This window comes from Rana temporaria, chromosome 1, assembly GCF_905171775.1.
Source record: "Rana temporaria chromosome 1, aRanTem1.1, whole genome shotgun sequence".
NCBI classification, from domain to species: domain Eukaryota; kingdom Metazoa; phylum Chordata; class Amphibia; order Anura; family Ranidae; genus Rana; species Rana temporaria.
The window spans coordinates 483,381,559-483,521,281 of NC_053489.1; the positions used below are offsets into that span (position 1 = coordinate 483,381,559).

At 42.4% G+C, this 139,723-nt stretch overlaps 1 protein-coding gene across 1 annotated transcript; it reads left to right on the top strand.

Moving 5' to 3' along the window:
- Window positions 1-39,342: 39,342 nt before the first annotated feature.
- SLC39A8 (solute carrier family 39 member 8) lies at window positions 39,343-120,445 on the top strand. The gene is made up of 9 exons (XM_040329928.1): window positions 39,343-39,417; window positions 43,896-44,470; window positions 85,689-85,839; window positions 99,018-99,187; window positions 102,225-102,347; window positions 102,459-102,614; window positions 109,083-109,290; window positions 113,155-113,339; window positions 119,631-120,445. Exons 2-9 carry the CDS (start codon window positions 44,255-44,257, stop codon window positions 119,778-119,780), a joined length of 1,359 nt encoding a protein of 452 aa, XP_040185862.1. The 5' UTR covers window positions 39,343-39,417; window positions 43,896-44,254; the 3' UTR covers window positions 119,781-120,445.
- The last annotated feature ends 19,278 nt before the right edge of the window (window positions 120,446-139,723 follow it).

A 139,723-nucleotide genomic window follows, 5' to 3' on the forward strand; every position in this document is an offset into this window, starting at 1 on the left:
GGGCAGTCAGCCAATAGAGAGCAGTGATACTTTGTCTAAAACTCCTCAGCACCAATCCAGTTTCGTTTTACACACAGCTCCTTGATTAGTGACCACCGTGAGAAATCTCCCAGTACTGTGGTTATCAGGAAACAGGCAACCAGGAAGTGTCCAGAACAGAGAGGATTTACAGCAACATCAAAGCAAAAACGAACCATGAGCACATGAAACCAGGACTGCAGCAAGGTAAAGGAAGCTATTTAGCTAAAAAAAAAAATTCCTTTAGTGACCCTTTAAGAGAAAAACCTTTAGTAAAACTGTGTGTATGGGGCTTGAGAAGAGCTGGCTGCTGCATTGTAAATCCCATTCGATCTCTGCAAAGGAGTTCCTTGTGCTCCATTGACCATTTCTCAGATTTCTAGATTTGCAAAACTTTGCTTCAACTTATGCCGCGTACACACGACCAGTTTTCTCGTTGGCAAAATTGTCATGTTTTCTCTTGGACGGAAAAAAAACGGCCGTGTGTAGGCTCTCCAGCAGTTTTCCCGATGAGAAAACCGCAGAGAATCACAACAGGAAAATTTAGAACATGTTCTAAATTTTCTCGTCGTGAATCGCGGCGGTTTTTTGCTTGGCAGTTTTCCCATAGGGAAACACTGCTAGGGAGCCTACACACGGTCGGTTTTCTCAACCGAGAGAAAACCTTTTGGGAAAACCAGCCGTGTGTACACGGGGAAATGGGACCAAGCCGGTCCTCGGTTTTTCCGTCGGGTTTCTCGGCAGTGTTTTCACTGCCGAGAAACCCAATCGTGTGTACGCGGCATTAGGAGAGCCATATCTCCAGTTATTTGTTCATCTCATCTGGAGGTTGTGTCATAGATTGTATTGCATAGTTAAGGAAAGACGGTTCAGCTACATATACAGACACTGAATACAGACAATTCGTTTACAACAGTCTGCTGAACAAAGTAAACTGTCTAGGAAGAAACTTTCTTCAAGGTAAATTATCTTATACGGATAACACACCTTTTATTTCTCCAGTATCTTAACCACTTGCTTACTGGGCACATATACTGTACCCCCTTCCTGCCCAGGTAAAATTTCAGCTTTGCGTCGCTTTAAATTAAAATTGCGCGGTCGTGCGACGTGCCTTCCAAACAAAATTGACGTATCGTATCTTGGCAAAATTCAGGCGTATCTTGTTCCCTGAATAGGGCGCATAGATACGATGGCGCATCACAGACTTACGCAGCGTATCAATAGATACGTCGGTGTAAGTCGTCTCTGAATCCCGGCCAATATTTTTTACTTTTTGCTATAATAAATATCCAATTTTTAAAAAAAACAATCTATTTTTTTTCTCAGTTTAGGCCGATATGTATTCTACATATTTTTGGTAAAAAAATTGCAATAAGCGTATAGTGATTGGTTTGCGCAAAAGTTATAGCGGCTACAAAATAGGGGATAGAATTCTGACATTTTTTTAATTATAATTTGTTTTACTAGTAATACGGCGATCTGTGATTTTTGTCAGGACTGCGATATTATGGCAGGCACATCGGACACTTTTGACACATTTTTGGGACCATTCACATTTATACAGCGAACAGTGCTATAAATGTGACTGGCAGGGAAGGGGTTAACACTAGGGCGCGAGGAAGGGGTTAAATGTGTACCCTGGGAGCGATCCTTACTGTGGGGGGAGGGGACTGACTGGGGAAGGTGACCGATGCTATGTCCCTATGTACAAGGGACACAGCGTCAGTCTCCTTTCCCTGTTTACACACAGAGATCCACGTCCCTGCTCTGTCACTGCCGATCGCGGGTACCTGTCGGACATCGCGGCTGCCAGGCACGCGCATCGGCATCTCCAGTGGCCGGAGGACCCAAGGCCGTAAAAAGACGGCCTCCCGGATTTATAGAGCCACCTTGAGGCAGTCATTTTACTATGGCCCGGGTCTAAAGTAGTTAAATAAAGAAAACCTCAGTTGCTACACTGTTGCCTTAATGCGGTAGTTAAGCCTGCTTTGTTATTTTTACCTACAGGTAAGCCTATAATAAGGCTTACCTGTAGGTAAAATGAATATCTCCTAAAGGTTCAACATTCAGGAGATAATTACCGGGGCGAATGCGACGTCACTGGCGAATGCGCTCGAAAGGTCAGACATACTGTGCAGGACCTTTAGAGCGATGTCATCAGGGCTCCAACCACTCCTAGCGCTGGAGCCCGCGACCCCAGAAGAAAGGCCTGGATAAGATGTCGGCCCTCTCAGCAGTGACCAGCCGCCGCTGCAAGGGCTTTGTTCTAAGGCAGTGGTTCTCAACCTTTCTAGTGCCGTGACCCCTTGATAAAATTTCCCAAGTTGTGGGGACCCCCAACAATAAAATTATTTTCGTAGCGTGGGTTGTCAGCACCCAAGGTAAGACAAGTAGTTTGCACCCCTAACCCACGGATATTTAGCGCTCCCCGAGTCTCTTCCACCTGTACAGTATTAAAACCCCTTGTGGTACATTTTACCATATACCACTCTCTCTCTCTTTGTTCTCCTTTCTTTCCCTTTTATCTCTCTCTATCCTAATTCTTGTCCCCCCCCCCATCCCTCTCTAGCCGCCTTTCTTGTTCTTTCTCTTATTCCTTCTTTCCTTTTTCTTTGTTCCTCCTCTTCTATTTCTCTCCCTTCCATGCATTCTCTATTTTTATTCCTTCTCTTACTCCCTATTGGGGGGGGGGGGGGAGTGGCAGTACTGGTGGGAAGTTGGGATCAGTGGCAGCACTGGGGGGAGTTCTGATCAGCCAACTTGGGTGCTCTTGATCAAGGTCATCTGCTGATCTGAGTAGTGGGGACCTTTAATGGCAACTATAATCACAGGTAGTGTTATTCACTGTGTCTCTGGCTTCACTTTGTCTCTGACTTTACCGTGTCTCGCAGCAGTGACACCTATGCCGAAATCAGGAGATGGGGTCTCCTCCAGCCCCTCCCTCTTTACATTCCATACCACTCATCTGACCTCTAGTCTCTGGCCCCCAGACATGCCATGAACTTAATGGGCGGCTGCGAAGAGGCTGAGTAGGTGGCCGTGGGCTCCAGGAATAGTCCTGCTGGGCGGCCGCGTGAAGCCTGGGAGAGCGGTGCGAGCTTCAGGAACAGCCAAGGATTTGGGGACCCCTGGCAAATTGTCATTCGACCCCCAGGTTGAGAACCACTGTTCTAAGGTGAGTATTTCATAATGTGCTATTAAGTGATGCATGCTAGCACATTATAGCATTGTCTTACAGATGTTTCTTTTATTTATTTTTCCTGCAGCGGATTACTTTCACTTTAAAAAAGAAAAGAACTGAAAATATTAGCTTAAAGAGGTTGTAACCCTTCTTTTTCTTTTTTTTTTTAAATAACAAACATGTCATACTTACCTCCACTGTGCAGTTCGTTTGCACAGAGTGGCCCCGATCCTTTTCTCCTGGGGTCCCCCGGCGGCGCTGGTGGCTCCCCTCCGCATCGAGTGCCCACTTTGGAGAAGGCTCTCCTAAGGTGGACATCCATGCGGGTGCACTCCTGAGTCCTGCTTCTGTGTCCATTAACACAGAATGCAGGACTCGGCCCCGTCCCCTGGTGCCTGCGTCATTAGATTTGATTGACAGCAACAGGAGCCAATGGCTGTGCTGCTATCAATCTATCCAATCAGGACACAAGACACCAGCTAGAGCTGGTGTGCTCGTTCCCAGCCGGAGAAAGATCGGGGGAAGGTAAGTAAAACGGCGGCTCGGGGGGCCTTGGGGGCTGCAGCACCACAGAAGGTTTTTCACCTTAATGCATAGAATGCATTAAAGCGGGAGTTCACCCATTTGTATTTTTTTTTTCTCTTTTCCCCATAGCTGGATGCTCGTTTTGTCTAGGGGAATCGGCTATTTGTTTTAAAATATGATCCGTACTTACCCGTTTTCGAGATGCATCTTCTCTGTCGCTTCCGGGTATGGGTCTTCGGGAGCGGGCGTTCCTTCTTGATTGACAGTCTTCCGAGAGGCTTCCGACGGTCGCATCCATCACGTCACTCGTAGCCGAAAGAAGCCGAACGTCGGTGCGGCTCTATACTGCGCCTGCGCACCGACGTTCGGCTTCTTTCGGAAAATCGTGACGCGATGGATGCGACCGTCGGAAGCCTCTCGGAAGACTGTCAATCAAGAAGGAACGCCCAGTCCCGCAGCCCATACCCGGAAGCGACGGAGAAGATGCATCTCGTAAACGGGTAAGTACGGATCATATTTTAAAACAAATAGCCGATTCCCCTAGACAAAACGAGCATCCAGCTATGGGGAAAATGTGTTCTCCATGGGTGAACCTCCGCTTTAAGGTAAAAACAATGAGGGTTTACAACCCCTTTAAGGTGACAGCTGTAGTGTTCCAAGTGTAGCTACTCTCAAAAAAACTCATACAAATATAGACAAAAACAAATAGCAGTGACCAAAAATTTTAAGTTAAAGTGTCTACAGAGCTATGTCTGGGTTGAGATGCTAGGTGGACTAATATAGAGAATAATCAGTTGGATGCATATCGAAAAAGAGCTAAAAGGCTATTCAGGTAAAGAATTATTTTAACACGTAATCTGCAAACAGGTACAAATAGTTACACAGGGGTTAATTTACTAAAATGTGAGAGTGAAAAGTCTGTTACAGCTGTGCATAGAAACCAATCAACTTCCAGGTTTTAATGTCAAAGCCTAATTGAACAAACTGATGATAGAAGCTACCATGCAAGCGGCACCCAATTTTGTACTTTTCAGTTTTAGTAAATCAACCCCTCTGTGTTAATGACTCTACGTCATTGTGGCTCGGCTAGTGTTTTTACTGTTCCCCAAATGCAAACAAGCTCTTACTTTATAAATGTTGGAAAGTGCTGTTCTACACTGCTGTCTATTACTATTCATTTGTTTAGGACCCCAACACAGATCTGTGAGCTCACGAACAGACAAGCTTGGGACTAATGCCGCGTACACACAACCGTTTTTCACGATGTGAAAAATGTTTTTTTTTTAATGTCATTAAAAACGATCGTGTGTAGGCTCCAGAGCATTTTTCGCGATGTTAAAAATGGGCATTAAAAATTTAGAACATGCTCTAAATTTTCGCGTAGTTTTTAACGTTGTAAAAAAAGGTTGTGTGTAGGCTTTAACGACGTGAAAATAACATGCTCAGAAGCAAGTTATGAGACGGGAGCATTCGTTCTGGTAAAACTAGCGTTCGTAATGGAGATAGCACATTTGTCACGCTGTAACGGACTGAAAAGCGTGAATCGTCTCTCACCAAACTTTTACTAACACAAAATCAGCAAAAGCAGCCCCAAGGGTGGCACCATCCGAATGGAACTTCCCCTTTATAGTGCCGTCGTATGTGTTGTACGTCACCGCGCTTTGCTAGAGCATTTTTTAATGATCGTGTGTAGGCAAGGCCGGCTTAACAATAATCGGGTTGAAAAAAACGTTGTTTCTTCTAGAACATTAAAAAAAGGTCGTGTGTACGCGGCATTACAGTACATTACAGTTAGATTAACTAGAAAGGGAAAACTGAACTTCTATAATACATTTGTTGATGTTTTAATGCCAATACTGTGATTCCACTTTTGACTAATGAACTTATTGTTCTGTTTGCTTTACCCATTTCTCTTATTTTCGGAGTGCAGTCACCGCTGAATAAAGTTGCCTATTATTAACTTCTGTCTAGATTTAATGTGTCACAGTTTCAGGTAGGAACTGTACTCATAACCCATCACAGCCAATACTTACAGGTGTGCTACAATAAGAAAAGAGCTAAGATTTCTGTGCCTCTGTTGTAAACCTCAAAATTTAATTTTAGCACAATGCCTATAGCTACAGGGGTGAATAAGGGCTTCCAATGCTTGTTCAAAATATGTAAATATTTTAGTGTACATAGCCTGGACACAGGATCACTTTAATGTGTTCAGCTGGTACTGGTACTAGACAAAGAAGCAGACCACCGACCAAAATTTCTTGCTTGGTTATGAGGACCTTTTAATGATGAAAAAGAATTCAGCGGTTGCCATCCTTTCCTCTCTTTAGAACAGGAAATAAGATGACAGACACTGTAATCACTGAAAATACTATGTAGCCAAGGAGCAGATGGTATAATGTTTATGACTATGTATGAGTGCTACTTGAAACAACTATGATCAACACATTATACCTAAAGGTGAGTTAATTGATGTGAAGTGCAGTTATTATACATCACTCATGGAAACAACTGAAAAATAAAATAAAGTAAAGTTTACATCATATTGCCCAGCCACTGGGTGCATGCTTGTGTTGTCTTTTTATACACTGTACAATGCATGTCAAGTTGCTATTTGGACTTTTTTTCCCATTGTCTAAAAAACTCATAATAAAAAAAATTCACCAAATATATGTGAATTTCAGGAAAAGGACAATAAAATAATTGTTTTTAAATTTGTTTTTGTTTTTTTAATTTCCTTTCACCATGTCCTCATTTTAACCTCTCAGATGGCATTCAAATGGCTCTGTGTTCATTACAGGCCACAGATAAAGATGTGCCATTGATAAAAATCCTATTATAATTGGACTTCTTTGTCATTAATCTGTATTGTTAAAAAAAAGTATTGAAGACACTGTGAGGAGGTAAAATGTGGGTATGGTAATTATGTTGTAATTTTAAAATTTGTACAATGAATGGGTTTGTTGATAAAAAGAAAAGCTATTTACTGAAAAAGGCAGGGAGTATGAAGCCTTCGTCAGCTAAGTGAAGGATCTTTGCAGAGTGACTGGACTGATAATGGCGATGCAAACATCTGATTTTATTTAAACATCTGATTGCCATTGTCTTAAAGATAGGAGGAACAGCATGTAGCGTTTATAGATATAATATACTAGAACAAATACACTATTGTGCAAACATTTTAGGTGTGAAAAAAATGTTGTAAATTAAGAATTCTTTTAGAAATAGAAGTGTTAGTAGTTTTTTTTATTATATTTTATTCCGTCAGGAATCCAGATATATTATAAACTGTCAAGTTACTGTAGTTTATTACCCCACCACCGGTCTTATATACTTTCTTACACTTAATTATCTACAGGATCTACTATCTACAGTAGTCCTACGAGCCATATGCAACGTGCAGCAAGACTTTGCCCCACCTACCACTGGGAATCATTGCTCTGTGGGCAGGAGCGGCTGCTGAGACAGTTGCAGTTTGTTTAAAGCAAAAGGTGGTTCAAAAAAATACTGACACAGGGGGCTGATCCTTTTTGCAACTCAGTGATTCTGTTTTTGACATTTTGGTGTTTTATCTTACACTTGGATGTCATAAGTCACACTAGTAAATACAACTGGATAAAAAAAAACTTTGTCTGTCTTTATTTCAGGCTGTAAAGTTGTCAGGGTTGAGTTCACCTGCTAGTGGCACTGGGGTTCACTGGGCTGATAGTTGCAGCCCCCCCCCCCAGTGTCCACCAGCAGGTGTTTCCCAGAAGCCAGCAGGTTCTGATCAGCCATTTAAGCCTGCTCCTCCCTTCCCCCAGGGCATCACTATCCTGTCTGAACGCCTCCTTGCTACCAGATTGTGCCTGATACCTATCCTGAGCCTTCCGGTGTCCTGATCTGTCCTGCACCCCTCTGCCTTGCTCCCTGCTCTTGTACCCAGTTGTGTTTTCCTTCCTTGCATCCCTTTTACCTTTGTCCCTTATGTTGTAGATATTGGCCCGGATTCAGATACCATTTACGGCGGCGTATCTCCAGATACCCCGCCGTAATTTAAAAACTGCGCCGTCGTATCCTTACGCCGATTCTCAAAGGCTGATACGCTTAAAAAATAGACTTCTTTCGCCGACGTAACTTGCATACGCCGGCGTATAATTGTGTGCAATTTTACGCTGGCCGCTAGGGGCGCTTCCGTAGATTTCCGTGTAGAATATGCAGATACGCCGATTCAGAAACGTACGTGCGCCGGCGCATTTTTTTACGTCGTTTACGTAAGCCTTTTTCCGGCGTATAGTTACCCCTGCTATATGAGGCGTACGCAATGTTAAGTATTGACGTCGGGGCAGCGTCAAATTTTCCGTCGATTACGTCGTTTGCGTAAGTCGTTCACGAATAGGGCTGTGCGTAATTTACGTTCACGTCGAAAAGCATTGATTATTGCGGCGTAATTTGGTGCATGCACACTGGGATACGTTCACGGACGGTGCATGCGCCGTTCGTTAGAAACGTCAATTACGTGGGGTCACACATAATTTAAATAAAACACGCCCACATCTTCAACATTTGAATTAGGCGGGCTTACGCCGGCCCTTATACGCTACGCCGCCGTAACTTCGGGCACAGAATCTTTCTGAATACCATACGCGGCTCACAAAGTTACGGAGGCGTAGCGTATAGGAGATACGCTACGCCAGCATAAAGATACACATTTGTATCTGAATCTGGGCCATTGTATTTAGATTAAAGTTAGGTTCATTCGTTTTTTTTTTTCTTGTTTGCTGGAGTGGTTTATGTTTTCACTGGTTGCTGTGTATGTTTATTGGTGTGTGTTCACTGTAATGATAAATACATGATATATCACTTTAATGATAAATACATTGTTTGGTCTCAGTTTCCTCGTGTAGCTACGTGTCTGGTCTCTTTAGCCAATGATTCCCGACAAAAGCAACAAAATGTGAATATTTTTGTAGCAATATGGACTACAACCATAAAGTACAATGATCCTATGGTATTTCCACGCATCGCATGTCCCTTTAGTGCTCAGCGCTATCAAGTAACATCATATTTTTGAGCCAAACAAAAGGGATTGTGGGAGGAGTAGTCCCTCAGACTGATAATGGCTTTGCATGTTTATGCACCTGGACTACATATCTCAGAGATCTTCGCCGCCATGGGAAGGTTACTGGGAGTAGCTATAAAAGAAGCAAAAGAGCACGCGGAGCTCTTTTCCTCCTGGGCTTGACGTGAAACTGACCTATCCGTGCATGGAGAGAGGGGTCGTGGCCTACCACGCGATGTAACACATTCCAACCTGGATGAGAGGGGCCTAGCTCTGCTGTTCATCTGTTATCCATCCATCGCCACTCCGGTCGCCTGCTAACCAGTATACCGAGCTTCACACCAAGAGATTGATATGACGGATCCGCTGCACGAGTGTTGCTACATGAGATACTGTCCAAAAGATACCCAAGGACCCACTCCACCGTCGTCCAATAACAGTTCTAAATGTACTCTCAAAGGTAATGGAAAAAGTAGTGGTACAACAGCTGCAACATCATCTAGACACCCACAACCTACTTGACCCATTTCAATCGGGATTCCGGCCTGGACACGGGACAGAAACCGCATTGCTCAAAATATGGGACGACGCTCTCGAGGCCGCAGATGAAGGAGAATCTTGTCTTCTGGTTCTGTTGGACCTGAGCGCAGCCTTCGACACAGTAGACCACAAGCTTTTATTGACTCGGCTAGCTGAAGTAGCCAGAGTCGCAGAAGGCGATTTATCTTGGTTCTCCTCTTTTTTGGAAAACCGATCGCAAATAGTGAAGTTAGGACCTTTCACTTCTGAGAAACGCACGGTATCGTACGGAGTCCCTCAAGGATCCCCCCTGTCGCCGGTGTTATTCAACATCTATCTTCGCCCTCTTTTTGAGATTATTAGCAGTCAAAAACTGCTCTACCACTCATATGCAGACGACACGCAACTATATTTCCGCATTTGCAATAAAAAGGATCATCACCTCAATCTAGAGACATGCCTCTCTTTGATAGAGGACTGGATGACAAAGAGTTATCTTAAACTCAACAGAGAGAAAACAGAACTTCTCCTGTTTCACGCCAAGCGTATGAATCAACCTACAACAACTTGGACCTCCCCGCCCATTCTGGGCAAAATCATCACCCCTAGCGCCAAAGTCAAAGGTCTCGGGGTCATCTTTGACTCTCACATGACATTGGACGCACAAATGGGGTCAGTAGTCAGCGGATCTCACCATCTGCTGCGCCTACTACGCAGACTTACTCCTTTTATTCCCAAGGAAGACATAGCGGTCGTGGTGGGAGCTATTGTAAACTCAAGATTGGACTATGCAAATGCCCTTTACCTCGGACTCCCCAAGTACCAAATCGCTCGTCTACAAGTCGTTCAAAATACGGCCGCTAGACTTGTGACTGGGAAAAAACCTTGGGAATCAATCTCACCTTCACTGAGAGCCCTTCACTGGTTACCAGTAAAAGACAGAATCACTTTTAAAGCACTCTGTCTAACGCATAGATGTATCTATGGGAATGCTCCCCATTATCTATGCGAAAAAATAAAAGCTCATAATCCCAATCGCGTTCTGCGTTCCACCAATCAAAATTTCCTCCAGATACCCAAAGCCAGATACAAGTCCAAAGGAGAAAGGAGATTCGCAGTCCAAGGGCCTAGACTATGGAACGCTTTACCAACCAGCATTCGGTTGGAGGAGAATCATTTAGCATTCAGGAGAAAGATCAAGACTCATCTCTTTTGATACCAAAGGAGACAGGAACAACAGGCGCCCAGAGGCGATTAAATTCGCATGTGCTGCGCTATATAAGTTTTCATTCATTCATTCATTCATATTGAATCGGCCTGTTCATTGGTGAGAAGGCAATCACCCAACCTTTACAAATCCTTTATCACGGTTCCACTGGGACACTTTGCACTGACACCCTTACCTTCGGAATCCTTTACTGAACTTTCTTTGAACACTGTGCATAGACACCTTTAGTTTTCTTCTTTACAAGAAATCTATCGCTTCTTACCACACCGTACTGGATTACAGTTAATGAGCTCCTACATGCCAGTGAAGACCATCAGATCTGCAATGGAGACATTACTGTCATTACTGCTATAAGGGCCCTTATACCATCACTTTTAAGTCTGACCTCTCCTTAGGTTAACAGTTATAGGCCGGCCAAGGTCTCTTTCATTAGAAATGTGTCAGAGTATTCAGGTAGCTGTGTTTATCCTTACAGGTGCTAGCAGTACTTGATTGATCCATAATATAGTAAAGTTAATAATAAAGTTCTACTTGATAATATCTTACTTTTGTGTTATGCGATATTCCTTTGCTGAGTTGGCGCTGTTTCCTAAAACTCAGCAGATCTATTTACCTCCTATTTGTGACAATATCCTGTTCAGTCTGTTCTAGTAAACATTATCAGAATGTAATGTTCTATCCACCAGACTTATATTCTGATTACCTGTATCTGTGTTGCTAAAATAAGATTTAAGTGTTGTAATTTACATAAGACAATCATTTGCGGAGTGCAGAAGCCATCTAGCATCCTTTTTTGGTATTGCTTCAGTTTTGTTTTTTGATTCACTGTGTGTTTAGTTAAGGAAGTTTTTAGTAAGCAGGGAATTCTGGGTAGAATCTTCACAGGAAGTAAAAACAGCAACCATGCTTTGAGAAGACACTACAGGGAGCAGGACATGTCTTGCTCAATCTATCACCATCGACCCTTAGAGAACTTAAAAAGTATGTTTTTATTATCTCATCCTGTATTGTAGATCGTTGTTTCTGTAATGTATGCTGTATGTATGCAATATTGTACTGATTGAGGTCTATTTCTGTTAATTTTGTAGTTTCACCTGGCTTGTTCTAATAAACTGAGATCAAAGAAATATGGTATCTGAAGTTTGTAGGATAAGAAGGTTTAGCTATCTGTCCTAGAGACAGAACCTGTAAATACTCAGAGCTGTCTGATTTATTACTTTAAGGTGGTGCAAGGATGTCAGAACCCAGAGTGTCAGGTGGGTTGGAATGTTCACTAGGTCATGGCAGTGCATATGAACAGGTAATTCCAAACAGTCCCCTAGGAGGTCGTGCTACATTCTAAAGGGGGTGATTCTTTTCTATACCCACTGTATTCCTAAAATTTTAAGATGAATTTCTACTTTGCTTGATACACCTTGATGAACCTCAATACCTGTAAAGCAATATGTCTTTTAAAAAGTAAATGTAATAAACACGTAGACATGTTTTGCAAGCAAATGCTGGTAAGCAAGGGGATCATAAATGTTAATGTTTGCAAGCTTTCTGAGCTCTTTGTCTGAAATTTAAAACTGTATTTTCTTTTCAATAATTTATAAGTGTTTTATAGAGATATAAAAAACTATAATGCCGCATACACACGATCGGTTCGTCTGATGAAAACGGTCTGATGGACCGTTTTCATCAGACGAACCGATCGTGTGTGGGCCCCATCAGTTTTTTTCCCCATCGGTGAAAAAACGTAGAACCTGTTTCAAAATTATCTGGTGGGGAAATCCATCGGTTAAAAATCAACGCATGCTCAGAATCAAGTCAACGCATGCTCGGAAGCATTGAACTTCATTTTTCTCAGCACGTCGTTGTGTTTTCCGTCACCGCGTTCTGACACGATCTGTTTTTTAACTGATGGTGTGTAGACAAGACTGATGAAAGTCAGCTTCATCGGATATCTAATGAAAAAATCCATCAGACCGTTTTCATCGGATGAACCGATCGTGTGTACAGGGCATAAGTTACAATATAACAGGGGGCACCATACAACTGTCTTTTGTTTGATGATGCTTTTAGGTTTAAGTTATCCTGTAATGCAAAAATGAAGGGGCTTCCATTTCTGCCCTTTTTATGAAAATGCTAGTTTCCAAGCTGTCTGTGGGTTTAAAAGTTTGAGTTACTTACCTGTAACAGGCATGCAGCAGATTAAGCAGGAGGAAAGTTATATTTGTATATTTATTTGTATTTATTTATTTGTATTGTCCTGGCATTTTAAGGGTCTCCAGAAATTAGATGAGCCCCCAGTACATCAGAATTTTTATTTTATTTTCAAAATTATCTGTATTGTTTTGTTTATATCGCAAAAAAAAAAAAATCCTGTGTTGATCAAATACCACAAAAAAAAAGCTCTATTTGAGTGAAAAAAATCATTTGCATACAGTATTGCATGACCACGCAATTGCCAGTTAGAGTAGCACAGTGTTGAATAGCAAAACTTGGCCTGGTCATGAAGGGGTTATTTAAAGAAATATGAAACATCACACTCTGTAGTGAAAAATCCAAAACATTCCAAATTCTGTGACACAAAGGAAATACAGAACATCAAAGTCAGCAATCCAAATATTATAATACAAAGTAATGCGGTCTTGCTGATAAGGAAAACCTCTACCAACTCTCCCAAAAATGTGCTCTCACCTTAAAAATGTGACCCTCACTACAAAGGTCAAATGCACATGTTACTTTAAGCCCACAACTAAACAAGAACTCTTGCAAGGACCCAACAGATGCAATGCAGACATAGGTGTGTACAGCCTATGGCATTAGGGTGTGCACCCCAAAGCTCAAACACAGAGCAACAGAGGCAGTGGCTAGGGGGGTACACATGTCGTAACAACAATAGTATGCTTCACAGCCATGGCAGAAATAACAGAGTGCAAAGCACATGTAAACAAGTCCTTAATTTTGTTAAATGAGTTTAATTTTACATTTGTTTGTTACATTTGTCATTTTTATTTAAAAAAATTTAATTGCCCTTTTGGGGGGCCTTGGTGAAATATCAGGGTTCTACACAGACCCGTGATGCCCTACATTTAAGACTGAGAAAGAAACTGAGGACAGGATGGAGGCGCAGATGCTAGAACTGGCAGTGATGCAGGGGGAGGAACAAGAGGATCGGTATCTGCAATAAAGCAGGTGCCCGGGTCCCCCTTTTGAATTAATAGAACATGGGCCTGGTATAGGAGGGCAGACTGTACTGCCTCATCATCGGCCCTGGTGCACAGGGTGATTAAGGTGTGCCCAGGCACACCTGGCAACCCCCCTGAGCATGCCTATGAATGCAGATCATAGGTATCAACAACAAATTTCCATATAATCCTTGATTTTAATGAACGCAGCTGGCTGGTGAACACAGGCTCTCAGAGGGATAGCATGCAGCCAAACTCGAAGAAAAGGAACAAGCAACATAGTGCTCACTGCTATTCTCTTTATTTAAAAACAAATTAAAAAATGCGCTCACTTGGATGTGACAAAAACAGATGCCACACAAAACATAGGTGGGGCTGTGTACAGAAACTTGGAAGCAGGTGCTCGAAATTCAAACACGTTCAGTTGACAGTGTCTCACTCTCTCCTGGTTCGCTAAGCTTTGTTTCATCATGCCATTTGTTAAATTGATCATGGCTGACTGCAAGCATTTAATTTCAGCTATCTCAGCGTGATTTGTCCCAATAGCTGAACTGGGGACTGGTTGAGTCCAGTTCTCATCAAGATGGAGAATCCACTCTCCTAAATCTTTAACCTTTCATTAACCGCTTGCCGACTGCTGCACGACGATGTACGTCGACAGATTGGCACGGCTGCACAAATGGGCATACCCGTACGTCCCTCCATCATCGCAGGCTAGTGTGCATATGGGTCAGCGGACTTGGTGTCCACCGGTGGCCCACGATCGTGGCACAGAGAGGCAGAAAGGAGAGATGCCTATGTAAACAAGGCATTTCCCTGCTCTGCCTAGTAACATGACAGGGATCTACTGCTCCCAGTGATCGGGAACAGTGATCTCTGTCATGTTCTAGTGAGCCCATCCCCCCTACAGTTATAACACACTGAGGGAACACACTTGACCCCTTGATTGCCCCCTAGTGTTTAACCCCTTCCCTGTCTTTGACATTTATACAGTAATCAGTGGTTATTTTGAGCTCTGATCGCTGTATATAAATGTCAGTGGTCCCAAAATAGTGTCAAAAGTGTCCGATCTGTCTGCTGCAATGTCGCAGTCACAATACAAATCGCAGATCGCCGCCATTACTAATAAAAAAATTATAATAAAAATGCCATAAATCTATCCCCTATTTTGTTGACGCTATAACTTTTGCGCAAACCAATAAATATACGCTTATTACGATTTATTTTACCAAAAATATGTAGAAGAATACATATTTGGCCTAAAAGTTTTTTTTATATATTTTTGGGCTATTTATTATAGCAAAAAGTAAAAAATATGTTTGTTTTTCAAAATCGTCTGCCTTTTTTTGTTTATAGTACAAAAAATGCTTTGGTCATTAATGGGGTAAATTCTTCCGGGCTAAAGTGGTTAAGACAGACAGTGTTCATATCTAGTTCAACTGATGAGATATCTGGCTCCAGATAGGGTTAATTATGGTAAACACAGCTTTCCAGTCCCCTTCATAACAAAGAGAACTAAGTAGAATTTTTCATTGCTGAAAGAAGGAAAAAAAAAGAAAAAAAAGAAAAGGGCATTTACAAATAGTAATATACTACCTGTGGAAGCTGGGTTTTAGAAGGAACCCTTTCAATGAAGAGTGTTGCGGGTGAGTTTGGCAAAAGTTGTTCCTGGAGATTGCGAATAAGACCTTTCGCCTATAGCTTCAGGTGTGGAAGTGTCTAAAGCCTCGTAGACACGATAGGTTAACCAGAGGACAACGGTCTGAAGGACCGTTGTCCTAGGTTAACCTATGAGGCTGACTGATGGTCCGTCGTGCGTACACACCATCAGTTAAAAAAACGATTGTGTCAGAACGTGGTGACGTAAAACACAACGACGTGCTGAAAAAAACGAAGTTCAATGCTTCCAAGCATGCGTCGACTTGATTCTGAGCATGTGTGGATTTTTAACCGATGGTTGTGCGTACTAACGATCGGTTTTGACCTATCGGTTAGCAATCCATCGGTTAAATTTTAAAGCAAGTTGCCATTTTTTTAACCTAAGGTTAAACAACCTATGGGGCCTACACACGATCGGTTTGGACCGATGAAAACGGTCCTTTAGACCGGTGTCCTCTGGTTAACCTATCGTGTGTACGAGGCTTTAAGAGTTAGACGCCAGAGGTTGCTGCAAGGACTGTGGTTGCTCTCATAGGGTCTCTGCTGAAACAAGACTTTGCAAGAAATCTGTCCTTCAAGATCTGCATGTGCTTTTGAGTATCCTGTACCCTCATCTCTAGTTCCTGTCTGTGTTCAAGATCTGCAATAAAACTATAAGACACCCCTAGACTGAGCCTGAATTTTGTTGGTGTACTTTTGGAGCTGGTAGTCCCTGGAGAGGTAAGGAAGCTACAGTTTCTTTCTTACGGCCCCATCAGAGGTTATTGCTACATCTAAATGTCTCATTGCTGTGTAAACTTTATTGGTGAACTTAAGTCTATATCATGTAAGTAAAAAAAAAAGAAGGGAATAGAAATAGAGTTCACGTTTAAGGACTGTACAATGCTCTTGTCTTCCTCCTTCATAAAAGTTTGAGTGTTCTTACTGTAACTTGGGTTTTTCACTTTCACAGAAAAAAAATCTCTGAATCTACTTTAGGGCACCTGTATTTTGCCTTTATGCCATATACTGTGGCTGAGCAATAGACTTATAAACAACTGGGACAGAAAACACAGAGAATTTAGCTGACATATGAAATAGCTGTGCATCATACATCTTCACAGGATTTACAGACATGTTATAAAAATGAATATGAAGTCAGCAGTTTCAATTTACAAGTTAAGGTTCAGAGAACTGTATAAAATTAACAATTCATTTTATACATATTTTTATACTGGTTTTAAAAATATTACCATGGTTTAATTATCCTTCAGCTAAACTCTCACGGATAACACGACTGTGGGGTGGATGTGCAAGTCAGCAGCTTTCTACCTGCTCAGAGAGAATTCTTTATAGCAAAAGGATAAGCTGGTTGTGGTTGGAAGGTGTCCTGTTGTGAAGTGGTCACTGAGATAACTCTAAACACTAGGGATGAGCTTCGAGTTTGAGTCAAACTCATGTTCGATTAGAACATTGCCTGTTCACCGTACAGCGAACAATTTGGGGTGTTCGCGGCAAATCCGAAAAGCCGCGGAACACCCTGTAAAAGTCTATGGGAGAAATCTAAAGTGATAATTTTAAAGGGTAATATGAAAGTTATTGTCCTAAAAAGGGTTTGGGGACCCGGGTCCTGCCCCAGGGGACATGTATCAATGCACAAAACAGTTTTAAAAACTGCAGTTTTTTCGGGAGCAGTAATTTTAATAATGCTTAAAGTGAAACAAAAAAAGTGAAATATTCCTTTAAATTTCGTACCTGGGGGGCGGGGGTGTATAGTATGTCTGTAAAGCAGCGCTTGTTTCCCGTGCTTAGAATTGTCCCTGCACAAAGTGTCATTTCTGAAGGAAAAAAAGTTATTTAAAATCACTCGCGGCTATAATGAATTGTCGGCTCCCGGCAATACAGAGAAAAGTCATTCACAAAAAATAAAAAAAATGCGTGGGGGTCCCCCCAAATTCAATTACACGGCCCTTCAGGTCTGGTATGGAATTTAAGGGGAACTCCACCCCAAATTTAAAAAAAAATGGCATGGAGTTCCCCCAAAAATCCACACCAGACCCTTTATCTGAGCACACAACCTGGCAGGCCGCAGGAAAAGAGAGGGGGACGAGAGAGCGGCCCCCCTCCTGAACTGTACCAGGCCACATGCCCTCAACATTGGGAGGATGCTTTGGGGGTCTGTGACCCCTCAAAACACCATGTCCCCATGTTGATGGGGACAAGGGCCTCATCCCCACAACCCTTGCCCGGTGGTTGTGAGGGTCTGCGGGCGGGGGGCTTATCGAAATCTGGAAGACCCCTTTAACAAAAGGGACTCCCAGATACTGGCCCCCCCATGTGAATTGGTAATGGGGTACATTGTACCTCTACCATATCACAAAGAAAGTGTAACAATTGTTAAAAAAAAAAAAAACACAGACACCGTTGGAAAAGTCCTTTATTAAAAAAATAAATAAAAATTCCAGCGGTGGTAATCCACTCTCGGTCTCCGCTCCAACGCTGATGGTATCCTGCGATGGTTGAATTCCTCTCCGGGGTCCAGCGATGAGAACATCTCCTCTTCATCTAGGTCCAGGATCCAGTGATGAAATGTCCATCCAGCGCATGCTTCACCTGTCTCCACTAGAGACAGCCCGGGAATGACGCGGCTTCAGCAATGGCAGCTCTTATGTAGGTGAGGGCAGGGCCACCCGTCACCAGACCCAGTCCCCCTCTGACGCAAGGGAAAGCCCAGGCTTCCCCAGTGACGTGCCAGTGACCCCGCCCCCCTCTGATGTAACGCAGGTTTGCCCTCAACTACATTAGAGCTGTCACTGCTGAAGCCGCGTCATTCCCGGTGGAGACAGGTGATGCGTGCGTTGGATGGACATCCCATCGCTGGATCCAGGACCTGGATTAGGAGGAGATCTTCTCATCACTGGACCCCGGTGGAGAGGAAACCACCTGTCGCAGGATACCGACAGCGTTGGAGGGGAGACCGAGAGTGGATTACCACCGCTGGAATATTTTTTTTTTTTCAATAAAGGACTTTCCCAACGGTGTCTGTTTTTTTTTTACAACTGTTACACTTTCTTTGTGAAATGGTAGAGGTACAATGTACCCCATTACCAATTCATATGGGGGGGCGGGATCTGGGGGTCCCCTTTGTTTAAGGGGTCTCCCAGATTCCGATAAGCCCCCCGCCTGCAGACCCCCACAACCACCGGGCAAGGGTTGTGGGGATGAGGCCCTTGTCCCCATTAACGGGGACATGGTGCTTTTAGGAGTCACAGACCTGAAGGGCCTGGTAATTGTATTTGGGGGGACCCCCACACATTTTTTTTTATGAATAACTTTTCTCTGTATTGCCGGGAGCCGACAATTTATAGCCGCAAGTGATTTTGATTTGACTTTTTTTCCTTCAGAAATGACATTTTGTGCAGGGACAGTTCTAAGCACGGGAAACAAGCGCTACTTCACAGGCATACTATACACCCCCCCCTAGGTACAAAATTGAAAGGAATATTTCACTTTTATTGTTTCACTTTAAGCATTATTAAAATCACTGCTTCCGAAAAACTGCCATTTTTAAAACTTTTTTTTTTTTTATAATTGACAATTTTTATTGGGTTTAAAACATAAACAAAAGAACAAAACAATACAAAAGTAAAAGGGAATTAGCAGTCGCCATCAGCTCTGGAAAGGACACGGAGGTCTACATAGTATAAAATTAACATACAGACCACAGACAGGAGTCAACAAGGGTTATTAAGGTTTAAAAGTTGCAATACCAAACTACGAAACACAAATTCAAGAGGGGGGGGGGGGTGGAGGGTAGTGGGATAAAACGAACACAGAAGGAGAGAGGGATGGTAAATAATAAAAGCATCAACAGACATCTGTAGGTGGCGTGAGCAGGGCCGGACTGGCCTACCGGGATACCGGGACATTTCCCGGTAGGCTGCCTGCCCTGGGGCCGATTTGAGCTAAGCCATGGCCCGTGGCTGTGGGCGGCTGCACCACTCCTCTCTCTCCTCCTGTCACACACATCACACAGCATGCAGGGAGTTCAGTGTGAAATGTTCAGCTGCACTGCCTGTGACAAAGGTCCCGCCCTCCTCCTAGACCAGCTTGTGTGATAGACACGACCTTGAGGTGATTTAGTTCGCATTTGTAGCGCTATATAAGTTACTCAATCACTCACTGCGTCTATCACACAAGCTGGTCTAGGAGGAGGGTGGGACCTTTGTCACAGGCAGCACGTCTGATCATTTCACACTGAACTTCATGACACAGAGGGAGATGGATTCCTGCTGTGTGTAATACAGCCAGGCACTGACTATAGTGAGGCTGCAATGATGAGCACGGTTAGGCTGCACTGGGTATGGCAAGGCTGCAATGGACATGGTGTGGCTGCAATGGGCATGGTATGGCTGCAATTGGCATGGTAAGGCTGCACATGGTAAGGCTCAGGCTGTAATGGGCAGGTTAAGGCTGTTATGGGCACGGTAAGGCTGTAATGGGCAAGGTAAGGCTGCAATGGGCATGGTAAGGCTGTAATGGGCATGGTAAGGCTACAATGGGCATGGTAAGGTTGCAATGGGCATGGTAAGGCTGTAATTGGCTTGGTAAGGCTGCAATGGGCATGGTAAGGCTGCAATGGGCATGGTAAGGCTGTAATGGGCACGGTAAGGCTGCAATGGGCATGGTAAGGCTGCAATTATGGGCACGGTAAGTCTGCAATTGTGGGCACGGAAAGGCTGCAATGGGCATGGTAAGGCTGCAGTGATGGGCACAGTGAGGCTGCAATAAGGGACACTGTGAGACTGCATTGATAGGTAAAGTGAGGCTGCAATGATGGGCACAGTGAGGCTGCAATGATGGGCACAGTGAGGCTGCATTGATGGGCAGTGAGGCTGCATTGATGGGTACAGTGAGGCTGCATTGATGGACAGTGAGGCCGCATTGATGGGTACAGTTAGCCTGCAATGATGGGTACAATGAGGCTGAAATGATGGGTACAGTGAGGCTACATTGATGGGTACAGTAAGGCTGCAATGATGGGCACAGTGAGGCTGCATTGATGGGTACAGTAATGCTGCATGGACTGGCAGAGAAGCTGCATTGATAGGCACAGTGAGCCTGCATTGATGGGCACAGTGAGGCTGCATTTATGGGCACAGTGAGGCTTTTTTTGGGCACTGGTGAGGCTGCATTGATCTCCTGTACCATGCCTGAAGCCTCAAACATCTCCTGTACCATGCCCGCAGCCTCTGACATCTCCTGTACCCTGCCCGCAGCCTCTGACATCTTGACATCTCTTGTACCACGCCTGCAGCCTCTGACATCTTGCCATCTTCTGTACTATGCCCGCAGCCTCAGACATCTCCTGTACCATGCCCACAGCCTCTGACATCTCCTGTATCATGTTTGCAACCTCTGACCATCTCCTGTACTATACCCGCAGCCTCTAATTATCTCTTGTCTTATATCATGTCTGCAGTCTCTGAGGGAGTCTGGAGAGGAGTCAAGAATGGGAGCACCGCCGGGATGGGGGTCATGGGAGAAGTCAGACTTTTGTGAACTGTGGAAAGGAGACTATAGGAAAACCAGAGCCCCCAACATTCCCAGAGTCCCAGATGTCCCCCTTGATAATTGCTCCACTTTTACCACTTTTAACTGGAATTTGCTGTTTTTATATATATATCTATATCTATATCTATATCTATATATAGATATAGATATATATATATATCTATCCCTATGTGCTTTTATACCTGTCTTCTCTATATATAATATGCTCTTCAAATGTGTTTTAAAATGCATGGTTTTCCCTTTTATGAACAAGGAAATAATAACGTTATGCTATGGGGCTGGTATGACATTTTTTCCAGGGCTGGTTTTTATCCCCAGTCCGGGCCTGGGCGTGAGTGCATCCTGCATATATCAAACATGAGGCTTAGCCGGTTGACCGAACGAGGTTGAGGCACGGCTCTAGAAGAGCGTAAGCCCAACACAATGACAGTAACTATAGGCCTATATGCAGGTCCCGGTCATCAGTTAAACATACCATGAAGAAGAAAAAACTTCTGTAAATGTGCAGTCTGTATGTCTAAAACAAAACGGAGGATAGTAGGAAAGAAAGAAAGAGGAGGAAAAGTGTAAAGGAGAGTAATTCCAACCAACTAGACTCATCACTTGAGGATCCTGCGTTACACCCAAAGCTACCAACCCTCCCATATTGCTGTGTGTCTGGCCCTGCCATTTTGTAGGCGGGCCGACATAGACTCCATGAGCTCTATGTCTTTAATTCTGGCATAGAGATTTGAGAGAGTTGGGGGATGTCGATTCTTCCAGTGTAACGCCACTAAGCACCTTGCTGCTGTGAGTATATGTGTGGTGAATTTTTTTGCTAGTTCGGGGAGACTGGGAGGGAGAAGACCCAGTAGGAACAGCTTAGGGGTGAGGGGGACATCCACCTCTAACAGCTGATGGAGAAGGCCTGCACTGAGCCCCAGTAGGGCTGGAGAACTGGGCAGCTCAAGTAAATATGGAATAGTGCGCCCCGGTCATGGAGACATCTCCAACAGCGGTTTCGAGGCCGATGGGTATATTTGGCGTGTAAGCGAAACGGTGTTAGGTACCAACTGTAAAGCACATTATAAGTGTTTTCTTTGTAAAGAATACATATAGAACTTTTAGCCGCACAGGACCATACAGCTCTCCATTGTGCAGGGGAGAGTGTCTCACCAAGGTTTTCTTCCTTTTTACGCATTTAGCTATGTTTCCCCCAAGGAGAGTCTTTCACCAGTTTAAAAGTAAAAAAATGTGTATATATCCGAGGTCAGTCCTCTCTGTGAGGGGCCTGAAAGGACCACTTTCTCAAATGGGGAAGGCATGGAGAACTGTAGTGTCGGGGCGATAATGCCGTGTCTGAAGGTATCCGAAGAGAGCAGCACTAGGGAGGTGGTGCTTGGCTCTAAGTTGGTCAAAGGGTTGTCAAGGCTGGGCTCAGCCCTTCCTTCTCTGTGCTGGCAGTTCAGCTGTCAGCTAATTGCCAGCTCCCATCTCTCCACAGTGATCCACCTGTGGATGACCCTGTTCTTCAGCTCCGCCTACTTAAAGCCTTCCAGTTAATTTTCTCTTCGCCTGTGTTAACATCACAAGAGACTTTCTCCTGCGTTCCTGTTTAAGACCTGCTTGACTACGTTCCCTCTGTCTACAGATCCTGCTTGCTGTACTACTACCTTTATCGCTGGCTCTTGGACATTGGCTTGGCCGATTACCCGATCCGGTTACTGAACTCTGGCTATGTTTTGACTACGCTTACTCTGTTTACCTTTTTATTTGTATTACTAAACAAGTGTGATTTAACTGTACTTCTGTCTCGGTCTATTCATGGTTCCTGACAAGGGTAGTAATACCCTAGTTACCGGATTTACTAGGTGTCCGAAGTGAAAAATATTTTTCTGTAATCAGGGAGAAATCATTTGGTAGGTTAGACTATTGGGTAATTTAGGGTTATAGAGAAAGGCTGTGACTAAGGAGGCCTCAGATTGAAGGGGGTTAACACAGTTCAGTTGTTTCCAAATGGACCGCAGTAGATTCATAATGTGTAATAGAGAGGTGAAGGGTACATCTGCATTTGTGTTCCACAGTAAGTTGTTTGGGTGGATGGGGGCTATCCATAATTTATCTATTTGGGTCCATCTATTGTAGGCCGGGAGGGTGACCCAGGATGCGATTGCTCTCAGCTGGGTAGCATAGTAATAGCGAAGGAGGTTTGGGAAGGCCAGACCACCCTCGTTCCAGGAGGCATAGAGTATCGAGCGAGCTACGCGGTGCCGTTTGTAGTTCTATGTGAAGTTTAAGAGATCAGTCTGGAGTTTACTAAGTTGTACTAGTGGGATGGGAACTGGGAGACTCATAAAGCAATACAGTATTTTAGGTAATATGGTCATTTTGATCGAGGCTATACGTCTGAACCAAGATATTGGGTAGTGTCTCCATTTAGACAGAAGGCACCTGATTTGCGCAAATAGGGGTCTAAAGTTTGCGTTGCATAGCGATTCGTATCGGGGGGGGGGGGGGGTGAGGTGTACTCCTAGGTACCTAATGGCGTGGGTCTACCAAGCATAGGCAAAATTGTCAGAGAGATGGTGCACCTCCGAAGAGGATATGTTAATTGGCAAGGCTTCTAATTTAGCGGAATTAATTTTTTTAGGATTTTCAAAGGCTTTTTTTTCATTAATTTCAATTTCAACAACAGATTTTGTTACAATGCAGCAAAAATACACTTAGGCTGGGTTCACACTATTGCGAATTGGATGCAGGTTTCCCTGCATCCAATTCGCATTGTCAGGAGATTGTGACCGGCTCTCTATGAAGTCGGTTCACACATCTCCGGAGCGGCTCCAGTGTGAATTGCACAGGGGTCCTGTGCGTCTTCTGGTCCGTTTCAGGTCCGAATTCAGCCAAAAATACGGCCTGAAATCGTACCTAAAAGGGTGAACAGGGACGCACCGGACCCCTGCTGTGGGCCACTCTGTGTTGCAGTGTGAACCCAGCCTAAACGATAATGCGTGGATGGAAACAGACCCATTGACTGTAATAGCATAGATCTCATCATGCATTTTCTGGGTTGTTTCACTTTACCAAAAATGACACTGTTTAAAGAGGGGCCAGATGGTTTATCTTGTATTACACTAAGAAGAAAAATGTTACTGCGCTGATCTAATTATCCAGAGGTATTTAATCTCTGGGAATATGGACATAAGTGAAATATCAGGGCCACAATGTACCCAATCTTAAGTGTGAATAACCTGAATACAAACAATAAAAAATATAAGAAATATATGAGACATACAAATGTGACACAGTGATTTCAAACTTAAATCATATATCTAGATCAGTGTGTCAGCATACAATCCATATGCCACAGTGCTTCTATGAGAAAAATGGCTGTTGCTGCTACTGACCAACCAAATAGTGAAAACAATACGAAAGATATTACAAAAAAATATATTATATATATATATATGTGTGTGTAAAAACCCAATATGCGGTATGCCAACTGCACCGTGAGTTGTCCAATAACCAATATTGGAACAAAATAAAATAAATATCAATAAAAGTGAAATAATTATCAAAAGACCATACAAATGTGCAATGTGCTGGCTGCACTTAAAAATAGTCCAAATGACAGGCAATCTTGCTCTTATACAATAGGTTCCAGCAAACACAAGGTTCAATGTTGGTAATGCTGTATACAGGAAAGTGCCGCTATCTCTTCCACCCGACAAAGATATGCCACCATCACCAATGGTTAAAATCAACACTCACCAGACCCCAGATATTATTAGGCTCCAAAGTGGTGTCTTTTCTTTGTCGGTCAGTGGGTGTTGCCTCCTTTTCCCTTTTACAAGGTGTCATCAATTCCTCAAAAACAAGGGGCTCATCATGGTGTAGTATATTAAAATATGTATTTATTTAAAAAAGGTAAAAAAATATAACACTTACAATATAAAGTGCCTCTGACCGGCACTGAGTGTCTTTGGCAGTGTCAACCGTTAAAAGCCGCTGACCAGCATTTAAGTGGCGTCCTAAGAGGTGTGCTTGCCCCGCTGTGCTCCGCATGTATTGCTACAAGGGGTCCGTGCGCACTACACCATGATGAGCCCCTTGTTTTTGAGGAATTGATGACACCTTGTAAAAGGGAAAAGGAGGCAACACCCACTGACCGACAAAGAAAAGACACCACTTTGGAGCCTAATAATATCTGGGGTCTGGTGAGTGTTGATTTTAACCATTGGTGATGGTGGCATATCTTTGTCGGGTGGAAGAGATAGCGGCACTTTCCTGTATACAGCATTACCAACATTGAACCTTGTGTTTGCTGGAACCTATTGTATAAGAGCAAGATTGCCTGTCATTTGGACTATTTTTAAGTGCAGCCAGCACATTGCACATTTGTATGGTCTTTTGATAATTATTTCACTTTTATTGATATTTATTTTATTTTGTTCCAATATTGGTTATTGGACAACTCACGGTGCAGTTGGCATACCGCATATTGGGTTTTTACACACACATATATATATATATAATATATTTTTTTGTAATATCTTTCGTATTGTTTTCACTATTTGGTTGGTCAGTAGCAGCAACAGCCATTTTTCTCATAGAAGCACTGTGGCATATGGATTGTATGCTGACACACTGATCTAGATATATGATTTAAGTTTGAAATCACTGTGTCACATTTGTATGTCTCATATATTTCTTATATTTTTTATTGTTTGTATTCAGGTTATTCACACTTAAGATTGGGTACATTGTGGCCCTGATATTTCACTTATGTCCATATTCCCAGAGATTAAATACCTCTGGATAATTAGATCAGCGCAGTAACATTTTTCTTCTTAGAGCACTATTGACCCCCACTAAGGGCACACAGTACTGCAGCAGATCACAGTTCACATTTATTTATTTATTTATTTTCTTTTGCGCCGGTGACACTCACAACCAATTATCTTGTATTACAATTCACACAATATGTTTTACTTTGTGCAACAAAAATGGCATTAATGTCATTGAACCCCAAAACTCCAAAACTCGATTGGAATTTATATTTATAATGATATCTATTATCTATGTTGTTTACCTTTTCTTCCCTCATCTTATATATTTACTGTAGATAAATACCCAATTGATCCTGTGGTTTCTAATTTACTCCATCTTATTAGTGGCAACGCAATAGCAGCTTATGCTGGAGCTGCTGTGTTGCCACTCACACTGCACATGCCCATAATGTCTCCCTTTCAATACCTTCACCTTGTTTTCTCTGTTTGAGCCTCCCCACATGATGTTTTACAGGAGCTAGGGAGGCAAGTCCAAAGTTAGGGATGTGGGGCAGCACAAGTTGCAACCATGATTGGTAGGAGATTTCTGTGCCTGGTTACTGGTCCCACATTTCACATAAAGTATCGGCTTTAGGGACAATTCATCCATCCGCCAATCACACATTGTGGTGTGGAGCTTCTGAAACAAAGTCACATGACCCCAGTGTACCAGGCATCAAAATTGTATTTAGATTTTTCATTTTAAACTGTGAGACAGACATCCAGGTATAATGCTTCATAGACATGAAATAAAACAAAAATGGTGGCAATGGGTTTAATATCACTTAAAAACATTTACTTATCGTGTTATTAACAACATATATATAAAAAAACTGCGTAAACCGCAATAATAACACAATAAAATACACAGCTGTACACCAGGGAAATTCTGAAGCCCAAAATACAAATAAAATTCAGTCACTGAGCGAAGCACTATCTGTGTTGGTGGCGGGCTCTTTGTGGAAAAGAAGATCGGTGTGTTGTTGTTTGGTGATTTCCAAGCACCTAGATCATCTTTAGGACTTTCCTTTTGTGATTTTATTATTATGGACTTTTTATTAGGCGCTACACTGTTTTGAATTGTAAGTGTTATTAACAAGTTGCTTTAAAGCATGCCATCCCTGGCTGCCTTTAAAGCAAAACTATACCCACCTCACTGTCAGTGTTGTAAATTTTGAACATTATTTTGCTCCATAGTGTTTATAGATACAGAGATGAATGAGGGCAAATTAAAGAACTTTTACTGCTTGTTTAGAAAATGTCAATACTTTAGTGTGCATGATATGGGCACATGATATTAGTTCACATCTATGCAATGCTATAGGGCCTAATAAATGGCAGTGTGTAAAAATGCATGATTACTGATCATGCATGTAAACTTACATGAAAACATGCAGAAATCGGCGTGAATCCAAACAGACTGGATAAAAGTACATATACTGTTTGTAAACTGTGTAGCTGACTGAAATGGTAGATCCCTTATTGTATGAAGAGAACCCTAAAACCTTCATAGATGGCTCAAATTTTTGCAATTTAAGTTGACACCACTTGTGTTGACAAAAGTTGATTTAAAAATCTACTGAGCAAGGTAGAAAAAATATTGGGCATACAGTGACTGTATACTACCAGATGCAGTCACCGTTTAGTAGTGACATTGTATTCAGACATCCATACTGTTAATATGAATGGGGGCATCAATCAATTTTCTCTTGTCAGTATTCAGCTCACAGAAAATAATATCAAGCCATGTGTTGCGCCCTTTAAGATGAACCTGTGGTTTACTCATGCAATACAAAGCAACAAGCTCACTTTAATGGGACCCTCACCAAAAGCACTCGACCTTCATTCTCCTGCACTTCGTTTGGCCATGGGATGTAAAGAAAATTACCCATTACTTCCAGGCTTAGGATAGCACGTGACTCTACTTCCTCAGCATCGCTATTGACACTGTCACATAGGAGAAGAGAGTCCCAATGTAAGCTCCATATTGCAGGAGGAGAAACCAGTTTTGTATGTACTAAAAACAGTGCATGTATACAGTGGTGTATCTAGGGTATGGCAGCCATGGCAAGTGCCATGGGCGCCATATGAAGGGGGTGCTGTTGAGTGGCTGGGCAGCAAGGTACTTATCAGGGTCTGAGTGTCTCTTCTTCCCTCCTCTCGAGCATAGGCATGATCTCCTTTTCAGCACGTTTGCTAATAGACAATGGCAGCGCTATCCCTGCTGCGTTCAGCCACAGCCTTCCCCTGTTCTCCCAGGCTCTCCCATTCCATCTGGTCGGATTGGCAACACACAAAGGAGGAGGAGGAACATCAGTTTCTCCCTCTCCTCTGTGAAAACTGAGGCCTTAAGTGATGAAGATTTCATCACTTCCAGTATTGGTTCTGCATTTACCTGGCCTTGGAGGACAGGGGATGGATCAGGGGTCTAATAAACCCCAGATTTCTCCATAAAGAGGATATGTCACTACCCAAGGTATCACAAGGGATGATAAATATCACTAGTTTTGTTAGCTGTTTTTTTTGTTAAGGTTATCTGAAAGATGGGTTTCAAATGTTTCGACAGGGGTGCAGTTTCAGTGCTTGCCATAGGCGCTATTTTCACTAGATACGCCTCTGCATGTATAAGACCATATGTACTGTATTTAACCTGAAAATCCTGTTTTGTGTGCCTTGCACTTGACCTCTTAAGACATTTTGGAAATTTTGAGAACTAATTATAGAGCTGCAAGAAAAAAACTGAAAAATGTTAAAGCCCAAGGGTTAAATGCTTGTTACAGTCTAGGAAAAAAAGAATTGGAGAAAAGAACAAGTGCAGCGCTAATGGTAAACCAAAGTGATATAAAACAAGCTGGATGTAATATAAAATATATAGAAAAATAGTGAATGTACATGAAAATATCACCAATACATGTGGGTAAGTGCTGATAGCAAATATGACATAAATGAAAAAAATGTCTTTGCAACAAACAATTCCAAGGCATGGAAACTCTGTCTCAACATAGGTCACACAAACGTTCAGGGATATGAATGATCATGAAATCAGTGTCATATACATAATAATGGACAATCGGTATTATAGTCCACTGGGCCAAAAAGCTGGTATGAATCCTGGCGTTATGCAGATAATATCACCACTTGAATGAGATGAAGAAAACCACCACCAAGGAGAAGAAGATGGGTACCCTTACCATGAGATGTGGACTCCCCCACAACAGTGGTGAGTCAAAACAGCATAGGGGTGGTGTCTGCTTCCGAAGGCAATCCCTCCAACAAACGGCTGGTCAAGGATTTCCAGAAGGCAGTCAAGTCAGTCAGTGGCCCGTGGTGCAGGTAAGTCAGTGATGGAACAGAAAGTTGATGTAGTGGCCCCTCGCATGGATAGCGACCAAAATGTGAACATTAGTGATGTCGCGAACCTAAAATTTTCGGTTCGCGAACAGCAAACGCGAACTTCCGCAAAAGTTTGCGAACGGGCGAACCCGGCGAACCGCCATAGACTTCAATGGGCAGGCGAATTTTAAAACCCACAGGGACTCTTTCTGGCCACAATAGTGATGGAAAAGTTGTTTCAAGGGGACTAACACCTGGACTGTGGCATGCCGGAGGGGAATCCATGGCAAAACTCCCATGGAAAATTACGTAGTTGTCACAGAGTCCGTTTTTAATTCATAAAGGGCATAAATCACCTAAGATTCATAAATTGTTTGGAATAACGTGATTTAAACATCAGGTATGATGTTGTATCGATCAGGTAGTGTAAGGGTTAGGGTTAGGGTTAGGGTAACAGATAGGGTTAGGGTTAGGGTAACAGATAGGGTTAGGGTTACAGATAGGGTTAGGGTTACAGATAGGGTTAGGGTAACAGATAGGGTTAGGGTTACAGATAGGGTTAGGGTTACAGTTAGGGTTAGGGTTACAGGCAGGGTTAGGGTAACAGATAGGGTTAGAGTTAGGGTTACAGATATGGTTAGGGTTACAGTTAGGGTTAGGGTTACAGACAGGGTTAGGGTTAGGGTAACAGATAGGGTTAGAGTTAGGGTTACAGATAGGGTTAGGGTTAGGTTTAGGGTTACAGACAGGGTTAGGGTTACAGTTAGGGTTAGGGTTACAGTCTGTAACCCTAACCCTAACTCTGTCTGTAACCCTAACCCTATCTGTAACCCTAACCCTAACCCTATCTGTAACCCTTTCTGTAACCCTAACCCTATCTGTAACCCTAACCCTAACCCTATCTGTAACCATAACCCTAACCCTGTCTGTAACCCTAACCCTATCTGTAACCCTAACCCTATCTGTAACCCTAACCCTATCTGTAACCCTAACCCTTTCTGTAACCCTAACCCTATCTGTAACCCTAACCCTAACCCTATCTGTAACCCTAACCCTAACCCTATCTGTAACCCTAACCCTTTCTGTAACCCTAACCCTATCTGTAACCCTAACCCTATCTGTAACCATAACCCTAACCCTGTCTGTAACCCTAACCCTATCTGTAACCCTAACCCTATCTGTAACCCTAACCCTGTCTGTAATAGGGTTAGGGTTCACAGTGAAAGACCAAACTCTGACTATGTCCTCAGAACTTTTCAAGTTCAGGGTATGTGGCCTCTGAACACTGGGCATTATTCTAGGGCCAAAGGGAATCACAGCACCATGACCACGACGGCCCCTGCCGGGTGGCCTGCCTCTGCCTGTCATTTTTTTAAGATTAGTTTAGTTGTACTATGCGTGCAAGCTACTGTGCCACCAGATATGAGATGTGGCACTGGACAGTTGGGCACAGTTTACCCTGTGAGGCAAAGACACCCTGGCAGACAAATGACTACTATTATGTATTGCAGTGAATTTTGTTTTTATATCTTATCAACTGTGCCAACACAATATAGATGAGATGTGGCACTGGCAGGTGGGCACAGTTTACCCTGTGAGCCTGGGCCCTTTACATTACACAGCACCCCACAGCTCTGGGCTCCTTTACATAGCACTGCCCCACTGGACCCCTTTATACTACACAGCAGCTTGCACCACTGGGTCCCTTACATTACACAGCACTGCACCTCTGGACCCCTCTACATTACACAGCACTGCACCACTGGACCCCTTTACATTACACAGCACCTCTGGACCCCTTTACATTACACAGCACTGCACCACTGGACCCCTTTACATTACACAGCACTGCGCCACTGGACCCCTTTACATTTCAAAGCACTGCACCACTGGACCTCTTTACATTACACAGCACTGCACCACTGGACCCCTTTACATTACACAGCACCTCTGGACCCCTTTACATTACACAGCACTGCACCACTGGACCCCTTTACATTACACAGCACTGCACCACTGGACCCCTTTACATTACACAGCACTGCACCACTGGACCCCTTTACATTACACAGCACTGCACCACTGGACCCCTTTACATTACACAGCACCGCACCACTGGACCTCTTTACATTACACAGCACTGCACCACTAGACCCCTTAACATTACACAGCACTGCCCCACTGGACCCCTTTACATTACACAGCACTGCCCCACTGGACCCCTTTACATTACACAGCACTGCACCACTGAACCCCTTTACATTACACAGCACTGCACCACTGGACCTCTTTACATTACACAGCACTGCACCACTGGACCCCTTTACATTACACAGCACTGCCCCACTGGACCCCTTTACATTACACAGCACTGCCCCACTGGACCCCTTTACATTACACAGCACTGCACCTCTGGACCCCTTACATTACACAGCACTGCACCACTGGACCCCTTTACATTACACAGCACTGCACCACTGGACCTCTTTACATTACATTACACAGCACTGCACCACTGGACCCCTTTACATTACACAGCACTGCCCCACTGGACCCCTTTACATTACACAGCACTGCCCCACTGGACCCCTTTACATTACACAGCACTGCACCTCTGGACCCCTTACATTACACAGCACTGCACCTCTGGACCCCTTACATTACACAGCACTGCACCACTGGACCCCTTTACATTACACACCACTGAACCACTGCACCCCTTTATATTACACAGCACTGCACCACTGGACCCCTTTATATTACACAGCACCCTGCACCTCTAATCTAACTAAATTATACAGTGTATAAATATATGTACAACTCCTGGTGATGTATATATATCCTCTACACACTGTAACATTAACTGACTAGCCTGCCTGCTCTATCTAACTCCAAAAAATTTCTCTCTCTCTCTCTCTCTCTCTCTCTGTCTCTCCCTGTAAACCATGCAGCACAGATTACAGAGAAGAAAAAAGCAGACTGATTGATTAGCCCTAACAAGGGCTGTTTTGGGTGCTGTTCTAACAGCAGAGATCAGATGAGTCTTTCAGGACTGGAGTACACTGGCCTAAGCTATAGCTTTCCCTATAAAATCAGCAGCAGCAGCTCTGTCCCTCCTCTCTCTAAGAATGCAAGTTCAGAATGAATCTAAAATGGATGCTGCCCTAGAGGTGGGAGGGTAAGGGAGGGAGGGTATGCTGCTGATTGGCTGGAATGTGTCTGCTGACTGTGAGGTAGAGGGTCAAAGTTTGCTCAATGTTAATTAATAGGAGGCGGATCGAACATCACATATGTTCGCCTGCAGCAGTGAACGCTAACAAGCGAAAATCGCTGCGAACTATTCGCCGGCGAACAGTTCTGTACATCTCTAGTGAACATGTAGATCAAAAAGAAAAAAAAAGAAAAGGAAGCCTCCTCATGGCGTAGATCAAAAATGGTTTAATAAAAGGAGATTGTACAACAAAACACCTTCCGGTGTGTACAATAGATAAAATGTGATCACAAAGTTAAAAAATGGTTAAGCGCAATAGGAGGCAGAGAAACCCGACATGTTTCGTTCTATTGAACTTAAAACTGTGCCTACAAACGCTGCGCTTATAAATGTACCAAATAATTGAAAAGGGCTGTGTTTAATCTCAGGAGGTGGCAAGTGGTTTGCACCTCAAGCCTCAGTGTCATCAGCCAATCATAACACCAGAGTGAGAGGGGGAGGCTAATAACGTCAGGTAGACGTAGCCAATAAAAAACAAGAGGGGGAGGGATGTCAAATGAATGCGCCGCTATATGAATTAAATAGGCGACAGAGGTGGAAGACCAAACCTCGCTATGGGGAGCGACATGCGCCCGCAGCATCTGTTTACCTACGTGGCTATAGAAGGAACTGGTCTGTAGGAGGGGGAGTGATCTTACGTCTGCGGTCACATGACCGATGGCGTCATCTAAAGAGAGCCAAGCCTCACTCCGGAGACACACACAGCCGTCTCATAGACAGAACAGGACATCACCATGGTAATGGAATGAAACTACCTGCGAAAAAAACGATCACATGACCTCGCAGTGTAACACAAAGTAGAGACTGCGAGGAACGCATCCCATTGGCCACTGAATACACAAGGAGGAGTGTCATCATTGCAATACAGTCTCGAGTAGGGCGGGGAACTGATCAAAGGGGATGTCAGTGCAACATGAAATAACACGGACCGTCACCTCCTAACCCACCCATACCATATGCTCTGAATACTCCCTCCCAATGGTCAGCAGGCCACAAATGGGGCAATATTGTGAAAACGAATCACCGCAATGGCTGGTAAAATTAATAATATAAAGACAAAAATATAAATGCACATCAGAATATACATATAAAAATGTAAATCGCATTCATATACTAAGACTGAAATGGTCAGACTACTCATCGAATGACTTGAATAATGCTACAAAGTATCACGTGAATGATTAAAAATAAGAGAAATATCCAGAGAACAAAGGAAAAATTTACGTAATAATAAAAGGGAAAAGAAAGAACGGGAGAGGGACATTCATGCTTGATTGATGAAAGCATTAATGTCCCAATCCACGTTCATTCCATGTGGTGTATACATTTTGAGTTGATATATCCAGAAGGTCTCAAGTTTGGAGACTCCTCTGCGCCTAGAATCACCTCTCCAGTGGGGGACAAATTGGTCAATAACCTGAAACCAAGTGGATTCTGATGTTGATAGTGAAGATAATGTCTGGGCACACTATGATTAGTGCGCCCTTTTTTGATAATAGCAATGTGCTCGTTAACTCGTACCGAGAACGTGCGTATAGTGCGCCCTACATATTGCTTATGACAAGGACATGTAATCAGATACACAATGTATCGTGTGGAGCATGTCGTGAAATGTTTCATATGGTATTGTTGACCAGTGCTGGTAGACTCAAATGATTCAGATTTCTTTCGACCACATGTGTTGTGTAGGCATACATTACATTTTCTACAAGGGTAATAGCCTTCCATATGGTCGAAAAAAACTGGCTGAACAAGCATCTATTACATTTGGGGCAATAAAACCACCCAACGATTGTGCACCCCTAAAAATAACTCCTGCAGAGTCTCGGAGGACTGAACCCAAAACTCGATCACTTTTGAGCACTTTCCAGTATCTCCTGAAAATGTCCTTAATTTGTTTATGTTGAGTTGAAAATGATGTGATAAGGGACCACTTGAACTTATTGTCAGATGTTTGCTGAGTACGTTCCAACAGTAGGGAATTCCTATCTATGAGGGACACTTTCTTAATTTCTTCATCAATACTTTGAGAATCGTAAACTTTGTCTATAAAACGATTTTTGAGGGTGTTAGCTTGATCCTGGAAAACCGTAAAATCTGTACAATTACGTCTAATACGCAACAGTTGGCCACGTGGAACTGACTTCAACCAAGTGGAATGGTGGCAACTGTCCACTGGAATATAAACATTACGGTCTGTAGGTTTGAAGAATGTTTTGGTGACCAACTGCTGGTTAATGACAGATATTTCCAAATCTAAGACGTGTATGGAGGTAATACTAGCCTCATAACTGAGTTTGATTCCTCTGTTATTATGATTGAGGGTGGTCATGAAATCATTGAGAGAGGCGAGGTCTCCCTGCCATACGAGGAGGACGTCGTCTATGTAGCGAGCCCATAATACCAACTCTGGTCTGTCCAGAGCATAGACGACATCCTCCTCCCACAGGGCCATGAAGAGATTCGCCAAACTAGGGGCAAATTTGGCCCCCATGGCAACACCCCTTTGTTGTAAGTAGAACTTGCCTCCAAACCAAAAATAATTTTTCTTGGTGGCAAAATCCATGAGATCCATAATGAATTCCCGTTGGTTTGTCGGGAGTCTATTACTCCTTGCGAGATAAAATTCAACCGCAGACAGTCCCAAATCATGAGGTATACATGTGTAGAGAGATGTGACATCTGCTGTGACAAGTAGTAAGTTGTTGTTATAGACTAGGGACGAGCTTCGTGTTCAAGTCGAACGCATGTTCGACTCGAACATCATATGTTCGATCGTTCGTCGAAATACGAACAAAACGGGTCGTTCGCACCAAATTCGAGTGACGCGCCACGGCCCAAAATTCACTGCGGCATTGCGCGCTGATGATTGGCCAAGCATGCTGTATGTCCCGCATGCTTGGCTAATCACAGCGCCGTCAATAAAGAGAGCCGTAATTGACCAAAGCCAGGGTGGCTTTGGCCAATTATGGCTCAGGGCTTTAGCACACGCCCCACACTATAAAAGGCCGCCCTGCAGGGCGGCCTCGTGTAGTGTGTTCCGGGCTTGTTCCAGATCAGACAGAGAGAGAGAGATTGAGAGAGAGAGCAGGCAGGCTAGTCAGTTAAATTTATAGTGTGTAGAGGATATATATACATCCCAGGTGTTGTACATATATTTATACACTGTATAGTTTAGTTAGATTGGTTCTTCCTAATCTGTCAGGCAGTTGATTGTACTAGCTGCAGTGTTCTCACGTGTTGTATTGCCCCTGTGCTCAGTGCACCTAAACCCACTTGCTGTATACTGCAAGTGTGCACTGCTCATTACTTTGCACCTAAACCCACTTGGTTTATAGTGCAAGTGTGCTAATTACTTTTCACCTAAACCCATTTGTTGTATACTGCAAGTGTGCTCATTACTTTGCACCTAAACCCACTTGGTGTATATTGCAAGTGTGCTAATTACTTTGCACCTAAACCCATCTGTTGTATACTGCAAGTGTGCTCATTACTTTGCACCTAAACCCACTTGGTGTATAGTGCAAGTGTGCTAATTACTTTGCACCTAAACCCACTTGGTTTATAGTGCAAGTGTGCTAATTACTTTGCACCTAAACCCACTTGGTTTATAGTGCAAGTGTACTAATTACTTTGCACCTAAACCCACTTGGTGTATAGTGCAAGTGTGCTAATTACTTTGCACCTAAACCCACTTGGTTTATAGTGCAAGTGTGCTAATTACTTTGCACCTAAACCCATTTGTTGTATACTGCAAGTGTGCTCATTACTTTGCACCTAAACCCACTTGGTGTATAGTGCAATTGTGCTAATTACTTTGCACCTAAACCCATTTGTTGTATACTGCAAGTGTGCTCATTACTTTGCACCTAAACCCACTTGGTGTATAGTGCAAGTGTGCTAATTACTTTGCACCTAAACCCACTTGGTGTATAGTGCAAGTGTGCTAATTACTTTGCACCTAAACCCACTTGGTGTATAGTGCAAGTGTGCTAAATACTTTGCACCTAAACCCACTTGGTGTATAGTGCAAGTGTGCTCACTACTTGGCATCTAAACACACTTGTTGTATAGTGCAAGTTTACTCATTACTTTTCACCTAAAGCTACTTGGTGTGTACTGCAAGCTACGAGGTGTGTGTACTGACTTTGTCCTCTGCGGCCATTATAATGTCTGGAAGGACAACAAAGAGAGGCAGAGGGTCACGAGGGCAAGTAGGCTCTGCGCCTAGAGGCAACAGTGCTGGTGGTGGACACGGTGCACCCTCTTCAGCACGTGGCCGTTTGACACGATCATTCCAGTTTTCGGGAGCTGGCCGTGTTGAGCCTCAACATGCAGACAAATTGGTAGAGTGGATGACCAAGCCGTCCTCATCCTCTCTCACCCAGGCTCAGGGTACTTTGTCTGGCAAAGTAGCTGCCAAGGTGTCCTCTTCCCTCTGCTCAATGGCATCACTAACTCCTTCCCTAGTCCCACCATGTCCTCCTGAGGAGTCCCCCAAACTGTTTGAACACAGTGTTGGGTACATGCTGCATGAAGATGCGCAGTGTTTTGAAGGCTCCGATGATGGAACACAGATAGAGGAAGGCAGTAATGTGAGCCCAGAGAGAGGGGGTGTCCAAGAAGGACAGCAATCTGGCAGTCATGTTCCACCAGCTGCAGCATACTGCCAGGTTTTCGACAGTAATGAGGAGGGAGGGGGTGATGAGGTCACTGACTGTACGTGGGTGCCTGATAGGAAAGAGGGGGAGGAGGAGGAGGCACAGGCACATCTCCAAAGAGGCAGGATGCCCTCCAGGGACCAGCTTGAGGGCAGCACACCAACTGCATTACATCGCAGAGCTACGCCTGTGCAGGGCGCTGCTGTGTCTTAGCGTTACTGCAAAAGTTCTTTGGTGTGGGCCTTTTTTGAGACATGTGCATCAGATCGCACCGTTGCTATTTGCAACATATGTCTCAAGCGTATCTCGCGTGGCCAAAACATCACCCGCTTGGGCACCACATGCTTGACCAGACATATGTCGACCTGCCATGCAGTTCGTTGGCAAGCATACCTAAAAGACCCACACCAAAGAACAAAGCGGACCTCCCCTTGCACCTCATGAGCTGGGATCTCCAACCCCACTATACCCTCATTCCTCTCTGAAGCCTGCACTGATAGGACTGAAGGTGTAGAATTAGGTGTGTCACAACCTAGTAGTACATGCGGGCAATCTACTATCGGTACACCGATGGCAGATTGTACCAGACAAATTTCCCAGCCCCAGCTGCTGCAGCGCCGAAAGAAGTACTCTCCCAGCCATCCACATGCCCAGCGGTTGAATGCTAGCTTAGCGAAATTGCTAGCACTTCAACTGCTGCCTTTTCAGTTGGTAGATTTTGCCTCCTTCCGTGAGTTTGTGGAATGTGCGGTACCTCAGTGGCAAGTTCTCAAACGCCACTTTTTCTCACAAGGGGATTCCGGCTCTCTACCGCCATGTGGAAGGCAATGTCCATGCCTCGCTGGACAGGGCGGTCAGTGGCAAGGTGCATATTACCGCTGACTCATGGTCCAGCAGGCATGGACAGGGACGTTACCTCTCTTTCAGGGCGCATTGGGTGACTCTGCTGGCAGCTGGGAAGGACGCAGGGCAAGGTACAGTAGTGTTGGAGGTTGTTCCACCACCACGCCTCCAAAACACTACTACTGGTTGTGACACACCTCTCTCCTCCACCCCCTCCTCTTCTTCTTCCTCTGTGGCCTCTTCCTGTGCTGATGTGTCCTCGGAACCAGCGGTGCTCCGTAGGCGTACGAGGGGCTACGCAGGAATGCAGGCAAAGAGATGCCATGCGGTGCTAGAGCTGGTGTGCTTGGGAGACAGGAGCCACACTGGGGCAGAGGTTCTGTCATCACCATCTACCAAGCACCTGATGCTGATGTAACTGAATATTTTTTTTGAAATGTCAGATCCCTTGGAGACTGCCTATGCTGATGCTGAGTGACTGTCCTGTTATGCTGACTGAATATCCTTTTCCTCCTCAATGATCTTGCTGATAGCTAGTAAGAACATTGTTGGTTCTGGGCACCGCCAGCAGTGCCTAAGGCCCAATTTTTCTGCCCCTGTTTATCAGGGGCGTATAACAATTTTTGATGCAATACTTTGCATGTGGCTCTTTGCTGCGCTCCAATTACAGTATCTGTGAGGGGTTGCAGTGTTGTGGCACCACCAGCAGTGCCTAAGGCCCAATTGTTCTGCCCCTGTTTATCAGGGGCGTATAATAACAATTTTTGATGCAATACTTTGCATGTGTTTTTTTGCTGCGCTCCAATTACAGTATCTGTGAGGGGTTGCAGTGTTGTGGCACCACCAGCAGTGCCTAAGGCCCAATTGTTCTGCCCCTGTTTATCAGGGGCGTATAATAACAATTTTTGATGCAATACTTTGCATGTGTTTTTTTGCTGCGCTCCAATTACAGTATCTGTGAGGGGTTGCAGTGTTGTGGCACCACCAGCAGTGCCTAAGGCCCAATTTTTCTGCCCCTGTTTATCAGGGGCGTATAATAACAATTGTTGATGCAATACTTTGCATGTGGCTCTTTGCTGCGCTCCAATTACAGTATCTGTGAGGGGTTGCAGTGTTGTGGCACTGCCAGCAGTGCCTAAGGCCCAATTTTTTTGCCCCTGTTTAACAGGGGCGTGTAATTAAAATGTTTGATGCAATGCTTTGCAGGGGGCTCATTCCTGCACTCCAACTAGAGTATCTGTGAGGGGTTGCAGTGTTGTGGCAAAATTATGATTTTTATATGCATAACAGAAATGTCAGAATTGGTCTGGAGGTCAAGTAGCTCACCAGAAAAAACTAAAGCTATGACACTTTTTAGCTTAAAAAATGTGCTGAGTCTAGTAAATCCAGGCAGTTAGACTGGCATTCCTCACCTTCTAAAAAAAAAAAAAAAACTGGAGGAGTGGAATACAATGGTGCATGTCCACGCCACAAGCAATTTACATATCTCCACAGTTTACTTTACTAGATACCTCTTGTGTAATTAAAGAAATAATGTGAAAATCACGTGATCAGTCTAGTCTTTTTATACGAGCTCACAAAGACACAGGAAAGCACTGACAAAGGAACAGGTGAGATATCACACACGTTGGTTATCTACATAGCATAGCAGATATATAGGTGCATGCCATTCAGAACATTAGTTAGATCATGTGCTTACATTCAAGGTGTCAACAATATACTGCATTTTAACTTTATTGATTCTAAACATATGTTATTTTTTATCTAGGGAGCTTTGACATCCTTGTGTGTGTAAATGTGATTTTTTTTGTGTGTGTAGATGCACATTGCATTAACATAGCCCATTTGAATGAGCTCTCTGCATTATCTAACTCACTAAAAAGGTACCTGCACTGTTTCTAACAATATAGCACACTGGAAATCAGAGAGTATTCACACCTATGCATTGTGGTGTGCTATAGCATAAATATTTTTAGGTCTACTGTACTGTACATGTGCATTCAAGTGCCATTCAGAATCAATGAAAATTATACTGTGGGGGAGATTTACTAAAACTGGTGCACACAGAATCTAGTGCAGCTGTGCATAGTAACCAATCAGCTTCTAACTTCAGCATTTGCAGCTTGGTGAGCATCTGCCATTAGGCTGCCATGCTCCATATTGGAAATCACATTGACGGGAATTGATCAAAACTGGAGCATATAGACTCTGGAGCAGCTGTGCATAGTAACCAATCATCTTCTGTCTTAAGCTTGTTCAGTTAGACATTAAAAATGACATATAGAAGCGAACTGGTTGCTATGCACAGATGCTCCAGATTCTGGCTGCTCCAGTTTTGATAAATTCCACTCATTATTTGGTGCTTCTTTTGGTGCTACTCAGTGCACTTTTGAACCCATAGACTTACCTGGTAGAGCATGAAAAACATACGTACATGTGTTTTTTTTTTTGGTGAAGGTTTGTGCTTAAAATCCAGTCTTTTCCCCCTACCAACAATGCTTTCACAGCAGATATTGTTATAGTCTTTGGACAAAACAAAAACTCCTGAAGCATGAAAATGCATGAAAAACATGCATTAGCACACTACAAAAGTGCACTGAAATAGGTATGATTATAAAACAGCTCTAGTGTGAACCTAGGCTAAAATAAAGATATTTATACCGTACTTGTGTAAAAGCTTTGTGAATTAGGTCAGTTGTACTTTACTTGTTTTAATGAAGACGATATACTGTACACAATGCAAAATGTAACTAAATACAATTTCACAGAACCTTTTTAAAGTAGTTGCTAATCATAAATTGGCAGTTGTATAAAAAAATACGTATTAGCAACATTAGATAAGTGGAACAAAAACTCTTACCTTGAGACCGAAGTTTTACTATAATTAATTTAATTTAATTAGAAATGTGTCTTATAGAAAAATTGGGGTTGATTTACTAAAGACAAATAGGCTGTTCACTTTGCAAGATCATTTTCCCTTAGCTTTGTGAATGTGGTAAAGCTCTGCTGACTTCCATCATCCGGTCATATGCAAGCAAAATACTCTTATTTTATTTTATATTTTCCACTTGATTGGACATTCTTTGTAAATAGAATATCCACCACATTTGCAAAGCCAAGGAAAAATCCACTTGTAGACATCCCATTTGCCTTTATTAAATCAACCCCACTGCCCTTTATGTCCTTAGCACTGCCCTTTATGTTCTTAGCAGTCAATCAGATGTTCTCTTTTGTTCTTCTGGTCTTGGTTAGAATAAGAAAAGGAAACAGGGTTACTAAGAGCTGTGCATAGATGTTTTATCTATCTATCTATCTATCTATCTATCTATCTATCTATCTATCTATCTATCTATCTAGCTAGCTATACCTGGGTTTTCTACATGGACTGTATTGTCCTTAGAAGACAATGGGAAAATGGCTTACGTTGTCTGAATTGGCTGTCAAACAATTCTTCGTCTTTAGGACCTAAAACTACTTAAGATACAAAGTTGTACCTGATAAGGATGACTGTATGCGTATAGCAAGAATTTTATTTTTCCTTTGCGCCAGTATTTATGAATTGTTCCCTGTGTATACCTTACACACGATCAGAAAATTGTGCGCTAATTTGATCATTAGTACACAGCTTTTGAAAACCGAACGCAAAAATTCATGCAAAATTATCTCATGGGACAAGCACACATTTTTTTCCCGTATTATACCAGATTGTACAATTTTCATCTGCACGGTTAATCTGTACAGTTGTCATCCGAAAATACAACACAAATGCAATACATTACTTCTGATTTTTTTTTCTGTCATACAAGAATTTTCTTAACTTTAGTAACCTCTTTTATTTTCAATATGAGACTAGCATGCAAAAAAAACATAAAATAAACGGATGATCATTTGTCCGATAATTTTGTTCTGTTTAAAAGGCTTTAGGCTTCAAAATTTTTATCCAGTGGACTTTAAAGCGAATGAACAGGGAGAAATAATAAAAATGTTATATGTGAGAAAATGTCATGGTGATATGCAACATGCATAGACACTGTGGAATTCAGAAAATGGAAATAATAAGTTTATAAGGTAAGTTCACCTTTGCAGAAAATCTGTAAGGCTAAATTACACTGGACCCTCTCCACACCCCCCCTGGTCCTGCTGCACCTAAAACCGGGGATCGCCTGCTAGAAGACATCGGGTTGCTGTTTTACCGGTCCAGGGTTTTGAAATACCCTGCGGCTTAATCTCCGAAACATACCTTGTAATGGCCACGTATAAGAGGCATTTTATAGTAATTGGTCGGCGCTGACTAATCAGAACTTGCCTGAAGCCTCGTACACACGACCGAGGAACTCGACAGGCGAAACACATCGTTTTCCTCGTCGAGTTCCTTGTTAGGCTGTCGAGGAACTCGACAAAGCAAGTTTCTCCAATCCCGTCGAGGAAATAGAGAACTTGCTCTCTTTTTGGCTCGTCGAGTTTCTCGACAGTTTCCTCAACGAAAATGTACTCACGACCGGTTTCCTTTGCAAAAAATATCTCCCAGCAAGTTTCTTGCTGGTTTTTGCCGAGAAACTCGGTCGTGTGTACGAGGCTTAACTCGTCCTGTCAACAGGGGAGAAGAAGAGAGAAAGCCACAGGGATTTAAAATCCCTGGATGGGTGAAGCAGCAACTCAATGTCTCCTAGCGGGTTATTGCCTGGCTTCAGGTAGAGTGGGACTGGGGGAGATGGGAAGAGGGTCCAGTGTAAGTTCACCTTACAGATTTTATGTAAAGGTGAAACTACACTTTAAGTGCCTTTTATTTAGGACCCTAATGCTAGCCTTACACTAGTAGAATTTTGTTTAAAATGTTTCGTTTTAAGAACATTTGTTCGCTTTTCTAATGGTTAGTGGGGTCAAGTCGACATCCTTTTTGACCATAGTGGCAAGAACATTAGGAGCAGGATCGAAATTTTCTATTTTCAACAGTGCCTGCAGTTTTTATTTTAGGAAATTTACATTCATTCCAAAATCAAATGTTCAAAGCAAATACAATTTTGAATGTACTGGGAATTTTCATACAAATGTTGGAATTTATATTCGTACAAACGTTTTATTTAAAAAATGGACTAGTGTGTGGGCACTTGGCAGCAGACCTGAAACATACAAAAGTAGTGGCATCCCTACAGTGCTTTGTAGTGAAAAATAGTATTAACATTGCACAAATAGTTATTACCATAAGCCTGTTCAGTATGTTTATCTGCAAACTGTTACTTTATCACTATCGCCTCTCAGATATGCACTTTAACAGTACAATGTACCTTAATCCTGTACGAAGATAACCAACCTAAGTCAGATATTTTCAATACAATATAAACACGACCATTGATAGACTAGAGTGGTTAATTGCTGCATATGCTTTTTTTTTTTGTTATAAGTCTCTTTCATGGCAATACATTTCGGTCATTATTCAGCAAAGCACCACAAAGCAGCTTATTAGATTGTTTTCACAACTATTCAGCTATTGTGTATTGCATAATCACATAATCTTAGTAATATAGTTATTTAAAAAAAAAATCCAACGTTCGTTAATACAACGGTAAAGATTTCTAGTTTGTTTCTAGGATTCAGCCTCTATTTTTAAGACAACAAGCTGCCAGTAGTATTATTTACTTTAGTATTTCTGTGTTAAAAAGGGCAAAAAAAAAAAAAGGAAACACTGTCTTTATGGTGCTGGGTTCTGCTAACAATAACCCATTTGAAGAGACCAGAGCCAGAAGAATTTGGCATGCTTCTATTTACTGGTTACATGATGCCAGGCAATATCTGAAGTAGTCAAAAGAAAGAAAATCCCCATTGGATAAGAAGTGAAATAGAGGAAAAGAACAAACTGTACACACAGGTCTGTGAAAGAAAAGAGAGAGAGAGAAAAAAAAAAAGATTCAATGAATGGGTCTGGAAAAGCTTCTTAAGTTTGCCTTTTTAATAGGTTGTTGCTAAAACATTATTATGTCATTTAATCGTGGAATGTTGCAAAATTTGCCAATTTTTTTTTTTTTTTTAATATGTAGCTTAGCTAAGTGTTAACACGTGAAAAAAGTGTGTGTTTTCTTATCTCTTGCAGGGTCTGAAGGCAAGGACATCTAGTATCTGGAAGGAGCTCCTGTCCAAAAACTAGCTGAGTAGACAGTGGACAGCGGCGAAATAACAGAGAGACCACGTGGAAGGATAGATACTAACAGGCACACTGTGCTGTCAACAGGGAGTCATTGAATTGTGTGTGCAGGCAAGGAGCAGCAAAGAAAAAGCCAGCCAATGCTTGCAGTTAATCCAGCTTTTATCACCTGGCATTATTGTATATATACACTGTTTATATTCAGTAACCAGTCCAGCCAGCTTTGTGCGATTACGTATCAACTTGTCTGCGGGTGCTGATCTACAATCATAGTTTAAATCATTGAGCAGATTTCTCTCTACTGTAATATGAGGCATTCTGGACACTCTTTAGATACCTGGCTTTTCCTAGCTTTGGTTGTGGCTGTATGGCTGGGGATGGCTAATGCTCAGACTATGGAGCAAGAGTTTACTCAAGCCATGCTGGATACATTTGGACTCAATGGCACCCTTACTGCCAACAATGTCAGCAGAATGGTGGACAGCTGCGGGACAATGATGGAGTTCCAAACACAGTTTAATGAGGTAAGACGTTTCTTGCGATCATTTTCATTGGAAAATCAGTAAATGTAAAGCAAAAATGTACTGTATGGTGGGAGTTACGTTCCCTTAGCTGCGCTTTTTTGGATATCCGTTTTGGTAGTCATATATAACCCTTATGGTCTTTAGTAAATCTAAAGTTTTTTCTGATAGACCACATAACGGGGAAACTGAATACTGTACATGTTTTTAAGAATCCACACCCAGACAGAAATGTATCTATTTGAAAATTAGGCATTTTTGTCATGCAACCCATTTTCCTATTTTAATTTTTGCTATTGTTGCTAAAGGAGACTTAAAACTGACAGGTGAGATTATTATTTTATGGGTTTGATGGGTAAGAATTTAGATGTGCAATACATTTGCTTTTAAATTTGAGAGATTAGAGATGTTATGCCCTGTACACGATCAGGCCCCGTACACACGACCGAGTTTCTCGCCAGGATTCAGCCAGAAACTCGGTCGGAGCTGAATTCTGCCGAGAAACCCGGCGCGTGTAGACTTTCGGTCGAGGAAGCCGACGAGTTCCTCGTCGAGCCAAATAGAGAACATGTTCTCTATTTCCTCGTTGTTCAATGAGGAAAGTTGGCTCGCCGAGATCCTCGGCGGCTTCACACAGAACTCGACGAGCAAAAAGATGAGTTTTGCCCGTCGAGTTCCTCGGACGTGTGTACGAGGCCAGAGTTTCCGTCAGGTTTTTTTTCGACGGAATTCCGTTCAAGCTGTCTTGCATACACACGGACACACCAAATTCCGACCGTCAAAAACACGGTGACGTACAACACTACGACAAGCCTAGAAATATTAAGTTCAATGCTTCCGCGCCAATGCGTCGAATTGTTTATGAGCATGCGTGTTTTTTTTCCCCGTCGGAGTTCCATACAGATGAATGGAATTTCCGTTTCCGGTGGAAAAAAAGAGAACATGTTCGCTTTCTAACTCCGTCTGAATTTCCGACGGAAAAAGTCAGATGGGGCATACACACAGTCGGAATATCCGATGAAAAAATTCTGTCTGACTTTTTCCATCGGAAATTCCGATCGTGTGTATGAGGCATTAGCTTTTGGGGTGCAGGGTGGTGACCTTCCTGAAAGTATCCCTCATACTAGCTTTCCCTGAAATCTGAACCACTCCTGTAATCCTAAAGCTAACACTCCTTGTAACCCTTACCCTCTCTATATCCATAACCTTAACCCGCTCTGTAACCTTATAGCCATAACCTTAGCCATCCCTCTATTCCTAATCTTTCCTGTAATCCTAAAATGATTCTTCCCTGCAAACTTCACCTTTCCCGTAACTTTAACACCAGCGCTTCCTGAAGGCTTAACCCTGCAACTGCAATATTAACCCTTCCTGTAACCCTAACCTCCATATAACCCTAATGCCGCGTACACACGATCGGTCAAACCGATGAGAACGGTCTGATGGACCGTTTTCATCGGACCAAACCGATCGTGTGCAGGGCCCACCGGTTATTTATCCATAGGTTAAAAAAAAGCAATCTTGTTTTAAATTTAACCGATGGATACCGAACCGATTGAAAAAAAAAACGATCGGTTAAAAATCCACGCATGCTCAGAATTAAGTCGCTGCATGCTTGGAAACATTGAACTTCATTTTTATACATGTATACACATTCAGTTTATTTTTTTGTTCAACCAGCTGAATAAACAAAAAGAAATAACAGACAAATCCCTACATGCACACAAACTTTGTTGATGCAGGGATCTGTCCCGCCGTTCAATCGTATTCTGACAGCATGGTATTATATATACACTATATTGTCAAAAGTATTGGGACACCCACCTTTACACGCACATGAACTTTATTGGCACATCAGGTATCTCACACAAAGGATGCATAGAGAACAGGATACTTTCTCATACAAGTACATGGTACAGTAGGCACATATAAGGAATATGAAATGTTGGTTTGACATATTCTTTAAGCTGAGCATACATGGATAGAAATTCATGCCAGTTCAGCAAGAACCAGACAAATTTTGGTCCATGTATGGGCACTGTGGTTGTACAGAAGTAAATCTACTGATGGGGCTGCTTTAGTAGTATTACCACCAGGCAGAATCTGTCTCACTGAAGACAATCTGCAACCTCTCAAGATTTGAAATGCCCACAATGCTGGTAGCTAGAGATGGTGTGCATAAGATTTAGATCACATGAAGTAGCTCAGATGTAGCATTTCTCGACCTTTCTTTACCCAGGGAAACCCTTGAAATAATTTCTAGAATTCAGGGAACCTCTTAATAAATTAAGGAGGTCATGATTCTTACATTGTTGGTCAGTGGGAAGTATGCCCCCCTTACAGAAAGATAGAAGGATAATTGGTGTCACGTAGCTGGCTCTTCTAGGTGACAATGAACATGGATCTAGGCAGGGACTATCAGATTGGAGGCCAGTTTAAAGAACCACTAGCAACCTCTTGAGGAACCCCAAGGTCCCTCTAAAACCTTGAGAATGAGAATTTAGCCGTTGATGTAAAGCATGACATTTAATGCCAAGTTCATTTTAACATTTGACAACAAATACTGTTATTATTTTTGTTTTCTACCATTTCCATTTATAAGCAAATATTTATCAGAATCTGGGGAGAATTTGTGTCCTTCCTATTTACAGATATTTAGGGAACCTGCCAACATGTGTTACAATGTTTAAGGTGAACAATAGCTTTCATTCAGTGTTGTAATTGTAAATGCAATATCAAACATCTCAGTTTCTGGCATAGTATCATAGTGCATTTTAATAGTAATCAGTGATCCCGTAGGAATGGACTACTGACAATACTGGAGTCTAGATAAACGTAAAAAAAAAAAATACTTCTTAATGTTTTTACATGCTTAAAAGGCAACATGCAAAACAAAAGCTGATATCGGTAAGAAAATGCATGTAGCGATCACGTGTAAGGACTTAACACCATGTGAGGTTTTAAGCTCTTGGCAGCAACCACTTTAACCCTTTTTAACATGTGTCTTTGCTTTCAATTTAAATCAATGGGCCCTACTGACGTTGCTGGTGGGGTCTCGCTTAACTCTGTCTGTGTGTCTGCTGCACATGCACAGTAGCTGGCATGATCTCCTCCTAGTAAGCAACTGTATTGCCTAGTTGTATTATTAATAATGGTAATGATCATTTTTATACTGCATCCTGAGCCTGTTTGACACAATTTATCCTGGTCAGGAATGGGTTAAGTTATTTAGGGATGCACATAAGCATGAACCTGCTCATGTGCATATATTGCCATAGAGTATGTACTATATGGTCATGAGCAGGTAAGGTTGATTTACTAAAAGCAAAGAGGCTTTCACTTTGCAAAGGAATTTTTGTATTAGCTTAGTGAATGAGGTGACTTACTTCTTCCAGTCATGTGCAAGCAAAACTATAGTTTTTATGTTTTTTTTACAAGTCGTTGCAGGGCCGCTATCAGGGGGGTACAGGCAGTACACCTGTAAGTGGCACGGATTGGCAACCCCCTTTTTTTTATAATTTTTTTTGTAAGGGGCCCGGAGGTCCCCAGGGCCCTGTATGGCAACCCCCCCTTTTTTTTTTTTTATAATTTTTATATATATATATATATATATATATATATATATATATATATATATATATATATATATATATATATTTCTTTTTATTAAAGGGCCCAGAGGTCCCCAGGGCCCTGGATGGCAATCCCTTTTTTTTTTATTTTAAAAAAAATATATTTATTTTTTTATAATTTTTTTTTGTTTGTTTTTATTAAAGGGCCCATAGGTCCACAGGGCCCCAGATGGCAACCCCCTTTTTTTTATTACTTTTTTTTCAATTTCTTTTTCAATTTTTTCTTATTTCTTTTTTTTTCTTTTTATTAAAGGGCCCAGAGGTCCCCCCCAATTCGTGGTACCCCCTGCTTCTCAATTAACGCCCCCCGCTTCATAAATAAGCGGCAGCCCCCCCGCTTCTCATTTTGAGGTGGCAGCACCCCCCCCCCCCGGTTCTCTGCTCCAGGGGGCTAATGCCTGAAGCTGTGTAAGGGGCCCCATAATTCCTGATGGCCGCCCTGAGTCATTGGGTACTCTTTGCAAAGTGAATGTTCACCACGTTCACTAAGCTAAGTGAAAATTCTCTTACAAACGTTCCATCTTATCTCCCACGAGCTACAAATTTTGCTCAAATGCTACATGTTTTTTCATCTGTTTGGGGAGTGTTCCTTTTATTGTTGTCTAAAACATTTAGAAGGGTGGATCACATAACACAAAAGCTCAGGAGGCCTTTATGATAGCTATTGATTGCAGAGCAGGGTGGCAAACCCCCAACGGTCAGTCCACCTTAAAGAAGAGTATACATGTGCAGTTTATTTTCGTTTAACAAGCAGGTTGAACAAGGTCCCCGCATCAACACAAATTAGGTGTAATAAAGGGATATTCCCTGCTACGCTACTGTATTCATGACAGGGAGGACTTCCCCCATCAGAATACACAGATCAGTATTGTAGCCATTGACTGAAAGCACTGATTGAATGCTGGGTTTCCAGCTTGATGGTTTAACAGAAGCCAGTCTGTTGAACAGACAGCAGTACACATGGACCAAAAGTTGTCCAGAGCCTGCTGAAGCGGACGATTTTTTGTTTGTGTATACCCTGTCTAAGTTTAAACAGATAGTATAGGACACCAGGTGTACCCAATCCATACCTCACCCATACTGCGCTCTATACTGCACTTATTCCACAGACTTCAAACTGCATCTATACCAAACCTATACTGCAATATGCCAAACGTTAACTGCATCTGAACCACATCTTCCTTGCACCTGTGCCAAGATTATACTAACTCCTATAGTGTACTGAACTGCATGCAGGTTAACTGGGAATGTCACTAAAGCAGTAGTAAACCCTGCTATATCTAAGGCCCCGTACACACGTCCGAGGAACTCGACGGGCAAAACACATCGTTTTGCTCGTCGAGTTCCTTGTGAAGCCGCCGAGGATCTCGGCGAGCCGAAATTTCCCATTGAACAACGAGGAAATAGAGAACATGTTCTCTATTTCCTCGCCGAGATCCTCGTCTGCTTCCTCGGCCGAAAGTGTAGACACGCCCGGGTTTCTCGGCAGAATACAGCTCCGACCGAGTTTGTGGCTGAATTCTGCCGAGAAACTCGGTCGTGTGTACGGGGCCTTACATTTACTTTCAGATAAGCCAATAATAAAGCTTACCTGTAGGTAAAATGAATGTCTCCTAAATGTGCACCATTTAGGAGATATTTGCATGTTTTGCTGGTGCATGTGCAGTGCGTTTTGAATTAAAACCCAGAGCTCTGTGCCATGGCCATGACTCCCATATGCATTTACAGGAGTGGCATTATCGCGGCTCGGCCATTCGAATGTCCAGAGCCTATGAACCCGGAAATAAAACTGGGTGAAAATGGAAGCCCTATCAGTGGTGACAGCGCACCACTGGTGGGCTTCATTTTCGGGGTAAGTCTATCATAATGTGCTGGTATGTGGTGCACACTAGCACAGTATGCCCTTAACTTGCAGGGTGACCTGATTTTTTGTAGCTACTCATTTATGTTTAACCTCTCCCCCCCCCCCCAAAAAAAAAACATTGCTGTAACTGCTTTAAAAGTGTTAGCCTGGAGTTAGCTTTAATTTTGCAGTCATGCCCATCTAAATCTGGTAGAATAACACTACCCTTTCCCCAGACTGGCAATGCTGCTGTCCAAGTGTGTCTCTGTTGCTCCTCGTTCCAGAGTGGAGACACCCTAAGATAGGAAGTGTATTACTGACCAGTGGATCACCAGGTGAAAATAAAGGTAGAAAAAGCCTAAAAAAGAAAACAAATTCAGCTGCCACATCTAAGAATTGGCAATAGACAGATGGAAATTTGGCCAGTTCAGCAGGAACTGGTCAAACTTTCAATCCACGTATGGGCAGATTGTTGTACTGAGGACTATCGGCCACCAGTGATCATTGCATTTTGACAGCTTGGAAACCTCCAGCTGAATGTGTTAATGGGGGAATAAAGCAATTTTCTTTCCTTCAACATGTGGTGCCTGTGGTGCCAGTCCAGGGTTGTGGGTGGATCACACCTTTATGGTCACGATCTTGCCCGAGCTTTAACTGGCTCTGTGACATCAGCCGACAGCGGATTTCAGGAATGCGGAATGAACAGCACTCATTCAAGCAAGCTTTGACTGTACTTCTTTAACTTTAAAGGGACTCAAGTGGTTGTAAATCTCAGACATGAAATCTGAACAAGGCACATATTTCTGTAGTGTTTACTTGCCAATCTTCAAAGTACTGCCATTTCTTTCTGCTATCTAGATTGCTCTGTTATTGGCTTGTCTCTTCTGACCAGTGCCTTCTAACAAGTTTTCCTGACACCAAGAGCTAAAAAGGTGACAGAGGAGGTATCTCTAGCACACAACGTGTGATTTAAGAGCTACAGCTCTGTTCCTGTGCACTGTGTGGAGGGAGTTGTGTCCCTTCTCTCCAATTAGTTCTCAGAGCTCTTGTACAGTTTGTACCTGCAGCTCCCCACCCCCTGATTTATGAATCTGTGAAAAGTCCTTTTCAGCTTTGAGTTTTACAAGGGTGTACAGGACACAAGGCTGCAAATAAACTAATGCAGGAGGATTTGTTTTATCTCTGTACATCACCGCCAGTCACGTCACTGGGTATCGGTAAGGGTTTACAACCACTTTAACTTTCAAATTGCACATCTAAAAAAATGCACTTGATATTGTTCTACCAGATATTCCTCCAATGCAAACAAGGAAGCACTAACATTTGATTAGAGCCTGTCTGAATCACCATTTGCATACAGATCATTATGTAGCTTTGTCAAATCTAATTTTTATTACGAAATCAGTAATCCAGTCTATAAGGTCACAGAAAAGTCAATATCATTTTTTAGTTTTGCTTTGTATATGGTAAAGAAATGGAGGGTCCAATTGGGTCGGACTGACCATGTCAAAGAAGCCTATGGCTCAATGCTGGTAACCCACAGGCGCACTGCTCTGCACCTGTGGATCAGTTTGAAAGCATCCCAGTAACCACTGCAGAACAGATGTGCCCATATATACACTGTGATTTTAGTAATAAACTGAACTTTAATAACAGTATTCTATTCTATTCCATCCCAGAGCAGGAGGTCACGGGCCACATCAGAGGGCTCCGTGGGCCACATGTGGCCCCCGGGCCACTGGTTGGGCACCCCTGATCTAAGCAATCTCATTTAGAGTTAAAATCGATAATTTTTTATTTATTTTTTATAAATCAACCTTGCCCTCGTATTTTAAGGATTTACATTGATCTAAAGAAGACTGTACAGTCAGATTATAATATAAGGTAAAATAACTTCCATTTGTTACTCCCATCCCAAACACCAACCTCAGTCCTCTCTTGATCCAGTGCTGTGGCTGTCTGCAGCAGCACTGGTCCCTCTCCCTGCTCTCACAGGACAGACTGAGAGCCGGGGGAGCCATTGGCTCCTACTGCTGTCCGTTAAATCCAGTGAGGAGGGATCAGAGGGTGTGGCGGAGCCACGCTATGTGCACCTCTGTAGCACTCCTCTTGCTACGGGGGCGCACAGAGATGAGGTAGAGCAGACAGCACCAGTGGGGGACTCCAGAAGAAGAGCTAAGAGGCCGCTCTGTGCAATTTCCTTGCCAGGGCAGTAAGTATAAACCTCTTTTTTTATTTTAGAAATAAATAAATAAATCAACTTCTGTACACCGTCCTGCCAGATCTTTGACACTCAATTAACGCACCCGGCTGGGGGAATCGAGTCAGTTTTTTGTGTTGAACCAACGGGTTGCACTGACTTATGTATGGGTTTGCCTATTGAAGGATGATGTGATTGCATCCAAGCAGACTGCTCAGAAACACAGATGACACATCTGAGTTTTTTCTAGGTTTGCCAGAGTTCTGGGGCAGAGAAGGGCACATTAAAGTGCTTGCAACAGACCCTATTCACAGGTACTGTAAGCAGGGATAGCAAGAAAAATGGCATAGATCACTTTAACCAGACACAATATTATCTCAATCTTCCAAAAATATAATATATTAATGGAATGGCAGTACAATTTATTTATCAAAAGAAGAAAAAAAAATTGTAAAACATTCCTTTCTGGGACATCATTATCCAATATAATGTCTTTTACCTGCAGATTTCTGAGCCACATAGGTATAAACTGTTTTTTTTTGTTTTTTTTCATTGGCTTTGTATTTCCTGCTTTCACTTACCCAATGTGCAAACAAAAGTCTGTGACCGCGTTAACATCAGCTCAAGTAACATGAGAAAATGAATACCACTACAGTTCATGGAGAAACGCCAGTGCTCAGAGTGGAGCATGTTTTTTTCTAGGGAACTCCATCAATGTCATGGGTTTCCGCACAGGGTTCTATCCCTGGCCCCATTCAGCATTGCGAGTTCTTGGCCGAAAGGTGAGTGGTAACAAAGGGGTCATGGATTCTTGTTGACATCCTTACCTGAATTTGGCAAAGCTCATATTTGGCCAATAACAAGTCACACAGGAGGTGGACCTGATAGGGAACCAGTCCCAGAGTTCCTCACACCCTCTAATCCACAGCCTTAGAGCCTGTCCTGCATTGTCAATCTAATGCAGGGTGGTTCTGATGGGGAACTAGTTTCTCAGTTCCCATCAGACTTCTTCCATCTTGTTACAATACTCCTCGGCCATGAGCCTATCTGTGTAATGGGCGCAATGGATGGTTAGGGAAATCAGGATTGCAGAGGAACAATGAGGATGGGGGGTCTGGCATGGATTCTTTGGCTTCATTGCCGCCACCTCCAAAGACAGATTCTTGTACCTGTTCTTGAATATCAGAGGAAGAGGTGTAAGGGAATTTTAACCACTTTAGCCCCGGGCCTGTTTTTCAGAGTCGGTGTTTACGAGACAAAACCATTTTTTTTTGCTAGAAAATTACTTAAAACCCCCAAACATTATATATATATTTTTTCTAACACCCTAGAGAATTAAATGGAAGTCATTGCAATACTTTTTGTCACACCGTATTTGCGCAGCGGTCTTACAAGCGCACTTTTTTTGGAAAAAATTCACTTTTTTAAATGAAAAAATAAGACAACAATAAATTTGGCCTAATTGTTTTATATATTGTGAAAGATAATGTTACGCCGAGTAAAATGATACCCAACATGTCACGCTTAAAAATTGCGCCCGCTCGTGGCATGGCGTCAAACTTTTACCCTTAAAAATCTTGATAGGCGACGTTTAAAAAATTCTACAGGTTGCATTTTTTGAGTTACAGAGTAGGCCCAAGGCTAAAATTAATGCTCTCGCTCTAACGATCGCGGCGATACCTCACTTGTGTGGTTTGAATACCGGTTTCATATGTCGGCGCTACTCGCGTATACGTTCGCTTCTACGGGCGAGCTCGTTGGGACGGGGCGCTTTAAAAAAATTTTTTTTTGCTTTTCGCATTTATTTTTATTTATTTTAGAATTTTTAACACTGAAAAAAAAAATAAAAAAAAATTATCACTTTTATTCCTATTACAAGGAATGTAAACATCCCTTGTAATAGAAAAAAGCATGACAGGTCCTCTTAAATATGAGATCTGGGGTCAAAAAGACCTCAGATCTCATATTTGGGCTTAAATGCAAAAAAAAATAAAAATTTTGGAAATGTAATTTTTTCAAATGACAAAAAAAAAAATGTTTCTTTAAGACGCTGGGCGGGACTGACGTTTTGACGTCACTTCCGCCCAGCGGAGCTATGGGGACGGGCGAAGGAGATTTTTCCTTCAGTCTCGTCCCCGCTCAGATGCCGGATGGTCGCGATCTCCTCCGCCGCTACCGAAGGCTCCGGTAAGCGGCGGAGGGCGCGGGAGAGCGGCGGGAGGGAGGGGGGCCCTCTCCCGCCACCGATGACGGCGAATTTGCGGCTAATTCGCCGCGGAGACCGCCATTATCGTTAACACGGCCGCCCACAGAAGAGATGAATATCTCGATTGTGGCAGCAGCTGCTGCCGTTACCGAGATATTCATCTCTAAAGTGAGGACGTATAACGACGGTGGGCGGTCGGCAAGTAGTCTTAAAGAGTGTCTAGGGTGCTCTTTATGTATCCCCCCCCCCTCACAGAATGTATGGTGTTATATGGTCTTCCTCATACTTCCTGGTATGCATTTCAGCATCTTATAGCATATCACCAGTCAATACAAAACCCTAGTGCTAATGGTTAACTGTTATGTTATAGGGCCTGATTTACTTAAAGTGATTGTAAAGTCTTTTTCTTTTATAATAAAATAGCAAACAGAGCAGCCTGGATCCTCCTAATCTTGGGTCCCCCTCCCTCCTTCTGAGTTTTCCTACAGCAAGCAGCTTGGCATGAGGGCACCTGACCCGAGCCCCAGCTCTGTTTATTCATTCAGACACAGAGCCACGATTCGGCCCCACCCACTCTCTTTAAATAGGTGGAAGAGTCCCGGAACGGCCGAGGCAATCGTGGACATCGCTGGATCGAGATGGGCTCAAGTAAGTATTAAGCCCTGTACACACGATCGGATATCTGATAAAATCTGATCTGACTTTCATCAGTCTTGCATACACGCTATCAGACTAAATTTCAAGCCAAAGCGCAGTGACGTAAAACACTACGACGAGCCGAAAAAAATGAAGTTCAATGCTTCTGAGCATGCGTCGACTTGATTCTGAGCATGCGTGGATTTTTCTCCGATGGAGTTCCACACAGACGATCGGATTTTTCTATCGGTGTTTTATCCATAGGAAAAATTTAAAACATGTTCTATTTTTTAACACGGATGGTCTGTTTTCATCGGACAAACCGATCGTGTGTACACGGCTTTAGGGGGGCTGAGGGGGGCTGCTGCACACAGAAGGCTTTTTATCTTAATTCTTAGAATACATTAAGGTAGTCCCCCATCCGGACATTGTCAGAATACACTGATCACACTTCCCATCTGAGCGGGGGTCATGTCGTGCGCGCGCACGTGAGGACGCTAGTCGCGCTCTTGGGTGAGGTAGAAGGAGCATGGAAGTAGGACGGAGACAGGACGGATCGTAGCACGTGAGAGAGTGGATGCCCTCCATGCACTCGCCGCACGTTGCCGACCTCCCACGGAGCCGCTGGGATCACCTCCGCCTCACCGCATTGAGAGCGCTGTCTGCGCTGTCTCGTATGCCCTGCAGTGCTGGAACGGGAGGTCGGATCTCGGGCGGCAAGCCAGGGGGACACTGAAAGCGGAGTGGGCTGTGCATTGGGAGGATAGCACTCACCGCTCGCATCATCACCGCTCAAATGTCCACCCACATATGTGAGTATATGGAGCCAGCGGCAAGCTGGGCTCCGAAGGAATAAGCCTGCACCCTCCCCCCTCCCCCAGCGGACACAGGACGAGAGGTATTTTCCTTTTTTCTTACATTCTTTAAAAAACGAGGAATAAATGCTTAAAACTGTGCAGTAGAAGACTCGGAAGGATGGTAAGATGCAATCTCTGTGGACATAACGAGCTGGGAAATAATGCTAAGAGGGATGTACTTGATTGATCCATAAAGCTTTCCCTTTTCTTTTTGGTATCCCACATTTTGCTTGTCTTTACTCAGTACGATGGGACATGTCCTTCATGGGTGTGAAATACGGTCATTGGTTGTATTGAGGAAAAAAGCCTTGTAAGATCAGACTGTACACAGAACTCTTCACAATATTTGATCAGGAGGACCCAATAAACTGGGGGAGTGGAAACTTATGGGCGAACAGTTGCATGTCTAGGATGACCCTGACTAGAGGGGTTGACGGGGACCCTTTAACGGACAGACTGATCCTAACTGGCTAAACAGGACACAATACATCATAAGTGGAAAAAGTCAGTAAACAGGCAATACTACAACTCTTGCATAAATATTCGCTCTTAAAACCTGTATGTAGAAGGGCCTACCCCTCCGCTTTCTCTCTGCACCCTCCCTTTTTTTTTTTGGGGGGGTGTCCCTGGGAGCCCCACGGTCTGGACCCCCCTCCCCCCCCCCCTTTTTTGAAGGTCTCCTTGAAAGTCTCATACTACCTTAGGCATCTTAAAATTACACCCTTAGTAGATCTAGATAAATATACTCCTTGAAGTATATTGGGTGTCATTTTAAAACCACGGTTAAAACATTTGAAAAGGGGAGGAAAATTATTGGGGAAAAGAAAGGGGTAATATAAAAGAGAAAAATAAAAATCTTGAAAACCGATCTGAAAATTTATCCAGGATCACAAATACATTGGAACTTGGGTCAAAACCAGAAAATAAATTCAAACATTTAGGAGAGAGAGGGAAGAAGGAGGAAAAGAGAAAAACATTTTTTTTTCTTCCTTTTTTTTTTTTTTTTTTTGTTTGTTGTTTGTGTCATACCTAGACACCTTCCACCTCCCCCCGCCCTGCAGGCTATTCGGGTTATTACATCAATACCAAGCCCTGTTTTCCCTTTTTCTTTTGGGAAACGAAGGGTCAAGCTGGGGAAGAGAATCCGGAGGAAAGAACCCAACATGAGTAGAATGATAAGTAGATCAACAAAAGGTGGCCCCCCCACTACCCCAAGAAATACAACAGCTACTAGCTCAATAAGGCCCTTTGTGACTAGTGGAGAAAGCCCGCAGGCTCTCGGAGCTCAGGGGACAACAAAGCAACAACAAGGTAACAAAATAAAAAAGAATGAATATAAGAAGCCCCAGAGTGAAATTTCCGGAGAAACCTCCCTGGAATCAAGAGAGGAGGTGTCATTGGGTAGCGGACTGGAAAGTAGTAGGATAGACGCACAGTCCCCCTCAAAGGGAGAAATGGCAGAGATGTTGCTAAAGTTGGAAAACGCGATAAAGGGGGAAATACAGAACTTGCGGACAGATCTGGGCCACATGCTCGTCAGGATAAAATCAGCAGAGGAGCATATTGAGAAACAAGCCCAAGAATCAAACTTACTAAAAATTCAGATCGATCAGATTCAATCACAACAGAGGAGGCTTATCTTTTATAAATTAGAAGACCAGGAAAACAGAAACCGGAGACAAAATCTGAGGATAAAATCAATATCAGAGAAGAGGGGGGAGGACCTCAGGGTAATAATGCAGACGATATTTAACCCTGTACTGAAAAGAACAGTAGACAATCCCATCATGATTGAAAGGGTTCATCGTGTGGGAAATCCGAAAAGAACGCCATCTGAGCAAACAAGAGATGTTATAATAAGGTTTCGATTCTATGAAGATAAAGAAGAAATATGGAAAAAGTTGAGGGGGCAACCCCCGATAGTTTTCGAAGGGGCGGAAATCCGGATCTTCACCGATGTGGCCCCAGAAACCTTAGCGAGGAGATGGTTGTTAAAACCACTCCTAAAACAGATGATTGATCTAAACATTAAATACAACTGGGGATTCCCCGCGTGTTTAATTGGGACTAGAGAGGGAAGATCAGCGATTTTGAGATTCCCCGAGGACTTAAGCGAATTTTGCAGGAAATTGGACATTCCGATCCCTGACTTGCCGGGATGGGTGTAGGGGGGGGGTAAGAGAGAGGGAGGGGGTTTCCCTCTTCGAGTTTCCCCTCTCCTCTCCCTCTTTGCTCACCTGGTCCCGACTTAAACTACAACATGCCTCTCTGGGGCCCTCTCTGGAGTCCTCCTTGAGGACGTACCTCCCCTCTGGGTCTCCGAGGGGGGCACCGGGTGGATACGGGGAGGATGATTGCAACTAGTCCTCCACCTCCTCTTTCGAAAGGAAGGGGGGGGGGGTGGAAGAAAAATCCTAAACCTCACCCAGAGCAAACTGAACCAAGAAAGGGAAATTGGTTCAGAGGTCTTTAAAAGGCCAATTGGGAGGGCGGGAGGAGAGGGGGAGGTGGGACGGGATTAAAAGGGGGGGTGGGTGGGGGGAGGGAGGAGGGAGGGGTGAAGAGGGGGGAGGGATTGAGGGGGGAGGGGTGAGGAGGGGGGAGGGATTGAGGGGGGAGGGAAGATGCCCTGTCTCACCTGGACAACTAGACGAGAGCGTAAACTCTAGAAAGGAAAATTGCAGACCTAGATCGAGGAAAAAAAAAAAAAAAAAATGAGGATGCCAGTAATTAAATGCCTATCATACAATGTTAAGGGACTAAATAGCCCCGGCAAGAGACATAAGGTGTTGAAGGAACTGAAACATTATAGGGCAGATATCGCATTCCTACAAGAGACACATCTGACAATAGGATCAAACGTAAGGATGTACTCGCCAGACTTTCCCACATGGTATTATGGTGATACCATCTCCAAGAGGGCTAGAGGGGTCGCAATTGGGGTAGCCAAGGGTACTAGGTTTGTGCTTACAGATAGACTAACTGACCCAGAAGGGAGATTCCTCTTTTTGAGAGGAAAACTGGAGGAGGAAGACTATACCCTTGCAAACGTATATGCCCCCAACACCTCCCCAATGAAATACATACTGGGAATCTTAGGGAAATTAAAAGACTTCAGCAGGGGAAAGATAATATTAGGAGGAGACCTAAACTTCTGTATGGATCCAAAAGTGGATAAATCACACCGCACATTAGAAACCCAGGACACACAATTAAGAAAGGTCAAAGATAGCCTACATAGAAGTCAGTTAGTAGATACATGGAGGATTTTTAATCCTAATCAACGAGACTATACTTTTTACTCCCAAGTGCATGGTAGCTACTCTCGGATTGACCACTTATTCGTTGACCATAGGATGCTGGAGGAGGTGGTCGAGACGAGAATAGGGCCCATGACGATCTCCGATCACGCGCCCATTAGTATATCTATAAAAATCTCGGGCAATCAAAGGCCTTACCAAAGCTGGAGATTAAATGAGGAACTACTGATTGAGGAGAAAAGCGCAACAAGGATCAAAAAAGAATTAGAAGAATATTTTAAGATCAATGAAACTGAGGAAATCTCGGCGGCTACCCTATGGGATGCCCACAAGGCAGTAATAAGAGGGGCCCTGATCTCTGAAGGAGCAAGGAGAAAAAAGGAAGCGATTAGTAAAAAAGCTAAATTAATTGACGAGATCTTCAGCCTAGAACAAACACATAAAAAAGAAAGTAAGCAACGAGATGTATACCTAAACCTTGTTAACAAACGAAATAAACTCAAAGATCTCATGGATCAGGAAACAAGAAAAGAATTCAACTTAATAGCAAGGGAAAGATATAGGTGGGGAAATAAAACAAGCAAACATCTGGCTCGGATGGTTAAAAAAAAAAAATCAAGGAACTATATTGACAAAATCAAAAATGAAAAAGGAGAGGTTGCCCATACAACAAAAGAAATCGCCGAAACATTTAGATCATACTACGAAAAATTATACTCAGTAGAACAAAAGATCTGGCAGATAGGAGAGAAAGAAAATAAGATCACAACCTTTTTAAAAGAAGCAAGACTCCCAAAAATTAGCCAAGTCGACGCAGAGGGGATGGACAGGCCAATCACGGAGAATGAAATTAAGTTAGCAATAACAAACTCAGCCTCAGGTAAAAGCCCAGGCCCAGATGGCTTTACAGTAATGTACTACAAAAAATATAAAGAGATACTACTACCAAGGCTATGTAAGTACTTTAATGGCCTAGGGAAGGGGTATAAATTAAGTAAGGAGGCCTCAGAAGCAATTATCACTGTCATCCCGAAAGAAGGCAAAGATCTGAAAGGATGCTCGGGCTACCGGCCAATATCTTTGCTAAACACGGATATAAAACTGTTCGCAAGGATATTGGCCGGGAGAGTTAAGCAGGAAATGAATAAACTGGTGCATCCAGACCAGACGGGGTTCATCCAGGGGCGAGAGGGGAGAGACAACGGTGTTAGAACACTGTTGATTATTCGGAAAATGAGGACAAGTGGGTCCCCAGGTCTACTCCTGTCAATAGACGCAGAAAAAGCGTTTGACAGGGTAGACTGGGGACTCATGCTCTCTACTTTAAAGGAAATGGGGTTTGGCCAGGGGATGATGAACTGGGTGGCTGCCCTTTATCAGTCCCCTATGGCCAAAATTAAAATAAACGGCAGCTTCTCGCAAACATTTCAAATGAAAAATGGAACGCGGCAGGGGTGTCCATTGTCACCACTGCTGTTTGTGTTGTCAATGGAACCCCTGCTAGCCAAGATCCGTAACAGCCAACAAATAAAAGGGATCAAAATAGGAGAGGAGGAACATAAACTTGCAGCTTTTGCAGACGACGTCCTCTTCTATCTAACCGAACCCAAAACATCAATTCCAAACCTATTAAGCCTCTGCTATGAATATGGAGAAATTGCAAATTTCAAATTAAATATCACCAAAACGAAGATCATGAGCATAAACGTTAGTAAGATAGAAGAAAAATCCCTGAAAAAAAAACATCGCTTTGACTGGGTCAGTGAACTAAAATACCTTGGGATATGGTTAGCCAAATCAATTAAAAAGACCTACGCGATAAATTTTATCCCACTGCTAAATGAAATTAAGAAAGAGACAAAAAGGGTGGAAAACAGAGCAATATCATGGATAGGACGAATCAATTATTGCAAAATGGTTATTATGCCAAAGGTCCTATATAAATTCCAGATGATCCCCATAGCCCTCCCGAGAACCCTACTCTCAGCCCTTAACAAATTAATTATGAACTTCATATGGAAGAACAAGAAACATAGGATATCTTCCCATATTTTAATGCAACCAAAAAAAAAGGGAGGACTCGCCGTTCCGGATGTTAAGAGATACTATGACGCGGTTATACTGACAAGGGTGGTGGAGTGGGCCAGGGTCAACAAAGAAAAAAGGTGGGTAAGTTTAGAAAATGAATTATCACAGGTAAGATTAGATAAGATAATTTGGAACCCCCCCAAATTTAGGACACTGGACATAAATCTACACGAGATAACAAAAAAGGCACTGAAAACATGGGATATAGTATATATAAAAATGGAGAAAGAATATAACTCACCTCTCATAGCACTGAAAAATAACGATTTTTTTGCACCGGGTAAGACACAAGTGGGGGGGCATTGGATTAAAAAAGACACTGCACAATTAAGAGATATAATGAGCGAGGGTCACATTAGAACACTGCAGGAGTTAAAACTTAATAAAAATTTAATGGAAATCAATGAGTGGAGGTATCAGCAGCTAAACCATTTTATCCAAGGTCTCCCCCACCCTTTGAGGTCAGGAGACCAGTTGTCAGACTTGGAAAAAATATGTACCACGGAAAGATCCAAAGGTATTGTTTCAAAATTATATAGGATCCTACTGAAGATGGGGGAGCGGGGAATACCCCCATTCATTGAAAAATGGGAAAGGGAATTGGGCACACAGCGGGATAGGACCACAATAGAGAGAATGTTGGCTCTGACCCACTCCTCCGCGGTGGATAGCCGCACGGCTGAAATGTGCTTTAAATGCATTGCCGGTTGGTATATGACACCGGATAAACTAAAACAATTCAAAGAGGGGCAGACAGGGGACTGCTGGAGGGGTTGCAGTACACCAGGAAATATGGCACACCTATGGTGGGGATGCCCTAAGATTAAAAAGTACTGGGAGAAAATATTGGGATGCGTGGAGGAGATCACAAAGGAAAAGATAAAGATGGACCCATGGGTAGTTTTATTTCACGGGGGAGAAGAAGGCATAAAAAGGTACAGGGAATCACTGATACCGCACCTCCTGAACGCCGCCAAGAGATTAATCCCTAGAAGGTGGCAAGATCCAGATCCCCCTCTGATTTGGGAATGGATCGACGCGGTCGAAGAAACATATAAAATGGAAGAATTGAAAGAGGGTTTAGAGGGCAATAACATTTTATTAAGCACAAAATGGGAAAATTGGAGGATTTTCAAGAAAACTTGGAGTTACGCAGAAAAGCTAAGGGAAGAATTTTAAAACGCTCCCCTAGAAGAACATTAGAAAGATCTATAGGTCTGAAGAAAAGGTCTAAGGTGAGACAGGGGAGGGGGGGGGAGGGGTAGAGGAAAGGGGGGGTAAAAATTAGAAATGGTCAATTCTGTCCTTTTTTTTTTCTTTTTGGTATTTTTATTTGCTCTCTGCAAATGGAGGTACATATGGGTTTATATGGGTTTATATGTATATGTACGTGTTACAATAGCATATGAATAATATATAAAAAAAAAAAAAAAAAGGAAAAGTGAAATCAGAACATAAAAAAAAAATAATAAAAAAAAAAAATGAATAAGTAAATAAATATTAACCCATAAAAAAGAAAAGCGACACTAATGATGCAAAACCAAAATAGAGATGCAATGGGCCGGCACGTAGAACATGAGCATATATTAGCACTCTATGAGGTAGAGTCTGAAGTGAAAATAAAAAAAAAATAAAAAAAATAAAAAAAAAAAGAATACATTAAGGTAAAAAACCTTCTGCCTTTACAATCACTTGAAGAGCATTGCAGTAACCCATTTTAATTTCAAACATCCGGTCATGGCCAAGTAAGGTTCTGTTTGTTTGAAGTATTTAAACCCAATCACTAATGCCCCGTACACTCGATCGGTTTTCCTGTTGGAAAAAGTCTGATGAGAGCTTTTTATCGGTAATCCCGACCGTGTGCATGCTCCATCAGACCTTTTCCAACAGGAAAACTGCTGGAAAAAGATAGAGAGCAGGATCTCTTTTTTCCCCATCAGGAAAAAAACTGATGGGCTTGGAAGCATAGAACTCGGCTCATCGTAGTCTTTTACGTCACCGCGTTCTTGGCAGTCAAAAGTTCACCAAACTTTTGTGTGACCGTGTGTATGCAAGGCAGGCTTGAGCGGAATTCCATTGGAAAAAGATCCTTTTTTTTTTCCGATGGGCAAACCACTCATGTGTACGGGGCATCACTCTTATATATGCTATAAAATAGTAATGTATTATCAATATTTTAAAGCATATCTGCAGTTTTAATTTAAAAAGAAAAGCTCTACTTCCTTGTCTTCACCAAGTTCCATGTCTTCCTCTGATCCTGGCCACCACCAATCTTCTGGGTTGAATGATGTACTTAACCATTAAACCCAGGGTAAGCAACCCTCAGCACTCCAGCTGTTGCAGAACTATAAGTATTATGATGCATTGCAAGCCTCTGCCAGCCACAAGCATGACTCCCAGAGGCAGAAGCATGATGGGATTTGTAGCTTTTACCACAGAAGGAGTGCTGCGGACTGTGGTTGCCTACCCTGATCTAATTCACTTCCTGTGATCCCAGACTGTCAAGGACACATGCCCTGGGGGTGCATCATCATGCTGGTCTAGGCACACAGGATAAGGCTGACCAGAGAGAAAAGGATAGACCCTAGGATGTTAATTTTTAAATATGCAGCTGTCATTAAAATATTTCCCAGTGATGATCCCTGGGTCCTCTACAATTAAAAAAGGCATCTTGAGACATTGCTTGTTGGCTGTTCGTGTTGCCATCTCCTGTCATTGGAAACCAACCTCTCCTCTACATATCTTGGAGTGGTCCCAGGTACTCAACAGCATTATAGCAATTAAGACCATAGTAGCAGAGGACAGTATTGATCCAGACACGGTCCGCTCATCTTGGACCTGTTGGAGGGCAAGGGACTCAGATATATTCCGAGCCTGAAGCCTCGTACACACTACCGATTTTCCCAGCAGGAAAACTGCCAGGAGAGCTTTTGGCTGGGAAAACCGGACGTGTGAATGCTCCCTAGCAGTTTTCCCATCAGGAAAACAGCCGGGAATCCCAAATGGGAAAATAGAGAACCTACTCTCTATCTTCCCATCGGGATTCCCAGCGTTTTTCTTTTCCGCCAGATCTACTACGTTTCTATGGAAAACACTGCGAGGCAGTGCCAATGGAGCGTACACACACCCGGGATTCCCGGCCAAAGCTCCATGGCAGTTTTCCTGCCGGGTTCTTGGCTTTCCCCTCCGTTTTCTCTGACTTTTTACCGCCAAGAAACCCGAGCGTGTGTACAGGGCTTTAATCTCACAGTGAGTTGTCCTTCCCTCATTAGTCTTTATATTTCTTTTGCGCATCTCCAAAACTTGTAGAACTTTCACATCACCTTTTGTGTGTTCCAGTGACAGGGTAGACTCCCCCCCCCTTTTTTTTCTTTTTTTTCTCTGTTTTCTTTTACCTAAGAGACCTTTGGCCTTCATTTTTATCTGTATGGCCTTTAGGCCCTCAGCCGACATTAAACTGAATTGTCCTCATCATGTACTGTATATCCTTTTATACATTTGTTTTCTATATTATACAGAATTTAGCATTTTAGTCATCATCTTTTCTTACTTTGTACCTTATATTATTTTGAAATTCTTGAATAAAGACTTAGGCCCCATACACACGACCGAGTTTCTCGGCAGAATTCAGCCAGAAACTCGGTTCAGAGCTGAATTCCGCCGAGAAACCCGGCCGTGTGTACACTTTCGGCCGAGGAAGCCGACGAGGACCTCGGCGAGGAAATAGAGAACATGTTCTCTATTTCCTCGTTGTTCTATGGGAGAACTCGGCCCGCCGAGCTCCTCGGCGGCTCCAGGACTGAACACGCCGAGGAACTCGATGTGTTTGGCACGTCGAGTTCCTCGGCCGTGTGTACGGGGCCTTACAGTATTTGACCTAAAATAACACCTGGTGATCCTGCCAGGAAGGTGCTTTTTCAGGCACTTTCTCTTATACGGTGTCAACGTTATCAATAGTGTTAAAGGTAAAGCTGTAATGGTTTGGAATCAATTTCTTGGCAAGAATCTCTTGCTGCCCGAATGTACAGACACTCCTTTCAAAAGAAGCATGGTTCTTTTGGAAGGCAAGAACGCAGTGACGTAATCGCGTACAACGAGCATGCGCTCGTCACATTCGATGTCGTTGCTGCCATCTTGTTGCACCCTACCTATGCCTAGGAAACTACCGCGCATGCACGGGTTTCCACGGCGGCAGGTAAGTATACACACTCTCAGGTTTCCCGTCAGGAAAACACTGCCGAGAATCACGATGAGAAAATAGAGACCATGTTCTCTATTTTTCTCATCGAGATTTTATGCAGTTAAAGGGGAGGGGGTACCTTTACCTTTAACAGGAGGGGACATTTTGGGATGGGAGGTGGTAAGAGTAGTGATTTAGGGGAATTTGTGTAGGGGGGGGGGGGAATTGTGTTAGGAGGGGGGATTTAGGGGGAATTTGTGCTGGGAGGGGGAATTTGAAGTGGGAGGGGGTGGTACTAGAAGAGGTGAATTTTTTTTGGGGGGGGGGGCATTTGAGCTGGGGGTATTTCAGGGATGGGGGGGCAAAGATTTGTGCTGAGAGGTGGGATTTCCGAAGGGGGTGGATTTGTACTGGGAGGAGTGGGAATTTACCTTCTTACCTAACTGATATACAGTTATCATATGACCCAGCACCCAGCCTTTGTGTAGGGAAAAAGCAGGCGGAGATTCCAGTTCTGTGGTGCTGGTCACATGTTCAATATATATATAAAGAAAAAAAACAGCATTTGGAATACAGAGTAAAAACAACTAATTATTATCAACAAATTGTAAAATTGTCGTACAAATCTTTATTATTTTTTGGTAACAACTTCCTGCCGGCTGTTATCTGCCAGTCACAGGCTGTGTCACATACCTCTAGCCTGTGTCTTAGAATAACGGTGTGGTGAAGCCACCATTAATCAAGATGTAATATCCCACTCATAGGTGTGTGCAGCCTATTGCATTAGGGTGTGCACCCCAAAGCTCCAACATATATGCACTTGACATATTTACCAGCCTCTTCCCCGCTCTCCATCCTGAAACAATGGGATGAAGGGTGAGACAAGGGAGCACATGGGGGACCCGGGCAACAGAAGGAAGAGGAACAGGGAAAGGAGGGGTGGCATATATTAGTACTGATCCCCTATATTTTCCTTCTGTGACAGCTGAATGTTGACAAAAGGAAGAGGAGAAGCCTACTTTCAGCTGCTGCAGGAGGAAAAGACAAATCGGTTTCACTAAATTCCACCCCCGCAACCTCTCCTGTCCAGGTTCTGGGGGTCGGCAAGTTAGGATTGCGGTTTACCTGTCACCTGCCCACTATTGACAGGTTGCCAACCCCAGGATTAAGGTGTGCCCAGGCACGCATATGATCCCACTCCTATTATGTTTAGCTGGTTAGTGGGCATGAAGGAGGAGGGAGGGTGTGGGCTGTCATTTACCACTGTGTACTGTATATGCCCACATGTGTGACTCTATAGTCACATGGGCTGCTCATATGTGATTGGGTGGAAATGCTCAGAGTAGAAACTCACTGAAAACTGAGCATGTGTAGAGCTGCCAGCTCTGCTCTGCAAAGTTCCAAACTGCAGTGGGGACATGAACAGGAGGAGGAGACAGAGAACAACCGGATCCATCAGGTTTTTTGCAGAATACAGAAAACAAATAGTGACCGAGAGAGTATGAACAGCATGTAATACAGCATTTATTTATGTTTTTCAATAATGTGTGTTTATTGGGGTTGTAAAGGTTTGTTTTTTATTTTCTAAATAAATATTTAAGCTAGTGCATTGTTGGATCACTTACATTTTCCTTCAATTTCCCTTCTAAATGTTTTTTTTTCTTTGTCTGTATTTTTTACTTCCTGTTCCTCCTCAGTAAGCTGTTCAGTAAGCTGTTCTGGCTGACTTTTCACCGCTCGGATGATGGTGGAAAGCTTACTGAGGAGGAACAGGAAGTGAGTAATTCAGACAAAGAAAAAAAAACATTTAGAAGGGAAATCAAAGGAAAAGGTAAGTGAACCAACAATGCACTAGCTTAAAAGGAACCTATTTAGAAAATAAAAAACAAACCTTTACAACCCCTAAGTAAGCATGCAAATTAGAGCTTTTTTTTGTGGGGGGATTTTTGCTGACACCCAATGCTCATAAATCTTGGGGGGAGGGGCACAGTTTGGCATGTTCACCCAGGGCTCTAGATGACCTTGTCATGGCATTAGTTCAGTCATTTTGGCATTGCCGAAATAATTACACTGAGCTATACGTGCGCAGCTCAGTGTACTGTGCAAACAGGCAGGTAAGTAACTTTAATGCTGAGGAGATGTAGAATGTCTCTTCTGCATTAAAAATCTTGCTTATTTGCATTTTTTTTTTGTTTTTATTTAGGTCGAGTTCCCCTTTAAGTGTTTAACTCTACAAGAGGCGGAAGTACATTCCACTTCAATTTTGAGGATTACTTTAAAAAGGTGCACCTGAGCCAAAAACATTTACAGGAATGTTCCACCTATTTACACTTGTAACATTGTTTTGTCTCCAATTGATTGATGTGAAAAGCATAAGGGCATCATATCGTAAGTCAGATGGTAATTCCAATAAGACATCATGAGAGTAACAATGTGTTTCTTTATACAGGATGCATTATGTTTTGAATCTATTACTGCGAAATTACAATTTTCATTTTCTTGCACAATGGCTGCTTGTACTGTCCATGCTGAAATAATATCATCATTGGACAAAATCCAAAATAAATAAGTCCAGTTCAAGTTATTTTTTACAAGACATGCAACCAGTGTATTTATACAAGAGGTGTTTGGAAAGTGTATTCAGCTGGTGATAGAATAGTTGTTAAAAGTTCAGCTATTTATTTGTTTAGTAGGACCTGAGTCTTCTTATTTTCTCTTTTTCAGTCCCGGTGTAGATATATGTTTGTCACAGAATTAAATATAGCATTGTACAGTTAGTCATTTTGTTAATGTGTACTTTCAGTAAAAGCTCAGTTATGCATTTGCTTGGAATTACAATCATGGATCCTCTGCAGATCTACTTTGTTCAGACCCACTCCCTCAATAAATCCCAACTCAACTAAAAAAAAAATAAAAGTGTTCCTAAACCCAGGACCCTGCATCCACTATATCTGGTCTTCCACAGAACACAGAACATGGAAATGCAATTATTTTAGTAAATATAAACTGCCAAATACCTTTTCTGACAGTGCGGTACTCTCAGCTCATTGGCTGCAGCCACTGATCGAAAAAAACATTTCCAACATTCCCATCGGACAGGAGTCAATCATTAGAACTACTGTTTAGTGGGAGTGGCCATACATGGATCGAAATCCACAGGGCCATCTTTAATGTTGATTGGACCCTGGGCAAAATTTTTCTTGGGCCCCCCCCCCCCCATGTAATTTTGTTCTCCACCTGCTCTGAGACATACAATAAACATTAGCTAGACATTTAGCTAGATTCACAAAGAGTTAAGCCGGCGTATCAGTAGATACGCCGTCGTAACTCGGAATCTAAGCCGTCGTACATTGAGGTGTATTCTCAAATTGAGTTACACTTAAATGTAGCTAAGATACGACTGCCTGCGCCGTCGTATCTTAGCTGTCTAGTTCCGCCGGCCGCTAGTTGCGTGAACGCTGATTTACGCCTAGAATGCGTAAATCAGAAAAATACGCCGATTCACGAACGTACGCTTGCCCGTCGCAGTAAAGACACGCCGTTTACGTAAGGCATTTTCAGATGTAAAGTTAGTCGAACAAATAGCTGGCCTAGCCAATGTTAAGTATGGACGTCGTTCCCGTGTCAAATTTTAAATTTTTTACGTTGTTTGCGTAAGTCGTCCGTGAATGGGGCTGGACGTAATTTACGTTCACGTTGAAACCAATACGTCCTTGCGGCGTACTTTGGAGCAATGCACACTGGAATATGTCCACGGACGGCGCATGCGCCGTTCGTTAAAAGCGTCAATCACGTCAGGTCACTAATCATTTACATAAAACACGCCCCCCTGTTCCTCATTTGAATTAGGCGCGCTTACGCCAGCCCATTCACGCTACACCGCCGTAACTTAGGAGGCAAGTGCTTTGTGAATACAGCACTTGCCTCTCTGACTTACGGCGGCGTAGCCTAAATACGATACGCTACGCCAGGGCAAAATTACGCCGCCCTACCTGAATCCAGCTATTAAAATCAGTTTACTGTATCAGATCAGCAGTGATTGCGATTGGTTGCCAGAGGTTACAGTATATCATTACCACTTACTGACTGGTTGCTAGAGGTTACAGCACACATTACAGCTCACTGATTAGTTGTTAGAGGTTACAATTACAAGAACCAATCTCCCTGTATAGCTTTACATGAAGCAGCTGAAAGCCACTTCTCCTCCTTTCCCTCCCACAGCTTTCTGCTGCTTCATGTAGAGTCATACAGGGAAATCGGTGTTTGTAATTGCCCCCACAGCACTGATCACCCCCAACTGTCCATCAGATTCCCCCTGCTCTCTGGGCTCCCCTGTGCGTTCCCTGGCCTCCCTCATAACCCTGCAGTGCTTCCTGGGTTCCCTCCTCTCCTCTCCTGCCACCGGCTCCAGGGGATGTATCAGGATGGAGAGCAGGGAAGGGACCAGTAAATATGTCATTTACCGGCCCCTTTCTTGTCTGAATGAACAGAGTCAGTGATCCATACCGATCACTGATTCTGTTCATTCATAACTGAAGCATAGTAAACTGAGTTTACAATGCTTCAGTTTGTGAATGGACCAGAAACCTCTGTCTCCTGTTGATTCAGCTGCAGTGCAGCTAAGGATACAGATAAAGGGACTGGGGAATGCTTCCTCAGTCCCTTTCTCTGTCTTAAAAGGGAGACTTCAGGACCCCTGATATATCACCAAAGCCCCCCATTATTTTTATAAATAATAAAAAAAGTTAACTTGTAAAAAATAATAAACAAATAAAGTTGTAAAAAATAAAATAATAAAAATAAAAAAACGACTGACACCAACCACTGCTCTACTGATATCATCAACTGCCCCCTTCCCCCAAAAGCATAATGAAAAAAGAAAAACGAAATTGTAAAAAAATAATAAAAAAATAGAATTGTAAAAAAGATAAAAAAAATAAAGCAGTAAAAAAAACTACTGACACCATCCACTGCTCTACTGACAAAATCATTTTTGAAAATAAATAAATCTGACAGGGGAGTACAGAGAGATTGTCAGTTCCCAGTTATCAGGAACAGTAATCTCTCTGTACTCCCAGTCAGTCCACTCCCCCCACATTTAGAAACACCTCCCTAGGACACACTTAAAGTGTATAGTAAAGGTTAATTAAAAAAAAATAACAAACGTGTCATTCTTACCTCCACTGTGCAGTTCGTTTTGCAAAGAGTGACCCCATTCTTCCTCTTCTGGGGTCCCACGGCGGCTGTCTCGGCTGCTCCCCGCAAGAGCTAACCCCTCTGGAAAGCTCTCTCTTGAGGGGGTTACCTTACGGGCGTGCTCCCGTGTGATACACTCGGCGGCCATAGCCGCCAATTGTGTGAGTCGGCCCCGGCCTGCTGCGTCATTGATTTTATTGACAGCAGCGGAGTTATGGTTGCGCTGCTATCAATCATCCAATGAGGAGCCATTCGGAGATTGAGAGAACGATGCAGGATCACGTCCACGGAGATTCGGGGCTCTGGTAAGTAGAATGGGGGTTGGGGGGGGCGGTGAGTGCAAGCTGTTTTTTCACCTAAATGCATAGGATGCATTAAAGTGAAAAAACATGAAGCTTTACAACCCCTTTAACCCTTTGATTGCCCCCTAGTGTTAACCCCTTCCCTGCCAATATAATTTATACAGTAATCAGTTGCTATTTTTAGCTCTGATCACAGTATTAATGTCACTGGTCCCAAAAAAGTGTCGAAAGTGTTTGATCTGTCCACCGCAATGTCGCAGTCCTGCTAAAAATCGCTGATCACCGCCATTACTAGTAAAAAATTATAATAATAAAAATGCCATAAATCTATCCCCTATTTTGTAGATGCTATAACTTTTGCACAAACCAATCAATATACGCTTATTGCGATTTTTTTTACCAAAAATATGAATAGAAGAATACATTAACTGTTGAAGACATTTTTTTTTTACATTTTTGGGATATTTATTATAGCAACAAATATTGTTTTTTTTCAAAAATTTTTGGTCTTTTTTTGTTTATAGCGCAAAGAATAAAAACCGCAGAGGTGATCAAATACCACCAAAAGAAAGCTCTATTTGTGGAAAAAAAAGACACCAATTTTGTTTGGGTACAATGTCGCACATGCATGTAATTGTCAGTTAAAACGACGCAGTGCCGTATTGCAAAAAAAAGTGGTTAAGCTCGACCTGTCGGTTTCTATGTCTTCTGAACTAGTTCTGTTGGGGATCCATGATGATGCTCAGAGATCTCATCATAGCAAACTGCTGATGTCTTATTTACTATTCTATGCTAAAAAGGCCATTATTTGAAAATGGTCCTCCTCTGCTCCACCTACTCTGTCACCCTGGGAGGCTATGATTGATGCTGCGCTACCTCTTTACAAATTGACGTACATCAGTCGTGGTTGCCTCTGGAAATTTGTAAAGGTGTGGCAGCCGTGGACTTTCCAGTAGGGTGGGGTTTGTATACTTTTTGTACTTTTGCAATGCCTCCTGGACTTGTCTATCGCCTCTTTCCTTCCCTCCCCTCCATTCCTTCTATGTGCCTCCCCCTCCCTTCCCTTTCCAGGACCCCCTCAGAGGATATGCTACCCTTCCTATTGATATACATACAATATTCGGTATTATGGGATTCTATTGGAGCGGATTTCCCCTCCCTCCTTAAAATTGCTGGATGGTCTTATTTATTTCCCTTTATTTTACTATCAATTGCAACTGATGTAAATACTTGTACTTACGTACTACTATGTGAAGTTGTTTGTTTCAGTTTTTCTTTCTGTATTTTCTATTATTTTGTCCTTCAATAAAGCAAGTTTGATTGTTAAAAAGAAAAGAAAAAACTGAAAACCAAAACTATGATTTTGCAGCTTCCCAATCATTATGCCGCGTACACACGGTCATTTTTCGGCATTAAATAAAATTACATTTTTAAAAACGTCATTTAAAATGATGGTGTGTGGGCTTCACATCGTTTTCCGTCTTCTGAAAAACGTAAAAAATTTGAACATGCTTCAATTTTTTATGTCATTTTTGAAAATGTCGTTTTTTGTGTTGTAAAAAATGATCGTGTGTGGGCTAAAACGACGTTTTAACCACTTCCAGCCCAAGGACGTCATATGACGTCCTGGACTTTCAGTGGGGATATCTGAATGATGCCTGCAGCCACAGGCATCATTCAGATATTCATCTCTTCAGCTGGCGATTCTGTGCGCCATAAGAATGATCATAGTGGCGGGTCCGCCGCTTGATCGTTCTTATAGGCGGCGGGAGGGGATGCCCCCCCTCCCGCCGCCATCTGGTGCTTCTCCGGGCTCTCCTTTGCCATCGGAGACCCGGAGAAACGATCCGCCGGCGTCCGATGGAAACCATAGAGTACACTGGTGATGTTATGGCGATGTTATGACGTCACGCCTGGGTCCTGCAATGTAAACACAGCCGCAATCGCGGCTGAAAGCATTAGATCTGTGAATTTTTTTTCACGATCTAATGCTTTCCAGCCTGGAGGAGAGATGTGGGGTCTTATTGACCCCCGCATCTCTCCATAAAGAGTACCTGTCACAAACCATTCCTATTACAAGGGATGTTTACATTCCTTGTAATAGGAATAAAAGTGATCAAAAAAAAAAATGTAAAAAAAAGTGTAAAAATAAAAGAAATTGAGTAAAATAAAAAATAAAATAATAAACATTTTTTTTTTAAACGCCCCTATCCCCGGTAGCTCGCGCTCAGAAGCGAACACACACGTCCACATATGTAAACGCCGTTCAAACCACACATGTGAGGTATCGTCGCGTGCGTTAGAGCACCAGCAACAATTCTAGCACTAGACCTCCTCTGTAACTCTAAATTTGTAACTTGTAAAAAAAAATAAGCAATGCCTATGGAGATTTTTAAGTACTGACGTTTGGCGCCATTCCATGAGTGTGCGCAAATTTAAAGCGTGACATGTTAGGTATCTATTTACTCGGCGTAACTTCATCTTTCACATTATACAAAAAAATTGGGCTAACTTTACTGTTTTGTTATTTTTTAATTCACAAAACCGTTTTTCCCCCCCCCAAAAAAACGGTTGAAAAATTATTGCGCAAATACTGTGCAAGATAAAAAATTGCAATGGCCAGCATTTTATTCCCTAGGGTGTCTGCTAAAAAAACATATATAGTGTTTGGGGGTTCTGAGTAATTTTCTAACAAAAAAATTATGATTTATGCATGTAGCAGAGAAGTGCCAAAATAGGCCCGGTATGGAAGTGGTTAAACCCGCGCATGCCCAGAAGCAAGTTATGAGATGGGAGCGCTCGTTCAGGTAAAACTACCATTCATAATGGAGTAAGCACATTTATCACGCTGTAACAGACAAAAAAGCGCAAATCATCTTTTACTAACAAGTAACCAGCTAAAAGCAGCCCAAAGGCGAATAGAACTTCCCCTTTAGAGTGCCGTCGTACGTCTTGTACGTCACCGCGCTTTGTTCATCATTTTTCAAAAACGATGGTGTGTGGGCAACGTCGTTTTTTATGATGAAGTTGGAAAAACGTTGTTTTTTTTTCATGATGAAAAATGTAATTTTCTTTCATGACAAAAAGTGATCGTGTGTACGGGGCATTAGACTTGGTGTCAGTTTTCTTTTCTTTGACTTTTGCCCTCTGTTTTCACCTGGTTATGTGGCCAATAAGGCTGGATTCACATCTATGCAGTTTTAGTGATTTTTGCATTTTGCAGATTTGCACTATAGTCTATTTACCATGGTTTCCTATGGAACACGTTGTGTAGTGCAAACTTGCAAAATGCAAAAAGCACTAAAAATGCATAGATGTGAATCCAGCCTGACACACCCTCCTGTATTAGTGAGATACAACTCTGGGTGAATGAGTTCAGGAGGCACAGCAGACAGCACTACTGTCAGTTTGGGGGGAAGGTAGTGGTAAATGTATTAGCACATAAAAATCCACTAACTGAAGCCAAACTATAGAATGGGTTAAAAACAATAAAGAAAAGACATGGGTAATTATGGAATATCGAATTAGTAAAGCCACACTGGGGAAGATAGTGTTGATTCCAGCACAATACAGGGAACTCAGTAAGAAAACACACAGTATCACATGGAATGCAATTACAATTTGGGATAAGGTACATAACAGGGAAAAATGGGACTTTAATTCCCCGCTACTACCACTAACGGATACAAAATACTTCACACCGGGTATAGATAATATTTTTGGAAAATGGATTACACAAGAGAATGCACAATTGAAAGACGTAATGACACTGGATAGATTGAGTACATACCAGGAATTAAAAAATAGAAGGGAATTGGTAGTGATTGATGAATGGCGGTATGCCCAGTTAAAACACTTCTTTGAGGCGTTACCCCAGCCTATTAGATCGGCTGCGAATCTACTCTGGAGAAACTGTGGAGGAAAAGGAGGGATCTATAAAATATTGAAGGATGTGGAGGGACTGGACATACCGCCATACACAGTGCCGATCCTGACCTCCCTGGGGCCTTAAGCAAATTGACATGTCACATTAAAGTTGAGAAGTGAGGGCTGCCGAAAATGACATGTCACATTAACCACTTGCTTACTGGGCACATATACCCCCCTCCTGCCCAGGTGAAATTTCAGCTTCCGGCACTGCGTCGCTTTAACTGACAATTGCGCGGTCGTGCAAAGTGGCTCCCAAACAAAATTGACGTCCTTTTTTCCCCACAAGTAGAGCTTTCTTTTGGTGGTATTTGATCACCTCTGCGGTTTTTGTTTTTTGCGCTATAAACAAAAAAGAACGACAATTTTGAAAAAAATACAATATTTTTTACTTGTTGCTATAATAAATATCACAATTTCTAAAAAAAAAAATATTTTTTTTTTAGTCTAGGCCGATACGTATTCTTCTACATATTTTTGGTAAAAAAAAATAAAAATCGCATAAGCGACTGGTTGTGCAAAAGTTATAGCGCCTACAAAATAGGGGACGGAATTATTATATTTTTTTTTTACTAGTAATCGCGATCTGCGATTTTCATTGGGACTGCGACATTATGGCGGACACATCGGACACTTTTGACACATTTTTGGCGCCATTCACATTTATACTGCGATCAGTGCTATAAATATGCACTAATTACGGTATAAATGTGACTGGCATTGAAGGGGTTAACACTAGGGGGTGAGCAAGGGGTTAAATGTGTACCCTGCATAGTGTTCTAACTGTGGGGAAAGGGGGGTGACTGGGGGAGGTGACCGATCTGTGTCCCTATGTACAAGAGACACAGATCGGTCTCCTCTCTCCCTGACAGGCTGCTGTCTTTGTGAGAGCCGGCAATGAGAAATTATCTCATATGTTTACATATGAGATCATCTCTCATTGGCCGCACAGATCGCCTACCAAACGGCGATCTGTGATTGGCTGTGTCCAAGGGACACGGCCAGCACAGAGTTTCCCCGCTGCGCGCGCGGGGAACGAGGAAAGGGGCGGACGTCTTGTTGGATTTTCAGGTCTGCGCTGTAGCCGTCATTCGGCTATAGCGCGGGCCTCAGGTGGGTACATTTGAGAGGCGGAGGGGGGGGGCTTGGGCGCTGCCGACAGTGACATGTCATTTTAAAGATTAAAAGATTAAAGTTGAGAAGCAGGGGGAGGGGGTGTTCTGCTGTCGGATATGACATCTTACATTAAAGTGAGAAGCGGGGGGTGCTGACTTCTTACCTTTTCTCCCGTGCAGCCAGCGAGTTGAGGGGCCGAAAATGACTTTCTCACCAGGCGGGGCCTCTAGTAATTTGGGGGGCCCTCCGCAAGTTTTACGGGGCGCTAAGTGGCTTGCATAGCGGATCGGCCCTGGCCATACATTAGGAAGTGGGAAGAGGAACTGGGGGCACAGTTGAATGAAACAGAGATAAAGCAACTAATGAAGAGGGTACATTCCACGTCAGTAAATAGTAATATGACAGAGTTAAATTATAAGTGCCTGGCGCGCTGGTACATAACACCCGATAAGGCACATAAATGCCATAAGGAGACATCAGAATTTACCTGGTGAGGGTGCAGAGAAATAGGGACTATAGCACATATTTGGTGGACCTGCCCAAAAAAAAAAAAAATACTGGAGCATGATTAGACATCTAATAATAGAAATAACTAACATCGAAGTTCCAGATGACCCGTGGGGATGTTTACATCATGGGATTAGAATCCCATCTACGAGATATTTGAAAACATTGCTCCCACAGCTCCTAAATGCCGCAAAGAGTTAAAAGGGGTTGTAAAGGTACAATTTTTTTTTCCTAAATGGCTTCCTTTACCTTAGTGCAGTCCTCCTTCACTTACCTCATCCTTCCATTTTGCTTTTAAATGTCCTTATTTCTTCTGAGAAACTTACTGTCTGTAACTCCACACAGTAATGTAAGGCTTTCTCCCTGGTGTGGAGTGTCGTGCTCGCCCCCTCCCTTGGACTACAGGAGAGTCAGGACACTCTCTACGTTGCAGATAGAGAAAAGAGCTGTGTGTTAGTGGGAGCGTTCTGACTCTCATGTAGTCCAAGTGAGGGGGCGAGCACAACACTCCACACCAGGGAGAAAGCCTTTCATTACTGTGTGTAGTTACAGACAGAAGAACAGGAAGTGAGGATTTCTCAGAAGAAATAAGGACATTTAAAAGCAAAATTGAAGGATGAGGTAAGTGAAGGAGGACTGCACTAAGGTAAAGGAAGCTATTTAGGAAAAAAAAATTACTTAACAACCCCTTTAATACCCTGACATTGGCAAAGAAAGGGAAAACCGTTCGGTGGGTGATTGGTGTAATAAAATTAATGAAATACAAAATCTAGAATATCTGAAGCCTCGTACACACAAAACACATCGTTTTCCTCGTCGAGTTCCTTGTTAGGCTGTCGAGAAACTCGACAAGCCAATTTTCTCCATTCCCGTCAAGGAAATAGAGAACATGTTCTCTTTTTGGCTCGTCGAGTTTCTCGACAGTTTCCTCGACGAAAATGTACACACGGCCGGTTTCCTCGGCAAAAAAATATCTCCCAGCAAGTTTCTTGCTGGTTTTTGCAGAGAAACTGTCGTGTGTACGAGCCTTAAAGCGGAGGTTCACCCTTAGAGAGCACTTTTTAGCCTTTGATTCCTGCTCGTTTTGTCTAGGGGAATCGGCTATTTGTTTTAAAATATGAGCTGTACTTACCCGTTTACGAGATGCATCCTCTCCGTCGCTTCCGGGTATGGGCTGCGGGAATGGGCGTTCCTTCTTGATTGACAGTCTTCCGAGAGGCTTCCGACGGTCGCATCCATCGCGTCACGATTTTCCGAAAGAAGCCGAACGTCGGTGCGCAGGCGCAGTATAGAGCCACACCGACGTTCGGCTTCTTTCGGCTACGAGTGACGCGATGGATGCGACCGTCGGAAGCCTCTCGGAAGACTGTCAATCAAGAAGGAACGCCCGCTCCCGAAGACCCATACCCGGAAGCGACGGAAGAAGATGCATCTCGAAAACGGGTAAGTACGGATCATATTTTAATACAAATAGCCGATTCCCCTAGACCGAACGAGCAGGAATCTAAGGGGGAAAAATAAAAATTTTAATAAATGGGTGAACTCCCGCTTTAATGCCGCATACAGATGGTCATTTTTTGTGATGAAAAAAAAATGACGTTTGAAGTGATGAAAAAAAACGACATTTTTGAAACTTCATTTTCAAAAACGATGTTGCATACACACCATCATTTTGAAAAATGATGAACAAAGTGACGGCACTCTAAAGGGGAAGTTCTATTCGCCTTGAGGCTGCTTTTAGCTGGTTACTTGTTAGTAAAAGACGTTTTGTGCTTTTTTGTCTGTTACAGCGTGATGAATGTGCTTACTCCATTATGAATGGTAGTTTTACCACCCGTCTCAAAACTTGCTTCTGGGCATGTGCAGGTTTAAAAACGTCGTTTTGCCCACACACTATCATTTTCATTGACACAAAAAATGACATTTTGAAAAACGACACAAAAAATTCGAGCATGTTCGAATTTTTTTTGGTCGTTTTTCTGAAGACATAAAACGACATTTTCCCCACACACTATCATTTTAAATGACGTTTTCAAAAACGTCATTTTTTTTCATCACAAAAAACGACCGTCTGTATGCGGCATAAGGCTCAGTGACATAGAGGTCTTAGAGGAGTATGAGGAGAAATGGAAGCGATGGGTAGACTACAAGCAGACAATAAAATTCGCAGAAATGATGGGAGCATAAGAAAGCATATTTCATGACCGACTCGATGTGAGAAAAGAATATGGCCTGGAGGTTCTAGGACGGATAGGTAGGGAGAAGGGAGGAAGGGTGTTTGGGTTTATATTGTGTTTGATGTTTCTCAGTTAAGGACGTTTTTCAATCATGAATGTTTTAGGTGAGAAGAGAAACTTGTTTAACCACTTCCTTACTGGGCACTTAAACCCCTTCCTGACCAGAGGACTTTTTGCGATTCGGCACTGCGTCGCTTTAACTGACAATTGCGCGGTCGTGCGACGTGGCTCCCAAACAAAATGAACGTCCTTTTTTCCCCACAAATAGAGCTTTCTTTTGGTGGTATTTGATCACCTCTGCGGTTTTTATTTTTTGCGCTATAAACAAAAATAGAGCGACAATTTTGAAAAAAAAAAACATTTTTTTACTTGTTGCTATAATAAATAGCTCAATTTTTTTTTTACGTTTTTTTTTTATCCTCAGTCTAGGCCGATACGTATTCTACATATTTTTAGTAAAACAAAAAAAAAAAATCGCAATAAGCGACTGGTTTGCGCAAAAGTTATAGCGCCTACAAAATAAGGGACAGAATTATTATTATTTTTTTTTTTTTTTACTAGTAATGGCGGCGATCTGTGATTTTTATTGGGACGTTATGGCGGACACATCGGACACTTTTGACACATTTTTGGCGCCATTCACATTTATACTGCAATCAGTGCTATAAATATGCACTAATTACTGTATAAATGTGACTGGCAGGGAAGGGGTTAACACTAGGGGGTGAGCAAGGGGTTAAATGTGTACCCTAATTAGTGTTCTAACTGTGGGGGAAGGGGGGTGACTGGGGGGGTGACCGATCTGTGTCTCTATGTACAAGAGACACAGATCCGTCTCCTCTCTCCCCTGACAGCACCGCTGTCTGCGAGAGCCGGGAATGAGAGATGATCTCATATGTAAACATATGAGATCATCTCTCATTGGCCGCACAGATCGCCTAGGAAACGGCCGCTCCGATTGGCCGTTCACGGCGATCTGTGACTGGCTGTGTCCAAGGGACACGGCCAGCACAGCAGTTTCCCGCTGCGCGTTCGGGAGCGCGCGCGGGGAACATGCAAAGGGGCGGCCGTAAAAAGACGGCCTGTTAGAGATTGGGAGCCGCGCTGAGGCCATACAAAGTCGTACGGCCGTCAGCAAGTGGTTAAAGTAAAGAGATGTCTTTCATGAAAAATTAATAAAGAAATATAAAAAAAAAAAAAAAAACTCCAGGTCACACTTTATAATCCGTTAAAGGATAGAGTTTGGTTTGGTTTCTGGGATAAAGTGAAAAAATAAAATAAAAATGCAATATAATAGATTTTTGCTTTTGTGTTTAATACTGCTTTATGGATTGGTAAGCTGCAATATAATACATTTTTGCTTTTGGTTTTAGATATGCTTTAATTATTGTTACATATACTGTAGAGTGTTATTACATTCTTTTACTGATGTGTATGTTGGCTCATAGGAATGCTTATTGTTAAAGTGAGTTTGTCTGAATAGAAACACAGTAAATAAATACTCAATGAATTGTGTTTCTTATCTCCCAAACCTTGTTGGCAGACATAGTGAAACACAGTTATCTGTAAAGAATGTTGCAGTCATCAGTTTTCAAAAATTCTAAAGTCACTCCCTTTATGGTATCTGATGTGTGAAAGCCATTTGCAGACAGTCTGTTATCTAATCCAAGGCACAACGCCGCTAGTTCCATATGTGCTTATAGGATAGACAACCTTTGAAAATGATTTTCTTTTGAAATATATCCGGAAGTGTATTTAATCACTAGTTGTGTTAAAGTGGAGCTCCAGCCAAAACCTTTTTTATTTTAGGTATGGCTATGGAGCAGGAAAGGATTAGAGCCTATGTGATATTATCTTTTAGGCCTAGTTCACACCTATGCATTTTTTAGTGCATTTCCACAGAAACACACTGCAGTCCATTTAACATGGTTTCTATGGGTCACGTTCACATCTGTGCATTTTATGGAAAGGGCCAGGCATTTTTTTTTACTGTCTTTAATGGGGACACAAAACCTCACAGAGATTCTTATCCTCCCCATTCTACCAAAATGTTTTCTGTGTCTCCTTTGTAGAGTCTGTCTTGGTGACACAACATAATCTCTTTCTCTATACCAAAAAAAACAAAAACAACTTTAACTACTTGCCGACCTGCCGCCGTCATTCTATGGCGGCAGGTTGGCTCTCCTGCGCGAGAGCCCATAGCTCTACGTCGGCTCTCTCGCAGGCCACTAGGGGCGCGCGCCCCCCCCGCTCGCCCCCGACTCCCGTGCGCATGCCCGGCAGGCGCGATCGTCGCCGGGCACACGCGATCGCTCGTTACAGAGCGGGGACCGGGAGCTGTGTGTGTAAACACACAGCTCCCGGTCCTGTCAGGGGGGGAAATGCTGGTCCTCTGTTCATACAATGTATGAACAGAAGATCAGTGATTTCCCCTAGTGAGGCCACCCCCCCTACAGTTAGAACACACCCAGGGACATACTTAACCCCTTCCCCGCCCCCTAGTGTTAACCCCTTCACTGCCAGTGGCATTTTTATAGTAATCCAATGCATTTTTGTAGCACTGATCGCTATAAAAATGCCAATGGTCCCAAAAATGTGTCAAAAGTGTCCGAAGTGTCCACCATAATGTCGCAGTACCGAAAAAAACCGCTACCATTACTAGTAAAAAATAATATTAATAAAAATACCATAAAAATACCCCCTATATTGTAAACGCTATAACTTTTGCGCAAACCAATCAATAAACGCTTATTGCAATTTTTTTTTACGAAAAATATGTAGAAGAATACGTATCGGCCTAAACTGAGGAAAAAAAATGTTTTTTTATATATTTTTGGGGGATATTTATTACAGCAAAAAGTAAAAAATATTAATTTTTTTCAAAATTGTCGCTCTATTTTTGTTTATAGCGCAAAACTAAAAACCGCAGAGGTGATCAAATACCACCAAAAGAAAGCTCTATTTGTGGGAAAAAAAGGACGCCAATTTTGTTTTGGGAGCCACATCGCACGACCGCGCAATTGTCAGTTAAAGAGACGCAGTGCCGAATCGCAAAAAGTACTCTGGTCTTTGACCAGCAATATGGTGTGGGGGTTAAGTGGTTAACTTAAAGCCTAGGTTTAGTTAAAAAAAAAAACAGAAAAAAAAAAATCAGCACAAGGAACATAACTTACTAACAATAGGATGTGCCCCTTGTGCTGCTATCTTTTGGTTTAGGTGAAATGTATCCCTTCTGACCCCTCTCCCACCCCTTTTCCACCCCCCCATTGATGGTAATAGTAGCCTTACTATATACAGTATCTATGGATGAAAAGCGATCTGTGAATGGAGGACAGTTGGATGATTGAAAGGTCCTCCGCTTCCATTTATAGGCCGTTTTCATCCATAGAAGCTATACAGTAGTACGGCTTCTATAAATGAAGAAGGTGTTCGGGAAGGGTAGGCATAATTGACACTCTGACAGGTTCCTCGACTCCCCCATTGCACTTGAAGGTTATGAGGTTAGGTTAGAGGTTTGCCTGAGAAATGTATGTTATCTTCCTGGAAAGTCGCTTCAGTTAAGACAGTGATCCGACTTCTGAGGCGACTTCCATTGAAATCAATGGGTACAAATCGCCTACAAGTCGGATTGAAGTAGTACAGGAACCTTTTCTGAAGTCGGATCGCCTTGAGTCGTGTGTATTAACACCGCTCCCATTCACTTCCATTGTTTTTCTCTACAGCGCGACTTGAGGCGACATGAAGTCGGATCGCAAGTCGCCCCAGTGTGAACCGGCTCTAAGGGGGATTATAACCTCAGTCAGATTTTTTTTTTTACCATTTGTGACTCATTGGGGAGATTTCACTTCCTGTCTTATAGACAAAACAGGAAGTGAGAGAAAATCCCTCTAAAGTGAGGGAATCCATGGTTGCCACCAGAGCTAGTGTCCCATTAAATAAATCGCCCTTTATTTGCTCTGGTGACAACCCAAATGTTTGGATTTTTATTTACTTTCACTTTCAACGATAAGGGTAAACATGATAAACAGAGGGGGTGAATTTCCCAAATGGGGGTACAGACAGCATTAAAAACCTGACAGGTATTCTAATCCCTTATGAGTTGTGTTTTGTGGACCAGAGAACAGGAATGGTCTATGGTTTTTGCTGCAGACAAAATGTTTGGTTTTGAAAACAGCAATGTAAAGTAGTATTGTCTATTGGATTTTCACGATTGTTTGTATACCTGTTTGGGAGATTTCTTCTCACTTCTTATCTGTATAGGAAATATTGGTAAATCTCTAAAGCAGGGAAATGGAAAAAAGCGAATTTTTACTAGAATGAAGACAAGAAAGAACATCTGACAATTGGCCAGATTCACAAAAGGGATACAACGGCGTTTCTCCTGATACGCCGTCGTATCCCTGTTTCTATCTATGCGACTGATTCATAGAATCAGTTACGCATAGATATCCCTAAGGCCCCGTACACACCATAGAATCTATCCGCAGATAAATCCCATCAAATGGGTTTCAGCGGATAGATTCTATGGTGTGTACACTCCGGCGGATATTTATCCGAGGATAAATCTCCCCTGGGATGGATTTCCAGCAGATGAATATTTGCTGACATGCTCAACAAATCCATCTGCTGAACAGACTCTGTACAGACTCACCGGATCCATCCGTCCAAAGGGATTCCCCGCACGCGTCGTAATGATTTGACGCATGCGTGGAATTCCTTATATGACAGCGTCGCGCCCGGCGCCGCGTCATAATCGCGGCGACGGCGCGACACGTCATCGCCAGAGGATTTCGGCGCGGATTTCAATGCGATGGTGGTACACGCCATCGCATAGAAATCTGCTGAAATCCTCGAGAGGATTTATCCGCGGATACGGTCCGCTGGACCGTATCCGCGGATAAATCCTCTCGTGTGTATGGGGCCTTAGATCCGACAGGTGTAATAGTTGTACACTGTCGGATCTTAGGATGCAGTTCCGCGGCCGCCGCTGGGAGGAGTTAGCGTCGTAAACCAGTGTCGGGTATGCAAATTAGGAGTTACGGCCGATCCACGACGGTTTTTCGCGTCACCACTAGTATAGTTTCCCGTCGCTAAGTTACACTTTTTTTTTGGTGCCTTAACTGTAGTCATTGCTGTCTAAAGTATGGCCGTCATTCCCGCGTCGAAGTTTAAAAATCAACGTCGTTTGCGTAAGCCGTCCGGGAATACGGAAGTACGCTATGCGCGTCGCCGTTCAAAAAAATTATGTCACGGCGCGCAAAGCACGGCGGGAGTTAGGAAACGGAGCATGCGCAGTAGGTCCGGCGCGGGAGCGCGCCTAATTTAAATGGCACACGCCCATTTGAATTGGCCCGCCTTGCGCCGGAGGCCGCGGCCGTAGGTTTTCATCGCAAGTGCTTGGTGAATCAGGCACTTGCGATAAAAAATTGCGGCGGTGTAACTTATTTAGGATAAGTTACGCCGCCGCGATTCTTCGTGAATCTGGCCCACTGTTTTTAGTGCTGTCCGTGCCTTCCTTTCCCAGTGACAACAACACCTCTATTGTTTGTATGGGCATCATAAGGACGGAAGTGTTGGAAAACCTCCTAATGGGTTTCAGACAGAAATTAAAACCTGAAAGAAATATGAACTCTCCCCCACTGCAACTGTATCATAATGTAGTGTAATGAGTACTGGCGCCTAGTGCTCATTATTTGACAACATCATTGGTATCTTGTTTCCAAAAAAGTTATTTATTTTCAGCTAGGTTATAATGGATATTTTTTTCTAAAAGCTCAGTGAAAAGATCTGTACAAAAAACATGTTGGGATTTGGGGTGTAAAGAGAAATATTGCTAAATTAAATAGAAAGGCTTTGAAGGTTGCTATATTCTTTTGCTGCTCAGTTATTGACAACACAAAGGTCAGCATACTTGATTTAAAAAAGATATGATGAAAGATTTCACACCAGGAACATAGATTCATACACCTTCTAGAATGATCTTTACCTGAGTGCTTAGGTTGCAGAATAAATAATAATCAACATTTCCGCCATTCCTAAAAATGTTGAAAACATAATGCAATTTACTTTGTGTTATAACCTCTATACTACTCAATTACACTGGTTATATGCAGGGCTGTCGTAATGCATGGGCACCTCTGGGCACTACCCAGGGGCCCCAGGTGCATGGAGGCCCCATGATAATCTTGCATTACATCATACTTGCCAACTGTCCCAGATTTGCCGGAACAGTCATGCTTTTTACTAAGCTGTGCCGGGATGGCCATGTCCTGGCCAGCGTCCCATAAACTGTACTGTGCCCTCCTGATCCCAGTATTCTGCCCTCCTGACTCCCCTGTACTGTGCCCTTTGTGTTGATTAGTCTTAGATTTTTGGCATGTTTTCTTATTGTTTAAGATCAATTTTATTATCAACTATTTATAATTTAATTATTGAAAGTATGTGCGTAAATTGGGACAGGCTGGTGGGGGCCCCAGTGCATTACTTTGGCCCATGATGCTATTAAGATGGCTCTGGTTATATCAATAGCGAAAAATTACTTTAAAAAAAAAATTAAGTCTGTACAGAGTAACTTCCTTTATGGGTGGAGAAGGTGTCAGATTAGGACTTTTTGTGACACATCTGCTAACAGAAATCCATGCATTTTGTTAAATACCATATTTGATTAATATTTACTCTGTAACAAAATAATTATCATAGATTGTTAAATAACCGGTAGTTGTAAAATGGCACAGCTGAAAACTGTCAAAGGATCAGTTAAATTTAATATCATTGTTATGTTTGTCTTTGTAGTGTGTAAATAAAGTTATAATTTAGTCTCAGATTATGAAAAAAATTAAATAAATTTAGTCTCTGTTATTGTCCTATTATAGGAAATAGGTAGCAAAAGCTAACAAGTGGTTTTATACAACATAATGCCATAACTTATAAGAGAGCAGTACATGTGCCAGAAGAACACGGATGTTATTGGTTCCACCTAGCACTTCTTTTTGCATTTCATACTTGCATAACGTTATTCCCCCTCTTTCTTGTAGTGCTTATCCCGTGAAGTCATCTTTGCACATTATGGAAACAAAATCACAGAAGAAAACTTTCAGGATGCTTGTCCTACTCTTTTATACCTAGTCTATTCTAGACCATGTGACTATGAAGAAACCATCGATATAAAGCCTTCTCCTTCTCAAGGTACAAACTTCGAACTCCTAAATACTGTATATAATGACAAATACAACATATAAGGGAATTGTTTAACCAGCATTTCTCTCATGATTGTAAGCATCTTTAAATATCTAAGGAAGCTTTTTGTCACATTTGTCCATTTAATATGTGAGTTTTTGCTAGATGCTGGAGGATTTAACCATGCAACAGTTTCTTATATCTTTTGGGGACTCTGTTGATCAGATCACAGCGTGCAAATTCCTGGATCCACACACTTGCTGTGACCATCATGAGGGATTCCTACTCTCACTGCTGGATTTTGTAAAATGTATTTTACGCCACGCTATGGAAAACATATGTAGCGTTGTCACTGTAGCCGCTGGTGTAGATTTGCATACAGCAACAGCCTACAATTTTGCTAATTGAACAATCTAGTTTTTTTTTATTACCCCTAATTAGGGGTAAAGTGGAGAACTCTTATGCCGCGTACACACCATCACTTTATGTGATGAAAAAAAACGACACTTTCTGTGAAGTAAAAAACTACGTTTTTGAAACTTCAATTTTCAAAGACGAAGTTGCCTACACACCATCGTTTTCTCACAATGATCTTGCAAAGTGAGGTTACGTTCTCACCACGTTTTACCATTGAAGCTCGCTTCATAAGTAGCTTCTGGGCATGCACGGATGAAAAAACGTCTTAGAAAACGACGTTTTTTGCTACACACGGTCAATTTCTGTGAAGTAAAAAGTGCACTTTTGAAAAACGACACATAAAATTGAAGCATGCTTCAATTTTTTTTGGTCGTTTTTTACAAGACATAAAACAACGTTTTCCCCCACACACAGTCAATTAAAGTGATGTTTTTAAAAACGTCATTTTTTTTCATCACATAAAGTGATGGTGTGTACGCGGCATAAAACATTTGAGCACAATTCTGCAGAGGACAACTCTCACTTTATAAACAGCAGAAACACAATGGGGGTTATTTACGAAAGGCAAATCCACTTTGCACTACAAGTGTAAACTATGGGTCAGATTCACAAAAGAGATACGACGGCGTATCTCCTGATACGCCGTCGTATCTCTGTGATCAGCCCGTCCTAACTATGCGGCTGATTCATAGAATCAGTTACGCATAGATAGCCCTAAGATCCGACAGGTGTAATTGACTTACACCGTCGGATCTTAGGATGCAATTCTAGGCCGGCCGCTAGGTGGCGATTCCATTGCGGTCGGCGTAGAATATGCAAATGACTAGTTACGGCGTTCCACGAAGATACGCGCGTTTGTCGCAATCTCTTACGTCGTCGCTAGTCGTTTTTTCCCGTCGCAAAGTTAAGCCTGCTTTAACATGGCTTATCTTTAGAACAGCCATGTTAAAGTATGGCCGTCGTTCCCGCGTCGAATTTCAGATTTTTTTTTTTGTGTAAGACGTCCGGGAATACGAAACGCCGTAACGCACGTCGCAGTTAAAAAAAAACTTTGGGGCGCTGTAAATTCGCGCAAAGCAAGTCGGGAAATTTTAACACGGAGCATGCGCAGAACGTTCGGCGCGGGAACGCTCCTAATTTAAATGGTGCCCGCCCCATTTGAATTAGGCGGGCTTGCGCCGAGCGGATTTACGTTACACCGCCGCAAGTTTACAGGTAAGAGCTGTGTGAATCAGGCACTTATGCTGTAAACCTGCGGTGGTGTAACGTAAATGGGATACGTTACGCCGCCGCGGAGTAACGTAAATCTCTCTGAATCTGGCCCTATAAGTACAAAGTGCACTTGAAATTGCACTGAAAGTGCACTTGGAAGTGCAGTCGCTGTAAATCTGAGGGGTAGATCTGAAATGAGGCGAAGCTCTGCTGATTTTATCATCCAATCATGTGCAAGCTAAAATGCTATTTTTTATTTTCCTTGCATGTCCCCCTCAGATCTACAGCGACTGCACTTCAAAGTGCACTTTCAGTGCCTTTGGAAGTGCACTTATAGTGCAAAGTGGATTTTCCTTTAGTAAATTAACCCCCAGTATTTCACTCACAGCTGGGAACCATAAGGTAGTTTGCAGAAGTGTAGCTAGACTGGAACAGTCTAGAGGTTGACGGCTGGGGACCATGAAGTAACTTTAGCACAGGTACACGTAGGATGGTTCACAGCTGGGGACCATGAAGCAGCTTTAAGGTGCAGCACAGAAAGGAGGCTCTACCCTCAGAATCCTGGAACAAGATCAATCAATAGGAGCAGCCACTTGTAAAGTAATCCAGCATCCAGTCCCAGGGGCATGCAGCCCCCTCCTCTATGCTCATTCCCTCAGGAGGGGGAAAGACCATCTCCTCAGGGCTCCAAACTATTTAACAGCATTCCAGCCACCAATTCCCACCCCCCCCCCCCTAGGGATTGGCTAGGCCCTGCCCAATATTCAGGCTGGTCATTTGAATTCTCCCTCCCTAAGCTCTAGAAGCTTCTTCTAGAGGCAGGGGGAAGCAATCAAACTCCCAGCCTGTCAAGCTCTGAACAGACCAGGCCAGACAATTACTGCTCCTTTAGTTACATCAGGGGCCAAAAATAAATGAATCACTTTAGAGAGAACTGACACAATAATTTACGTCAATAAAAATCAATGTTTTAAAACAACATTTCGCTTCATATTTTATCATATTTGCAAGGGACAGCCATTGCACATATTAAATATTTATAGCATATTGATAAAATGTGCTACATACAATAGTAGCTGTACTTTAATGTTCCTATCAATCAATGTCTGTGGCACTGTGGCAAGCCTGAAGGCACTGGATCATAGTGGCAAACCTGGGGATAATGTGTCATCATGGCAAACCTGAGGGTACTGTTTCATTGTGGCAGACTTGAGGGCACTGTGCCATGCTACCAAATCTAAGGGTACCATACCATTGTGGTAAACCTGATGATACTGGGTTATTGTGTCAAACATAAGGATACTGTTACTGTATGAAAAACTTCAGGAGACCTGTGCCATCATGACAGATCTAAGGGTGGTGTGCATTTATGGCAAACCTTAAAGTGACACTAAAAGATGTTTTATCCCACAAAAAATAATCCATACACATCAAGTTCTAAACCATGTAATCTCATTTTTAAGAAAAAGTTTCTTTCTCCCTCCCTGTAACATCCCCTGTGATCTCCCAAACCTGTCCTCCTTTCCCCCTACTTTCAATTGTTTGGAATGAGAAGTGCATTAGTAATATTAGTTGAGGTCATGTGCACTGCTCTATGCACACTCCAAATCCTTGAAAACCAGCAGCCGACTGACTCCCGATCAGCTCTCTCTATCAATGGCGGAGAGCATTGATCAGAGTGTTCTAGAAGGGGGCCGTCCCCCCTGTCAGAACACAACAGCTCAGCAGAGAAGATCGCTATACTAACTTTTTATAGTTAGTACAGCAGCTCTGACTGGTTTGAACCCTGATTTTTTTTTGCATCGGTTCTCAATGTAGATTTGGCTAAGTTGGTAGAGTTTCACAGCATTGCTTCCATATGTCAGACCCTCCCCCCTGCTGACTGGTAATCTCATGAACTGATGATTAAATGGTGGAATGATCAGTAGGCAGCAAAAGGAGTCATATGTCCACAGAGAGCAACAGCACAGAAATAGGCAGCAAAAGCAATGGAGGAGCAACAGATTCATTAACAGCAGCACAGGATGGGGGAAATTAAAGTAGAAGTAGTGAAAGCATAGATTTATAGGCAGCAGCAGTAAAGGTTGTGGCAAAGATCAAAAGAAAAATGGGAGAAGCAGAGGCACAGATCCACTGAATGAATGAAGCAGAAACAGGGAGATGTCTGCTTTGCGGGTTCTCAGGCACAGCTTTCTCTCCAGCAGCCCCTCAGGAGGACAATTAGTTACACAGTACAGATAGCACCAACCTGTCAGAAAAGAGAACTAGCATTTTCAGAAAATATAGCTCTTGTATTGCTCTCATGACAGGTTAATTTTCAGAAACTGTAGCTCTTGTATGGCTCGCATGACAGATTTATTTTTAATGATGGTTTATAAAGGAGAGGAGGTTAAGAGTAAGGCCCCGTACACACGACCAGTTTTCTTGGCAGAATTCAGCCAGAAACTCGATGGGAGACATATTCTGCCGAGAAAACCGGTCGTGTGTACACTTTTCACCGAGGAAACCGATGAGGATCTCGTCGGGCCAAAAAGAGAACATGTTCTCTATTTCCTCGTTAGTCAATGGGAAAAGTTGGCTCGCAGAGATCCTCGGCGGCTTCACAAGGAACTCAACGAGCAAAACGATGTGTTTTGCCCGTCGAGTTTCTCGGACGTGTGTACGGGGCCTTAGGCTTTATTTTGGGGTCTGGTATCTGGGTGCTCCCTATATTGTTAATGTGAGCTTCTGGGTTCTTATGAGCCTCCACCCACAGACCCCCACAACCACTGGGCCAGGACTGTGGAGAAGAGGCCCTTGTTCTCATGAACATAGGGACAAGGTGCTTTGCCAAGGAACCCCCCTTCACCATGTTAGGGAAATGTCCTGGTATAATCAAGGAGAGGGGCACACCCTCATTCCCCACTTTATTGGCTAGCCAGAATAGGATAGTTTCTTTAGAAGAGGTAAATAAGAAGGAAATGATCACCATGTGTAAGTACATAAATGGTTCATACAGTGAGTGAACTTGCTTCAGAGTTATTCATTTTAAGGTCATTACAAAGGGCAAGGAGATGTTTTACCTCTCTGCATTCTATTGCAGTAACTTAAAAAACCTTCTGCATGCAGCTACCCCTCAGCCCTCCCAATACGCAATTGAACCCTATCGTGATCCAGCAATGTGCACAATAGCAGAAGCTCCCTTATCTCTCTTGCTTCTCATTGGCTCAGATACAGCACCAAGAGCCATTGGCTCCCATGGCTGTCAATCAGAGCCACTGACGAGAGAGAGAGCAGGGGGTGGGTCCAAGACCTGCTCTGTGTGTCTTAGGCCCCATACACACGACCAAACATGTATGCTGAAACTGGTCCGCGGACCAGTTTCAGCATACATGTTCGGTCGTGTGTAGGCGCGAGTGGGCAGAATTCCAGCAAACATTTGCCCGTCGGGCCTTTTCCCAGCGGGCAAATATTCCTGGACTTGTTTTAAAACCGTCCGCTGGAATCCTGCCCGCTCGGACATGTATGGTCGTCTGTACAGACCTACCGTACATGTCCGAGCGCCCGCCGTCCCTCGCATGCGTCTAATGACTTTGACGCATGCGTGGAAGCATTTAAAAGGCAGGCCCGCCCACGTCGCCGTGTCATCGCCGCGTCATCGTCGCGGCGACGGCGCGGACACGCCCTGCGTATTGTTTACGCGCGGACTTCTGTACGATGGTTAGTACAGCCATCGTACAGAAGTCCCCGGGCAGAACTGTACGGTGAAAACGGTCCGACTGACCGGTTTCATCGTACATGTTTGCCCGTGTGTACCCGGCCTTATGGACACACAAAGCTGGACTCAGGAGCGAGCAACACACAAGTGCCCCCATAGCAAGCAACTTGCTATGGAGGCAATCAGCGGGAGGGAGGAGCCAGGAGTGCCTGCAGGGCACCTGAGAAAAGGAGGATCAGGGCTGCTCTGATCAAAATCATTGCACAGAGCAGGTAAGCATGACATGTTTATTTATGTTCAAACAAAAAAACCCGAACCTGTAATATTGCTTTAAGTGCAGGGAGATCTTATCCTGTATATGTGCCAGAGATCACATACACAATTAAATTGATTCATATATGTTAGCCGAAGGACAGTCAAATCTATAAATGCAAGTTTTTAGAAATGATGGCTTTTAAAAATATATTGCTGTACTTTGTACCACTAGGTTGCAGGTATGAGTTATAAATATGTCAAACTGAACATAATAGGCTTTTTTATCATGACATGATGCTTTTACCTTTATAGGGCAATATGTTCTAGAAGATTGGTTGCTATCATATAAATTGGTCTTGTAAGACTGCTAAGACAGCAAATCTTTTGTTTACCACACATACTAAGACACACTAGAATGGTAATACCAAAAAGGATAATGACAAACTGGTTAAACTGATAAGAGGTATAGAGGAGCTTAGCTATGGGGAAAGATTAGCTGAATTTATTCTTTCTTGCCACTTGAAGACTAGGGCCCGAATTCACAAAGCACTTACGCCGACGTATCTCAAGATACGCCGACGTAAGTACAAATGTACGCCATCGTATCTATGCGCCGACCCACATACTAAGATATGCCTAAAAATAGGCTTCCTACGACCGACGTAACTTGCCTACGCCGTTGTATCGTGGGCGCATATTTACTCTGGGCGCATTTGCCGCTCCCATTGATTTTCTATGTACATATGCAAATGAGGGAGATACGCCGATTCACGAAACGAACTTGCGCCTGGCACATAATATATGCGGTTTGCGTAAGTCGTACGTCCGGCGTAAAGTTATTCCCCATATATGAGGCGCAACCCATGCAAAGGTATGGACCAGGGAACACAGCCGTCGTATTTTACTTCATAGGGCTGGGCGTAGGTTACGTTCACGTCGTAGGCAGTGATCCGTCGTATCTTAGGGAGTAGTTCCGACCTGATTGTGAGCATGCGCACTGGGATACGTCCACGGGACAGCGCATGCGCCTTTTTGTTTTAAGTACTTGTATGGCACTCGGCCCATCATTTGCATGCGATAACATGGTCATGTGACTAATTTGCATAAATTATCACATAAGGTAAATCAAGTCAAATTTTCAAAAAATAACGATTATGCAGTGTTTTACTGCAAAATGAAAAATGCGTCAGTAAGCCCTTAAAACCAATTCACAAACAGAACAGAGAGTGAAAAAACAAGGATTTGCTGGCGGTATCCTATGTGGTATTAGTCAGAAACAGCCTGGGGGTCTCCCCTCAATAGCTGGTTCCTAAGGAGCAGGCCAGTAAGACAGCCACCGTGTCCTTAACCAGGGCCATCTTAAAGGCATGGCAAAAGTAGCAGCTGCCCTGGGCCCTGTCATTGTTGTGGGGCCCAAAGCAGCTGCCTCATACTTGTTGACTATCCCAGTTTAATTTCCCTTCCTCCTGTGCTGTGTCCTGATATCTCAGTGTGAAGTGCTGCTACTAATGCTGCCCAGCTCTGCCCTACTGTTGTGTACAGATGACTCACCCGCAGACCCTGTGTTTACATGTAAATAACCGCCATTCATATGTAAATAACGGGAGAATGCATATGTAAATAGCTGAGGCCCGGCAGCATTAATATGTAAATAAAGGCGGCATTCATATGTATATCATGCCTCTTGCAGTGAAGAGATGATGTGCTGTAACCTCTAGCAACCAATCAGTTAGCAGTATTACTGTACAGTAATCTCTAGCAACCAATCAACAAGAAGAAATAATATGCTGTAACCTCTAGCAACTAATCAGTGAGCTGTAATGTGAGCTGTAACCTCTAGCAACCAGGTCAGTGAGTGGTAATGATATGCTGTAACCTCCGGCAACCAATCACAATCACTGCCTGATCTGATACAGTAAACTGATTTTAAGTCTGATATTTATTGTATGTCTCAGGTTTCACCCTGCAGAACAACTTTTTAGCATAAAATTAGGCATAGTAGCGCGAGCTACAGTATGCCTGTCTTAATTTTTTTATCCCCGTACTCACTGTGTAATCGTACATAGAAGATTCCGACTGCCCGCGGGGAATGGGCGTTCCTTTCAAGAGGGAGGGTGATTGACGGCCGGCTCTGGCACGTCACGATCCCCGAAGACAGCCGGAGTAGGTCTCGGCTCTTCACGGCGCCTGCGCACAGACTATGCGCAGGCGCCGTGAAGAGCCAAGCCTATTTCGGCTATTTCCGGAGAAGCGTGACGCGTGAACCCCCGCTTTAACCACTACACTACCGGCCGCCGTCAATTGACAGCGGCACAATAGCTCTATTGTTCTGACAGGACGTGTCTTTTAGAGCCACTAGGGGGTGCACGCGCGCGCGGCCGGCGGCACGCACCAGCCGCGTTACGCACCAGCCGCGTTACTGGGAACACGATGCGCATGCCCGGCAGCCGCGATGGCCGCCGGGCACCCCGCGATTGCCCAGTAACTGAGCAGGACCGTGGATCTCTGTGTGTAAACACAGAGTTTCACGTCCTGTCAGGGAGAGGAGACCGATGCTGTGTCCCTTGTACATAGGGACACAGATCGGTCACCTCCCCCAGTCAGTCCCCTCCCCCTACAGTTAGAAACACTATGCAGGGCACACATTTAACCCCTTCCTCGCCCCCTAGTGTTAACCCCTTCCCTGCCAGTCACATTTATACAGTAATCAGTGCATATTTATAGCACTGTTCGCTGTATAAAATGTGAATGGTCCCAAAAATGTGTCAAAAGTGTCTGATGTGTCCGCCATAATGTCGCAGTCCCAATAAAAATCGCAGATTGCCGCCATTACTAGTAAAAAAAAAATAATAAAAAAAAATAATAATTATGTCCCCTATTTTGTAGGCGCTATAACTTTTGCGCAAACCAATCACTATACGCTTATTGCGTTTTTTTTTTTTTTTTACCAAAAATATGTAGAAGAATACGTATCGGCCTAAACTGAGATTTTTTTTTTAATTGGGATATTTATTATAGCAAACATTTAAAAATATTGTGTTTTTTTCAAAATTGTCGCTTTATTTTTGATTATAGAACAAAAAATAAAAACCGCAGAGGTGATCAAATACCACCAAAAGAAAGCTCTATTTGTGGGAAAAAAAGGACGTCAATTTTGTTTGGGAGCCACGTCGCACGACAGCGCAATTGTCAGTTAAAGCGACGCAGTCCCGGAAGCTGAAATTTCGCCTGGGCAGGAAGGGGGTATATGTGCCCAGTAAGCAAGTGGTTAAAGACGGCCCTGTCCTTAACAACAAATGACTCATCAGCTGTCAGCGGTTTGGTATGGATTTTAAGGGGAACATCACGTCAAAATTTTAAAAGAAAACGGTGTGGGGCCCTCCCAAGATCCATACCAGACCCTTATCCAAGCAAGCGCCCCCCTCACCCCCCTCCTGGACCATACCAGGCCACATACCCTGGTGGTAAGTCATCCATTGTTGAGGATGTGGCGTTCGGCTTCCCCGCCTGCTCCTTAGCAACCAGCTCAATGCGGTAAATTAGAGCATGAAGAAATACACATTTAAACAAATGCGGCGTTCGTTATTTAACGCAATTTTTTTTGTGAATTGTACTTTCAAAAGCACTATTTTACCGCATTTTATTAGCCGTTATTAGCGGTGAATTGACCCCAATGTCTTCAGTAAGGATTGGTAACCTGCGAGACGGGCTCTCAATTATGTGCCCACTATCAAAACCAGTCACAGTGGTCATCTGATTGGGAAGTCTGTGCCACCCTGGGTGTAAAAGGTTGCCTGGGATGGGTGGGAAGAGGTTTTGTATGAAAGTGATTATCTAGTTTTCCATTTTCTGCTGTAATTATATTGTTATAGAATTTTGTGGTAGAACTATATACTGTATATTATGTACAAAAGTGCTAAATGTTATATGTTCTGTATGTGCTACTCATAAAGTGTAACTTGGTCTGCAATTAGTACCTTCTTTATGTTAAATAAAGCATATGATATATTGATTAATTTTTATATGATAGTAATTATAATATTTATGTCATAATTGTATACAGTAGTAATCAAGATGAACTATAGTAAAACCAATGAAATCAGCATAGACTTCTGTGTCATTTATGAAATCAGTTATAAAGTACAGTGTGATTATTATGGAAATTAAATGAAAAATACTTTTTTTTCAAGATTCATTGCATCTTTTCCAATGTGTCAGAGGTCTTTGAAATCCAGTGTGGTTTACCAGGCGCAGCATGTGCCGCTGCCAAGATTGCACTATCTGAGTCCAGTATGGCTAATACTATTACTTTTTTTTTGTAAGCTTTTATTCCTAGAACTGCCCGTATCAGCATTTCAGAAGTGTTGAGTGTACAGAAGACTCATTTTGTGTAGTCACGGTTACTTATTTTCACTTAACATGACACGCTTTTAATAGCTATTTTCCAAGCCACATACTGTAAGCTACTATTATGATGTATTTTGTTACTAGTTCAGTATTTGGCATGAAAGTGAATTGCTTCCATTTACAGAAGCTTCTCTCTGAGAATCTTAAGTTACAGTGGAGTTTTTAAGGCAGTTGTAAATGAAAACCCCTGTCAGCCCAGTATTGTACCGTGGGATATAAAAATATGTAATGCAATGTTTGTTTTTTTCTATCTAAAGTGAAGCTATACATAGTTACAGGTATAACCTTGTGTGAAGGTAAAGAAAAAACTATGCAAAGAAACATTATCTTATACAACAAATGTACTGTAATTGTAATATATCTAAGGATTTAGACATGTGCAATACCAAAAAATGTGTTAAATTTTGTTTCATTCGTTTTTTGTTTATTTTTCCTGATCATTCGTTATGATCACAATTCGTAAATTCCAAAATTTGTAAATTTGTAATTTCTTAAATTCGTAAATTTGTAAATTCAAAAATCAAAAAAGAAAATCCGAAAATTTGAAAGAATAACTAACTAATAATAACTAACTATTAAATTATAGGTATTGGAATTTCTTTTCAAATTTGGCTGTTAGTGAACGTAACAAATACGAATTTATCCGAAGTTACGAATTATCCGAAATAACAAATGTTGCATCTAAACAAATGTAACGAAACAAATTAATATTAAATAATAATAATAATTAAACGTTTTTATTATTATTATTTATTATTATTAATTTGTTACGTTCCATTCGTTTAGATACGGCATTCGTTATTTCGGATAATTTGGAATTTCAGATAAATTTGTATTCGTTACATTCACTAACAGCCACAATTAAAAGGAAATTCCAATACCTTGTGAGAGTATAGTTTTGCTAAAAAAGCTAAAAAACGCTACAGCTAAAAAACGATATAGCAAAAACACTGCAAAACTCATGGGAATGTAGGCCTCACCTCTCCCTTCCCGAATACCATGAGTATTGATTTCTAAAGAAAGACATTCAATGCCAAAGCTTGGTGTAATATTTAAATAAATTAAAATCCAATTTTAATAATACATGCAATTCTTAACTTATAAATAATAAGTACAAAACAGCTCAGACTTCAGGACTCGAGCAATACCGCATACCGCATATCAATAAACACAAATCCCCCCTTTAAATGTAAAGGGTGACCGACACAACATGCCTGTGAAAAAGGGTGGGGAGTTTGTTGCTGACTTCTGACCAACTGTGGAATATTGCCACAGGGCCGCTTTATATAGAGAGCCTCCTTTCAAGAATACTCCAGTTGATCATGTGACCCTCTGGGAATTTCCCCAGCAGTCATGTGGCATTCCGGGAAATTTCTTAATGTTACATGAACCCGGTTTTCCCACCTAAGAGTCAATTTATTTTTTTCTTAAAGTGACCCCCCTTATTTTTTTAATATATAACAAAAAAGTTGGAAGGGGGGCGGCCACATGCCCATGCTGCTCGGGCTCAAATACTTATGCCCTCTCAGTCCAATCTACAGCTACAGCTTTCTACAGTTAAAGCCACTAGCATTTTTATAACGTCCAGTGTACATGTGGCCTAAACAAACAAAAGTGTGTAAAAAAAAAAAGAATAAAAAAAAAAAAAAGAAAGAAAAAAAACAGATCAAGGTTTGCCATGGTTAGTGTTAGGGCCAGTTCACACCATAGAAATGCAGTCCGGATGTGTTCCAGATGCTTTTCTGCACGCGTGATTTTGATGCATTTTTCAAAATAGATATTTGCCAGCACAGCATGGATCGACAAACGGTAGCACCCAAACAGGTAGTTTATTGCATGATCACAACATAAGAAGAGTGCAACGTGTTTCAGAGTCACACAGGACCCCTTCGTCAGGCATGTGATAACCGTGGGGTAACAGTGAAAACAATTTATATAACCATCAACCAATCAGAAAAAAGAGAAAAAGAGAGAAAACAAAAAAAATCCTCCCACCCCTAGACAGGTATGAAATCACAAATCTCGCCAAAAGACTCAAAAAATAAACACAACACCACAGATTTGAACAAAACTTATGAGAAGGGGGGGGGGGATTGCCAAATGACATACTAACACAATCTATATACTGTCAAGATGGACATTATAATATGGCTCCTTAAGGACTATGGGAATGGACCTTTTGCTAGGGGGCATCAGTATACAGCGAATTATAGATCCAGGTGCAGGAATCAATCATTAATTAATATATAGCACACGATTCAGCACAGGTTGGCGCCAGTTTGGCAACAATCATCACCGGCCGTGCAAGCGTGATAACCAGGCTGCTGCAGTGCTAGGGCCGCCTATGTCATGGAAACGAATGACGTCGGAGGACCCCGCCCATCAGGCAGATTTATTTTAGTATGAATCATTTTATGATATTGAATAATTCATCTTTTTTTTTTTAGTTCACGTCTAGCCACGATCTCTGCAGATAATCACTGGCTGTGCGAACAGTCACAAATAGCTGCAGCGGCTGACAGCCTGACAGCCTGGCATTACACTATACGGGCTGTGGGCACAGCTGTTCATAAAAAACTGTCAATCTCAATCAGTACATTTTTGCGACTGGGATTTGCAGTGTGGCTAAACGCCCATGTGAATGCAGTCTAATGCTGCATATACATGATCGGACCTTCCGACAACAAAACCGTGGATTTTTTTCCAACGGATGTTTGCTCAAACTTGACACACGGTCACACAAATGTTGTCGGAAATTCCGAAAGCCAAGAACGCAGTGACGTACAACACTATGACGAGCTGAGAAAAATGAAGTTCAGTGATTCCGAGCATGCGTCTAATTGATTCCGAGCATGCGTAGGATTTTTGTCCATCGGAATTGCATAAAGACGATTGGAATTTCCGACAAGAACTTTTGCTGTCGGAAAAATTCAGAACCAGCTCCCAATCATTTGTTGTCGGAAATTCCGACAGCAAATGTCCGATCTAGCATACACACGGTCGGATTTTCTGACAACAAGCTCAATCGAACATTTGCTGTTGGAAATTCCGACCGCGTGTACACGGCATAAGGCAACAAGATGTGGGCGGCATATGTAACATAAAGGTCAATACAGCTTTAGTCTAATCTTATCATTTATTTTATTTATTATGAATCATTCAATGATATTGAATAACTGAGCTTTTTTTTTTCTTTTAGTTTGGGGATTCAGCATTCTGTCTGTTACAATTATCAACCTGACAACCGTAGTTGGATTATTTATAACCCCCTTTGTAAAGAAGCCTTACTTCCCAAAGATATTGACTTACTTTATTGGACTGGCCATTGGATCTTTGTTTTCAAATGCAATATTTCAACTGATTCCAGAAGTAAGTGATCTGAAGCTTACATAATTGATATATTTTTTATTCAAAGCTAATAGATTGGTTAATTAAAAAAAGCCCCAGAATTCGCCAATATGTGGTCAGCATTAAGCCCCATACACACTATCAGTTTTCCTGTCAGTTTTCTCTTCAGGTTTACCAAAACCATGTAGTGCAAGGGCCTGCCTGATTGCATACAAATTGAAACTCTTGAGGTTTTACCTCATATTAGATGGTTTTGGTAAACCTGAAGAGAAAACTGTCAGGAAAACTGATAGTGTGTATGGGGCTTTAGAGGTGCACATTTGTATGTATTCTCTACTTCTACACTTAAAGTGGAACTAAACCCTCCTGTCCTCTTCAGCCAAGGAAGCTTCCATCTTTGTCTCTGATCTGCAACTGTCATAGTGCTGCACATGTGATCAGTTATGACACCAACCATTTGATGGTTTGAGAGTTTGGTTGAGGGCACAAGCAAATGTGACAGTTAGCATTTCCGGCAAGCCAGGAATGTAACAATTTTTTTAAACCATTAAATTGATGGGTTTAGTTCTGCATTAAGTGTTAATTTCTAGGAGTTGTCCTGTGTATCTTAAGTTGATCATACACTTACAAGCTCTTTCCCCTCTCTCTCCTGATTGGCTTACTGACTGATTGACAGCATCGGGAGCCTATGGTGCAGTTGCTGTGTCTCAGCCAACCAAGAGGGAAAGTCTCGGACAGCCGAGACACTAGTGAACATCGCTGGCCAGAGATGGACCTCAGGTAAGTATTAGGGGGCTGAGGGGGGCTGCTGAACACAGAAGGCATTTTATCTTAATGCATAGAATGCATTAAGATAAAAAACCTTCTGACTTTACAACCCCTTGGTTTCCAGCCCATAGTCAAAATACATCCTGTGTTTAAAGATGGATATCTCAGTAACGGCAGCAGCTGCTGCCACAACTGAGGTATCCATCTTTAGTGCCGACGGTACTGTACACGATAACGGCGGCCTCCGTGGCGGATTCGCCGCGAGATCGCCGTTATCGGTGGCGGGAGAGGGCCCCCCCTCCCGCCGCTGTCCCGCGCCCTCCGCCGATCTCCTCCGCCGTCGGTAGTGGCGGAGGAGATCGGGACCGTTCGGCAGCTGAGCGGGGTTACGAGTGAAGGAAAAATCTCCTTCACCCGTCCCCATAGCTCTGCTGGGCGGAAGTGACGTCAAAACGTCAGTCCCGCCCAGCGTCTTAAAGCATTTTGTCATTTGAAAAAATTACATTTCCAAATTTTATTTTTTTTCTTGCATTTTAGTCTAAATATGAGATCTGAGGTCTTTTTGACCCCAGATCTCATATTTAAGAGGACCTGTCATGCTTTTTTCTATTACAAGGGATGTTTACATTCCTTATAATAGGAATAAAAGTGATCAAATTTTTATTTTATTTTTTTCAGTGTAAAAAGTAATAAAATAAATAAAAATAAATAAGAAAACAAACAACATTTTTTTTTAAAGCGACCCGTCCCGATGAGCTCGCGCGCAGAAGCGAACGCTTACGCGAGTAGCGCCCGCATATGAAAACGGTGTTCAAATCACACAAGTGAGGCATCACCGCGATCGTTAGAGCGAGAGCAATAATTATAGCCCTAGGACTACTCTGTAGCTCAAAAAATGCAACCTGTAGAATTTTTTAAACGTCGCCTATCGAGATTTTTAAGGGTGAAAGTTTGACGCCATGCCACGAGCGGGTGCAATTTTTAAGCATGATATGTTGGGTATCATTTTACTCGGCGTAACATTATCTTTCACAATATATAAAAAAATTGGGAAAAATTTTTTGTTGTCTTATTTTGTAATTCAAAAAAGTGTTTTTTTTTCCAAAAAAAGTGCGCTTGTAAGACCGCTGCGCAAATACGGTGTGACAAAAAGTATTGCAATGACTGCCATTTTATTCTCTAGGGTGTTAGAAAAATATATATATATAATGTTTGGGGGTTTTAAGTAATATTCTAGCAAAAAAAAAATGTTTTAGTCTCGTAAACACTGAATCTGAAAAACAGGCTCATTAAGGAAGTGGTTAATGTTTCAAAAATCAAAGTCAGTTTTTCTGGTGAATGACTATTTTTTGCATCATTTGCATCCAGATCAACATACAGGATATGCTTTATAAGCTAGGACCCTTCCATTTTTTAATGTTTAAGTCGACCATAGGTGGTACGATTTTGGTTTTTGCAACAATTCTTAGATTTAGATCTTACAATTTTAAGTGTTAAAAACTTCTGCAGCTTAACTGCATTTGATTCAAATCGAATTTGACTTAATTTGATATTTTCGAATCAACTTCGAATACAGCTTAAAAATGTAAATCGATGGTGAAAACAAAATGGCCATGAAACAAATAAAAAAAAAAATCATTCTAACATAACAGATGTATCTAAACAAGATTTTTAACTTAACAAATCCATCCACAATGAGACAACCTTTTTTCTATTTTGTTCTGCACGTGTCTATTTGGTCATATCTGTTCAATAATTGTTAAAAAAAAATGATTCTGCCAACATTGTAACATTGAGCTGATAACTGTAACCAGTTATCTCTTAAAACTACAGAACATATTTTCCTTATGTTATGGAGATGATAAGGGGGAGGTTACCATACCCTTGGAAATTTCTTTAGTCCAGTCATTGGGTGATCGATTTGTGAAGATTTGTGATTTGAGCCTATACTCTGTTTGGCTGCTTAATAGCGGATTGTTTTACATTATATAATATATAATCTATATATATATATAAAATATTTCAAAAACATTAACAGGCTTGTTTAATAAAACATAAAAATGTAGCATATACAGTAGCAACCATCAGTTATATGGTTGTAAAATAATCAGGGGTAATATGTTATCGGTTACATTATTTTGTATACTGCTGTTGTAATGTTTTTTTTTTTTTAATCAATAAGCCCAAATGTATGAATGTACTATAGACTGTCTGAGCACACATGACACAAGTCTGAAAGCTGATAAACTACAGTGGAATCTTAAGTGTACAATTATGTATCTTGTTGCAGGCATTTGGATTTGATCCCAAACATGATAATTACGTTTCAAAAGCAGTGGCAATTTTTGGGGGATTCTACATTCTTATGTTTGTTGAGAGGATACTGAAAATGAGTCTGAACATCTATGGTGAAGTAAGAAACCGGCTATACCGTCACTTACATGAAATTGTCTTAAGAAAGAACTGGCTACTTTGCCCCAACAATGAAAACCCTAACTAATATACAACATTTTTTTTATTATAGGGACCTCATAAACACTTAGAACTTGACAAGCCACCACAGGAACTTCATACTGATCATGGAAAATGCACTACTAATGGAACCACCATGTATGGAAATTCAGCTATAACAGAGGCCAATGGTACTGTCAACATAGATCAAGTCAGTGTGATCTCAAAGGTAAAACAAACTAGATATTTAGTATTAAACTATTTATAAAAACCTTAAATAATAATATTCACATTAAAGTTAATCTTACTAAGGCAGCACTTACATAAGAAAAGATATGTTTTGGATACCCTGCATGGGGTTTTCATCGGACGAACCGATCGTGTGTGGGCCCCATCAGTTTTTTCCCCATTGGTGAAAAAAAACAGAACCTGTTTTAAATTTTTCGTATGGTTAAAAAAACGATAAAAAAAACCGATCGTCTGTGGGGAAATCCATCGGTCAAAAATCCACGCATGCTCAGAATCAAGTCGACGCATGCTCAGAAGCATTGAACTTCATTTTTCTCTGCACGTCGTTGTGTTTTACGTCACCGCGTTGGACACGATCGGATTTTTAACCGATGGTGTGTAGGCAAGACTGATGAAAGTCAGGTTCATCGAATATCTGATGAAAAAATCCATTGGTTTGTTTTCATCAGACAAACCGATCGTGTGTACAAGGCATTATGCATGCGCATACACACTACCATTTTTCATGACGAGAAAAATGCAATTTTTTAAATTGGTCATGAAAGCGGTCGTGTGTAGGCTCCAGAGCATGCTTCTCGACGAGAAAAATGGGCGTTAAAAATTTAAAATCTGCTCTACTTTTTCTCGTCGTCGTTTTTTACGTCATGAAAAACGGTGTGTGTACACTTTAATGAGGGGGAAAAACATGCATGCTCAGAAGTTATGAGACAGGGAAATTAACATAAGCAGCCCAAAGGGTGGCGCCATTCGAATGGAACTTTCCCTTTATAGTGCCAATGCACGTGTTGTACATCACCGTGCTTTTTCACCGTGCTTCGTTTTTTTTCCATGACATGAATAACGGTCGTATGTACGCGGCATAAGATGTTACACGTATTTCAAAATTTCTGAATAAAGGTGGGGTGAACATAAAATGTTTTTTTCTATCAAAGGGCCCTTATCTTTAAAAGGCCTTCTTGTTTAGTGTCCCATAACAGTTGCAGATATAGCAGCAATCATTATTATTTTGGTACTTAAAGCGGAGTTCCACCCAATTTTTTTTTTAAGTCTAACAAATACTGCAGCTTCTGACTTTTAAAATATTAACACTTACCTGTCCTGGGTGCCCGCGATGTCCTCACCCGAAGCCGATCTGTCCCTCGGCTCTCGGGTGGAGGTGCCGCCATCTTCAGTAAGGGAATGAGGAAGTGAAGCTTCACAACCTGGTTCCCTACTGCGCATGCGCAAGTCATGCTGCACGTCCTCACTGGTCCCTGCTGTCTTCTGGGACCCGTGTGTTTCCCAGAAGACAGGGGGGGGGGCGGAGGAGGGGCTGGACATGGCATAGATTGCCGCAGAGCCTGCGGCGATATATGCCCGGATATGGGAACAAATACCTGGATTAGACAGGTATTCCCCCCCCCCCCCCTGAAAAATGCCAAATGTGACACCGGAGGGGGAGGATTCCGAAAGGCAGAAGTTACATTTTTGGGTGGAACTTTAATTAAACCCCTACTTAGCATACATTGTGTGGAATCCTTATGTGCATATAAATAATAATATTTGACGAAAAGGATGGGGGAAGGGCATCTATATATAGCAAAGATCCTATATCTCTCAAACCGCAACACTAACTACATATTCTGGTCGGAGGCCATACTTGGCTTATACTAATTCATTTATTTATTACAGATGCTTATATAGTGCCATCAATTTATGCAACACTTTACATATACAGTATATTCTACATTCACATTAGTCCCTTTGTGGGTCCCTTAATCACATTCATACATACACATACTAGGGCCAATTTAGACAAGAGCCAATTGACCTACCAGCATGTCTTTGGAGTGTGGAGGAAACCCATGCAGACACAGGGAGAACATACAAACTCTAGGCAGGTAGTTGCTGTGCTTGGGAGTTGAACCAACGACCTTAGTTCTATTAAAATCAATCATAGGGACAAAAAGATATTGTATTGCAACAAAAAACTGATGATTTAAAAGGACTGGATTTGACATAGCTTGGGGGCATAAAATATAAGGAACCCTTCCTCTCTCTCATGCATTGTTTCCATAGGTAAAATCAAACCATTGCCTGGAGAAATCAGTAGCAATTGAGACCTGATTCACAACTATGCAGATTACAGTTTGCATATTACAGGTGCATTTTTTAATACACATTTTTAAACCATTGAAGTCTATGGAACCAAAAACCAGAAAAAAGTCCCTGGCCCTTTCCATAAAATGCACAGATGTGAACGACATCCATAGAAACCCGTGTTAAATGGACTGTAGTGTGTTTCTGCAAAAATGAAATGCACAAAAAAATGTATAGGTGTGAACCAGGACTTACTCATTCTCTTCAGGAGCTGGGCAGGACATGCAGGTTCATGGTTGGCCAACACCTCTACTAAAACAAGACATAAAAGCTAATAAGAAAAATGTTTGCACCAATACAGTGCACAGTTGCCATAGTAAAACCACTTTACCATAAATGATTAAAATTCAAGGCCTCCTGGAGACCCCCTCATCTTTTTTATGGCATTTCCTAAAACAAATGTGCTCGGTAATGGCATTAATAGCTATTCCCACTGGCCAGCCAGGTATATCTAACTACCTCTCCTTGGCCTCACTGGGAAGTTGGATTCCACCGCCTTCTTTCTTTTTCTTCTCTCTTCCCCTTTGTCTGTCTTCCCCATCCCCCCCCGTTTTCCCCCCTCCCCCTTTTCTTTTCTCTTTACCACTCTAACCCCCCTTTCCTCTCTCCCTTGGTCTTCTCCCCCTCTTCTTTTCTCTAACCCCCTTTTCTTCTCTCCCTTGGTCTTCTCCCCCCCTTTTTTTCTGTTTGCTGGTCCTCTAGACTTCCATGGAGCTCGGATTGCAAGATGGTAGTGTAGTGAGAAAAAATAAATGCGCTACCCAAAAAATGTAAAACAAAACCCCAACAAGGGGAGTGATGCAGCTACACAGGAATGTGACAAATTCAAAGGGAGTGAGCGCTACATATGAGCCATAGCAACACTAAACTATGTATACCCAAAAGGGTGTGACCCTATAGTGTGATAGAAAATGCTACGCAATAAATACCCAGCAAGGTGAACAAAAAACGTGAAAAACAATCCACAAAATATCAAATGTAATCAACAATAGAAGATGTAACAGAAATCTTCAGGTGAATGATGAAATACAAATGCGCTTACCGGAAGCGTTGGACCCGACTGTCATACAACAACGGATCAATCGAGCTTAGGGTGTCCCAAACGGCTGTTCCACAAAAGTGTCAGCGAGAATCCAGAGAAGGATGGAATCTACCTCATTGGCGACCAGACCAAGAAGGACGGATGGGCCCGATGTTCCTCAGCCATAGATTACTCTAGTATGGAAGACCCGTCTGAGTTGTTGGTATGGCAATCATAGGGGTCCACCAGACATCTACGTGTACCCGGTTCAGGCAAGCAGCAACCCTGGTAAGGGTGTTAAAAACCAACTGGAGAGAACTCAAAAGGCTTATCTTCCACAAATTTATGTAAAGAGAAGAAAAAATAGGGGGCTCCAATGGTGTAGGTCAAAAGAAGGTTTTAATAATAAAAACCAGCATACATGGTAAAAAAGTGATTACAGTTCATAATTCTAAAAGCAATATGGGGAGCAAAATGCATAGTCTGACGCATTTCGTTCCAATAAGGATGTCTACAGGGGCATCGGTAGTGTCCCTTGTACCCAGTCTTTATTAAGCCTCCATGTACAGTTTTTTTGGGTAACAGGGTTTGATCTTTATTATGTGTTCTCCTTTATGATGGCCTCTCTAACTGGGCTCTTTAACTATCTAGTTCTTTACATGACTGACAGATTTGTCACACAGAGTCTTCCTACTTTAGTTTTGAGACCTACAGTATGTCATTTGTGCTCGGGACCAGTGGTCCTGTGACTAATTTTTTCTTGATTTTTTTCTTGATTTTACATTCAAATTTGTTCTTTTTGTAACTGTACACTGCTGTAATGTCTTTTGTTAGATTGAAAAATATAATTTTTTTTCAATAAAAATGTATTATGGAAAAAAATAGCCCACTGTATTTCACTACTTCACATTTTTTTTGTCTACCAGCATTCTCCGTATGGCTATTTTTGTATTCTGTAAAGTATACACCTTTTATCAGCAACTTTTTTTTTTTAATTTGACAATAAAAAAGTTAAGATCCTGAGAGTCATTATAATTAAAGTTTTACAGTAGATTAGGTTAATGCTGACAAAATGCTGTCTGCAATAAACCACTAAAATACTTGAAGGTGTTAAGATGCTTTTTATAGCTTATATCATTTTGACAGCGTAGTACATGTGTTGCTAAATGTCAGGTTTAATTATACTATTAGAAACTGCTGTAGCAGCAAAATGTTGTACAGCACATATAAAGAAACTGCGTCATGAACAAACCAATATTGGCATATTATGTGAAAGGTCTTAACCTTGTGAGCTTGTATTTCTATATATCTTCGTTTTTTTACTGAAAACATTTACAAGGATCGTTTCCTTTGGCTTACATTCCCTTTACTGCCAATCACTGCACATTTTTCTGTAAAAAATCTGCTGACCTTTTATTTATATGATTGCATGTTTGGTGGATTTGATTCCTACAATTGTGTATATAATAAAGAAAACTTGATATATATATATATATATATATATATATATATATATATATATATATATATATATATATATATATATATATATATATATATATATATATATATATATATTGTAAGTATGGGCTCAGTTGCGTTTTGCATTTTCCGGCAGCCGTGGTCAGGGTAGGCTAGTATACCTATAGCCTAAGAAACAATGCTATGCAGTTCATCAGAACCTGAATTGCTCTTTTCCCAGCATGCTGGGTGAGGTGCAAGTGGTTTCAGTAGGATGATATTAATACAAATTCAGTTACTTATTCAATTTATACAAATATAAATGTAGGGGCAGATTCACGTACAAATCTGTTACGCTGCGGCGGCGTAACGTATCCCATTTACATTACACCGCCGCAAGTTTACAGCGTAAATGCCTGATTCACAAAGCACTTACCTGTAAACTTGTGGCGGTGTAACGTAAATCCGCTTGGCGCAAGCCCGCCTAATTCAAATGGGGTGGGCACCATTTAAATTAGGCGCGTTCCCGCGCCGAACGTACTGCGCATGCTCCGTCTGTAAAATTACCTAACGTGCATTGCGCTAAATGACGTCGCAAGGACGTCATTGGTTTAGACGTTAACGTAAATGGCGTCCAGCGCCATTCACGGACGACTTACGCAAACGACGTGAATTTTCAAATTTCGACACGGGAACGACGCCCATACTTAACATTGGCTAGGCCACCTAGAGGGCAGCCTTAGTTTTACGCCGCGTATCTCGACGGAAACGATGTAAATTTAGAGCGACAGGTAAAGCGTACGTTCGTGAATCGCCGTAACTAGTCATTTGCATATTCTACGGCGAACGCAATGAAATCGCCACCTGGCGGCCGGCCTAGAATTGCATCCTAAGATCCGACGGTGTAAGTCAATTACACCTGTCGGATCTTAGGGCTATCTATGCGTAACTGATTCTATGAATCAGGCGTATAGATACGACAATCGTATCTCAGAGATACGACGGCGTATTAGGAGATACGCCGTCGTATCTCTTTTGTGAATCTGGCCCGTAATTTTTTTTAAAGAATCCATAAGTTGGTTTTTGGTGTTTTTGTCAGTTTTTATTTGCACTTTCCATCTTTTATAAGAGTCCATTAAAGCAAAGGTAAACTAAACAAATACTCTATTAGAAACACAGATGTAAATTTCTCATAGTATGGATCAAATGTACAATTTAGCATTTGTCTCCAGAGAGAAATAAATATTTTACCAGAAAAAAGGGTGGTTCTCTTTATTTAATGAGAATCATGCCGTGTACACACGATCGGTTTATCCGATGAAAACAGTCCGATGGACTTTCATTGGACAAACCGATCGTCTGTGGGCCCCATCTGTCTTTTTTCCATCGGTGTAAAAAAAAATAGAATATGTTTTAAATTTTTCCGATGGATAAAAAAACGATAGGAAATTCTGATCGTTTGTGTGGAACTTCATCGGAGAAAAATCCACGCATGCTCAGAATCAAGTCGACGCATGCTCAGAAGCATTGAACTTCATTTTTTTTGGCTCGTCATAGTGTTTTACGTCACCGCGTTTTGGCACGGTTGGAATTTAGTCTGATAGTGTGTATGCAAGACTGATGAAAGTCAGCTTCATCAGATTTCTGACGAAAAAATCCATCGGATTTTATTCCATCAGAAATCCGATCGTGTGTACACGGCATCAGCAATGAATCTGACAATCAAATAATCATGTTGTTTCTGGATAGAAGAAGAAGGTAGGGAGAGATGTTTTAATGTGCATATTATAAGATGTAGTTCTCACTGATATGTGTTGTTCCTTATAGGAAACAGATGAAGGAAATTGTTGCTGCAAAATAAGGACATGGACTCCAATGAAGGAGATTGGAACATTAGCATGGATGATTACATTTAGTGATGCCCTGCATAACTTTATTGATGGGCTCGCCATTGGGGCTTCATTTACATTATCTCCGTTGCAAGGGCTGAGTACATCTATCGCCATTGTGTGTGAAGAGTTCCCCCATGAGTTTGGTAAGTGACATATATACTAAATGCCTAAGGTTATAGACCTTGCTCCTGATTCCCACTCATCAGCAGTTTGAATAGTAATACTACTAGGAGCTGCTTGGCTACTATGTATCGCTGTTACTGAATTGTTTTATTTAATACCTCTTCTTAACTTTCTACTTCATTCAGTGCTGGGACAAGGCCATTTGGTGCCCAGGGCGAAGATGGCAAACTGCGCCCCCCCCCCCCCCACTGTTTTTAAGAAAGAATCAACTTTTATATGGACTTTCATTCGTTTACAGCATAACATTTTTTGGTGTCAAAGAGTATTTACAAAAATCTAATGCATACTCCCCTTAAAAATAAATGTAAATGTAGCATCCTGTAATAACAAGTAATCAATTTTTTATGTTTTACTTTACTTTTACAAATCGGGAAACAATTGGTAGTGGGGAGTGTTTTTTCTCAGCTTATTTTTTTTGCTGCCTTTGTCCCCACCGGGCAAAATTTAGTTAATTGCCTTTCCTGTTAACATGGTGTCACAGGGACAAGAATGATTGGAAATGCTACAAAATGGAGACAGAGGGATTAGGAAAAACAGGGATGGTGGGTTAGAATTTGTTGCTGTCTCTACTGTGAAATGAAAAATATGTATATGACACTTGTCTAAAACTGGGGCTACCAGTAAATTTAGCTTTGCTATGGGCTGTGGTTAACCTGGTTGATTTGTAGTCTTTGCGATTATTTGGATTTTCCCCCAAGCTTAGTGTAGTTGTAGTTCTTCCCTTTTGCCAGTAGAAGTCACGAGCACCTTTGGCATTAGTATGATGAGCTGCAGTCAAACTGAGTTGTCAAAATGCATATTTCTCTCAGCCAATCAGTAGGAGTTTCATGGCCACTGAGTGTCCTGGTAAATAGTATAAATATTTGGGGAGAACAAGTGATCAGGGTCCTTTTATCTAGACCTTGGTCTACACTGACCACCAACCACCATACCTAGCAACCTGCACCCAAGGTGAAATGTCAGCCCTCTTTGTCTTCAGGTGGTCGCCACCACGCCTCTGAAGATCAGGGGGGTGCTACGTATACCTGGTTGATGATTTATAGAACGAAATCCACTACTTGCTTTGCCAATTGAATATTCTACTTACTGTTATTTTAATCTTTCAATTAAATTCTGAGCTTTTTCAAGGCCATTTTCAAGCTTTTAGTAAAAAAGGGCATAGCTGGGCACCGCCAGAAGGCCTGCACCAACGTTAAAAAACATAGGAGATGCCTTAAAAATTCACAAGAAGTGGTACACCCATACTTTAGTAAAAGTGACTTTTGGGGGAAAATAAGGTATTCCAGGATAATGGTTGGGTGTGGATTTTAAGGGAGGCACCATGCCAAAAACATAAAATAGGGTGAAGCCCCCACAAGATTACTAGACCCTTATACTTGATGAGTGTCGGGCATGGCTTTTATAGGGTAGAACTGTTGCAACAAAAAAAACAACAACAAACAAAAAAAAATCATGGGCCCCACTTAAAATCCATGCTGAACTTTTATCTGAGCATACAGCCTAGCTAGACAGGAAAGGGAGTGGAAGCAAGCTGGGAGCCCTACCTCCTCCCCACATCCCAGGATGGAATCTTGAAACCTCCTCTAACATAAGAGAGCCCTCCGATATCTGGCCCTTCCACATACTTTTTTTTTTACTCATTCACTAAAAAAGTAAATAAACATAAAAAAACTTTAACCACCTTGTTTAGTTATGTAGATCCATCAGTGATGAATATGATGAACGATGCCTGATGAACTGCTGACAATAACCTAATAATCCCCACATGACAATCCTGTTGCTGAAACTGACCACTCCTCGGCAAACTGCTCAGTTTAAACAATCTGGCTGGTGATGCTGCCTGATGTCAATGACCAAATATTTTCATGAAAGTATTTGGTCAACGACTTCACCCAGGATGCCCTCTGACTTGTTTATTATGTGAAGCAAGCCAGTGGGCTGGCTGTGAAGTCATTCCTCTAGTGGCAATAATAATACCTCAATTAATTAAATAAATAGCTGCAGCAGCAGCAACCAGAGGTTCTATGTGTGTGAACAGGCCAAATCTGGCCATTTAGTTTACCCATTTGGCGACCCTTGAACAGATAGCATTCAGCTTATCGACTTGAACATAAAACTCATTCCTATCAATATTTGATATCCTATTCAGTAAGTATATTAATATTTAGTACATTTATGTCAAAGAGTGGAGTGCAATATTTGTCCCATAACCCTTTGTAATGTTAAATACGGGATCACATTTCCTTCTAGAAGACCACAATCTATCGTAGATTTCTACCCTTTAGAGAAGCTCTCCCATACCCGTTACAGAACTTAAAGGAACTTTCACTAATTTATAACATTTTAATGTCCATAGATTTATCCTCCCTTCATTAGTAAATCTCTGATTGTTTTTGTGCAAGTTCAAATTTCCTTTAACAGTTTCAGAATATGTTTGCCCTAGTACATGTCTTCTCCATTTTCTCAAAATTTAAGAATATATCAGTTGTTTGGAAGATGAAAAAAATTCCACCTACAATGAGTGGAAGATGATAAAATCTGGCCCCATCTACCTGATAAATGTTGAAGGATGTGGCCATATTGCCTTCTTTTTGCATCTAGGGATCTTGTTCATTGCTTTTTGGAAGCAAATATTACAAGGTCTTCCTGTAATTCAGACCCTTGGGTAATCAAATTTCTCAAAACTATCCATTGCGTAACTCTTGAACATACCCCAAAATGTAATTTCTAAGGGTCTGTTCACACATAAAAGTGCATGAAAATGCAAAAAAAACGTATGTTTATTGTCATCCAATGGTGTGCATGTTTATTGATGCGTTGGCATGTGTTTTAACTGGTGTTGACACCTGTTTTTATGTGCTTTAAATTGCTATGGGTCTTTGGAAGGGTCAAAATAATGAAAAGCTTTTTTCTATTTTTTTTCTCCTCTTTTTTTCTCCTCTTTTTCCTGCATTTTCATTTAGCATTTTAACACAATGCACATGACTCCAGCATGGTGATGCGAAAAGGACAAACAGAAAACAATTGTTTTCTATGTGTCCTTGCAGTGGCTTACATTCTTCCAGTAAAACGCAGGTCACTGCATATGTGAACAGGGTCTAAGTACAGGAAACAACCCACAGCCCCAATCTAAGTTAATAGCTCGCATGGGTCAAACAGTAAATGAATATGGAAAAAATATTATGCAAAAATGTCCACACAGTATACCAGCTTTTATGAGATATGGGTATGCTGGTTAACTTATACAGTCTGGATTGGGCATCTATTACATCAGCTATCCGATTGAACTATACTCCGCCGTGAAACTATTATGCTTGTTGTCAACAATACATTTATTGTCACTTTATTTTTATTGTCAACCAGGTTCCTCAATTTCATTGGTTTTACAAACTCCTTCATAGCCCATATCTCTAAATTTCCATTCCTTAACCCCCTACACTCTCTTTCCCTCCTTATCATCCCTTATTCTGTATTCTTTACCTCTGAGCTTCCCACCCTTTCCGTTCCCTCCATCTATTATTGTACCCCAGATCCGGTTTCTCTTTTTTTTTGGAGGGAAAGGGGTGAAAATATTATTTTTTTACAATGGGTTTTATTGTTTTTGTGGTGGCACCCTGTTGATGTTACGTGAGTACAGTTACAATGTTTATAATACTTTCTCACCTACATTTTTGTGCAAATTAAAATATATTAATTATATTTACCAGTATTTAATAATATTTTTTTAATATTGAATCCAGTACAAAAAAAAATTGCGAAAGCAAATGACTGCATGAAGCAATTAACTGTATACAATTTTTGCCTTTTTTTTTTTTTTTTTTTAGGTGATTTTGCAATCTTGCTGAATGCAGGAATGAGTATCCCCCAAGCTCTGTTCTTCAATTTTATTTCTGCTTGCACGTGTTACTTTGGTATGATTATTGGGATTCTAGTGGGCAACAACTTTGAACCAAATATTATATTTGGACTTGCTGGAGGAATGTTTCTGTATATTGGACTGGCAGATATGGTAAGACAAACCTTTTGCTTTTCCCGTGTGTATAGAGATTGTTTTGAAACTACATTACATTAGCTTTCCGTGCCAATGGTACTTTTTGGCTCAGAGCTCTTGGCATTGAGAGAAGTCCACCTCACACTAACATTGCCTGCAACCCTAACACTAATCCCCACACTATTATTGACTGTAGCTTTAATTCTAGCCCTCAGGGTAGCTTTGCCTATAACTCTCACACTAATTCTGCTTCTAATACTAACCCTCACACTAGTCCTTCTTGCAACCCTCACACTAACCCTGCCTGTTACCCTCACACTTACTCTGCCTGTAACCCCAACACTAAACGTTACATCAATCCTGCCTGCAACCCTTAAACAAGTCTTCACACTAACCCTGCCTTGCGATCCTCACACTAATCAACACACTAACCCTGCCTGTAACCCAGACACTAAACCTTACATTAAACCCTGCCTGTAACCCTAATGATAACATCCAGTGATGTGCAGGAAAATTTGACTTAAGGAATTCATTAAAAGTGGAGATTAGAGATGACCTGAACACACCCAGTTTGGTTTGCGCCAGAACTCTCGAACATTCCAAAAGTTCTTTTGCGAACCCTATTAAAGTCTATGGGACCTGAACTTTAAAAATCAAAAGTCCACATTTTGAAGACTTTTATGCAAGTTATCGGCCCTAAAAAGGGTATGATGGCCCCGGGTACATGTATAAATGCAAAAAGTTTTTTTTTAAAAAAATTGGTTTTGATTGAGCAGTTATATTTATGATGCTTAAAGTGAAACAATAAAAATGAAAAATGCATATTATTATATTCATATAATATAAATGCTAGAATTGGCCTTGATGTAAAAAAATGGAATGATATGCCCGGTCAAACAGTTGCGGAAAAATTGGTCTTTGGGTGTTGATGGTGCCTTCACACTGTAACCTATAGAGGTACTCTTGATAAAAACAAGAATTGGCCTTGCTGTAAAAAAAAAAAAAAAATTATATGCCCCGGTCAAACAGTTGCAGAAAACTTAGTCTTTGGGTGTTGGTGGTGCCATCGCACCGTAAACCTATAAAGGTACTAAGAATTGGCCTTGCTCTAAAACATTTTAATTACATGCCCAGATCAAACAGGTGTGGAAAATTGCTATTCTCCCCTGTTTCTCCATGATTTGACTGCTGTACACTGGATTTTATTTTATTTTCTACAATAAAGATGCCTTTTTCATGGTGTGCGGCCATCCAGGATATTTTTCCTTATAGGCTTTAATGATATCATAGATTGGAAAAACGTAAAGGCAGATGCGCACTAAGGATGTCAAAAAACCATAGAGCTTGAGTACAGACTCTCATAATGGTAATGGGCAGAGACTTGCCATCTGAAAAATCATGAGTATAATACTAATTGTTCCACTATGATTGGCTTAAATAGAGTATATTTAAGGCACGTTCTGAGCATGATATTCTTTAGGTAAACTGAACATATTTCCACGAAAAAGTAGGGTTTGTTGAAAATCATTCAACAGAGAAAGGTTACCTGGGAGCAATCTGGGAGTGTATGATGCCATGTACTGGTAGCCCAGCTGCATGAGAACAGATAGGGAGATGTCTGCCAGAATTGGCCTTGCTGTAAAAAATGTTAATGATATACAGTTGTGGAAAAATTGGTCTTTGGTTGTTGGTGGTGCCTTTACACTGTAACCTATAGAGGTACTTTTGATGAAAGCAAGAATTGGCCTTGTTGTAAAAAATAATAAATACAAAATTATAGATCCCCCTGGTCAAACAGTTGCGGAAAACTTGGTCTTTGGGTGTTGGTGGTACCTTCGCACCGTAAACCTATAGAGGTACTAAGAATTGGCCTTGTTGTAAAACATTATAATTATATGCCCAGATCAAACAGGTGTGGAAAATTGGTCTTTGGGTGTTGGTGGTGCCTTCACACTGTAACCCTATAGAGGTACTCTTGATGAAAGCAAGAATTGGCCTTGCTGTAAAAACATTCTGGCCCAGATTCTCAAAAGAGATACGACGGCGCATCTCCAGATACGCCGTCGTATCTCTGCCTAGCGCCGTCGTATCTATGTGACTTATTCTTAGAATCAGTTATTGCGTAGATATCCATTAGATCTGGCAGGCGTAAGTCTCTTACGCCGTCGGATCTTAACTGCATTTTTTTGGGGCCCGCTAGGTGGCGCTTCCGTCGAAATCTGCATTGAGTATGCAAATTAGCTAGATACGCGAATTCCCAAACGTACGCGCTTCCAACGCAGTAAAGTTACGATGTTTACGTTAGGCTTTTCCCGGCGTAAAGTTGCCCCTGGGTCTATAAGGCGCAGTCAATGTTAAGTATGGGCGTCGTTCCCGCGTCGAAAATTTATAAAATTACGTCGTTTGCGTAAGTCGTCCGTGAATGGTGCTGGACGTAATTTACGTCCAAGTCAAAACAAATGACGTCCTTGCGACGTCATTTAGAGCAATGCACGTTGGGATATTTTAGGGACGGCGCATGCGTAGTTCGTTCGGCGCGGGGACGCACTTCATTTAAATGAAACACGCCCCCCACCCGCCAAATTTGAATTCCGCCGGGTGATTTACGCTACGCCGCCACAACTTTACAGGCAAGTGCTTTGTGAATAAAGCACTTGCCTGAAAAACTTGCGGCGGCGTAACATAAATGAGATACGATACGCCCGCACAAGTTTGCGCCCATCTACGTGAATCTGGATGGTAATTGTGCCCATGAAACCTATACCAAAAATTATTTCAAGATCAAATCAACACCCACAAAGCTAGTGACATTAGCATCAGGGGCTTGTAAGCTGCTGCAATTAATTAATTTGGACACATGTCAGATGATCACCAGAGTCTGTGGACAGACGCGCTCTTTTTTCCGTCACAAAAAAAATCGGCAGCACCAATTACCCATTTGGAAAGCATGCTGGATGCAGGGCAGCCCAGCAGCTCAATTACATACTAGGCAAGTTCTCTCTAGTGGTCTATTCTCATGACCCAGTAACCCAGTAGATTATCTACTAGAAAGCTCCCCACTTCTGTTTTCAGCCCTAGATAATCTTCCTTCATATATTGATGCAGATGTGGCCAATGGAATGTTGAAGCTGACAGCCCTGGGCACCGAGGACTACTTTTTTTTAAATGCATCACTTAGGAGGCCCCCTTCTCCACCTGTCCTCCTTTGACCAACAGAAGCCACAAGACTGTAACCTATCAGAGTCTGGAAAGGTGTTACATAAACTCCTTTTTCTTAGGGTGTCCTCAATATATTTCATCCTGTGCTCCCTCTGCGAGGGCAGTATAAGTTCTGAGACCTTCCCCTTGTAACGATGGTCAAGGAGGATTGCCAACCAATAATGATCCTTCTCCCTGATGCCATAAATTCTCGGTTCCTTTCGCAGGCTTTGAAGAATAAGGGAGCCCATGCACTGCAAGTTTGCAGTGGCATGAGAAGCAGAGTCCTCAAGGGTCACTGAGGATTACAGTTATTGGAACTGTCTCCTCCCAGCCATGTACTACTCTCAAGATTTCGGAGGTCTGAGAACCATCTCTTAACCTCCCTGGTGGTATGATTCTTTCAGAAAAAAGGTGCTGAAAGTGGTACCATTATTTGCAAGGAAATTTGGCCTTTTTATATTGTAGGCCTGTAATTTTTAGAAATAACTCACTTAAATCTGACCAAACAAGATTCTAATAGGCATCCTGGGTATGACATTTTTTTAAAAACAAAATTATAAATTATAATATAATAAATAATTATAAATAATTATAACAAATAATAATATAATTATAATAAAAAATATTCAATAATGTAATCAAATCAAAATCACTGAAATTTGCGGATCTAGCGAGGCAAGCCCGAGTCAGACTCGGGAATACCGCCAGGCAGGTTAAGGTTTGACGAGATGTCTTCCTCTGCTTCAATGCCTCCAAAACTGACAGAATCCTCCTCTTCCTCCCTTTCCTTTTGTGTTCCACGGCATCACAAGCATGGCATCTGCATAAAATGGGCCTTGAGAGGAAAGCAATTCCTCCTCTTCCTCCCGCTGCTCTACCTTGAGTGCCCTGTCCATAATGCCATGCAGAGTATGCTCCAGCAGGAACACAAGAGGGATTATGTCACTGATGCATGCATTGTCATGGCTCACCATCTTTGTTGCCCCCTCAAATGGTGGCAGTATAGTGCATGCATCCTTTATCAACAGCCATTGGCGCGTGGAAACTAAAGCCAAGCTCCCCTGAACCTGTCCTTGTGCCATACTCGCACAGGTCCATGTCCATTTCAGTTTGTCTTCATTCTGCTACCTAAACATTCCAACCTGAATTTTTTTTAAGATTATTGTTCAACATTAACGCAAACAGGTGTATATATATATATATATAAAAAAAAAAATATATATATATATATATATATATATATATATATATATATATATATATATATATATATATGTTGATACAGTATCTCACAAAAGCGAGTACACCTCTCATATTTTTGTAAATATTTTATTATATCCTTTCATATGACAACACTGAAGAAATTACACTTTGCTACAATGTAAAGTAGTGAGTGTAGTGTGTGTGTATAGCTTCTAAATTTGCTGTCTCCTCAAAATAACTCAACACACAGCCATTAATGTCTAAACCTCTGGGAACAAAAGTGAGTACACCCCTAAGTGAAAATGTTCTAATTGGGCCCAATTAGCCATTTTCCCTCCCCGGTGTCATGTGACTTGTTGTGTTGCAAGGTCACAGGTGTGAATGGGGAGCAGGTGTGTTAAATTTGGTGTTATCGCTCTCACTCTCTCATACTGGTCACTGGAAGTTCAACATGGCACCTTATGGCAAAGAACTCTCTGAGGATCTAAAAAATAATTGTTGCTCTACATAAAGATGGCCTAGGCTATAAGAATATCGCCAAGACCCTGAAACTGAGCTGTAGCACGGTGGCCAAAACCATACAGCGTTTTAACAGGACAGGTTCCACTCAGAACAGGCCTTGCCCATGGTCGACCAAAAAAGTTGAGTGCACGTGCTCAGCGTCATATCTAGAGGCTGTCTTTGGAAATTAAATGTATGAGTGCTACCAGCATTGCTGCAGAGGTTGAAGGGGTCAGCCTGTCAGTGCCCAGACCATATGCTGCACACTGCATCAAATTGTCTGCATTGCTGTCGTCCCAGAAGGAGGCCTCTTCTAAAGATTATGCACAAGAAAGCCGTAAATAGACATGGTTTACTGGAACCATGAACTGTGGTCTGATGAGACCGAGATAAGCGTATTTGGTTCAGATGGTGTCAAGCGTGTGTGGTGGCAACCAGGTGAGGAGTACAAAGACAAGTGTGTCTTGCCTACAGTCAAGCATGGTGGTGGAAGTGTCATGGTCTGGGGCTGCATGAATGCTGCTGGCACTGGGGATCTACAGTTCATTGAGGGAACCATGAATGCCAACATGTACTGTGACATACTGAAGCTGAACATGATCCCCTCCCTCCGGATACTGGGCCGCAGGTCAGTATTCCAACATAATAATGACCCCAAACACACCTCCAAGACGACCACTGCCTTCCTAAAGAAGCTGAGGGTAAAGGTGATGGACTGGCCAAGCATGTCTCCAACCTAAACCCTATTGAGCATCTGTGTGGCATCCTCAAATGGAAGGTGAAGAAAAGCAAGGTCTCTAACATCCACCAACTCCATGATGTTGTCATGGAGGAGTGGAAGAGGACTCCAGTGGCAACCTATGAAGCTCTGGTGAACTCCATGCCCACGAGGGTTAAGGCAGTTCTGGAAAATAGTTGTGGCCACACACAATATTGACACTTTGTGCCCAATTTGGATCTTTTCACTTAGGGATGTACTCACTTTTGTTGACAGCGGTTTAGACATTAAGTGTGTTGAGTTATTTTGAGGGAACAGCAAATTTACACTGTTATACAAGCTGTACACTCACTACTTTACATTGTAGCAAAGTGTAATTTCTTCATTGTTGTCACATGAAAAGATATAATAAAATATTAACAAAAATGTGATGGGTGTACTCACTTTTGTGAGATACTATATATATATATATATATATATATATATATATATATATATATATATATAATTTTTATTTTATTATTATTTACCAAACTAAATTTAAAAATGACAAGCCCTTGAGACGCTAAACAATGTAAGAACCTTGTGTATGCTGCCACCTAGAGGATTTTGGGAAAAGATAACCAGCTTGCCTGATGATAAAAGGTCTTTGCATGTCATTTATGCGTACTTTATTTCTCTTTCAGTTTCCTGAAATGAATGAAATGCTCAATGATAAAATAAAAGGAAGAAAAACTGACATGGTCTTTTTTGCCATTCAGAATGCTGGATTGCTTTCTGGATTTGCTATCATTCTATTGATAACCCTTTATGCTGGAAACATTACACTGGGATAGTATATGTTCCTCCAAGGACTAAATACCCAAGATGCTACAAGAGAAAGAAATATAACGTGGCCTTATACCTTCTATCTTCAAACCTCAAGAGATTTTTTTTTTAATGCGCACTTAGATGAAATTACTTTGAAAGCAGATTCAAGGCATACGCAACAAACTGCTGCTATCTTTAAATGAAAAATATTTGTATATGTTTGCAAAGTGAGTACACCAGGTTTTACCTGTACAGTGTTATAGTGAGCCAAAGGTGTTACAGGGTGTGATTTATTTACAGTACTGGCAGTTTTTGCCTCTTTAATACATGTGATTTTGGAAAATTTATGGGCTCATGACCAAATCACTGTCATTTTTGTAAAAAAAACAAAAAGCTTTTTTTTGTATATGAACTTTTTCAAGATTAATGCTTTTTGTTGTTCTGTCACTGATCTTTTTTGATTGTTTTTTTTTGCACTGAAAAGAAGTAAAAATACTGACTTAACAACAGTTACCGTCTTAGTTCATCCACATGAAAAATGGACTCCACGGTATATTGAGCATATTTTTATACTTTTTAAAATGTCAGCAAACAGATCAACATTTTTTAAGCCAAGCCAAAGTATTTAATTTTTTTTAAGAAAATCTCTTCCAAACACTGTATATTGCTGTTGAATGAAAATGGATATAATCAAGACTGTGGAGCCTCTTTATGAAGGGGTGAAATTGAAACTTTTCTGCTTGTACTCTGTGGGCTAGATTCAGAGAGGAGATACGCCGGCGTATCTCCAGATACGCCGCCGTATCTCTGAGTTTGGCCGGTCGTATCTATGCGCCTGATTCATAGAATCAGTTACGCATAGATCTCCCTAAGATCCGCCAGGTGTAAGTGACTTACACCGTCGGATCTTAGGCTGCAATTCCAGGCCGGCCGCTAGGTGGCGCTTCCGTATCTTTTACGCGACGAATATGCAAATGAGGAGTTACGCTGATTCAGAAAGGAACGACCGCCCGGCGCTTTTTTTTTACGTCGTTTGCGTTCGGCTTTTTCCGGCGTATAGTTACCCCTGCTATATGAGGCGTAGCTAATGTTAAGTATGGCCGTCGTTCCCGCGCCAAGTTTTGAATTTTTTACGTCGTTTGCGTAAGTCGTTCGCGAATACGGATGGACGTAATTTACGTTCACGTCGAAAGCATGACGATTTGCCGACGTCATTTGGAGCATGCGCACCGGGATCAAGTCGCGGCCGGCGCATGCGCAGTTCGTTTGGCGCGGGGACGCGCCTGATTTAAATGTTTCACGCCCCCTACCCGCGGAATTTAAATTTCGCCGGGGGATTTACGTTACGCCGGCTCAACTTTACAGGCTTTGTGAATAAAGCACTTGCCTGAAAAAGTTGCGCCGGCGTAACGTAAATGAGATAGGTGAGCGGATCTTTAGATCTGCGTAAACCTATCTGAATCTAGCCCAGTGTAAACTATTTAAAGTAATGTTTTACACTGTATAGCAGGTAAGTTGGCACCCTCGGAGCTAATACAAAATTGCTATTTGCATATGTTTTGGCGTGTTTTATATCAGGAAGTGAAAAAGGAAGAATTGTCTATGGTGTCTGGATATACAGTGCAACACTTCTCTTAGCTAGTTAATACAAAATGCAGGTTTAGCTGAAGCTAATAATTTTAACTGGAATTTCAGTGTTTTACCATACTTTATTTTCCTGACAAAATCCTTTTGTAAAAAAAATAAATAAACAGGAAAAATGATTCTGCTTGTTGAATTTTGCCTTTTGTTTCTTGCTACCTTTATGCTGATGCAGTCATTTATTTGCAATAGACAGAGGCTGAATAAGGAGCTTCCCTAATAATGAAAACACTGATTATTAAATAAAAACAATTGGTTTATAGTTTTAATGCTTTTCTACAAAATTGGAAAAAAAAATAGATAAAACAAAACCTGCTAAAGTAAAACACCAGAGTTCAACAGTATGATTTTTAGCTGGTTGCTTCAGGGCATCGGTCCCTCTCTATGCCAGTGTATGTGTGTGCAAAGGCTGTTTTATGGCCAGTGAATACAGTGATCAGTGCTAAAAATATGCACTGTCACTATACAAATGACACTGGCAGGGAAGGGGTTAACATCAGGGTAGATCAAAGGGTTAAATGTGTGCCTAAAATGTGCTTACTCACTGTGTGGGAGGTGCTTGTACTATGGGAAGGCAGAGATTCGTGTTCCTGATTTACAGAAACACAAGATCACTACCTTTCTTACTAACAGAACGGCAGTCTGCCTTGTTTACATAGGCTGACCACCCATTCTGCTTCTGTCCCGAACGATCATCGGGTCCCGCTAGACATCGAGTCCACCGGACCCGCTGATTGGCTCTCGCTGTACCCAATCACAGTGGGAGCGGGTCGCCGGAAGTGCAGGATTACGTACAGGTACGTGATCCTGCACAGGGGAGCTGCCTTGTCTCCGTATATATACAGTATATGGTCGGCAAGCGGTTAAAAAAGTGTGGGTTCTATCCCATCACATGTAGACGGACACATGGCGAGGCCGCTACACAACATCACAAACAACAGAAAATTTCCCAGCACACTTACTATTTAGTCTGCAGCAACCCCCCAAAAAACAAAACAGCCCTGTCAAACAGTTCATGTTAAAGTGGTTCTAAAGCCTGAAGATTTTTTACCTTCATGTACGGATGTACGGATCATATTTTAAAACAACTAGCCGATTCCCCTAGACAAAACGAGCATCCATCTAAGGGGAAAAGAGAAAAAAAAACATAATTGGGTGAACTCCCGCTTTAAGCAGCTAGACTTTTGTCCACTGTCCCTCCCACAGCATGAGACCAATGCAATTGCCTGATCATCACTAGCAATCATTTGAATCCTAAACAGCAGTCATCAAATACTCCCAAGCAAATTATACGTTTTAAGATTTTATTTTTATTTCTGCCATGTGAGTTAATTTAAAACGCTTGGCCCATTTACACTACTGAAAATCTTTAGAATGTGACTTTTAAAGGCCCATTGCACACAGGGTATATAAGCTGTGGCTTGATGGGATGGGACTGAGCGCTGTCCTGAGTGGTATTGACGATTAGGGCCCTATGTGTTCAGGGTTGGATGCACAGGGTCCAGACACCCAGGGCCAGATTCTTGTAGAACGGCGTATCCTTGTGGCGGCGTAACGTATCCGATTTACGTTACGCCTCTGCAACTTAGACGAGCAAGTGCTGTATTCTCAAAGCACTTGCTCCGTAAGTTGCGGCGGCGTAGCGTAATTCGGCCGGCGTAAGCCAGCCTAATTCAAATTTGGATCAGGGGGGCGTGTTTTATGCTAAACTACTGTGACCCCCGACATGAATGACGTTTTTTCGGAACGGCGCATGCGCCGTCTGTGGAACTTCCCAGTGTGCATTGCTCCAAAGTACGCTGCAAGGATGTCATTGGTTTCGACGTGAACGTAAATGACGTCCAGCCCCATTCACGGACGACTTACGCAAACGACGTAACTTTTTCAAATTTCGACGCGGGAACGACGGCCATACTTAACATTGTTGCGCCGCACTTATGCCACCATATAGCAGGGGCAACATTACGCCGGGAAAAGCCTAACGTAAACGTCGTAACTTTACTGCGTCGGCCACACGTACGTTCTTGAATTTGCGTATCTAGCTAATTTGCATACTCGACACGGATTTCGACCGAATCGCCACCTAGCGGTAAAAAAAAAAAATGCCTGTCGGATCTAATGGATATATATGCGTAACTGATTCTAAGAATCAGTCGCATAGATACGACGGGTCAGATTAGGACTTACGACGGCGTACATGGCGCTTCGCCGTAGTAAGTCCTTTGAGAATCTGGGCCCCAGTGTCCAAGGAGCCTTATGAGATTTGGTGATGAGAAATACAGATGAAGTGCTTGTGAAAGTATCCTTTATGCACATAAAATCTTGTGTGGCCAACAAAAAAGTCTTATGCCGCGTACACACGATCATTTTTCGGCATGAAAAAAAAAAAATGACGCCACCCTTGGGGCTGCTTTAGCTGATTCCGTGTTAGTAAAAGACGATTCACGCTTTTCTGTCTGTTACAGCGTGATGAATGTGCTTACTCCATTATGAACGGTAGTTTTACCAGAACTTGCTTCTGAGCATGCATGGGTTTTTAACGTCGTTTAAGCCCACACACGATCATTTTTTACAGCCTGAAAAATTACATAGTTTGAAACGTTGTTAAAAAAAGTCAGCATGCTTGAAAAAAAATGTTGTTGTTTTTCAGAAGCCGGAAAATGATGTGAAGCCCACACACGATCATTTTAAATTACATTTTTTTAAAACAATGTTTTTTTCATGCCGAAAAATGATTGTGTGTACGCGGCATCAGGGTTTTGATACATCCGGCCATTCACTGGAATTCTAACATTACTGCCTAAAAAGGCTATGCCACTATTGCGATGCTTTGCTTCATGTTCATGGCATTTTTTACATTGGGCAGCAGAGCTTTACAGACAGCATTGCCTGTCAAGCTTGAATATTGAGATCAATGGGGTTGCATTGCAACTGCGAGTCAAACATTTGCTCACAGTTACGGTGCAGTCCCACAATGTAAAATCGCAATTCGGCAAGTAAAAAAAGAAAAAACAAACAGGCTTCAATAGTGTCTTCTGAATGCCTGACAACAACTGCTATACACCATCGTGGAGTACCTTTGAGAGGGCATTACTGCCATGTGAGCCCATATAATTTAGTGCAAATTTTAGCATTAAAACAAACAAAACAGTAGAAAGAGGATCATGTTTTAACTTTCAATAACCACAATACTAGTCTGTAACAAACATGTAATACATTTTTAATTCATTATTTCTGCCGCTATACCCTTCAGTTGTAAGAGGAATGAGCAGGCAGTTCCATATAAAAACTACCCTGAGTACATTTTTGATTGTTGTGAATGGTCATCACAGTGTTTACATGGTACAGAGTCGCTCTCTACCATGTAACAGAGAAACTTTGTACATTGTATATGTGAACTAAGCCATCAAATGATTTCTTGGATGATGGCTTAGTGCAGCCTTAAACAGGTGCACTGGCCACCCGAGGGTGATTTCTGCAGTGCTATTTTAAAATGTCACTTCAGAAATAAGTGTCCACCACTTTGCCCTTTCAATTATACTTGGAGGTACTGTACATACGTGGTTAAAGGACTTTGAGGGTAAACACAACCAACAGGCTTTTTCCTTACGTTTCATGTGAGCTAAAACAAGTGCATTAAACAAAGTACGACATAAAGATGCAGTGATTGATGCATATTGTGAAAGGTGGGTGGGTATTTTCTTAAAGTGTATGTTACCCCAACACTTTAAATTCCTGATATGTGTATGTGTTACCATGTACTTGTATTAAAAAGTACCCTGTTCGTTTTGTATTATTTCCTTTATGTGAAATGCCTGGTGATCCTGCCAGTCCCTCTGCTTTCCTTCTTTACACTGACTAAAACAGGAGGACATGGAAGTACATCCATCCCGGCGTGATCGGTTTTCTGGCTGTGACATCCTCTCCAAACCCCTGTACAGCCCAACGAGGAGGGGGATATTGTGGATGTGACAACCACCCCATCCCCCTACCCTTACATGCACACTCTGTTGCACCTACGTAGGAGTGAATGGAGCCATAGAGAGAAGGCAGTGAGACTGCTTTATGAGGGGGAAGCAACAGAAGTGGCAGTAGTTAGCAAGTTTGTGGGCAGGGTCAGTAAGACAAGATTATGGAGAAGGAGGACAACCGAGTCAATGAAACCAACAGTAGAAGGAGGGAGAGGAGCGGAGAGGAGATAATGGGGGCCAGGGCTTCTGTTAGAAATCATGGGGCCCCGTACAGCCTACACGACAGGGCCCTCCTTCTATTACAGTGTCTGCAAATCATTCCCGGCATTCCAGTTCCCCAGCCGCATGTACACAAGAGGCATGTGTATGTAGGGCTGTGGGGCAGGGAACATCTCGACGGCTTATGATGGTCAGTGTGCAAGACTAGAATCCAAATACACCTTAACCCATCCCTGCTAATGAGAATGCTGCAGCTGACTTTAAGACCCAATATATACTTCTTGGTCCGGATTCAGAAAGATGAGCGCATCTCCGATACGTTACGCCGCTGTAACTTTGGGCGCAAGTTCTGTATTCAGAAAGAACTTGCGCCCTTAGTTACGGCGGCGTAACGTATGTGTGGCGGCGTAAGCCCGCCTAATTCAAATGGGGATGTTGGGGGCGTGTTATATTTAAATTTCACTTGACCCCGCGTTTTTGACGTTTTTTTTGTACGGCGCATGCGCCGCCCGTAAAATATCCCAGTGTGCATTGCTCCAAAGTATGCCGCATGGACGTATTGGATTCGACGTGAACGTAAATGACATACAGCCCTATTCGCAAACGACGTAAAATTTTCAAAACTCGGCGCGGGAACGACAGACCATACTTAACATTAGCTACGCCTCATATAGCAGGGGTAACTATACGCTGGAAAAAGCCAGGAGATACGCCGTCGTATCTCGTTTCTGAATCCGGCCCCTTAAGTACTGTACATCTATTATGCCATTTTGCTGCCACATCTATTTTTGCATTTTATGCACATACAGTATCTCAAAAAAGTGATTACATTTGTAAATATTTTACTATATCTTTTCATGTGACAACACTGAAGAAATGACACTTTGCTACAATGTAAATTAGTGAGTGTACAGCTTGTATAACTCAACACACAGCCATTAATGTCTAAACCGATGGCAACAAAATTGAGTAAACCCCAAAGTGAAAATGTCTAAAGTGTAAAAATTTTGTGTGGCCACCATCAGGGCCGTTTGAAGGAATTAGGGGGGCCCCAAGCAAAATGGATATGGAGGCCCCCCCCCCCCCGCACGCACAGCGCAGAACCACAGCAAGCAGAAAACCAACAGCCGGGTGGATGGAAGGGGTGATGGTGGGGCAAGATGAATCACTAGTGCCCCAGCATAGCATGACATATAAAAGAGGGCTGCATATGGTGTAGATCAACCAATGAATTTTATTTATAAAAATATCTTACAAATCAGTGTAAATATAGCCAATAAAAGTGATCACAAAATGGTAAAATATAAATAAAAGCAATGTGGGAAGCATAATAATGCCAGCATGACCTACCTGACCCCTACACTGACCAACCTGATCCCTACACTGACCTACCTGATCCCTACACTGACCTACCTGATCCCTACACTAACCTTCTAGTGAAATGATTAAGGCTGGGTATACACTGGTGTGATGTGAGAAAGCCTGCGAATCCTGTGCAGGTTCCCGAATCGCACCAGACAGTTCACAATGACATCTGCGAACCGCTGCGAGTGTCAATAGAAAGCCAATGACACCCCCCGATTGGTTCTCAGATTGATGTGTAAACTGTAAAATGGTGCAGGAATCGGATCGCATGGGTGTTTACACCCAGAAGTGTCACACCCATGAGATCTGATTTCAGTGAGGACCAAAAAAAGAGTCCTGCACCATTCTGGTGTAAATGCGATTTCAGGCATACAGTTTGAATGGCTGAATTTGCATCGCACAGACATTGCATATGATGTGCACAGCAATGCGGTGCAAATCACATGCGATGTCTGTGATCGCACACGTGTGAGCCCAGCGAGGAGGTTATTATAGGTGAGGGAATAGGACTGATCTGGAGTTATGAATACAATTGGACTATTGCTCAGATTACTATAATGACAGATTTAAGCTATGGGTGATAGAACATGGGACACATTAACCAGATCAGTCAGTAAAGGGTTACATAGTGGTGTCTGGGCTGTGTGATACATGGATGTATAGAGGGGGATGGGGGTGTGTAAGGGGTGATGATAGTGTAGAGGGGAGTAGAAGTTACATTAGATAGGGGGATGGGAGATTTGTATCAGAACTGAGGAAGAATGAAACTAGAAGAGAGTGAGAAGCTATGCTGGATAACATAGGCTGAGTCAGGAGGAGAGTAGAAAACAATACACAGGCTTGTTGGGACAGTGAGTTGGAGGAATGAGATCCACTGTGATGTGAGACAGAAGGAGAGCACAGGGGTGACTGCATGGAGACATATTCTGGGCACAATCACTGGGACAAAGAAGGGAGAATGTGAGCAGGACCAGTATCTAGAAGGGGGAGGAGTAACAAACTTACGAGGTAAATAGAAGATCATGCAGGAAGGAGAGCTGACAGCAAAGCACTGAGCTGAGTGCAGGGAGAGAATACCAGGCTGGGGATCGGCTGCTATTGTAGCATAAAGGCAGAGGGAGAGAGACGCTGGTCAGCTGCTGGGCACCTTCACTTCCTGTACTTCCTGCTCACTATGCTCTGGGTTGTCTAACAAAGGGGCGGAGCTCCGGATATTGGCCCCGCCCATCCCGACATCAACCTGACAGATCCACTCAATCTCCCTGCAGCCATAGACTACAGAAGTCAGCGTGCGTGTTCTTTTTATTCTGGACAATGTACGTGGGCACCCTAGTTGGGGGCCCCCTTCCAGCTCGGGGGCCCCAGGCAATTGCTTGCATTGCCTCTCCTGTTCCGACGGGCCTGGCCACCATTAATTTCCAGCCCTGCCTTAACCCTCTTGGGCATGGAGTTCACCAGAGCTTCACAGGTTGCCACTGGAGTCCTCTTCCACTCCTCCATGACAACATCACAGAGCTGGTGGATGTTAGAGACCTTGCGCACCTCCACTTTTTGTTTGAGGATGCCCCACAGATGCTCAATAGGGTTTAGGTCTGGAGACATGCTTGACCTTTACTCTCAACTTCTTTAGAAAGGCAGTGGTCATCTTGGAGGTGTGTTTGGGATCATTATCATGTTGGAATACTGACCTGTGGCCCAGTCTCTGAAGGGAGAGTATCATGCTCTGCTTCAGTATGTCACAGTACATGTTGGCATTCATGGTTCCCTCAATGAACTGTAGCTTCCCAGTGCTGGCAGCACTCATGCAGCCCCAGACCAGGACACTCCCACCAAAATGCTTGACTGTAGGCAAGACGCACTTGTCTTTGTACTCCTCACCTGGTTGCCGCCACACCATCTGAACCAAGTAAGTTTATCTTGGTCTCATCAGACCACAGGACATGGTTCCAGTAATCCATGTCTTTAGTCTTCAGCAAACTGTTTTCAGGCTTTCATGTGCATCATGTTTAGAAGAGGCTTCCTTCTGGGTACAGCCATGTAGACCAATTTGATGCAGTGTGCACTGACAGGCTGACCCCCCTCCACCCCTTTAACCTTTGCAACAATGCTGGCAGCACTCATACATCTATTTCCCCAAATCAACCTCTGGATATGACGCTGAGCACGTGCACTCAACTTCTTTGGTCGATTATGGCGAGGCCTGTTCTGAGTGGAACCTGTCCTGTTAAACCACTGTATGGTCTTGGCCACCGTGCTGCAGCTCAGTTTCAGGGTCTTGGCAATCTTTGTCTAGGCCATCTTTATATAGAGCAACAATTATTTTTTTCAGATCCTCAGGAGAGTTCTTTGCAATGAGAGTGAGAGCGATAACACACCTGCTCCCTATTCACACCTGAGAACTTGTAACACTAACGAATCACATGACACCTGGGGAAAATGGCTAATTGGGCCCAATTTGGACATTTTCACTTAGGGGTGTACTCACTTTTGTTGCCAGCAGTTTAGACATTAATGCCTGTGTGTTGTGTTATTTTGAGGGGACAGCAAATTTACACTGTTATACAAGCTGTACACTCACTACTTTACATTGTAGCAAAGTGTAATTTCTTCAGTGTTGTCACATAAAAAGATATAATAAAATATTTACAAAAATGTGAGATACTGTATGCTTAACAAATCCGTTTAAGTCTGAAGACTATGTAAAACGCCCAAACATTCTATACTTTCTGAAAGCAGATACCCTAGAGAATAAGATAGTGGTAGTTCCCAATTTCTATGTCACATCGCATTATATTAGCACAACATATTTGAAACCCAAAATTTCAATAATAAATCCACTAAAGTAAATTTTAGGGCACACAACAGCAATATTTTTTTGGTAGAATATAAAAAATGAGGTTGCTCCTAATAAATAGATACCCAGCATGTTAAGTATTAAAATTAAAAGCTGCAACAAACTTCAGTACCCTATATTTTCCATAGGCAACCCTTTAAAAGCCCCTATGGTTCATTAGTTTAGAGATAACTGTGAACAATAGGCTTAGATCTATTGATCTCACTCTGGTGTGCGCAGTGATATGTAACGTTTTACACAATTAACAGAATGTCCCTTATGTGATGCATTTTTTGGTGATAGGTTCTCTGCTAATGAGGCATCAGGGGTCTTTTAGACCTCTGATGTCTCATCTGCCCTCCAATGTAGCTAATGGAGTGCACAAAGTGACACCAGGACCTGGAAGTGATGTTTTATGTTTCACTTCCAAGTCTTGAAACATGAAGGGCAGGCCAGAAAACAGACATTCACTCATCCCCCTCCTCTCTATCCAGTAGCACCCACCATGTCAGTCCTGGGTTTGCTAATGGGTACAGCCTGTCTTTCATGAGGGGTGTGTGGAGACAATCTGGTGTTTCCATCTGACAGTTGACAAATAACTGTCATTTGTGCCTCCTGTCTGTGCACTTGGATCCCTCAACAACCCCTCTGTTTAGTGATCCACCAGCTAAATTCTCACCCTCATTTCTCCTCAGCACTTACTGAAAAAATAGTCCCCTCCTTGCTCCTGATTCCTGGACTCCTCTGCAGGACTGTTGGGGCTCAGGGAAATGTAATTTATTTCTTGGCAAGCCTGAATCAACCTGGTGATCTATTTATAACTGCTGCACCATATAAATGAACAGTAAAGCTGCCCGGACACCCCTTTGGAGCTGATGGGGCCCAGCACTGGAGGCAGGGCCAGTGCTCCCTCTAGGCAAATGAGGCAGTTGCCTAGGGCACACTGCTGCATTGGGGTTGCAACCACGGCCCCTGACTTCCCCTCCTAGCCTGGCTGGGGAACACAAGGGTGTGAACAATGTCCGGCGGGCAAAGCTGGGGAGGTGGAGGACAGCGGGGAGAGGATCATGGGGAGCCAGACACAGCTGAGGAGATAGAGGAAGACAGTGACTAGAGGATCATGGGGAGCCGGACACAGCTGAGGAGGCGGAGCAAGACAGCGGCTAGAGGATGACGGGGAGCCGGACACATCTGAGGAGTTGGAGGAAGACAGCTGGTAGAGAATCATGGGGAGCCAGACACAGATGAGGAGGTGAAGGAAAACATCGGCTAGACTAGGATCATGGGGAGTCGGACACAGCTGGGGAGGCAGAGGAAGACAGCAGCTAGGGGGTCATGGGGAGCCGGACACAGCTGAGGAGGCAGAGCAAGACAGCGGCTAGAGGATGACGGGGAGCCGGACACAGCTGAGGAGGTGGAAGAAGACAACGGCTAGAGGATCATGGGGAGCCAGACACAGCCGAGGAGGCAGAGGAAGACATTGGCTGGGGGGTCATGGGGAGCCGGACACAGCTGAGGAGGCGGAGCAAGACAGCAGCTAGAGGATGACGGGGAGCCGGACACAGCTGACTAGTTGGAGGAAGACAGCTGGTAGAGAATCATGGGGAGCCAGACACAGATGAGGAGGTGAAGGAAAACATTGGCTAGAGGATCATGGGGAGTCAGACACAGCTGGGGAGGCAGAGGAAGACAGTGGAAGACATGGGGACCCGGACACAGTTGAAGAGGTGGAGGAAGACAGTAGCTAGAGGATTATGGGGAGCCGGACACAGCTGGGGAGGCAGAGGAAGACAGTGGAAGACATGGGGACCCGGACACAGTTGAAGAGGTGGAGGAAGACAGTAGCTAGAGGATTATGGGGAGCCGGACACAGTTGAGTAAACAGAGGAAGACAGCAGCTAGAGGATCATGGGGAGCCGGACACAGCTGAGGAGGCGGAGGAAGACAACAGCTAGAGGATAACGGGGAGCCAGACACAGCTAAGGAGGCAGAGGAAGACAGCGGCTAGGGGGTCATGGGGAGCCGGACACAGCTGAGGAGGCAGAGCAAGACAGCGGCTAGAGGATGACAGGTAGCCGGACACAGCTGAGGAGGTGGAAGAAGACAACGACTAGAGGATCATGGGGAGCCAGACACAGCTGAGGAGGCAGAGGAAGAAAGTGGGTAAGGATCATGGGGATCCGGACACAGCTGAAGAGGTGGAGAAAGACAGTGGGAAGAGAATTATGGGAAGCTTGGAAGCCGGGCACCATCAGGTGTCCGGGCCTGGATAAAACTATCCTGCCTGGTGAGTCTGCTTTGACCCTGTTCTCTGTTGTAGTCACTTGCGCCCTTTGTCAGGCCGGACGGGGAGGGGGGGGTCGTGGTAGTCAAGCACCGGCCCTTACTGGAGGACCAGTTATTCTACTATACCTAGCACTGATGGGGGCTATAAAGTGAAGACATGTCAAGGAGATCAGATCCTGATAACATATATAAATATAATCTTTGCTCCTTCATGAAACTACAGTGTGCTGCCTCCAGCAGTTAAAGGGGAAATGCAGTTGCATTAATGCTTATTTCTTATGTTCTTTTACTAAGTTAAAGCAGAGCTCCACCCAAAAAGGGGAAGCTCTGTTTGTTTGCTTCCCCCTCCCTCCACCCCCACATTTGACACCTTTTGTGGGGGAGTGGGTACCTGGTTTTGACAGGTACCCGCTTCCACTTCTGTGTGATTTTGCCATGGTGAAGTCACCGGGGAGTTTAGCCCCCTTCCTCCTCCCCCCGCCGCTGGGACGTACACACGATTGGCTGGTTTCCCTTACAAGAACTGGTGGCGACAGCACCCGAGAGCCAACTGAAAAATTGGCTAGGGCGAAAACACTGCTGGATTTGTGGACAGGTAAGTGTCCTAATATTAAAAGTCAACAGTCTGGAGCTCCGTTTTATTTGTTTATGGTTACTGTATGCTGCCACCCTGAGATCATTGTTTTAATTACACTAACTTTTCTGTGTATTCTCCCTCATATAATGTAACTTCATTCCTCTTTTTGAGTTCCTGTATTGTTTCTGCAAGATGCTCGATGAGGCTTGGAATGAAAGATTAGACCTTATTCTGCTCTACTTTGAGATGTCAGAGCACAATAGGCTTCCATTGTGGTTCTCTGCATCCAGCTACATGACATATCCGAGGCACAAATGAAATTGGTGCTAGAAATCTTTCTTGTGCTAGACCCTGTGATCACGGGTTTACAATAGGAACAGGCACTTTGTAATACTCATTATCTTGCATTGACTGTAATTTTTGCTATGTTTGCTGTGTTTCCCGAATGGTAACTATCTCTATTTAGGGCCACCAGCCCAACATATATTCATATTTGTACTGGCCCAGAGGACAAATGCCCCTCTGCCCTCCATACCAATTTTGTATGAAAGTAAGCTATGATTTGGTAAAATAATTTAGATAAAAGAATGTTAACCTTATGCTGGAAGATTTCATAAATAGACTAAATAAGTCACTTTAAATATAGATAAGACATATGTTTATTTGATTAGCCAGCCAAGAATTAATTGGAATCACACCAAACCATTCTTCTCATTTTGGAGATTACAGGGATTTATAAGTGTCTTACATTTTTTACATACTGTAGTAATTGTTTTTGTAAGTGTTTTTCTGTCAGGGGTGTTCTGACCCAGGAATTCAAATAAATGTGTTCTCACATGTGTACTGTGATGCCAGCTTGCTGTTTTTGTCTGCAATGTGTAAATTATTATATTTAAGGTTGCTTACTTCCACATAAATAGCTAAGTGTTATTTCATCTACTTTTCAAAAAAAATTATTTTGGGAATAATAGGGGTACATTTTTTTGCTAAGAATAATAATAATGATTGTCTTTATTTTAATTATTGGTATTATCTCTAGCAAAGTAAGAGATGGATTTATTCAGCTCTAACACATATTTTTATGTTGTTAAAAAAAATTAAAATCTATTTAAGACAAACAGGATTTATCGCCTAGATAAATTACAGTGATGTATTCTTGTAGTGTAATCACCCCTGCCATTGCAATTTTTGTTTTACATTTAAAGGAAACATTTCTGATTTGTTTAAAGTGGATGTAAACCCCATTCATGAAAGCTGACCATATATCTTTAGGGCCAGATTCACAGAGATCGGCGTATCTCTGTGCGGGCGTAGCGTATCTCATATGCGCTACGCCGACGTAACATAGAGAGGCAAGTACAGTATTCACAAAGCACTTGCTCCCTAAGTTACGGCGGCGTAACGTAAATGGGCCGGCGTAAGCCCGCGTAATTCAAAGTAGGCTGGTAGTGGGCGTGTTGTATTATAATGAATCGTGACCCCATGTAAATGAAGCGCTGTGCGAACGGCGCATGCGCGCGCATGCTCAGAATCACGTCGAATTTACGCCCTAAGATACGACGACTCAATAGCAACGACGTGAACGTAACCTACGCCCAGCCCCATTCACGTACGACTTACGTAAACGACGTAAAATCCGACGGCTGTTCCGTCGTCCATACCTTAGCATTGGCTGCGCCTCATATAGCAGGGGTAATTTTACGCCGGATGTACGCCTTACGTAAACGGCGTAGCTTACTGCGACGAGCGCAAGTACGTTCGTGAATCGGCGTATCTAGCTCACTTACATATTCGATGCATAAATCAACGGAAGCGCCCCTAGCGGCCAGCGTAAATATGCACCCAAGATACGACGGCGAAGGAGACTTACGTCGGTCGTATCTTGGCAAAATTCAGGCGTATCTTGTTCCCTGAATACGACGCATAGATACAACGGCGCATCACAGAACTTACGCGGCGTATCAACAGATACGTCGGCGTAAGCTGACTGTGAATCTGGCCCATAGTGTTTAATTATCTCTCTTCAAAGCCCTATGTCCTGTATATTTTTGGTGCTCTGTTCCTTTGTTATCAGCATAACTTCTGACAAGCTTTCCACACAGGAGATAAAAGCAGCTGAAAATGTGTGTCAGGGAGGTAACTTAGAGATAGATTAGCAGAGAACTTGTCTAGTCACAGTACAGCTCTGCAAATTTCTTCATTCTACTGCTTATGTGGGGGGGGGGGATGTGCCTTTCCACCAATCAGCTCACACACAGTGTATGTCCAGACTCCCCTCAAACTGCTGAAACAGGAAGTAAAATTTCTAACAAGAGGTGCACTTTCTAAAGAATGTAGAAAGCTAAAGACAGCAGATATAAATGTAAAACTTTTGTAGGGAGATTTGTTTCATCTTTGTATATCATCTGAGGGTTTAACCCAATTAGGTCATTTTAGCATATGTGGGGTAAGATGCCACTCAAATCCGACCCCATGCTTCAGATATCGATATGGCTGTGTATGTGTATGGCTCTGTGACCAAGCCCCGTTAGGCATGGCGAAACATATGTCAGGGAGCATGGCTGGGGAAAGCTGGCTGAGGCCATACACAGCCATATCCACATCTGATGCACAAGGTTGGTTTTGAGCGACATCTTACTCCTCATATGTCCACGCTTCTGGATTAGTGTCTGATGCCTGCTCGCACTTTCTGGATGCCGGTAGAGACACCTGTTATCCTTCAGCTTTAAACGGTGCTCCAAGTCTACACTTGATCACAGGACATTTTAGCCTTTGGCTCTAATCATGTTCTTCTAAAAAAAAAAAAACATTGGAATCCATGGGTCCGACGCCCCTGCATGTAGATTAGGGTCCGGGCACATAAATTAGGGGGGCAGCTGCACTTAACACCAATTTAACCACTTCTGGACCGCCCACTGTACATATACTGCAGCAGGGAGGCCCAGAAGCCTGAACCGGATCCCCATTCTGACAGGGGAGGAGAGAGAGATCAGCTGTTCCTAGTGATCAGGAACAACGATCTCTCTCCACTCCCAGTCATCCCCCTGACAGTTAGAAAGCTCCCTAGGGAACACTTAACCCTTTAATCACACCTAGTGTTAACCCCTTCCCTGCCAGTGCCATTTATACAGTGTTCAGTGAATTTTTATAGCACTGATTACTGTATTGGTGTCACTGGTCGCTAAAAAGTGTCACTTACTGTAGGGTCAGATTTGTCCACTGCAACATCAAAGTCCCGCTAAAAATGGCTGATTCCCGCCATTACTAGAAAGAACAAAAATAATAAAAAAAGTCCCTAAATCTTTCTCCTATTTTGTAGTTACTATAACTTTTGCGCAAACCAATCATCATAACCTTATTGCAATTTTTCTTACCAAAATATGTAGCAGAATACATATTGGCCTAAACTGATGAATACATTTTGTTTTCATATATATATATATATATATATATATATATATATATATATATACATACATACTGTATATATATATATATATATATATATATATATATATATATATATATATATTGGATATGTATTATAGTAAAAAATATGACTACACACCCTAAGGCAGGCATGTTCAAAGTCCGGCCCGGGGCCAATTGCGCCCCCCGTTCCAGTTTAATGTGGCCCCCCTGGTAAATTGGATATATACTGTATTTATCGGCACTGCCTCGAAGGGGACAGGGAGGGGGAGAATGAGTGCTGTCAAATTACATACAGGAGAATCTCCTGTTTACTCGCCGGGATCTGTAATAGGAAGTCTTGTCTCCTGGGCTGCCATTGGACGACTCCTCTGTCTATCATAGGAGGTGGTACATTGTATTAAAGAGGTTGCTGTGTAAACAGGAGATTCTCCTGTATGTAATCTGTTGGTGCTTGTCCCACCTCCCCTCCAAGGCTGCAGATGGGCATTGATCAGGCTCTAATCATGGCAATGGAGAGGCTGCATTCATGGCAATGGAGAGGCTGCATTCATGGCAATGGCGAGGCTGCATTCATGGCAATGGCGATGCTGCAGATGGGCACTGATTGGGCTGCATTGATGGGCAATGATTCTTATTTTGCTTCACGGTTCTTTATTTACAATTTTTTTCCTGAAACTTCCCTCCTAAAGTGAAGGTGCATGTTATACGCCGATAAATACGGTATATCCACATAACACGCCCAAGCTCATCTTTTCACCACACACAACTAAAAAGGCAAGAGAACTCTTGTTGGGCAGTGTATTAGTGCTCGGGCAAACAGACTTAGACCAAATTTTAATTCAAAGAATGGCAGCAAAATGGTTGACCCTCACGCATGTTCACTTCATCAAATCTGGCCCTCTTTGAAAAAAAATTGGACACCCCTGCCCTAAGGAGATATAGGCATTAGCAACACTAAACTTTTGTATCAATCCCAAAAAAATATTAATTTTAAACACATAATAATATACAAATCTAGCACAATGTCTTCATTATAAACAAGGATAAAAAAGTCCCTTGTGTAAGAGTTTCAGCATCTTTACTAATAAGCTCTCTAATCCCTGGGATCCTGTGTTCACCCTTAGAGTTCTACAAACATCTTATAGAATTTTACCTCAAATCTTTGGATCTCTCACTGTTTCCTCAGAGAGAGCAATTGAAAAACTCTTACCTAGGAGGAATTCAACTTAGCCATATCCTCTTCTTGGGCTGTGGAAAGCTCCAGTTCCCTCAACTACTATAAAACATTTAAAGACTCCATTTTGCCATTGTCATGGATATGCAATAAAGTCTGGCAGCCTACCTGCTTCCATGTGTTCATTAGAGGCCTGACCCTCTTTCTGGCTGTCTTTTATCACCTTCCTCCCTGTATGGCTCCACCTTAGGCCATCCCAGGAAGCCTATATTAACCACTGCACTGCTAGTCTGCTTTGGTGTTCAACCGTGTAGTTAGCTTTAGTTCCTGTCTGCAGTGTGCTACGATTATCTTCCTGTGTACCATTTTTGTCTCATCCCTGACTTCTCCTGTTTGCCTGTGATCCTGATCTTTTGCTTGTCCCTCGGTTACCCTTGTCTGCCTGTTGCCCTGACCTGCTTACCCATCACTACCGCTTGTCCTGCTTGCTGCTTCCCCTCTCTCCCTGCGGAGCGTGACCTAGGGGATCCCAGGGGCCGTGACCTGGATCCAGCTGTGGCGAAGGCCATCCTCACCATTAGAGGCTCTGGTGTACACAAAGCTGGGTCTTAGACTCCGCGCCCTGGGCGATCTTGGGTTCACACTTCCTCTCTAATCGCAGCAGTCGGCCATAGATTTCACTGCCCTGTGGTGCATCCCTGACCCCAATGGGGTGCACTTGTCATCTGGCCACAGGTGACCTGACAGCCATACTTTCCTGCAGGCCTATAATTCAATTACAAAAGTTCATTACCCCCAACTCACCCACTTAGGGTAATTATCAAGGTACTTCCGAAAGTGGACCAAAACCCTACCCAATGTGGTAGCTATCTCCTCAATTTTGATTTAAAACTTTTCTACAAAATTTTAGCCAAGACTCCTACACCATGTATGTAAATCAAGTCATCTTTACCCCACAATGAGAAGCTAGAGACAACACTATCCAAGTAATGTCATAGATCTTATCCACTCTGCCCAGTCAAAGGCTACCACCCTAAGGCACATATCTATGAATATTTATCCACTCTGCCCAGTCAAAGGCTACCACCCTAACCTAATGCACATATCTATGAATATTTATCCACTCTGCCTGATCAAAGGCTACCCCTCTAATGCTCATATCTATGAATATTTATCCACTCTGCCTGATCAAAGGCTACCCTTCTAATGCTCATATCTATGAATGTGGAGAAGGCCTTTGACTGGGTGGACTGGTAATTTCTCAGGAGTGAGGGTAGCCTCATCTCTCGTTAAATAATTTTTATATACTGGTTAAGTAACTGTTTTTCAAAAACCTTAATCTTATGTCTTTTCCTTTTTGAAATATCTTGAAAGTGTTATATGTTTATATAGTTTTAAAAAAAGTCTCTTTAATTAATCATACTTTTCACAGTCATCTCCTGTGATGGATTCTAAAGATCATACGTTAGACCATCTTTTCTCTCCAAGGCTATTCCACCTGTGTCCTGTCAATTTACCTTTTACAGATTTTTCTAAATCAATAATAATAGTAAAAAATATTGGGGAAAACCCCATGGTCTTTATTTTGAAATCATTTTGGAATACTTATGTTAATTTTAATCCCGTATTTCTAGTCATCACACTTAATTGAGTTATTCACAAATGTTTGTGTTGTTTTTCCAGCTAATAGTATCATTTTTAATACTGCCATCAATTTTATATTGAGCGATTCAGTCATAGCGTTCAGGTCTTTAATTACTTTATTTATGTCTGACTTTGTTAACTTCTCTTTCCTCAATCTTATCTGAAGAGCGCTTGCCAAAAAGTCAAGCATTACTTTAAAGCACTTCTAGGTAATTGGAAAAGTTCTTTCCTCCACTATAACATTTATTAGATTCCATTTTGCTTTTTGTTGGGCAGTATTTAAGTTTGATGAAGCTATTGGAATTTTTTTGGCAGTTAAATGATTCGTTTTTGCCACATTTATGATGTTCAAAGATCTGTAGGCTTCAGCTATTTTGTTTTATATAAGTGTTTATATCTGATGGAGTAATTTCCTCGGCAAGTGCTGGTGAAGCAATTCTCTTCTGTTTAGGTATTTCATAATACCCCTCTAGGCATTCCATTATTAAAGCAATATTTGTAAAGGGGTTTGATCTGAATTATTTGCAAAAAACACCACACCAGTTTGTGATGATGCCTTATTAAAATGTTGTTTGTTTTATTTTAGTGAAAGCATACTAGAAGCCATTAGACATAGTGCTAGTATAGAGAATAAATTATTTTGTTAATAAAAATTCATGTACCGTTATTGATAATAGAAATGCACCCTCTTGTACTCTTCCCTTAGTTTAGAAGAACTCTTGTTCTAGTAGTGGTAAAAGAAAGCCCTTGTGGGTTTTACTAATCTTTTTTTGTAACTCTCCTTTAAGGGGCGTGGCATCTCAAAAAGTTGGGAGGTATGGTCATAG

Coding starts and splice junctions, on each gene's coding strand:
- SLC39A8 (XM_040329928.1), top strand. CDS start 44,255: ATGAGGCATTCTGGACACTCTTTAGATACCTGGCTTTTCCTAGCTTTG. Junction 109,291..113,154: donor AGAGTTCCCCCATGAGTTTG/GTAAGTGACATA, acceptor TTTTTTTTTTAG/GTGATTTTGCAATCTTGCTG. Junction 113,340..119,630: donor ATATTGGACTGGCAGATATG/GTAAGACAAACC, acceptor TTTCTCTTTCAG/TTTCCTGAAATGAATGAAAT.